This window comes from Photinus pyralis, unplaced genomic scaffold (assembly GCF_008802855.1).
Source record: "Photinus pyralis isolate 1611_PpyrPB1 unplaced genomic scaffold, Ppyr1.3 Ppyr1.4_LG2, whole genome shotgun sequence".
Lineage (NCBI taxonomy): Eukaryota > Metazoa > Arthropoda > Insecta > Coleoptera > Lampyridae > Photinus > Photinus pyralis.
In genome coordinates, this window is record NW_022170403.1 from 18,620,555 (window position 1) to 18,764,733 (window position 144,179).

General features: G+C 35.2%; 2 protein-coding genes across 2 annotated transcripts; one reads left to right on the top strand and one right to left on the bottom strand.

Annotated features, from left to right (window-relative positions):
• Window positions 1-34,859: 34,859 nt before the first annotated feature.
• Window positions 34,860-112,218, bottom strand: LOC116163859 (ecdysone-induced protein 74EF-like). The gene is made up of 5 exons (XM_031477990.1): window positions 111,879-112,218; window positions 44,580-44,641; window positions 35,480-35,712; window positions 35,222-35,434; window positions 34,860-35,135 (listed from the first exon to the last, which is right to left on the bottom strand). Exons 3-5 carry the CDS (start codon window positions 35,567-35,569, stop codon window positions 34,860-34,862), a joined length of 579 nt encoding a protein of 192 aa, XP_031333850.1. The 5' UTR covers window positions 35,570-35,712; window positions 44,580-44,641; window positions 111,879-112,218.
• Window positions 36,288-97,341, top strand: LOC116163860 (U7 snRNA-associated Sm-like protein LSm11). Its single transcript, XM_031477991.1, has 5 exons — window positions 36,288-36,315; window positions 44,806-45,096; window positions 85,984-86,102; window positions 96,960-97,101; window positions 97,157-97,341. Exons 1-5 carry the CDS (start codon window positions 36,288-36,290, stop codon window positions 97,318-97,320), a joined length of 744 nt encoding a protein of 247 aa, XP_031333851.1. The 3' UTR covers window positions 97,321-97,341.
• Window positions 112,219-144,179: the final 31,961 nt, after the last annotated feature.

A 144,179-nucleotide genomic window follows, 5' to 3' on the forward strand; every position in this document is an offset into this window, starting at 1 on the left:
CATAGACTAGGTAACGGAGTATACAGGTTAACTTTTGATAATTGATAAATTTGTTTAAAATCCTTGTTATTTTCTGTAAATGTGGGACAAATTGATTTTGTAGTAAGGTACTGTAGGTAGAGTAAATGGAGAAACTATTTTTGATGCTACGATAATCCCTGTATATGAATCTTCCCATAACAACTTAACATGGGCGTAATAATTGTCGTAAGGTAGCGATCGAAAAATGGTTTAAAATATACAAGACATATCGAATGTTAAGGTACACTCTGGTTTTGTCAGGAAAATATTTTTGAGCACAAAAGCGCCTCCTACTTTATGTGTTGTACTATAGAATTGCATGTTAACTCCCAAAGCTATCAGGGATTTATTTCCCTAAGTAGCTGGGCTAGGAGGAACTTTTTAAACTTGTAACTAATAAAGGCAAGTTTAGCCGGAAAGGCCGTTACCTAAAGTATTCAGGTTCACATTTACAATTTAAATCTGAAACGTAGGATACCAACATAGCTTTTCATGATGTATCGCAAGAAAATATTATCATCACTATCTTATTTTAAATAGAACACCTTGTAATTGCACGTTCAAACTCTACATGAAAATCGACGTCGTTTGATATCACATTTCCCTATACCCAGCATCAAAGGTGTTGAAGTTATTCAAGATTTTCGAAAATTTTTGACGATTGACTACTTTTCTTTTTAGCCCTGTATCTATGACTCCGTTGACTTGAATTTCACAAAGTCTTCCAAAATCAACAATACTGACTTGATGATACATGAGAATTTTTTTCAATATTCGAAATGCAAAAAATAAAGCCGTCGCAGAACGTTTCAAACTTTATTTTTTATTTGCCACAGACCGCTGTCAAGTAGTAGATATACGGTACAAATTAGAAAAACAAGTTGTAAATGAGCATTTTTGATATTACAGGTCAGTATTTTATTAGCGAAGTTTAAAATTATCGATCTCACGGACTCACGAGTAATTTTGGCTGCGTTAAATAATTAATTTTATTTAATTTCAATTGAGGGCACGTCTTTATTTTGTAAAACAAATTACAAAGTAAAGAATTAAGTTTTTATGCTGGTAGTGCTATCTAACGGTAAAATTATAGAACCTCCGAAAACCATATCGAAATTATTTTCTTAAATTATCGATCTCACAAGTAATCTAACTCAAAATAGAGTAGAGCCTACACATCTACACTATATCAGAAAGCTTTTAGTGAAAATTTGAAGTCTCTAGCTATTGTAGTTGCTGAGATCTCACCCGGACAGCCGGTCAGCCAGCCATAACGAATATAATAGCGTATTTTTTCCAAAAATGCGCTAAAAATTTAAAAAATGTATGAAATATTTTTGGTTGCAGTGTGCCACGATTGGGATGAACACCAACCGCATATTTTGAATACCAAGTAATGGAATTTTTGGTATAGCGCATCTATAATGTATATACGCTTATTGATATTAAGTTAGGTATGGTTCATCTCATAAAAGTGCGAATATCTTGGTTACGTGATATTTAGATTCGAATTTTTTGATTATACTAGTCAAAAATGTTCATAGAAGACCATTTAACATGGTCGATTGGTTACACACAGAACTACTGTAGAGAGTATTCCAGAAATCCCGATAGACATCGAGGTACCATGAAGGATTGGTCAACGGCGATAATGAACGAAGGCGGATGTGACTCAACCCTTCCGGAAAAAATGAGGTGTAGAACATTCGGAAACGTTCTAAGAACATTCTAGAACAATTACCGTCTGCTATATAAGCAAATCGAATTGCGTTTCAGTTCAGTTTCAATTTCAATGCCGAAGTAATAAATTCGTAAATTGTGTATAGTGAGCGATAAACAACATTTTAACTGATTTAAATCAATTCATTTCAAGACTGAGATACATTTATTGTTAATTAATTGTAAATAAATAAAGCACGTAAAATTAAATTTACGTTACACTACTTCGAATTAAACTATACTCACAGCGTCTAGTGTTCGCTCCTGACTGTTTGTCCTAACTAAATTATGGAGAAGTTGGTAAATTTAAATCCGAATCTGAAAATCGAGCCACCTTAGGGATAACTCTTTTAATTTGCATAATAATTAAATGAAACTCAATTGAGCTAATAGTACTAAAAAAAGGCAGATTATTAAAGCAGTTAAAAGACGAATTTGAATATGTTTAACGTAAATTTCAATTTGACAGCAAAAGGGAGTGAATTTACACTTCGGGAATTTTTTCCTGTTTAGAATGATGTACTACACTCTGATTTTTTACGTTTCGTCTAAAATTCCTAAATGTTAAACTTTTAACATAGTTTCTTGGGAACCAAATACAATAAACTTGAAACAAATATAGCAAGCGAGCTTCTGGGTCACTAAAAATTTAATCAGTTCTTCTTTGGTTGATGATAAACATAATACTGAAAACAGAATTGGAACATTTTAAACCGTTCGCGAGTTATCATATACACAGACGAAGAGCAAGCTTAGGTGCTCGTTGATAATTGTTGTCAAACGTTAATTGTTTTAATAAACAATATATGATATAAAATAATTACAAAAATGCCTACTTCGAATTCCGTAAAACGTAATACGTTCTAATTAACTAATTATTAGAGAGGCCCATTTTGCTTCTTTTTTGTGTTTCGGTATTAATAATTATTCCATGTCAGTTTTGCAAATTCGTTCTTGAAAATTGAGTACAAAACGTAACAGAAAACCATAGAGTTTGGTACATCATTTTACTCACAAGAAAATTCTCTAATAAAAAATCTGCAAATTAATCGTAATAAGGAAAATATAATGTGTAGGTATGTCATTCTGCGTTGCGTAATGTAATAGGCAGAAGTAATGAGGTAAATCCTGCAGCATAAGCAACTAACATTTGAATATATTGTGCAACTTGGAACTGCGAACCAACAAATTAAGGTATCTCCTCCTTGACGAAACCGATGGAGCCCGATGTGATAGGCATGTTGGTTGCTTATGCTGCAGTTTCTCTATTAGGCGATCATTACTTTTGTCAATGACTGTAATATTTAACATTCTATGTCATAATGATAATGCTCTATAATTCTCTCTAAAACCCTAATATTAAAATCACCTGGGAAATGGTTCTCGCATATGCTTTATAGTGAATTTCTTGTGGAAAATACTTCAAATCCGTCCGTTGGTGTACGGGACAAGATTTCAGCACTGGAAAGTCGTACAAAATTCGTGGATAGATGAAGGCAGCAAGAAATGTTTTTTTTCTAAATCACTTCGAGATGGTGCCCAAATTTGTGCAAAATTTTCAATTATCACCAACTTCGTTCAGTAAACGGCAAAACAATTGACTTGATGCTCAGGAACTATATTTTATGCTTTTTCTGTCATACTCTAATCTTAGTTAAAAGTCGAGTAAAATCTTCACTTATTCATCAATGATTTCGTCGCGGAAACTGCAAAATGCATTGCTTTGATGCGCAATAACTAACTTACTCGTATGTACCTACTGTTTCTGTCTTGGTGAATTTTTATGTGCGTAGACTTGTTTTCAATATCGGCATCACAGAATATGCGATATTTTTCGATACTTCATTACATAGACAGTGTTTGGGTACGTTCGGATGAAAAAGTTAGGATAACACATTATCCGCGAGGACGTTATTTACTTCCTCGCGTTTTGTCTAAAGAAGAGCAATAGTAAAGGCGCTCGAAGCACGATTTGACGTTTCGTTATTTATTTAAGCAGCAAATGATATGTGTCAATATCAATTCTACCAAAAATTAAAGCTATGAAATCGCGTTGAATGGGACGAAGTTACACGATTCCCCGAAAAATCTGACTCAGAAAGGCATTTAAGTATTTAGCTGAAATTCTTCGAAAACAATAATCCTACGTAATGCTCTTGGACATTTTGTTGTTTGACTCACACAAAAAATACTGAATAGGTAGTGCATAAGCATTAGTCATTGGTATTCTCTTAAGAAAATAAGGATTAATGCCTTATGATTTTTATAAATGTGAACCAAAAATAAGTAATTCAGAGTAAAACGAATATTATTTTTTGTATAATTTACTGTGTGAGGGACTACTGAATTTTTGACACTAACAAATAAGGGTATTTAGTATTTTACTCTTCAAAATTCATACTATTTGACGTATCTCGTATACGACTGAGAAAAACGGTCTCTTGTAGAGTGTTCAAATAACATAAGAAAACAAATAAAAAGAAAATCGGCAAATTTCATCATGTTCCGAGGATCGCTCCCGCTGAGTCTCAAACTCAGATTTTTAAAAAATGAGCCAAATTAATTAATATACAAAAGTTTTTTTTGCTGAAGTCAAAAGTAAACTGTCTTTATTTTAGCGTACAAAAACGTATTTAAAAAAGTTGTTTAGAATTAAAAGTTATGGAAGACTTTTTTCATCAACATCAACTTTTTGTTAACATTTGAAAACCAGTAAATGGTGTAAAATAGCAATCACGTCTTAGACATATTATTATCAGCTTGACATATATGGTAATTTTCATGCAAATCAGCCTGCTTTGATTTCTGTTACAAACATGAGCAAAAATATTAGATGCTGATGAAAAAATCAAAGACTGATTAAACTTTTAATAGTACACAACTTTTTTAATACATTTGTGTTATATCTGATAAAATAAAGATAGTTTATTCCTGACTAATTTCTAGAATTCTGCAAAAAACACCCTGTATATTAATTGTTTGACTCATTCTTTCAATATCTAGTTTGAGATTAAGTAACCCAGCCGGAGTGATCCTCAGAACATGAAGATCCGACTCATATACACCTTATATGCACTCAATCCGTGGACACACTATACCGGGTGGTGACTTGAACAACGCACCATAGGAATTTCAATATTTTTTCATTTCTGAGTAGTGGCTTCCCTAATTATTTTAGAGATAAAGTCTTTGAAACCAAGAAATTGGATAACTAAAAACTGGCGCTTTTCAGAAAATCAGGGATGCCACGGCAGTTTGAGATCAAACAAAGCAAATGCAGGTGCTTTTGTTGCGCATGCCCTTTTGTGGGCCCAAAACAAGAGAGGGATAATAAATAAATAAATAAATAAAAACACAAAATTTATCCTCCTTTCCACAGTCAACCTCCCCCTCAGTTCGCCCAGAGGCACCAGAACCCATTAACTGTTACCAAACAAATTTCCCTCCAACTTCATCAACGTCCCCAAAACGACCTCGTACGTGTGTTTGGGACTGAACTTCTCCTAACGGTAGAACGGATTTTGATGACATTTTTGATGTGGCTCTCTATTCTATTCTATTACCCGGATTCACAATTGGGCCAGATTAATTGGAAATTTATACAAAAAATCATAAATAGTAAAATCTGTAAAGTGATATGTTTCACTATTTGATTTTTTCGTGAATAGATCCGAAACTTTGCTTGATTTTGCGAGCAAGAAAATCAGTAAATCAAGTCAATTTTCAGGAAATTAGAAATGGAAAATCATCAGTAAATATATCATAGTAAAATTTGTGTTATGAGGTAGCCGTTTGTCAATTAATTATTTTGATCATGAATTTTAAAGGTTCAAGCTCCTTAAATGAAAAAAAGTCTGATGCAAGGTACGCCGAGAACGCGCATAGAAGATAGGAAATACTCTTGCAACATTTTTCATATCTGGGTATGCTTCCGCAGAAGGATTATATTAAATAAATTCTGACATTAATTGCTCTGCATTTCTAGCGCAACCCACGAAGTGGTAACACTTATATGCCCGCTGCGCGTCCGGCGATCCACGCTATAGCTCACCTTCTAGATCCTCTATCGACTATAGACTGTTGGCATATGAAAGCTTATGCATTCTAGAGTGTAACTATGAAAAAAGAATAGGTCACGTCGATACCTATCATTTTCCCTTTTAAGTACCTTCTTACCTTCTGGGTGGGTGGTTTCTTCTAACACACTGCAGTCACGGCTTGGTAACTCTGATATTCAATTTTTGCTGGGCATCTACTTTTTGAAAGAATGACGGGTAAACGAATCATTTTAGATATCATGTATAATACCTAAATTCACACTAAAATTGATCAATGAATCGAAATATGCAATAATATACAGATTCTATTTAAAAAATCCAACTTTAATATAAATCACCCTGTACAACATTAGCAATTACGTTGAAAATATTTTTAGGTTTTAGCCTTTAGAGCCCTTCAACATGCCCCGACAATGCATTTCACATGTGCCTTAACAAACCCACAATCTTCCACCCACGCACTAATGGCACCACGGTGAGTGCAAAGACAATGCATACTTGGATCTCATCTTCACTTTATCCCGGTGGTGCATGTATTTCTAAGTACAATTAAGAGTAAAATACTACCAAATAGTTAAAAAAAATATGTGTACAGTATAAAATTAAATTTCATGTACAGTACCAGTGCATATGAGCTGCAAAGCAATTGGGACGCCGAGATTGTTTTCTATCAAGATAGGCAGAAATACGTTGGGAGTAATGGGGCAATGCACTTGAGACGCCGATATATGCCCCATTACTCCCAACGTATTGACTATCCCGATAGAAAACAATCTCGGGGTCCTGAGAGGGCCTTAATCTGGCAAAAACCTACTCCTACACATATTCTGTAATTCTGAAGCAATTGTAGTAAAAAAGTGTTTGAGATAAAACCTATAATCAATATGAACAAAAAAAAATAAACTTTTACCTTCATCTATAATCTATACCACGTTCATATTTTTCTTGTCTGCAGCTATTAATTCCTATAACGAACACGGAATGATTTCTCTGGCGTCATGGTACACTTACGACAAGTATTACCTCAATCATTCCTAAGGATCTCCAACAGGAAACACTTATATTATTAATTGCCATACATTGTCACAGACACGTGATAGACTTGCTGAATCTCATTAAGACGAAGGTTAGGACCCTTTAACCCTTTTTAGTTTAATGAGCTACCCATCCTTCAATCGCCGACTAAAATGTTTCCCGTACCTAATTACATATAGAAACCGTCTTTGATTTTTTGCTAATTAAAATTATAGTTGTTTTGGTCACATAACAGCACATGAAAATTTTGTTTACATTTCTAGCAGCGATTGTGCGTTTTATATAATACCTAATTGTGGTACTGGCAGATGGTCATTAGTCTAACAAGTTCGAAAAGGTGGTTCGACGTATTTTTTTACAAATAACAGGAAGTCGCATTGATATGTCTAGTCCAGTCCAGTTTATTAACATTTTTATGATAGATGACTTGTATGCAGGATACAATCTTGCCAAGACATTCATTAGATTCTTGAACGATTTTGCTAGATGCACAAGACTGTTTAATATTACCCCATGCATTATTGTACAATACCATACCGTATAAATGCGATCAGTATGGTCAAATTCATCATTTAAATCAATCGAACCATCTTATATGTTTCATAACTTTTACAAGAATGAGAAAATGGCAATACACGGGGTATGTTATTGTACCCCTTCAAAAGCAAAAATTCCTAGAAAATCAAATTATAAGTTTGGTCTGGCCACGAAATTATTTTAAAAACCATGATGAATATGTTCCGAGTTTGTATCGTTTACAAATTTATTCCACAGTTTCGGAACCGTTATGGTTTAGCTTTAGATGATCTTCGAAGGCGTCTTTTAGAATCTTAGGACAGTATATCACAGCCTAGCATCGATTCGCGATATTCAAGTGTGCCCAAGCGAGTAGCTGAATGCGAAGAAATAGTGGATGATCTACACACATTATGAGTGTTGTTTGAATTTGTTGTAATTGTATCACGTTGAAATTTGTATCGTTTCTTATTTCTGAATGAATACAATTGTCCTGAAAATTTCATCAAAATTGATCAAAGTACACTGGATGTTCAGATACTTGGCGGGCAGTATAGTACAGGGTTATCAATCATAAAATAAGGGATATACTTTAAATTATTATAACTTTTTAACAAATTAAGTTAATAACAAAAAATAAATGAAATCTAATTGCTTAAGAAATGGGATTTAGTATGCCCAAAACCAGTTACGGCAATTGCTCAATATGACCTCCATTTTGCTGTTGTAAGATTATCAACCTTTCCTCCAAATTGTACACAGCATTCCGTAACATTTTCATGAAGAACCTCTGCAACTTGGAAATCACTAATTCTTGGTCTTCCTGATCTTGGTAGGTCAATTACAGACCCTGTTCTTTCAAATTTTTGTATCAAATTGCGGTACGCTTTCATTTGAACTCTACATTTACTTGAGTTTTAATTTCAAACTAAAACTCCAAATTCAGTGATTTCGTTTTGACACTCGTGTCAACAATTAAAATAACAACGATTTTGTTTCCTATAGATGCAATAAAATCCCATTCCTTAAGCAACTAAATTTCGTTTATTTTTTGTTATTAACTTAGTTTGTTAAAAAGTTATAAAAATTTAAAATATCCCTTATTTTGTGACATCCCTGTATTTTAGGAGACAAGTGTATAATCAAGTCTTTAAAGCACGCACAAGGAGTTTAATTGTACAACGCGTAGCGGAGTGCTTTAAAGACCAATTATACGCCTGGTTCTTATAATATTTTTTATTATAACTGCAATATAATTTAAAAATAAGGGAAATAAAATAAAATCATATTGATGTTATTTGATGTTATACTCGAATCCATGTCTAATTAACCGGACTGTTTATTCGTAATTCCATAATTGCCATGGAAACACTTGACGTTTGCTTAATCGCAGTCTTTGTAAATAAAATGACTTCGGTTGAAGAAGACAATACACCGTCTATTCAATGGCTTGTTGCTGGCATATATGAAGGAAATATCAAAGGTATTTAAATCTTTTCTCCTTTGGTGTATTCATTCAAAACTTCAAACAATACTGCGATTAAGAAATGGAACAAATTTGGAAACATCTTTTGCATTTACAAAAAGTGACCTAAGAAGATTTTTTATTTCAGCCCAAGATGACAGTTTCGTAAGTCATATCTGAAGTAACATTACTTAGCAACTTTTAAAGCACTTGTGTTTTAGGGGCTCGATTTTGCACGCATTTGAGTGCTCATTTAACTGTTTTTATTTATTACTAACAAACCCGGCGAAGTGCGTACTGCCTGCTCCCAGAGAGTACCTACATACGCTCGGTAGTCGTCACACTTCGCGCCATTTTGCTAAATCAAAAACCTTCGCGGACATACGCCTAATCGTTCCCCAAAGCTTCATCGCAATCGGATGAACGGTTTAGGCAGGCATAACCGCATAGGAGACATATAAACAGGCAAACTTTCAATTTTATTTATACAGAGTGACCATATTATGCGTGGAATATAGTATATATCTCGGTAAATAACGACAGTATAGAAAATGTTTCAATATAAAAGTTGTTTCACATTTTATTTCCCACAATAAGGCAGCATTCAGTTGTTTTTGTCAGAAAACAAATGAGTAACAAAAAACAATTTTTTAAAGTAGCAATGCACCCTTCATTGGGCTCATTTGATAAGAGTTTTTTTTCTCTTTTCGAAGACATAGCATGTTAGTACCCTAATAGAAAAAAAAATTTAAAAATAATTTAAAAATCCGAAAAAAATGGTATCCAATTCTGATGCAATAGTAAGAAAATGGTCATTTCATTAACTAAGTTTTTTCTTAAATCTCCAAAGGTGCGGCCGTACCTCGAGTCGTACGCAATTTTTTTAAGCACACTAAAAAACCCTATTCCTTCTTTATAACACAATGGGTTGCCATATAACTACAACCGTTTTCAGGTAATCAATTTTAAAAGTACCGGCTGAATCCGCCATTTTTTCATGTCAACACAACTTAAAAACCCTCAATTGTAGATATCAATATGTGGGTATCAAGAGAACTTCAGAGAGGATTTTACGTAGCGTCCAAAAATGCAGTAAAAAAATAGGGGTTGCCATTTAAAATAAAGGAGTTACTAAAATCTGTCGGCATTTCCGGAAGTGCCACCATTTTAAAAATATTTTACATCGATTCGGCCTTCAGAGAAGCTCCTAAGTAAAAATGTTCGAAAACCTACCTATTCCACTTTCCCAGTAACGTTTAACTAAAGCCCCAAAAACAACACCCTGTAATCTGTATCGCTTGGAACATGGGATACCTTGCGTATTTGTTTAAGAAGAATTAAGAATATTCTAGACATCCTGTATCTTGATGATATTTCCTGTTTTAATTGTATTAAATTAAAACCTAAAACAGTTGGTCACAAATCGGAAGCCATAACACTTCTCATATGGGCAGGGTGTTCATCCTATTTGGGTTCTCATATCGAAGCAGTAGCGGCACAATCGTCAAAGTGTAACTAACAAGCACTAATAAACATTGCAAGAGAAAAAATTTCAGCCATCCAAAATATCGAGTATTTACAAGTGTAACTGTGCGAAAGGTAATTTTCGTTTCGAAAAAATATTTGTTAATAAGAAAATGCATTTCCTCATTAATTATAATTGCGGATGTAGAAATTATTGCATCTCACGAATGATCATTTGTAGGAAAGAAGCATAAGAACTTTTTTGTTTAAGTACCTAACTATTGTCAAGCTACAACATTTTTATTTTTATTTCTGAAATTTGTTTACAAGCTTTCTTGTCTTATTTGTAACCTTGAAATAACACAACATAACGTCGTAACGATAAGTTACGAGTTACCATTTGAGAGGAAAAAATACAATGATATGTATTTATAAACAAATATAGGATGATTTATATGTATACCATACTATCACTGTTTATTTCGTATTCGTAACAACTGCATGTTATTATTGTCAAAATTATGATAAAAAGATATTACAGCACAGTACAGTACAAGTACTTTTTTATACATAGGTACACGTAAAGAAAAACAGGGCCAAAATTTAAAAAGAACAGCAGAATATCCTAATAGTAACCTTTTGTAAGAGTGTATCGCTCAATTTAGATGATTTTATTGGCATTTTCCTACTTTGTTTACCATTTTACCTTAAGAGATTATTATTACCTACCTCCAAAGGTTATGAATAACAAATTAAAATATAAAAATACTTAGAAGGATAAGAACGTGTCACGTGTGTACACTCCCCCACGTACGTTCTGAATAGCATCTTTGCGTGTGGTTGAAAATAAAGTACTAATCTTACACTTCCTGAAAAGCAATAAAATGAAACTGCTACAAATAGCGACGCATAATAAAGAGAACGGCTTTACATGTGCCTTTCATGATACTAAACCGTAAGCCACCGTAGAGGTTTTGAGGCACTTTCCAAATACATCCCATAAAAATTTTAAAGATGATGCAGGACATCAGCAGTAGCAGAACCCTAAATTCGATATTTGACGGCTTTATGTGTCCCTAACTATGAAATATAGCTTTTTTATGTAATTTGCCATAAAAGTGAGCGTGATGTGTGTTGAACATGTGATTTTTACCCTTAACTAAATGAAGGGCATAATGGATGGCATTATGAACTTCTAACTAAAAACACATGTCGGGAAGTTTCCTTCTTGCTCGCCATAAACATCCCCTGCACTTGTACGCCACCAAGGGTGGATTAGGTCACACGCTTATTTTACGGTGTTTAGTTACAGAAATTCCGTTAATATGCCGTCACACCTTTTCATTTTTATAGACGTTTCACATCTCGTTAAGGCAGGTATTTATCGTTTGCTTTTCCTGTATACGAGACGCATTTATTTGATACACAATCCTTTACTGTCACGTTAACGAAGTTAGGAGAATGGAAGAGTTACACAAAATGGGGGTCCTTAATTTGTTATTGTTCTTTCTAAAATGATAATTTTATTTGTAATCAAAACTCAAAATAGAGTAAAGCCTGCACATCTACACTATAGCAGAAAACCATAAGGAATAGGGTTTTTTTTCAAAAATGCACTAAAAACTTTATCTGAGGATTTCCATTAATTTTGAACTGTGAAAAGTTTAAATTAAAAAAAATTTCCTGTGTATCGTACACTACATACAGTGTGTCCAAGATAAGAATGAACGGCATGTGGAAATCGGAAACCATAAGAGATGCACAGTCGGTTAAATTAGAAAAAAAGATGCGTATTTTAGGGCTTAGTAAAATTATTTAAAAATTCGGAAATTTCGGTCAGTTCCGAAGATATTCGAAACCATATTCGTTTTTATTTTTTTCTGCCACTCATGGGCAATATTTAAACTCTACAAGTTGGTGTCCACAGATTTTCATTGTGACGTTTCGTCCTTAAGAAACAGTCATTAACTCCATATTTGTATATGATACGCATGTCATTTAAACTATTTAAAGGAACCATCAATAAATAATTTTGAGATTTTGTCAACACCTACTACACCAAAATGTTAAAAAATTATTCATTATTTAAGTCAGAAATTTTTAACATATTGGTGTAGTATAGTAGTTCTTTTGTCAGTCATTTTGGAACGGGAATCATTCGGTCAAGAACTGCTGTCACTTCTGCCAACATAACTCAACAGCCCCGCTGCCCCAGCTACTGCCATGAAATTGATAGAAATGACCCCATGGGAACTTAATTAAGCGTGTTCAACAAAAAAAATTGCAGGAGAAGCCCTAAATTTTCCACAATCTTAATACAAAGTCCATTTCGTCCATTTATTCCAACTTAAATTTCTTAAGAGGTTTTGATATTTTTCCACAATTTCATTAACGTTAAAAAACTATGTATAACTATAAATGTGTTTCTAATTACATCATAATAGTGGGTAAGTGTGAGTTCTCTACATGTTTTACATAATTCATGGTTACATTATTTATAGATGAGCAGGAATTTTCGAGCTTTCGTGCAAATCGTATGAAAAGTCTATTGTGCCCATAAAAAGTGTACATACGTCTGAAGATTTTCTACTACAATTTGATTGCACGTTTAATTCTGTAAAGAGCCCCATATACGGTACGATTGATCTGTCGAATCGTTGTTTCAGACCGATCGAAACGACGAATCGATAGTGTATTTCAAGATCGTTAATCGTTAATCGGCGGTCGCTAACAAATAGGCGGCTTATGGATGATGCGAAAAATGTCCCTTTCCCCTTTTCGGTGATAAGGCGATCGACGCTAATCACCGGCTGATACGAAAAAAGCCTTCGAAGTTAATCGGCGATCGCTAACAAAGAGGTGGTCTATGGAAGATGCGAAAGATGTCATTTCCCCTTTCGAGTTATAAGGCGGTCGATATGAAAGAATCAATGGATTACCTATGGAAGATGTGGGAGGGGCCCCGGGTTTCCCCTCTCAGTGGTCCATACGGAAAAAGCGGATCCTTGCCAAATCCAGAATGTAAACCTCTCTAGGGCATTCTTCTTTCTCAAGGCATTCATGTTTAATCTGTATGCGCTTCCAAAAGTGGTTTTATTAACATGTGACGTTAAAGTGTCGCTTATTTAGTGTATAAGTCGAACTAACCTGAAATTGTATTGTTTATTATATCTATTACACTACTTTTATTCCATTAATTGCTAATATACATATTAAACGCAGTATATTTCAATTTAGTAGAGGAAGAAGTTAACATAACCTTTTGCAGTTGTCACTTCTGAAGCGATCCTATTTTTCAGTTGCACCAACTTAAGAACGACGAGATATAAGTAACATAACCTCAGATTTTGCCGAAATGAAGTGAACTTTTAGTTAAGATTGTGCAACCTTTCGGGGTTCTCCCGTAAATTTTTTGTTGAAACGCTGCGATCGTATCTGGGGGGCTTAATAACGTCACGTACCCTCAACAGCAAGTATTAACTTAAAAAATTGATGCCAAAAGAAATGTCTAGCAGTTTTGTCGATTATTGAAATAAACGCAGTCTAGATTATCACCAATACGGAAAAAAAATGCCCAATGGCAAGCTTGTAAATATTTTCCAGTTCAATCGCCACATATTATCCACGCCCACAAATTAGCCACGCTAATTTTAATTGTCATTAATTCCAGATTGAACGCATTTCAACTCAATTTTGTGAGAAGATACAAGATAATTCGAAATGGAACTTGAGAGGAACCTGAAAAAAATGAGAGCACCCTATGAGGAAGGCAAGTTTAAAGACAACATTGGAGAAGAACGTAAGAAGGATTCGATACGAACTTGGTAGGAACTTAATGGCATGTTGAAGGGAAGGGATATCCAAAAATTTGAGTGGTGCAATGGATTAATAAGAAACATGATGGGAAGGCATTGGGAGAAAATTGAGGACCCAAAAGCAATTTGCTAAAAGAACTTTAGAGATGAATATGTTAGGAATTTGAGAGCTTGAGGGAAAACTAAAGCTACGGTTTCTTAGAATGCACGGCTAAATCTAGATACCTCGTGGAATTGCATGGGTAATGTTGTTATTATTTATTGAATGAAGAACCTCTTTGAGATTTGGACAACAAATGAAAAACTGTTGATTTCCAAAAATTCTATTTTCTCAATTACAGGAGTTACAACAAAAACCACAGGAAAACTTATCATTTCGATGGATCAAACTAAAAAATAAGGTCAAAATGAAAGTTAAGATGGTGGTTACTGGTATATGAATATTAACCTTTTTTTTATAACATGAGCGGCATATTGGATTGGATTATTTTATTACCTTTTATAATATTGAATTTCTTTGTATTTTTGTCCATTTGTCGGTTCGTTCGTCCAATCCATGTCATAACTATTGCGCAGCTCATAATAAACGCTCGGTATATAGGATCTTATTGGTCCAAGGAAGAACCCTATCGATTAGTCACCAAACTTCAATAATTTGTTGGACCTTCGACGATTGTCCGTTAATCCGTTTATTTATTTCATAAAATAAAGGACTATAAAAGTATTATATCGTTTAAATGTAGAGAAATACCATCATATAGTTAACTATTTACTTTTACAAAAAAACAGTTTGTCACTTTAACTTACATTATTATTATATTTGACATGAAAAATTCGGTTGCCTTGCATTATTAAGCACATAATTTTGAATTTATACAGAAAAACAGAAAAGTTACTTTTGTGCCATATTTAGTTAGTCCCAAAACAAGTTAAAAAGTCATTATGCAAACATAAATGACGAGAGCGTATTTTCCTCCCAATACTACTAATGCTATAGGGTCGGAAAAAAATATCGGTAGGGACGAGATCCTTACCACGTTCTCATTTCCTTCTATTTCAAGTGCCTATGTCTCAAATTTCATATAAATACTTTCGGAAATAAGAAAGTTGGTGTTGCGAATGCGCAAAACAATATTTAGAAGACGTCGTTAGTTTTACGGATATTCGTAGCGTTTACATATAAAGTTTCCTTTTACCCATAAACATTGTCATAAATAAAAAAAAGTTTGCATGCGCACAATCAAAAATATCGGTACGTACGGGATCCTTGCACCAATCCCTTTCAAATAAGGCACATATCATCTAAATCGGTTCAGTCGTGTAGAAGTAGTATACGTGCGACGAACGGATGGACGGACGACAAAGTGCAACCAATAGCGATTTTGAAGAAAAAGAAAGCTCGTAAAGTGCAAATTTTTTCTTCATTTAATAATATATCTACTTCTACTACATCGCCATACATAACAACCCAAAAAAAACTCACCGCACTAAAAATTTATCTCTAAATGAATATGTCGCAACAAAAATTTATGTCGTGCTTGACTTAGAGACTAATACTACCTTGTCCTAAATCACGATACAGTTTTTGTTGCTGATTGCAGAGTATAGAACGTATTAGAAAAATCAAATGAGCCATCTGCTTACTTCGAATTTAACTCGGAACGATGAACAATTACGCAGCGCGAGTCCACCAGCATTATTAATAATTGTTACGTAGATATAATACTGTAGCGAATATTCAAGAAATCCGATGGACATCGAGGCGGATGTGACGCAATCTTTCAGGGAAATGTGACGTGTTTGTTCGAAAACATTTCTAGCATACTCGGGAGCGTTTGAAAGCGTTCGAGAACTTTCGAGAAAAAGAGACGTTTACTATGTAAGCAAGTCGAATTGCGTTTCAGTTTGTTCCAATTTCAACGCCGAAGTAATAAATAGTTGGCGCTGTTATGAATTGTGTATATGTGAATGATACATAATACTTTAGCTGTAAATAAATTCATTCCATTTCAAGATTGTTATAAATTTATTGTTAAATAATTGTAAATAAATAACACGTAATTAAATTTACGATTGTAAACATAGTAGTTAATTTTTAAATTGCCGCTTCTTGTGGCACATATGGTGTTAGTATCATCACTTTATTCACTGAACTTGCAAAAAAAATGTTTCATTGTTTTCGTATGGCCCATACAAAATATGTCAATTTACTTACAATTTTGAAAAGTGAAATCAATAAATACAATAGAACTACCGCATGGGATGACACGGAGTCAAGACTACTTCGCTGGTCTACGAAAACCAATAGAAATACAGAATGTAACAATTAAGTACACCAAAGAAAATTAAATGGTGGAGGGGTCCAAAACAGGAATTTTTGTTGCTTTTCTCCTGCAATTTATTTGCTCAGCTTCCGTAACATATAGGAGGTTAAAATTAACGATTTTATCGAAGTGTTTTGATATGCTTTTTCTAATTTTGTTAACAAAATTTAGTATTTATAGTTATTTACATAAAAGTAAAAAAAATGACTCATTACTGACGAGGAAGTACAAGGCCCCGTTGGCGCCGAGTATATCCGAGTCAAGTAATGTAATTTTACTGACGAGTTTTGAATTAAATTTTACCCGAAATCGTATTTTAATATAAAATTTCAATTTTCATATAGAACTTTTGATTAATGCCAATCTGTCAATGATGACAAGAGTCATTATAGACATTTAGCAATGTGACAGGTCCGGCAGGAAAAGTGATAAGTGCGGCCGGTAAAGTGACAGGCGGCAGGAAAAGTAGACTAGGCAGCCTCCGCCATGCAAACTAACACTTTCCTCACATAAAGTAGGCATAAAAATGAAGGTTTCATGACGATTTTGGATAAATATTATAGTTGTTTGCAAAATACTACAAGTGGATGAAAACAATATTGAGTAAGATTCTTAGAGAAGTAAAATAATTTATTCAATTACTAATTTACTTACAACGAAAACATGCTGGTCGCTAAAAGTAGGCGATACAATCTCAACAGAAATCAATTTGCGCTATGAAAAACCCTGCTGAAAAAACGCAGATGAAAAACTGACCCTGTCCCCTCTGACCTGCATCATTAGTTCCTTCCCTTATAATCTCAACGTAGGTACTATGGCAATTATTCCACTTCAATGGTAGTTCAAAGCACGATGTTTATTTTGATTTATTTTAGCCCTTGTAATTTCCATCACTTTTCCTTTGAGGATGCTCATTTAATATTCTGATCCAATAGATAGACACGTCTCGTGAGTTTTCCTTTCTCCATTTTTGGTACATTTGTATTTTTAATATAAAAAGAACATTAGAATCACTGTTGTTGAAACATGGTCCCTATTCTAATTAAATTGTAACCCAAATAATAATGTGGAACAAAAAATGAAGGGGTAGGGAAAAATACAAACATCCACAAATTTTGGATTAACGCGTTCGTTGTGGTAATTAAATACGCGCGATCATAGCGTAAGGTTTATTTTAATTAATTGAGTGTTACATTACACGGATAACCTTTCGATTATAATTAATTTATAATAATTATCTTATGTGTTAATATCACGCTTACACTAGAAAAATAAAGTGGTTTCGGCTTTATTTGTTAAAAACTTCTGTTTTTATTCTCCTTTAATACGTACAGAAGATTATTAGCACTATTTTTGTATTTTCACATAATTTATAAAGTTGGTCGATGATGCCGAGTTCGTTTAAAGTTTAATATTAAGTTCGTCCAATAAACGATTTTACACACAGGCGGTTATGCGAACGGAAGAAAATACGTAATCATAACAATATCGAAAACGCGTTAAAGTTTTTCCTAGGCTATTAGGTATATACCGAGAAATCGGAAACCACATAAGAGATACATAGTAAACGACTGTGTGTCTCTAATTAGAAAAAAAATGCATATTTTAGCGCTTAGTAAAATGTTGCTTTAAAAATTCAGAAATTCCGATCAGTTCCGAAAATTAACCATATTCGTGTTTTTTTTTTCTGGCCCTCTTTGAAAAGATATCAAAAAACAAAGAACACTTCTTCAATGGCACTTTTTAAGCTCTACAAGATGGTGCCCACAGATTTTCAATGCGACGTTTTGTCTTTGAGAAACCATCATCAACTTCAAATTTTTATATGTATATGAACTGAAACCTACATACTATATTGAGTAGAATTTTTATTACGAATGCAACGATGTATGGCACAATATCGGAAGATCAAAACATTTCTAACGCATAAACATGGGGTTATTCAACAAAATAATAAAAAAATTACAATTCATGACCTAACACAAATGGTACACTATAATATCCACCTGTATACCAATAAAATTATCCATTACTTTTTCCAATATCAGGGGGTAAGTATCATGAACCTCGAGACAATTTACCCAATGCATGTCGTGTGAGTCAAACGACATGTTTAGTTTACCCGTGGCACATAGTATAGCATATTCTTTTTATTTTATTTATGGTACTAGTAGCTTAACTTACCCTATAATTACGGATGAAGTATTGCTAGACTAAAGTCTAGACGTCTTTTTCGGATTTGTTCGAATTGCACATAATGAACAAAAATACACGTAACTAAATAAGCGCATCAGAATTATTGATTATAGCTAAATTCTCTTACAGATTAGCGTTGCCATTTCAGTTGTTTTACCAAAGTTCTTTGTGTTTGTGCCCCCAACAATCGATTGAAATGAAAGGTTTTACGAAAAATTCGATGTGTGCTTTTAAGTAATAGAAACACGGAATCGAATTACTTAGATAAGTACAGGGTATTCCTGATTGCTTGTTTTTGATGTTTTTCGGGGATATTTTGAGAACTAAAATAGATAGAGTGATGCGGTTTGCACTTCTAGGAATTACTTTTCAAAGCTGCCTAGATATCGATATCGATTTTGACCAGGATTTTGACGTATGACTTGCGCGAACCTGGCAACAAGTCCAAAAATAAAATAAAAAGTGTTTCCTTTATAACTTAGTTAAGTTTGTTTTTTCAAATGGAATGTATTATATTTTTTACACTAATAAATTCCTTATTTCTTTCTAATTAGAATAAGGCATAGTTCTCAGCATGTTTGATTAAAAGAAAATTGAAATAAATAGGGAAAACCGTTATTCAGTCTTGAAATTGTGGATTAAATACAAGTAGGCCGTGGAACATATGGTTCATAGTTCAGGAAATGCTCAAAATAACAGTATTTTCAAGCAAAAGATCAGTTTAACGCTAGATATATTGACTTAGAGGACATTCACGAGAAATGCTGGATATTATAATAAGGCCATTAGGGAGTTGCCCGATGAGAGATTGTTTATTCAATACCCAGCGACAATTCTGGGTCACCAGTGGTGTTCGGTCTGGTCGCGAGGCAGAGACACCGCACACCGGCCGGACACGCAACCGGTGTCCCTAGTGTAATAGGCTCCGTCATTGAATTTATAACTTATAAATTCAATGGGCTCCGTAAGAACAAATGCCCGGTAACTAGTCAGGCCACCAGTAGTGCAACCGGTGGTGTCGCCAGGTGTCTCGTCTACTAAGGCACTAGGGGTAACAAAAAATTGTGGGCAAACAATGCGCTAGGCACGATAATGAAAGTTAACTTAAACATTGATTCAGCTAAAGAAATACATAATTTAATCGACACCTTCCCAGAATCCTTACAGGTTCTAAAGGCTCTTTCATTTAATTTCAAAAGTTGGGAGCAAAACCCATGTCAAGTTGGTCCCGCCCTCATGAAATAATTTGTCAGTTAGTGCTCTTTAGTGCTCAAAGCTGATCATTAGTGCTGCTACAGAACATGAGAAAAATAAAAAAACCGGGGCGGAGCCAACTTCACACTCAAATTTTACTTATCAAAATAATGAACACATACGGTGTTAGTGTTGTTAAATGCCAGAAAAGCAGGATATCAAATTCTTTCGCTGTTCCTAAAAAAATCAAGTGTGAAAGATGGGCCCGCCCATACATTTTTAATTAGATGAGACCACATGTGATAATTAGTGCTACATTAGTGCTGTTTTCTGCTCGAAAATTGCGATTCCAGCATTTCATCTTTCCAAGAAACACGAAAAAACCTAAAATATTGTGTGAAGTTGGGTGTGGAAAATGCAGTCTGCATATTGAACCAATAGCTAATTTCAATTGCCAAACGAACAAAACGAAGATATCTAATAATGATAACGAAATACAAGCATTAAGCGTAAATATAAGAAATAAAAAGCAAATGAAAACGCGAAACAACAAACAAAAAATTCGCTATTATTTTTTAATTAATTTTAATGTCAATTATTTGGCAAAAAGAAAGAGGGTGTTTCCAATCTACAAAATCAGGTTTGGTGTTTTCAAAACTGGGAAACATGAAATGAATGCCTAATTACTTTGCATACATTTTTCAACAGTCTTACGGCTAACGGCATATTCATTGATGATACACATAAAAATAATATACCTACTATAGCAAATTTCCTAGAACGATATCAAGGCGCCATTATGTCAATGCAGGATTATTCACGGGCGATAAGGAATCAAAGCGGATGCGACGCACTCTGCTGATACGAGACTTCTTTAGAAGCTTTTTGTTTGCTACACAGGCAAGTTAAATTATTGTGTTTAATTTTGGCCTTAAGATCGATGCCGAAGTGATAAATACTGAAATTCGTCCTCGTGTAATAAATTAAATGTTATAAGTTTGAGTAGAAGTGATAAATAATACATTGTTAAAAATCAATCTATTTAACTACTGTTGTAAATTTATCAATAATTAATGGTAGAAAAATAAAACACGTGATTAACTTAATTTTTCACACCAGAGCAAATTTCACTATTTATCACTTCGGAATCGATGTTGAGACTAAAATTAAAGACAATTAAATTGACTTATATAGCACACAAAAATCATCTAGAGGAGTCGCGAATCATCACAACCACATTCATTCCTTAGCGACGGTGACTTCCCCTTAATTGACTTGGTGGCGCCTTAACACCGCTACAATACTCATAAAATAACTCAAACGACAACTTTCCAAAAACTTATTCACATTATACGAGGGAGAGTTAAAAGTTATATCGGCACTTTTTAAATTTTATTTACACCAAATAGGTACATCACTTTTCTACATAGTCCCCTCCCTTTCTTTTCAATGCATTTTGTCCAGTGGTCCACAAGCTTGCGTAAAAAATGTTTGTGATTGGTCGCTCAACCATTGATGCGCCATTAGCCCATTGCCTGTACTTCATTGTCGGTAGTAACTCGACGACCTCGTAAAGATGAGTAGCTCAAAGAGATCAAATTCTGATGGGTCCGGATTAGTGAGGTCCTACGTAATTGAATGGTGGCATCTGGTGCCTTGTTTCACCTTTCACACATTGACATTTACAATTTTTTGATAAATTTACAATTGCAGTAAGCCACCCTTTGTATCCAGACCTGATTTGCATTTACCTACAAGACAATTTGAATGTTGTCAATTCCTAGACAAAAATGCTCAATTTTATGTACAACAATTATGCGTATTTCATTAATAAAACATTTGTTTTGGTGTCAGAATCCAGCATGATGTGAAAGATGGAAAGTTGTAGAAGTAGAGTATAATGAAAGCGTTTGAATGAATTAATTGTACAATCGCACCTGTTAAAAACATAATTCAGTCAAGTTCCTCGTTTCGTTTTCACTTTGCACGATCGGAAACCGTTTACCAACTATGTTTTTATTTTACGTAAGTATGTATGACAAAAGGTTTCGTTTTTGGAGCTAACAATGGCGCATACCCTCCAACTTGTAGCTCTCGAGCACACGTACTTTATTGTGCTCATCACAAAAGGACTCCTCTCTTCTTATTGATCCCTTATTAATTCCTTTGTTGAACGACAGATAACAATTCAACACTAGAGAGTGAGTGCGGAAAAGGTTGGACGTCATTCGGTCAACAAGGCCCAAACGTCATCTAACTTTTAAGAGATCGTCCGAAAGTTATCGATACCAGTAGAAAATGGTTCAACCGAATTCGAGACCCAGTAAAAAAATGAATGAATGAATGAAGAGGCGAGGCACGCGCACCAGAAAGGGATTTACACATCGAATTAACAATTACAAGAATACAGGTTAATAATGATTGCAAATTCCACGAACTTGTCGATGCACCTTTGGATCACGACAAGATTAAATTCTGCACTCGTTGTCCTTCAGTATAATTGCAAAGTTCGATGGCCAAGCCTCGACGAAAAAATAAGAAAAAATGTATACACAGACTTGTCCCAAAAACCCTCTTTTTAATTAGGAATGAGTGCGAGCACCTGTGCCTTTAAACGATTTCGTGACGGCCCCCTGTACTACCACTATTTTACATCGGCCGTAATAGCTTATTAATTAAAAAAAAGAAATTAGCAAAACGTAGTAGGTATGTAGGACAATTCACGACTAATTTTTAGATGTGTCGTCAGAAAAAGCTAAGAAATCTATACCACACCTTCGCACAAATTCGTATAAGAAAGTGCAATAGTTTGATGATTGATTAACAACATCCACATGTTAACCAGCAGTTTATACTAATAAATCAATGGCTTATGAAACAACGGTATAATGACAATCGAGATGCGCAAAATACAGGTTGACGACGATAGTTAAATATACACTAGTGTTTTGGAAGTGGAAAGGAAACAGGTCGATCTTTTATTTTACTGAGCTAATTTCCATGGAAACAAGTGTATTCACATCGAAGGTCCATTTATTAAACAAATTTAACTGATACATGAAAGACCGACCCAATGTTAAGTCCTCAGTTCCCAAATTTTTCTAAATACCTTTAGAGGTAACTCAAACACCAAAAACCTTTTAGATGTTTATCTGATAAATTATTATTTTATTTAAATATAGTGAATTTTAATACCGGCCGGGGCGGACGGAAATGTGTTTCGGTGCAATCTTCATCAGGTCTATAAAATATTAAGATTTAAAGATGACAGTAGATGAACGCAAGAGTGCAAAGCTGATTTTTGGTATGGAAATGGGCCGATGTTCATTGCCCTCAAGTATTCTACCCTACAATATTTTAATGACATGAGCATTGAATAGTGTTTCAGGGAAGTTTAGGAAAAAACTGTTTTATCCAAAACAAAATTGCTCCTTTCCTTCCTCTTCAAATGTATAGGGTGTCTCATTTTCAACACCTTTATAGATTTCCGTAATTGTTAGTGCTTTCAAAAAAGTAATATATGAGTCATGTGCTCTTTTTAGGTCGAACTTACTTAAAGGAGATACAACAGTCTCTTCATATTATGATTGCTGCCTGATCTTCGGTTTTCAAAATCAAAAGAAAGACCTTCTCTACCTTTTCAACAAGATTTATCAAACTGGTATATACCCTCCACAGTGGAGAAGATCAGTAGTAATTCCCATACCTAAACCTGGTAAAGACATATCTGATCCTAAAAACTATAGGCCAATATCTTTAACGAGTAACATGAGCAAGATACTAGAAGGAATGGTGAATGAAAGATTAATGTGGTTTTTAGAAGATAATAGATTGATATCAAAGTTCCAAACAGGTTTCCGGAGGTTTCACTCTACAATCGACCAGTTAGTAAACCTACAACACGAAGTCTTTAAAGGCTTTGCTAAGAGACAACATACGGTTGCAGTGTCCTTTGATATTTCTAAGGCATATGACACCATGTGCCGCCACAGTATAATCGAAAAGTTGCGTCAATGGAAGTGTGGAGGCAACCTGGCAAACTTTGTTCTATCTTTTTTGGAAGAGAGATATATTACAGTTAGGCTAAATCAGGTAGAATCTACATTATGTAAATTGGAGAATGGTATAACCCCAGGGGTCTGTCCTAAGTGTAACGCTTTTTCTCATTGGAATTAACGACATAATTAACTCCATTCCAGATACTGTACATAAGGTACTCTACGTAGATGATTTAGTGAAGAAACTTTAATGGAATATTTACAAATATCGGGGCTATTAAAAAGAATCTAAAGGCAAATAGTTACAGTGATTAGTTTACAAATAAAGGCAAATGACCATAGCAGTCGAGCCTTAAAAAAAAAAAAAGAATACGAGGTCATGTAAAAAAAGTTGTCGGACCTAATTTCATTTCTTTAAATGGAACGTCCTGTATGTTTTAACCTAAAAAGATAACATATTAAATCATCTTCATCACTTTAATTTTGACTCGAAAGGATTCAAAAGATATTTTACACCTTTTTTGAAACATTTAAACTTTTTTTTAATTTGTTTGAATTCTTTTTTAATCTTTTTTAATTTTTTAAATTATTATTATTCACTTGAATCTTGTGAATATCATCCCTTTGAAAAAAGAATGTCATATGCTAGATTTTGATTAAATATACCCCTAACTTTTTTACTTGAGGCCTTACTATTTTGAAAATGACAGATTATTCTACAAACATTTTAAAGAAACGTTGGTATGAAACATTTTTCTATATTTTTTAACGGAGAAAATATGTATGTTTAGGGTTATTTTGACATTGGTAATTTTTTGATTTGGCAATGTATCTAATATAATTCTTTTTCTGCCAGGTGCTATTCGCCAATAATGATACAATACGTTACAGTTTTATTACATTCAACATTTTTCGTGAGTACAATTTGAAGATTTCTGTAATAGTCCGGGCTAAATACTTAGCTCTAAAATAATTTATTTTCAAAAAAAATTAGTTACCAGGCGAAACCGGGTTTTTCAGGCAGGTGAAATGATTAGAAATTGGGAAAAAATAATTAAAAGCTGAATTTTTCAGCGAGTGAAATTACGGGGGTTGAAAGGGGTAGAAAGTGGTGTCTTGCAAATTGTGGCAAAACTATTAATTTTAGACGAAAATGTTCAATGCAAAAGATAGAGATAGAGATAGAGATTAAAAAATAAGCAACTTTTGTACCTGCACTATTTTCACATATTTTCCTAGAAAAACTGGAAAAACTGTTTTTTTTCGTTTTTTATTCTTATTTTTGCGAAAAAAACCGTGGGCGCGCCAATAAAAAGTTTTTGAAATCTGCCTTCTCTCTCCTCTTTAATGTTGGTAAAATTGCTTTACGTTATATATACCTTTAATTTAAAATCTTCTCTAAAATTTTGTAAATATCATTTATATGCTGATGACACTCAGTTGCATTACAGTTTCAAGCCTATAGATTTGCCTGTTGCCTTGGTTCATATTAACACTGATCTTAACAGTCTAGTCGATTACTCAGAGGCTCATGGGTTACAAATTAACATATCTAAATGCTACCTTTTGCTATTAGGCAAACGGAAGACAAGAGAAAAGTATATATCTCAAATAAATATTATGATAAGGGATACTCCATTGGGTGTTAAGAGCAGTGTTAAGAACCTAGGGCTTATTATAGATGATGAACTTAGGTTTCGACAGCATATATCTAAAATGTGCAAAAGGCATTTATTAATCTAAAACAAATTTATCAAAATTGGTCTTGCTTAACTAAAAAAGTAAAAATAATACTCTGCGAGTCGCTTGTCCTATCTCATTTTAATTATTGTGATTGTGTGTACGGTCCTTGTTTAACTTCCGTCGACTGCAGACGAATACAACGCATCCAAAACTCGTGTCTAAGGTTAATATTTGGTATTCGAAAATTTAATTCTATTGGTGGCAAACTGAATAAAATAGGATGGCTGAATATGACAAATAGAAGAATGCTGTATTCGGCTTGCTTATATCATAAAGTCATTACTCGCCAAACACCACAGTATCTTTTCAATAAGCTTCGATTTCGGCATAACATACGTGATTTTTTCTAGAGACATAAAAATTTAGTTATAACACCGCTTCATAAAACCTCCTTGTATGAAAGATCATTTAGTTATAACGCGTCTAAAGTTTATAATTCAATACCTCCTGAAATTAAAGAACTTCCTATACAACATTTCAAAATTCAACTACATGAACTATATCTACTTAATCAATACACCTCTTAAATAAAAATTAATCTTGATAAGCTTCTGTTTTTATTATAATTTATTTGTCCCGTTAAAAATATTATTTTTCACTCGTAATGCCATAATTAATGTTATTTAGTAATCAAACTGGGTTGAGTGGAAGACCAAGCTGCTACTTAGTAGTTGCTTGAACTCACTCCATTTGGGAACAACAAGTGAGGCAGTTCTTAAGTACTCTGTTCTCTTCGAACATCATGTATGATTTTATTTTTCTTTATTTTTATCTTGAACATTGAACATTATATTAAGTTGTTTTCAATAAATGCATTATTATTATTATTATTATTATTATTATTATTATTTTCTTTTGTTTCCTAGTGCCCAGCTGCCTTAATTAAAACATCTTTATTATTTCTTTTTCCTGCATTTTTACCGCAATAAAAGCAATTTGATGTAAAATCGAATTATTTTGCTTCCTAAACAATTTGTTTTTGTTCACTAACTCTTCTTTCTACTAGTTTTACAGCTGATGGGATTAAGCTGGGCCTGTTGATCGTTAATTTACAGGAATTATGAATAAAATCCTCATAAAGTTTATTCCAGGTTTTAAATCTCAAATCATTTGCTTTGGCCGATAAAACTAACGTTCTTATTGCAGATTTTGCAAGTCTATCAACAGGTCCAACGCAATTGCATCAGCTGAACAAAAAGAAATTGTTCAGGAATCAGGAAGCAAGATAATCCGATTTTATTTCGAATTGCCTTTATTGATGTAAAAATGCAGAAAAAAGAAATAATAAAGATGTTTTAACTAAAACAGTTGAGCATAAGATAACAAAAGAGAATATTTAAACAAACATTAAAGAGAAGCAAGAAGACAGATTTCGAAAAAATCTTTATTAACATCCAACATGTTGATTTATCATGTCATAAACCGTGTAGGTATATCTTAAAACTGTTTTTCCAGTTTTTGGCGATTTTCTCGAATTTTTGCTATAGGAATAATATTTTTTATTTGTGTTTATTAAAATTTAATATAAAGTCTTCCCGAAAAGTTTGCTATCCCGTGCACCTTTGTACGATGAAAAAATAGATTTTTCATCTTGAAAAAGAGGTGTTTTTTTCAGAAGTCGTGAGATCTCGGAAACGGTTCAACTTTTCGGGCCCAAAAAATTGGCTCATTTTTTATCGTAAAACAAGCCATCTTTTCTCCAAATTTCAAACCCCTACGACTTTTTTTTCGCAAAAATAAGAATAAAAATCGAAAAAAAAAGGTTATTCCGGTTTTCCGGAAACTTGGAGGTTATGTGTAAATAGTGCAGATACAAAAGTTAATTTTTGTATTCTCTATATATTTATATTGATTATTTCCTTCGTCTATTAAATGTCAATTATCAACCAATCACACTTTTGATTCCTGTTTGACGAAACCAATCAACACCCTCCATTAGCGACTATTTTGCATGGTGCACGATAGCCGACTATCAGCATGACTTATCAGCTTGTGCATCTGACAGCACTTAACTTAAACGTCAAAATCGTGTTTTTGAAGTTTTTGAAATGAATCGTTTTGGCAAAACCACAAGCGAAGAAATGATGGTGGTGTGGTCCAGTCTACAATCCCGCATAATATACAGTGAGGAGTAAAAATAGCGTATGGAGGCAGTTCACCAAATTTTGCGAGCATCGTCAATGTAAACTAAATGAATCAACACCATTCACAAAACTGAATGATATTTTGACCTGGAACATGAAAAAAGAAGATGGGGAATAAGGTTATAAAGAATATAGTGTAAAGTGTATGTGGAATTCAATTCAGTCAATTGATACGTATGTTTGTATTTTGTAGATTGTTGTTGATATTTTGCATAAATGATATCAAACTGTTTCATTTTGTGAATATGCCTCCCTGGTATAAATAATTGGATTCAAGAAATAATCTTCATAAATATAACACGACCTTGATTAATAAGCGACTATTTTGATTGCTGCTAAATTTCTCTTGTATTTATTAATTTGACTCGACATAATTTTGGCGTTAATAATCTGATGAAAGCCCGAGATCGTTAAATTATTATAAAATACAATCGAAATTTAGATGCAATCAAAATAGTCGACTATTTATCAAGGTCTTGTTATATTACCCTTGAATATTTTCGCCTAAAATTAATAGTTTTGCCACAAATCGCAAAATACCAGTTTCCACCCCTCTCAACCCTCGTGATTTCACACGCGGAAAAATTCAGCTGTTTTAATTATTTTTCCCTAATTTCTAATTATTTAACCAGCATGAAAAACCCGGTTTGAACCGGTAACTAATTTTTTTTGTAAAAAAATATTATATAGCCTGGACTAATAATGAAGATGAAGGTTGTGAGTGCCGAATAAAGCGTATTTTAACAAACTTTAGCATTGCAGTAAAGTTAAACACCCTTTTACCTTGATAAGAAAAGATCAGTCATATTTTTTATTTTATCCTAAATTGTTACAACGGATTGTATTTATTTAAATATTTATATATTCAACGGAAAACCATTAATTAATTTTAACGACCCTTAAATTAACACCTACGCCAAATTCTTGACAGAACAGCATCCTAGATCAAACCACATATTTAAAAAAAAGGTTTTTGACAGTTTTACATCCGCTATGCCTAACGCACACTGCCTTTACAAAATCATAATAACCGTTAATATATTAATAAGATTAAATTAAATTAATATTATATTATAATATTATGATAAATTATGAGATAATGTAAAATTTTACTATTAAATTAGCTTAATAAATATAAATAAAAGATTAAAAATCGTGTAGGACGTAAAGTAAAAAAGTTATTGAGGGAAAACCGGCGGAATGTAATAAATATTTTTTGTTTCACAGGATGTTCCAATTTCCTGTACTCTTGAAAAATGTAATATTTTTAACGGAATGCTATACTTTTTGTAGTATCATTAAATAGTAATTCAAAAAATAAGTAAACCTTGTAGGCATAACGTGAGGTTAGTCGTGCAAGGCTACGGCGATAATAATAAAAATGTCTGAAATCTTATATTTTCATTGGGTCACTAAAACGATTGCAAAAACTATTTATCTAGTAAGTCACTACTTTTTTTACGGTTTTTACGTTGACGTAGCTTTCATATGAGGTTGTAACGCGAACCCGTTAACGCATTTTCTTTAATTGGATTTTCTAATTTTTTTAAGATTTTAAATATTAGTATTTCGTTGTGTGTTTTTCTGCGTGTGCGTTACGGGAGCGAGTGGTCCCGTAAACGCGTTTATAAACTGAAGGCACCGGTGAATCGTGAGATACAGCGTGACTGTCTTAGCTGTGACATGTGAGATTTCCGGAGTAAACGGGAAATTACTTCATGTTGAGTTGATTTATAACCGTCAATGAATCTGATGAAATCAAGTTAGTTGGATAATGGAAAAGATTTGAGTCAAGGGATACGGGTCAATCTAAAAAAGTAAAGTAATGTGAAATTGGTTGTTCTGAGGTACAAAGCAGAGCATTCGAGTTGAGCCGTAGGTGAAGTTAAGTAAAACACCTGTAAATTACCGTGGGTTGTGTTTTATTTGTGAAAGGGGAATTCGCGCTTAGAAGTGAGACAAGGTTAAGTTAACTACCTGTAAACGAGTGCAGGGTGGTTTTATACATTGAAGTGACACCCTAATAATCGAGACCGGAGAAATTTTGTGATAATAATGTACTGAAGTAAGTACGTCTAAAACTAATGCGAAAAATTTAAACGCTCGAATTAAAGTTTTGCTCGCCCTCATTTACACGGGATAATTTACGGCCGGCTCGTCTTATTTTAAGTGAACGTAACTTGAACTACAAATCACAGGTGTCATCCATTATACGAGACCTGGAAATTTTCACGCGATGGATCAATTATTTGGATCAATCAGTACTTCGATATTGAACGCGCAAGGGATATCGCAATTAGTATTCGTGTATAATAATACAGTGTGTCCCAAATCGCGTGGGATTGCATGGGTAACTTTCTTATTATTAAAGATAGAGAATTGGTTAAATGGACAAACTTTTGCAGTTTTAGATGCTTATTTAAAATTTGCTTGTGGAAGTTCAAAATGTCGAATAGGTTCGACGCAAATTCAAAAAAACTACAATTGATCATTTCCTTGAATGTCTTATATCATCGAAAGTATAAGAGATTATAAAAAAAGTTGTAGGTATATAAAAGTTATGAAGTTACCTACTGTTTGATTGTAACAGGCTATTTTTGCATTACGCTGTATACAGGGTGACAATTTGAAAACTTACCACCCCCCATATCTTAGTAAATAAACGAGATATTTAAAAAAATCAAAATCCGTTTCGGTATTTTTTGATTTGTACGATAATTACTAACCTAAATGTAATGCTATTTGGTATGGTTGGAAAGCATTTTTTCACTTACTTATCACAAGGGAGGGGGGTCACTATTTAAGATTTAAACGTTGGAGTAGCTGGGGCGCAGGGGGTTGGAAGGGGTGCGTCGCCAACTATGTCATTGTGATTCCCCCTCCGAATTACCGAAACGGATTTTGATTTTTTTAAATATCTCGTTTATTTACTAAGACATGGGGGGTGGTAAGTTTTCAAATTGTCACCCCGTATGTGGGAAGGTGTAGGAATTCTGGTTCATAGCATCAATTTTGGTCGGGTTATTTAGTTCCGAGAGGCGGAGTTTTTCCGAACCGGAAGGGAAGCTGGGAAAGGGCGAAATTAATTAAGTTTCGTTAAGGACTAGGTTCAGGTCGTTCCGAAGAAGGTTGGAAAAGATTTGTGTGACACTGTAATTTTGAGGCGTTTCGAGTTGGATTTGGAATAATTAGGGATAAGTCCCATTACCACATGGCGGGATCGATCGGTTCACACAGTAGTTAGTGCAATTTGAGGCACAATGCGGAAGAATAGCGAATTTAATTTTAGTCATCCGCTTCTTTTGGAAGGTAAGGATTATTCCTTCGTTCTCTGTGGGTATTCTGTGATTACATAGGTCCTGATAGATTCTCATGCATAATTGGTTGTCTCGAGACTGTAATTATCTGTGATTATTAATAAAAGGCAAGTTATCTGTGTTGTATTTCTCGACTGTTAGAGTGTGTGGTCTCACTGGATATACGAGCTTTCGCCTGAACCCAATCCAACATTTACGGTCCGGCTCCCGGTTCAGGGTGCGTTGTTTGAGACTTAGTTGCAGGTAAGGCGGCAGAGGTGCATATCGGATTGACTGAATGGTAGCGCCAGTTGGAATTGTATCTAATTTTGGCGTTGCATGAGTAAAAAAATTCAAGATAGTTACTTTTGAGGAACATTTACCACTTCCAAAAGTTAAATAGGCGCCATATTGGATTTTTAGATTAATTAATAGATTTTTAGCGTATTTTTTTCGCCATTATATTCGTTATGGCTGGCTGGCCGGCTGTCCGGGTGAAATCTCAGCAACTACAATAGCTAGAGACTTCAAATTTTCACTAAAAGCTTCTGCTATAGTGTAGATGTGCAGGCTCTAGTCTATTTTGAGTTAAATTACTTGTAAAATTTCGATATGGTTTTTAAAATTAATTATTTAACGCAGCCAAAATTACTCGTAAGATCGATAATTTTAAACTTCGCTAATAAAATGCTGACCTGTATTACTAAAAATGCGCTTTAATCATGCATATGCTAATTTATAACTTGTTTAATTCTCTTTTCAACGAGCTATCCGAGGAGCTATCATAGTAAGATACCAGTCGGTTTTTATATTTTAATCAAGTAGTCTGTGATGAATAAAAAAAATAATAAATAAAAAATATTGTTGATCGGTCGACGAAAAATTGTGTAATTGCGTGATACGCACCATATACCCTCGTATAAATAAATTATTTGCTCACTGATTATATTTTTACGGATCTGTTATTAAAAAGATGGATCTTTCGGAAATTAAATCACATTACCTCGCAAATTATTTAAGCTTACCTTTACAATCACATTTGAAAGACCAGTAGCCGAAGAAAGTTTTCTAAATGAGAATCCTTGTAACACAACACAACAGACCGATACACTGATAACCACTAAACTGCCGAAAACCAGCAGAATTCAAAAATTACGCACACAAACTTGTTAGAAAGCGATATCTTATCTTATTCGTCATACCTAACATCCAAAATAACCTGTAGGCGTACAATAGTGAAGAATTATGGTTGGTTTTTCATTATTTACGTCACCTATCAATTTATTAGGCACATATTGCAAATGCAATTTTTCTATTACATGCGAAACAGTGGAACAAGCGGCAGATTTTACATGTTCGTGCATCATTTTAACTGTACAAATTTGTTCAAATGTTCCCAACACGGACGTTCTTAATCGCATGATCAATGGATTACAACTCCATTTTTAAATGGAATATTCTTTTCAAAAAATGCGCTATTGTGACCACTTTGTCCGTCCGCATGCAATTCAATATGGGCATAGCTTTAGCCATATAATACGTAATGCCAAAAGTTGAGTCGAATCGATTCAAAATTCATAGCGCCCTTTTCGCATCTCGACCATTTATAAACCGAATTGCAAACTTTTTTATTTATAAAAGTATTTAAATGAAATTTTATACATAGGCACTTGGAATAAATGAAAATCTAACGCCAGTTTCAAAATTTGGTTTTGCGCATGCGCAGTGCCAACTTTTTTATTTATGGAAGAATTTAAACGAAATTTAATACATAGGCACTTGCAATAAAGGAAAATCAAACGCCGCTTGCAAAATTTGGTTTTGCGCATGCGCAGTGGCAACTTTCTTATTTTGAAAGCATTGAAATGAAATTCTTCTTATAAACTGAAATTGAAGTTGCACGTCAAAATTTGATTGCACATGTGCAACGCTATCTTTCATGTTTGTGGCCGGATTTTTACGATTTGAACAGAAGTTGCATCTTACAAATGGGAAATGAATGCAAGTGGAAATGCGCTTTTTCTAAATCGTTTACGATTACTTTTTAACTTGTTTCTTATTTTGACGAGTGCTGCCACCCCCTGCCTGTCTGCATGACATTAACTGACAACCTGTAATTTTAGCACATTTTCTAACTCATGTTGGAAGGCGCTATTATGGCCACTTTCTTCGTCCGTCTGTTCCTCAGAGGCTTTAACTACTTTTATAATTTTCAAGATATGTCTAGTTCATTCTTTTGGCATTCGGTAGCTAATAGCTCTGGCACCTCAACCAAGAAAAATCTTGAGGATTAATGTGCGCTTGCGCAAACTACGCAATGTCAACTTTCTTATTTATAGAGATTTTTTTAAATTTTAACCCATGATTCGTCTAGTAAAGACAATCATATCGCATACTTTAAAGTTAAACATCAGGTGTGTGCATGCGCAGACTACGCAATCTTAAGTTTCTTATTTATAAGTATGAATATTTATGCCATAACTTATTTTCCTTTGTACACACAAATAGTCCGTCAAAATTCCCATTATTCAGGCTTTAGCGAGGCGGGCACGTAACTTTTGCCTTGAGCCGGCCCTGGAAACAACTGGTGGAAACTGACGTTTGCCTTTACTAGAAGCATCTGTGGTTAAAATTTCAAAAAAGTATCTCAATAAATAAGAAAGTTGGGCACATTAACCCTCTTGGCTCAGGTGCCAGAGCTAAAAGCTAACGAATTAAATATAGTTATATTAAAAACTTTAGGAGCATCGGACGGACCGACGGACAGAGAAAGTGGCTGCAATAAAAAGAAACCACAATTTGTATACCTACTACTGAAAAAATAAACCTAGGTATATTGTATATTGTTATATTCGTTGAAAAATGTTCCTACGATAGCAAACAAAACCTTTCAATTAAAAAAAATCTAGTTCATTCGACCAAGAAATTAAGGACATCTTAGATACAGCTCGCATCGCTACAATAGGTAGGTACTTACTAATGTCGCTATCTCCCAACTAAAAACTATGCAGCTCAGTTCCCAGAAAATTACAAAAAAATGTTTGCACACTAAAATTTTTATGGAAGGAGGGTAATATTCGATTCCTGCATAATACAAAACAAATAAAAATATACCTTAATCAGAAACATAGATGTATCTCTAATTTTACTTGACCCACCTTATTCATTCAATAATATTAAAAGACAATTGCACACCACAGACGCACATTTTTTAAATTTCATCCAAAATATTTTGACAAAAATAATTTTTTTGTATACAGGGTCGAGAGATAGGTAATTTCTTTATATTGAAATATTTTCTCCCCTAATTGTTTTACAACAAAAGTTGTAAATAAATTGTAGATCATAAAAATGTGCCCATTTGTAATTTTTTGTTGTGGGAAATCGGAGAAATTAAGGGAATTATAAATTAGCATTTTAGTAAAAATAACTTGTGCCTTGAAATGTAAAAATGTTTTAATTTTAACTAACATAACAATAAAACTTAAATCAAACAATAATAAATTTATACAAGGTAAAACATTTCCTCCATGGGCACCGAAGGAGGTAAAGTGCCCATAATGTAGGCGGCGTTCCCCGCTGAAATTATTGAAACAAAAATTCGTCCTTACTATATAAAATTACATAAATGAGGACAGGAGCAGACGCATAATTTTTCAAGATACAAGAAAACTATTTACAACTTTGCGCTAAATCAATTAGGGGAAAAAATATTTCGATATAAATAATTGAAATATGTAAACCGTTTCTACACCCTGTAGGAAAAACAACGGAACAAGGAACAGCAAAAAATTATTCAAGACCAGAAGTTGTACTACCTACTAAATAATAAATATGCGCGTAAAACTTTCCGTCTTTGTAATTGTAATCATCACAATAGGCATTGTTCTCTTAAAAATGGTACAATCTTTAATATCGTGAGAAAATTTGCACATTTCCTACCTTTTTCGACTTTCGGTGTTAGTGGCGCCACCTCATGTCTGCCATCGTAAGTATTAAGTTGTAACGTTTGCCCGCTAGGTGTAGCTAATTTCTCGGCCAGGAGTGGATTCGCTGCTGCGATAGTAAACTTTATTGTCGATCGACGATCTACTGGCGCGCTCTTGTGCTCAGTGTTGGAATTTGGTACGTTATTATTTTCTTCTTGCTGTAAATGAAAGTGCTGTCATCTACCGGCGAATAGCTCGAATTGATTTTGTTACAGTACTACGTTATAATTTACAGATAACTTACTTTAATATCACCAGGGTTGAATTCAGTAAATAAATGGTCTAATTCGAAATTTGTATCTCCTAATTGTTTAAAAATATCTTCGGTATCAGGAATATGCTCCTGTTCGTCTGACAATCCTGGAACTAACGAAGTGAGATCTGATTGCGATAATTCTCCCAAACCACCAGCCGCAGTCGCCCCGTTCTGTTGACCGATAGCGACAGATGCAGCGTCCTTAAAAAACAATATTAGGCATGAAATCTAACAGAAATTACTTACTTGTAAGCATGACGATAGGTCTACCATTTTACCATCGTTATCAGGACACCATAAGAGATCGTTGTCAATAAAGGGCATCGCCAGCGACATCGGCGATGGGGCCCGTAGGACCTGTGTCCCCGCCACCGTGTGGCCGCGGGATTCCGCTTCGTGATGCAATCTTAACTCAACCACTGCGCCGATATGTTATATACTACTATCTAATTCTCTTTTTTCTTGTCTTCAGTAATAATCTGAAATCAAAAAGTATGTTTAGAATATGAGGGTGTCAGACGCTGGGTACTATAATTAATCCCCCCTGCTCTTTGTACGTTAATTGTTGTCATCAAAATAATACCAAAAAGCATTTGAATTCATAGGTAGTTCAAAATGGGTATACTTTCAATAAATAGCCCTTTAGCACACATTCCACGCAATTTGCCTGTCCGTCTGTTTTCTGGATCATTTTCTAGAGCGTAATAAGGGTTGTAATTTTTGCCTTTGGCAGGAGGCGCTAGCGCCCTTCCATCACCTCGCCCATCGTTTGAACACAACGGTTTTGGTTTTCTGGTTTTAATTACTTGAAACCAATACTCGCTTTATGGCGAATTTCTTCTAAGTAAATGAATTAAATGCTATGTTTTTACCACCCTCACATTAGTAAGGGAGGTATTGCATTGGAAGGACTCCGAATCAAACAAAATCTCCACGTTGTCGGGCTGTACTCTAATTTTCGGCTAAACAGCTGAACCGATTGGAACAAAATTTGGTAGGTACTCAAAACTAAAATGTCTTCATGCCTGAGCGTATTTATTTGTCTAGGTACTAAATGGCGGACAGTAGTATTTCCGAATGTGGTAGGTAGAAGAAATGAATGAACGCTTGTTTGCGATTATCTATATCGCATTCCATTATCAACAAAATATCTCTGTTCTTATACTTTATTATACTTTTGTATTGTGGTCTGTCCGTCCGTCCGTATGCGCTATAACTCTTTTTAAACGGTCGTGTTGAAATTTGGCGTACGGGTACTTTGGTAGGACGCTATTGATTATTGATTAAGTTATAGGACTTCGAGTGAATCGGGAACAGGAAAAATTGTTAATAGAAATCAATATATTTCATTCCCTCTGTCATGTATCGAGTTGGGAGTTTTGCCTGATTATCCCTGTGACTCAGATGTCAATATAACTCTTCTCTGTGGTCAAGATCAAAGTTTTATAGCAAAATGTACCCAAAATTATTCTTTACACATGAATTTGTAGTTGTAAACGCTTTCAAACGGATTATCTCTTGATGCAGAAAGAGTACATCACATGCATATTTGATAACCGCGTTATGTTTGATTCAAAGATGTTAAATTCTTTTTCTGAGCCCACATACTAAAATCGTTATTCGTGCATTAACATACATAGTTGGGAAAGACGCATTATCTCAATGGCCAACACATGAACTTAATGCCTGTTTGTTGACTAAAAAGTGATGGTAATACTGAGGATCCTTCGGTAAGCCGTTGTATCGGTTTATTGATCTTTAAATACAAATTTAAGAAATTTTGTTACACCACATTTTCTAATTTCATACACAAATTCCATGATGGAAAATGAAAATCTTTAGAAGGAACCCCTAAACAAATGGTGAAACGATAATGGAACATTAATTGAGCTTCCGTCACCAATCCTTTTCATGAAATGTATCGAAAATCGTCGCACCCGTGTCAAAAAGAGAAACCACATGGTGTAACAATAAAGTATGCAAAAAATGTTGGCGTTAAGGAGATTTAAACAAACATTTTTTTCTAAATATGTAAGTCCCAAAATTTGCATTTCTTCTTTAATTGTTTTCTGATCCATTTTAACAAACAGAAAATTGGAACGAATGGCTTTCCTAGGTTTTTTGCTATCCTCTTTCCGATTATGTAAACATTTTTCAAACATTACCAGCCAAAATGGCGCGTTATACTCAAACATGTACCTGTATAACAAGCGAACGTGAATGTCTTACTTTTTATCAGTTCGGCATCGATGTTGGAACTTAAAATTAAACACGATTCTATTTGTTTATGTAGTCAACAAAAACTTCTAGAACATTTTCGAAAACACATCATATTTGCAGGAAAGAATGCGTCACATCCGTCTTCATTTCATATTTCTGATCTTTTTCCACAATCCTAAGATTGGTGGGACTTTCCTATCCTGCGGTAATATTTCCATTTCTACATAACCACTCTTGCTTACGTTCCTACGTATTTGGTCTATGTACCTAAGCTAAGCGTCCTACACCTCTCTTGCCCTCTGACCTACCTTCTATAGCTAGCTGTACTAATCCTCCGTGTCTGAGCACGTGCCCTATCATTCTATCTCGTCTTCTCTGTACGGTTTTCCACGTTTCTCTATTTTCCGGTACTAGCTCTCGAGTCCTTCGTTTGTTACCCTATCCTTCCAGCTAATCCTCATTGGTCATTGTCCTTCTATAGCACCACATTTTGAATGCTTGTGTCTTTTGTCTGCCCTGACTACCGTCCCGGTTTCGCATCCTAATTCCTATATTTATCCCGGATCTTAGCAAGTCCCGCTTTTGCTCAAATGATTTTTTTACCCTGCACTTTATATCTTCCTTACGAAGATTAACTTGTGTAACGTGTAACCTTACTACCTAAATATAATAAAACTCCTTTAGTGTTGTTCCCTATCTGCTATCCGAATCGTTATCTGTTTCCTATCCTCTCTCTTCGCGAATTTCATTACTTTTGTTTTTGGCGCATTTTTGCAAATTTATTTGTAAAAAGTAACTTTTAATCTCACTTTTGCTGGCTGGCTGGCTGGCTGGCAGCAAATGTAGGCGCGTAGAAGAACTCTTGTGGAAAGGCAACGGGTGTACGTGTATCTACAAGGCCGTGCAATTTGTCAACCTTAGGGACAGGGCTACATGAGGTGGGGTTGGCGACATCTGGGCGTCATCCTCGAGCCTAGTTTACTAACGTGAAGGTTTTTCAGTGTTTTCCTATCTTCTACTATTATGTTGCTTTTTGTCCTAGGGGCGAAATTAACGACCTTTTGCAAGGCGCGCGGGCGTCTTCGAGAGGTAGTCAACTTCGAGCGCCTTTTACCTTCCGTCACGCGGTTTAACGTTTCGTAAATCTCGAATCGCTGTCTCTCTTTCTTGTGTCGCCAATAGAAGCTTGAGCAATGATAAGTGGCCCACAAATTAAGTACTATCTTGTGGAAGGTTTTTAGCGAAATCCACCAAAATGTGGGTGTAATGTAAGTATGCACCGAAAAAGGAAACGTGGTAGCCTCCGACAAGATCTAACTGATGGTGGAGTGAAAACTTCAAACGCGAATTTGAGGTGAACGGGGCGTCGGAAGTGGGTACCAACAAAGGGAATGTGGTAGCCTTCGACAAGATCTTTTATTGATGGTGGAGTCAACACTGGCTATTTTAACACTGATCTGCCACACAAAAACGCGCTAAGTCCCTTCGATCTCACACGAGGAATTTTTTCATTTAGTTCAGCGAACAATGTCATCAAAATCACAAAACATTCAAGAAAGTCTAAGAAAAGGAAAGTGCTTTTATGGCAAGAAGCTCACAAAACCTTGTTGTTGCTAAGGAACTCGACATACACCCAGTGCATCTACTAATTTTTTTTTCTATTTCGGTGTTACAATGAGAATTTTGTGCAACTGTTTTCGGCAAAAACAGTGTTTTAATGAGTTCCATTCTTAGACCATATAGTACATGGACTGCTAATTGTAACTAAAATATGGTCAAGGACATCGCCTGGGTATGTGAGTTTCAGGGTAAACGAGCCTGTCCGAAGTTGTCCGATGAGACACGATTTGAGATTGTCAACCTATAAATTAACAAACGTCAATTAATTAATCGCCTAGATATCCCAAAAAAAGCAAACTTATTCTTATTTGTGGACGTATAGCAAATAATGAAGAGCATTTAAAGCTTCCCGTACTACGCGGGTACTATAAAGCTGCTCTTTAAGCGATCCTAGTGGTGTTTACACGACTTTAGTTTACCCTGAGATTCACATCCCCACGACTACAGTGCCCTCTATCCGTGACCATCCATTTTGTATTGAAAGCATAGGGCGAATAGCAGTCCATGTACTATATGGTCTAAGGTTCCATTGTAACATTGTTTTTGGTAACTTTTCATCTCTAAGTTGGCAGTTCGCCAAGACGTCAACGTCAAATCATCAGATGTGAAATCAAATTACGTACGTAAAATTTATGTGTTTTCCTTGATTTTTGGTACACCAAGAACTTAATACATTCCAAATCAGCAGTTTACACATCCACCATAATAAATTTATCGACGAGTAAAAAATTACACATTCACGGAATTTAAAGTTTCAAAATGTCAGTGCTGTGTTTATCTACGCTGCCAACTTAAAATTTGTCAACGTAAATGGTGTTGCCAACTTAAGACAAATTAATTTTAAAGTTACCTGTAGTTTTTGATAATTACTTTTTAATTAAATTAAAGCCCCGAAATAGAAAAAATAGTATGAAAAACACGTGTTACAATGCTTTATTGTAATACTCCTATCTTGTGGACACTCGTGGCTCCGCTTCGCTACGCCACTCGTGCCACAAGATAGTCGTATTACACTAGGTCACATTGTAACACTTGTCTTCCAATATACTATTGGCGAAAAATCGTATGGAAAGTGGTACTTTTTTTAACGATTTTTACTGTGCGTTTCCAAGGCGTTTCGTCCTGTCTATGACCAATAGCTCAATTGTTGAGTGACAAAAAATGGCGAATGTCAATGATATTATGCACTTATGGGTATTAAGGATCACTATGCAAAAAAAATTCGTGTACAACACGTGTTGAACGTGTCTTTTTTTCATGAATTTGCTTGGTTAACTCGGGCTTTCGGCCTCATTAATCAAACTGCAAATTCATGAAAAAAAGTACTTTCAAAATTAGTTGTACCAATAACTATATAAGCCATAGGTTAATTACAGTGTTTCTGAGACTTTTTTGTTTGGTGGCACACTAAAATTATTATACAAAATTCGCGGCACACGTAGTATTATTATTTTTTTTACTTTTTTTACAGTTAGTAAAGATATGAAGGATGAGAAGTCTTTAAAAAAATAATTTTTGTAAGTAAGTTTATTTCTCAACTCAAAGATATTTATAACAAACGTTAGTATTTCAAATGTGAAGGCGATAAAATGTGAACTTATGCTCCTTATAGGGTTTGCATTTTTATCCTTGATTATTATGTTGTGTTTTTGAAAGACGTATACCCTCATCTCATTCTCAAGAACCTTTAATATTTCTCAAAGTTGTTTTGAACGGGAGTAACATCATCTCATGCGTAAAACTCGGCAGCCGAAGGCGAGCTCAACTCGCTCGCCTGCCTCACAATTGTTTAAGGCGTATTTGTTCATTTAAAAAGAAGTATGGCATTAAGATCATTAATGTGTCTTTTTAAATTGACTAATATGGGGATTTTATTTATTAAGGATCCTCAGATCCTTTATAGTTTTGTATTGTCGTCCGTCCGTCCGTGTGCGCTCTAACTCTTTTTAAAAGTGGCCGATTGTGTCGAAATTTGGTGTACGGGTAGTCGGGTACTTTGGACATTAAGGGCGGACGCTATTGATTTTCAGGAAGCTGATTCAACAGGAACAAAAGTGATAGGACTTCGAGAGAATCGGGAACATTTGGGAAAAACTGCGGGCTCAATATAATAGAAATCAACACATTTCCTTCCCTAGGTCATGTATCGAGTTCGGACTTTCGCTAGACTCTTAGATGTGTAACAATTCAACATAACTTTTCTGGTATAGATCAAAATTTTTAGAGCAAAATGTACCCAAAATTATTTTTTACACAAAATTTGGAGTTGTAAAAGCTTTCAAACCGAGTTTCAAACGCATTATCTTGATGCTGAAAGAGTACATCACGTGCACATTTGATAACCGCATGTGTGTGATTCAAAGATGTTAAATTATTTTTCTGAGGTCACATGGATTTTGATCAAAACATGTCAAAATCGTTACTTATGCACAAAGATCGTTGGGAAAAAAACTAGGGGCATTATTATCTCAATGCCCCAAATATGAATTTGATGCATTTTTGGCGACCACATGGATCTTGATCAAAACATGTCAAAATCGTTATTTATGCACCAAGATCGTTAGGAAAAAGACTAGGAGCATTATCTCAATGCTCAAGACAGGGAATTGATGCATTTTTGGCGACCACGTGGATTTTGATCAAACATATCAAAATCGATATTTATGCACCAAGATCGTTGGGAAAAAGACCAAGAGCATTATCTCAATGACCAAAACATGAATTTGATATATTTTTGGCGACCACATGGATTTTGATCAAAACATGTCAAAATCGTTACTGATGCACCAAGATCGTTGGGAAAAAGACCAAGAGCATTATGTCAATGACCAAAATATGAGTTTGATCTATTTTTGGCGACCACGTGGATTTTGATCAAAACATGTCAAAATCGATATTCTTGCACTCAGATCGTTTCCTTTCCCTTTAAGCAAACCCCTTTCTCTAATGCTGAAATGTTAGGATTACATATACTTTCAAAATCTTGCTAGGACTCGTAAGGAACGTCAAAGAAATCTTAAATATGTTCTTGTTAGAAATGTTCTTTGAATCTGAGAAATCCTGAAACCTTTTTAGAAATATACATCACACACCATACACCATGTACCTATAGTTCAGCAGATGGACCATCTTAGTAAAAATCGATTGCACATAGAAAATCCAATTTTTATAGTTAAGTCATTGACATTTCAATAACCCAATAAATAGAAATGCGTTTATATCTAGTTTTATTACCCACTAATTTCAGTACTCAGTAACTTTAATGGATTTAGCTAAATTTCTTGTTCTCTCTTTGGTTCCTATTAATACCTACTCGTGGCCAAAAACCGAAAAAAAAACAGAAAAAAGCCAGGAAGATTTCTAATTTTATTTATTTTTTATCTTTATCACATCTTCAGTCCAATTATCTTAACCCCGTATCATTTTTGAAATAGTTCTATAGTATATTGAAAGACAAGTGTTACAATGCGACCTATTGTAATACGACTATCTTGTGGCACGAGTGGCGTAGCGAAGCGGAGCCACGAGTGTCCACAAGATAGGAGTATTACAATAAAGCATTGTAACACGTGTTTTTCATACTATTTTTTCTATTTCGGGGCTTTAATTTAATTAAAAAGTAATTATGAAAAACTACAGGAAACTTTAGAATTAATATGTCTTAAGTTGGCAACACCATTTTCGTTGACAAATTTTAAGTTGGCAGCGAGATAAACACAACACTGACATGTGGAAACTTTAAATTACCTGAATGATGTGTAATTTTTTATTCGTAGATAAATTTATTTATGGTGGATGTGTAAACTGCTGATTTGGAATGTATTAACTTCTTCGTGTACCAAAAATCAAGGAAAACACATAAATTTTACGTAATTTGATTTCACATCTGATGATTTGACGTTGACGTCTTGGGGAACTGCCAACTTAGAGATGAAAAGTTACCAAAAACAATGTTACAATGGAACTCATTGAAACACTGTTTTTGCCGAAAACAGTTGCAGAAAATTCTCATTGTAACACCGAAATAGAAAATAGTATATTGAAAGACAAGTGTTACAATGCGACCTATTGTAATACGACTATCTTGTGGCACGAGTGGCGACGCGAAGCGTAGCCACGAGTGTCCGCAAGATAGGAGTATTACAATAAAGCATTGTAACACGCGTTTTTCATACTATTTTTTCTATTTCGGTGCTTTAATTTAATTAAAAAAATCATTATCAGAAACTATAGGGAACATTAGAACTAACATGTTTTATGTTGGGAACACTTTTTATGCCGTTAAGTTTTAGGTTGGCAGCGTAGTAAGACTGACATTTTGAAGTTCAAACATGGAAGTACCCAACGAAGTACCTACTTGTACTAACTAGTAACTGCCAACTTAAGAGATGAGTTACCAAAAAAAACGACTATAATCACTGTCTTTGTACAACTGTTTTCGGCCGAAAACAGTTGTACAAAATCATCATTGTGACACCGAAATAGAAAATAGTATATTGAAAGACAAGTGTTACAATGCGACCTATTGTAATACGACTATCTTGTGGCACGAGTGGCGACGCGAAGCGTAGCCACGAGTGTCCGCAAGATAGGAGTATTACAATAAAGCATTGTAACACGCGTTTTTCATACTATTTTTTCTATTTCGGTGCTTTAATTTAATTAAAAAAATCATTATCAGAAACTATAGGGAACATTAGAACTAACATGTTTTATGTTGGGAACACTTTTTATGCCGTTAAGTTTTAGGTTGGCAGCGTAGTAAGACTGACATTTTGAAGTTCAAACATGGAAGTACCCAACGAAGTACCTACTTGTACTAACTAGTAACTGCCAACTTAAGAGATGAGTTACCAAAAAAAACGACTATAATCACTGTCTTTGTACAACTGTTTTCGGCCGAAAACAGTTGTACAAAATCATCATTGTGACACCGAAATAGAAAAACTTTATTTCTTTATCGCATCATCAATTAAACATTTTCAATCCCCACTAATTTTTGAAGTAAATTAAATGATGTCTTTAAAACCCCAAACTTACTATCACACGTGCGGCAACCACTTTAGTACAAAGCTAATAAGGTAGTAAGTATGACAAATTCCAGAGCATTGTATAAGTACTTTTCAAATAATTTTTTAAACGTTAACATTGAAGAATGATTCAATAATGAATAATCAGTATCATGTAGAAGCAATGGAATGGAAATGGAAAGGAATAAAAATGCATTGAATAACCCTACAATAAATAATAGAATTTCAACAATTTAATTAAAAAGGTGCTTAATGAGATTAAAGTTTAATCTCATAATTTATGACTACTTAATTATTCTATTTGGTAAAGTTTACTTTCACAAATTACCTATTAAAAAATATGTAAACAAGTAGTGAAAGTAGATTATTATCATGTAAATTGTTAGAAATTCCGTAATTAATTATTAAATGAAACATTGTGCAATAATCACTTTTTTAATGGAGACGAGGAGAGGCGCGTGTAAACCAAATCTTACCTAGAAATATCACGGTGTATATCAAATCTTCTCCAACACATGAAAGCAGCTTTTTATTGCACCTGCAAGAAAAAGAAAATTACGATAAGATTGACGCTCTCGTAGGTTGTTTGAATATACTTTGAAAAGGGAAAGTGTCGCCCTCTTAGTGTCAATGACTAACATTACGGAGCAGATTACTTTTAGCATAGTTTCCCACCTAGTCTATATTGTCACGTGTAACCAGTCTCTTCCCAATTGACGCGTGCAGTAAACAATATGGCGGAAAATGAAAAAGCGCAACAATCACGGAAAGATTACGATCCTTCTTTGGATTTTTTTAGTGAAAAATTCGATCCCTTAAAAGCAATTTTAACGCCCGGAGTTTCACCACCAATCGTCGATGCGAAAGTATACGACAATACTTCGCAATTTTATCAATTTTATTTAAACCCAAATAAGCAAATCGTTAAGGCGGGAAGTTCTAAATCTCAAGAAAGACACACCGAACCTGAACGAAAGTGGTTACCACATCAACGTGAGTATTGTACAAAGAAATTATTTAACAATTTTAATTGTGAACCAAAGAGCTATAAATTTCTAGTAAAAGTGAGGTTAATGTCCGTTTCAGGGCGCCACCATCAAGTCTGTTGATATTCAAATCCGCGAATTGTAATCTATAAATAATTCTATCGGAATTTTGCGGTTGATACAGTATCTACTAATTATATTTGAAGTGTTTTGTACATTGAATTAATAGATGAAGATTCGGTCACTATCAGTTGCATTATTTTACAGTCAATGAACTTTCGTGTAAAACTGTAACAAACCCAAAAAACAATTCGAATACCTCTCATTGGTGGGAATTTGAAAAAAGGACACGCCTCTGACGTAGTGCGTAAAAATTTAGGGCCATCAATCGGTTAAAAGAGCTCACGACTATAACGGAACTGACATTGACAAACTTTATTTTCAATGTTAAATCTCGGCGTTTTTTCGCGCTATACGATCATTAGATATTGTAAGGATAATTAGGCTACTTTGTGACAATAGTACAATTATAGAATTGTGCGCTTTAATCGCGAGGGTGTAATTTTTGCCCCAACACGAAGTTAATGGCAGCACTCACCGAGAAAGTAGCAGACACCATAGTCCTGTATATTTGTACTTCGATGATTAACGAAAATTTGAAAAAAAAATTTTATGATTGTTACGATGGAATAATAAATGGACGATTGTGTAGAAATGATTATTAAAAAATCGCTGAAGAAGCTAATGCTAATGTGTATAGTAGGTATAATGACCGCATAAGATATGATTCATTCAAGGAACATTTGAATATAATCATTAATTTGACATTCAATTGTTTACTGTCACCTCGACTCTTGAGTCTTTAGACCATGAGTCGCAATGGAAATGAAAGTGACTATATATTTCCACACGTTGCTTTAGTGCACGGAGTAAAAACTCAAATTACGTGTAGAAATAAGATCAGAATCGAAGAAAGCGTGTTATTCTTACCTATCGAAAGTACCGCCGCAGAAACAACTGCATTGTACAAGCAATCAATTGCCTTTTTATATGGCCTATAGAAATTCTGAGCCAGGGCCCAGGACCCAAGACCCAAAAAACAAATGAGTAATTACAGACGCTCTCCGTTATTCTTCGAAGAATTCCGCACCATTAGTTTTGATTACATCTGAATAACGTGTGCATTGTTAATGATTTTTGATCGAGTCGCATCGACGGACTATTACGTCCACACCTTACCGCGTATCTTTCAAGTTGTTTTGAAAAATGCGCTATGATTATGCGCATAAATGTGACAGAACCTCTATGAGGAACCTTACCTCATAACGAACAGAAATGAATGACTGAAGCGACTATTTTCTGTAACCTCATGCATCGATTTGGACGAAAAATGGCTGAATAGATGAAAACATGGACATAGTTTTAATAGTTTGCGAATCGATCCACTATGTAGGTACCTATGTATGTCTTCAAAACTCATCCCTAAGATACACATTTCCGAAAGTGAAATTTAGCGTAATCAGCCGATCCAAACCGCCCATGGAAGGTCGAATTTTGTCACCGGAAGACCCCTCTGAAACCTGTGCAGTTATTTGTGCGAAAACGGTCAAGAAAATCGCAAAGTTACCTACACGTTTTTTGCGACTAATTTTTGAACAGAACATTCATCTTCGAATATGTGTTTTGAGGATGTCTGTACCCATGATAAAAACTAGCCAACTCGATAAGGTCTATCGACTGCATCTGGAGTGATTTAAATAAATGAACCTACGTTTAGTCTTGGCTATTTATACACTCCTCAGGGTGCGCTGTTCGAATTGCGTCTTAGTTCATCACCATCAAGCAATGAATTGAAACGGGGAGAACTGACCACCCAGGCTCATTGGATCTTAGTATGTATAAAAATAATAAGAGATGTATGAATTCCTGATCTTTATTATAAGTACGAAGTGAACCCAATTTATGGCCAATGTAATGTAAGAGAAAAGGAAAATATAGACTCAGTCTATTACACTTCCACTTTTAATCCATTCATACGTTGCGCTGTAAAAATGATATTAAAAAAACGCACATGTAATTTTGCACAGAAAACCTTGCGACTGACGGCACGTGTGAACCTTAATCCGTGTATGTATTATAAGCATTAAAAGGTATTGCAGATGTCGACAAGGAAAGAAGATTTTAATGAAATAAATGCACGCAAACACGATTCTTGTAAGAAAACTGCAGCAGCGGAAGTGAGACTGAACCTAAGTTTGTCGTCTCTTTCTTACGTTGTTCCGACCACGACACTGCTCCAAAACCGAAGGAGCAGTTCATACACCTCTATTTATTTTACACCGTGCCTGGACCCAATTTTTGACCGGAACGATTCTCAAGACATCAGAATTATGCCCATTATTTCTTATTTTTTTCTATATTGCCAAACTGTATTTTACTTGACGAGCCATATTACCGCGAAGAGCTTATCGCTTGACACCTCAGCAACGGAATATCGTAGAACTTTATGGCTCAGTGGTAGAGCATTGGGTTATAAATCCGGAGGTCGGGTGTTCGAACCTGGGTTGAGGTGAATTTTTCATCTGTGGCGGAGATGGAAATTACCTTAGACCAGTTCCGAGCAGTCTACCGGCTACTCCGAATTAGGTTTTCCTGCAGTTTTCCTAATTCGTAAGGTAAATACTGGAGTAGTATAGACCAACATAAGACCTTCTGCAGAGGCACCTCTAAATAGCAATATGCGGGTCACTCTGTAATTGGGCGCATGCCTGTTGTGGGCCCAAGAACAAGAGAGGGATAATAAATAAAAAAATATAAAAAAAAACTTTCGGATTTTCGGCATTATTGAGTTACTCTCAGCATTGCTTAGTCAGGAAGGTATCGACAACGTGTGTTGTGGCCAACTAATGTCAAAATCCGATATTTACGCATCAATACCGTTGGGAAAATGTTTCAAACGTATTATCTGAATGCCCCAGAAGCTAAATTCGTGCAATATCTATTTCGAAGGCTTACTGATCTACCATACAAAAAGTACGGTTAAGTCTAGCATCACAGACTTGCAACGTATTTTTGTACTCGAATCACTTTCTTCTCTAGTTTTTTGAGGGATCTCTAGGAGAGGAGCTGGAGCTCTAGCAACATTTGTCTAGGGGAGCATAGTGGGGATTTCACTTATCAGGAGATTCTGACGAATAAGACCATATAGTGCAATAAAATGCGAATAAAGGGTACTAACAATTAATTTGCAAAATATACAGGGTGGAAGTTTTGTCTGGAACTTCAAAACTACAATTTTTACAATTACAAAAAGTTTGCTACCAATCGACGTACCTGTGTACTTTGAATTTGTGGTCAGTGGCGTACTTCTGCATGACCAATGAGGGCAACTACTACTAGTGTTCATTACATATTATTGAACAGTACACTTTTTTGGATATAGTGGCATAAAAAATCAAGGAAAATAGTTGTGTTCATTAATTTAATTAATTTTACTGGTTTGCGTCGAAAAAAATAATTTATTGTATAAAAATTATTAATAAATCAACAAACATAAAAACTACGAACAGTGGTGTGCGTTGTCAACGCAAACTAGTGAAATTATAAAACAAATATTTTCCTTAGGCTGGGTTTTTCTATTAAATTTTGTTGTCATTTAACGTTTCTATATCTAAACAGGTCCAAAAAGAATATGTAATAAAAAATAGTGGATGCTATTAAAAAATATATATGCCCCCCCCCTTGACTTTGCAGATGTACGCCACTGGCCACAATTTGAAAAATGTACATTGGTAGCAAAATGTGTATAATTTTGGACATCATAAAAAGCTTCTTTAACAAATGTTGTTTTGAAGATATATTCAGTGTTCGAGACAACATTTCTACTCTGTATATCTACATACTGATGTGATAGTACTTACACTAATTTAATTATTGGATCTAGGCTAAGAGCATATGCCGGGTGGTTGAGTCTGTCCGTACATCCGTTTTATAACCGAGGGCCCTAAAAATGTATATCAAATAGCTCAGGAATCTTACTAACATTTTTGTTCTCTATCGCATGATCCAGATCCAGATTGAGCCACATTTTTTATTCCATATTTCGATTCTACCTACAAAGTATGAAGAATTTATTCGAAACATTTTTTTTGTCCTGGTAACATGTGGTGCTGTAATCACATAAACTAATTGCAGTACATTTGTATCTTGGTCAATTAAATGTTTACGATTACAGTTTTTTAAATTTCAATATCATTTATGGCCATTAACTGAATAGATTTTTTTCTATGATATTTTTATAAATATAAATAAACATAAGCAAATTAAAATTAGTTTCTGCGATTACAGCGCCACCTGTTCACACCACAAAAATAATAAATTCTTCATACTCATTTGAGTAGAATCGAGATAAGAAAATGGGGGGATCTAATTTTCAAGTCATTCGATAGAAAACAACACTGTTAATAAGATCCCTGGGGTATTTCTTAACATTTTTTAAATCCCTGAGTTATAATACTGGTGGTGTGAACCGCCCTGTGTATGGCAAGTATTTTAAGTTAAATGAATTGTAAAGTGGTAACGATCACTTTCAATTGAGGTGGTAATTAGTAACAATATTCGCCATAACATGCTTAAGTATAGATGTTAGGGACTTTTTATAAAAACAAAAAATAAAGGTTTTTTGAACTTTCAAAAAGATTCTATAAGTTTTCCTCAAAAATGGGTTATTCACGCCGACGTTTGACAAATAAGAACCAGCCAGAATTAGTCAATCTATCATGAAACATTTTGCATCCCTGATAATGGCGGCATTCACCCGCAGAGTAAAAGAAATCCCCGGTACATGAAAATGTGCTGTTATTTACAGCTTTTCTGTCGGTGGGCATGCACTTTTGCGGTTCGACCTCTCAGAGAGATGAGATTTTATGCATTGTATCACTTATACCTTGATTATATGGCAAGAGAGCCATTTTTCTTAGCGTGTCTGTCTATCTATCTGCGTTACAATATAAGACGACATGAAGTTGTGTCAAACAAGAATTATTTTAAGTTAGAATTCCGTAAAAATCCAATATAGCGCCTATAAGACATATGAAAGTAGTACCTGTAGCCTGTAGCTTCTATACCTAGCGTGTTATGGAAATTTTGGTAACAGATTCAGATTCTTCGAAAAAAGTGCCCATATAAGGTGCTAACGGGAACCGTCCATTTCCGAACGTTTAAGCCATGGGAAAATGAAAACGAAATTTGACGTTTTCCGTTTTTCTGTGATATCTCAATTATTATTTCAAAGATTTTTCAAAAACGTTAAATGCATTTTTTTGTCACACAAAAGCACACTTTGCCACTGTTTAAAACACACTGTATCTCTCAACGTTACGGAGATCCCAACGGTGAGCCAAGAATTTGAACCACTCTGTACAATTAATATTTCTACCATTAGTCATTTTGTGAAGGCGATAAACACTAAAGAAGAAAAGAGAGTGTCAATTTTTCTTAGTGACCATAGTAGGAGTTTCACACTTTTATTGTACAAATTCAGATCTCTCTGGTGTCAAAACATTACGTAATAGATAAATAAATGTTATTAGATTGTGCATTCTTTAGTTTATATTATTCATCCGCGCTATTAAAGGAGTACTTTATCTTACTTGTAAAATAAAACTTGGCCTACTTATTTAAGGCCGCGAAATGCCAATTTAATGCATGCTATAAGATCCTTAAGGTTTCATATTGTATACTGACAAAAATGTAATTTTATTATAAATCTGGGAATCTTCAAAAAGTCCGTGTTCTCGAGAAGATATTCTTGAATATATTTAAGAATTTCCGGAGAATCTCTGGAAACTTTCGGAAAGTCCTAAAAAATCCTGAGCAATATATTCCTAGGGAAGGTTGAGGAATTTTTCACAATGTTACCACTAGCGAATCTCGGCCATCTATTGGGGTTGTTCGGAAAGTCATTTCGTTTTGTGTGGTGAAAATGAAAGACGAATTTTTTAAAGTGTATAAACATTTTATTAAATTATATATTCTCCATTTTGGTCCAATACCTTTTGCCATCTTTCGGGCAGGAGATTGATTCCACGCTCAGAAAACTTCTGGTCTTTGCTGGCAAAATACTGGTTCAAGTGAAATTTGACGTCTTGATTTGAGGTGAAGGTCTTCCCGTCCAAAAATTTTGCAGAGACCGGAACAAGTAATAGTCTGAAGGTGCCAAATCTGGAGAATATGGTGGATGTGGTAGTACATCCCATTCAAGCTGTAAAAGCTTTTGGCGGGTTACCAAACTTGTGTGTACACGTTTTCTATTGACCAATTCTGGCCTTTTCTGTTTAAGTGAATCGTTCAATGACCACAATACACTTCAGAATTATTCGTGGTATTGTCCGGTAGAAGCTCAAAAAAAAACTATCCCTTTGAAATCCCACCAAACAGATAGCATAACCTTTTTTTGGGGAATATCGGCCTTCGCAGTGGTTTGAGCTGGTTCACCTTTTTTACTCCATGATCTCTTCCGCTTAACATTTTTGTAAACAACCCATTTCTCGTCGCCAGTAATGATACGCTTCAAAAATGGATCATTTTCTTGACGTTTGAGAAGCAAATCACAGTCGTTCGCTCTGTAAGAACATGTGGAACCCATATATTAAGTTTTGAAATAAAACCAAGACGTTTCACGTGATGATGAACGGTCGAATTCGATAAATGTATCCTCTCAGCAATCTCACGAGTTGTTATTTGACTGTTTGCATCTACCAATGCCTTTATTTCGTCTCCATCGGCTTCAACGGGTCTTCCAGAACGTGGTGCATCTTTAAGATCGAAATTGCCGGAACGAAATTTTGCAAACCAATTTTGGCATTGCCGTTCGGTCAGTACATCTTCTCCATACACATCGCATAATTTCCGCCTTGCCTGAACTGCATTTTTACCTTTTCGATAGTAAAAAAGTAAAATATGCCGAAAATGCTGATTTCGATTTTCCATCTTTGATAGGGCACCAAACAAAAACTATGGCAAAGAATCAAACAAAACTTTTACCATACAAGCATTACTATGTCAGCTGTCAAAATATTTAATGTTTATGCGGCTTAAGTGTAAAATTGGCTGTGAAACAATACAATTAGGTTCTCTGTTGAAGAAAAACGAAATTACTTTCCGAACAACCCGATATATCTCGAAAAGGACACTTCGGAAATAATTTGAAAATTGACAATATATTATAATGTCGATAAGAAGAATTAATATAAAATACCTGTTACACCAATGTCAACTTGCTTATTTTACTTTCGTAATTGTCGAGTTAGTAAGACAGTTAAATTAAGATTGTGTATTTTTGTGTACTGAATCCAAATCTGTAATTTAAAAAAACAAAACAACATCGCATTTTTCAGATAATAAAAATAATTTTTATATGGAACACCTCATATATTATTACATCATATGACAGCTTATTAGATTCTCTGCAAAAGTTCTTGATGCACCACAGTCAAATTGTTTATTATTTGCGTCAGAAAAAAAGCTTGTTATTAAATTTTTAAAATTTTGGTGCAGTAGGCACTGTCAACATAATTTATTAATGGTTTCTTTAAATGGCATACCTAATAAGTATCATATTGTGGCATACATCGTTGTTCGTAATAAAAAAAAAACTACTCAATACAGTAGGTACTTTTTCCCCGGTCCATATAAAAATATGAAATTGATGACGGTTTCTCAAAGACGAAACGCAACAGTGAAAATCTGTGGGAATCATCTTGTAGAGCTTAAAAGTGCCTAAAAGGAAGTGGTATTTGTTTTTTGATACCTTTTCAAACAGGGCTAGAAAAAAATAAAAACGAATTTGGTTAGTTTCGTTTTTATTTCGAATATCTTCGGAACTGATCCTAATTTTTTTACTAAGCCCTAAAGTGCGATTTTTTTTCAATTTAACCGATTGTGTATCTCTTATGGTTTCCGATTTCCCCATGCTCTGCATTCTTATCTTAGACACAGTGTATTTCAGACGAACTCCTCTTACCGGCATTACTATATTGTCAAATTTTCAAAATATATTCGGAGGTCTCTTTTAGAGATATAGAGATAGCCGGCATTCGTCGCGAGACAATCGATCTTTAACCAAACGCACTGGATTATATCGAAAATTAATCTGGAAAATTGCTACCAAAAAATACAATATAATACTCGTACTCGTGAATCATCAGTGAAATATTTATTTAGAGCCATGATTTTACTATAAAAATATCATGCACCAGATCTTTGGACGCTAGGCAGAATAATTTGGTATGGAGGCTCTTCTAGGCATTGATTCATTTTTACATATTTTGTAATGTAGGTACTATTTAATTTACGTTCCATAAATTAAATACATATTTTCCCACGTGTTCCCAAATTTCAGTAAGCAATTCCACGTCTTGGTCGTTTAAAAGTTAAATATACATTCATCAAATTCTTGCGTGTGACCGCATTAAATACGTCATTAACGTAAAAGGTGAAAGCTAGACATTCGCGCAATGCGAAATGCGAGGGCCGATTTTCATTCTGGCACGAGCGACGAAAAATGGCAAGTTTTTACTTTTGTACACCAAATTTGCATATTTAAATCAGTTTAGCATTTTTGTCTTATAAATAGTAAGTCGTTGAAGGTTGCTGACCCATTGTGAATTTATTTTTAGCAACTTTCTGCTTTTTCCAGTTACGCGTTGTAACGTTGCTTTTCGGCCTTTTTATTCTTAACTCTGTTAAAATAGCATCAATTGCGTAACGCGTTTATGTCAAACACTAGTAAATTGCGTGACAGTGCCAAGTCTGTCATGGAGGGCATTGCTCCCAAATTCAAGCGAGAGCACTGGAACAAATGTCTATATTTAAATTAACTGCCAATGACTTCATAATATCATAGTTCACCAAACATTGTTTATAAACAGTATAAATGTTACTTGCCGTTTTTTTACAGTTAGCGCGTGGCGTCTTACTTTGACTTTTTATAATTGTTAATGTAATTTTTTTCACGTATCCGTAAATAGAGATTATTTTTAGATAAATACCTAATCCCTAGATAATCCCTCCCAGGATCAACGGGCAAGACCACTATTATGTCGGAGCAGTAATTCCCCTATTATGAATAACTTAAAAAATTAATTTCATTATGGCGCCACATATAAATTTATTGCATTAGCATAAAAAATTATAACATCTAAAGCCAGCTGTTTCGAGTAAATAAAGGTCGAGAGGTTTTTGCTATATCTTTGTATTGGCCGCTTGGCTACCAAACCGTGTACCGGTTATGGAGGAATTTATGACATTGTAAAATCCGCAATTTACTAATCGCCCCAGGCTTTAAAAAAAGTTGTTAATCGCCATCTGATAAAAGTAGGTGCGAACATTAAACATTAATTTGGCAATTATATTCAAATCAAGAATAATGGAGCAGATTTTTACAGAAAAAAGTTACATAAAAAACATATTTCTTCTGATCCCAGCTGTCTCGAGCTCGACTCAAAACCAACACTTTTTTTGGGGATCGATCAAAGTGAGAGAAAATCTGGAAGCAGTCAACTCAACCTCAATGATCACTGACAATTTAGCTTTGTTTCGTATGCGAAAAGCAATACAGATTGTGAAATTTAAAATTTAATTTTCCCTTATCAACTTTGCCGACTTTTGCACCAATTTGTTAATGGTTAATGTCTCTGTTACACCTGGAACTGATTTTATCCTTCATGGTACTCTAATGAAAGGTCTCAACGAAAGGAATTAGTTTCTACCAACCACAATCCTCCACTTCGATCTCTTATCGCGTTCGGTTATAATTCCTCATATCTCAAGATCGGAGTGCCGGATACTCACAAAGGGCGATTGGGACGTTTGAAAGATCTTATTCATTGGTGAGGGCAAGATTTTAAGAGCGAATATCTCGAAATCGGCGTGTCAGACTCACGCAAAATGAATCATTTGAACAGACATAGTGTGTGAAGAGGGTACTCATCATGGGTAGGTGGAAGGTCAAGACGAGACATATCTACAATGTGAGCTAGAATATCTTGACGGTCTAAGTCTAAGGACTTGAGTTCGACTTTACCTACAACAAAAATGAAGTGAAATTTCGTTAGCGAAGATAATGTCCAATTCAGATGGACGTACAATTCCTCTCCATGAGGACCGTCTACGTCCTCTTCATCTTCTTCCAGGATTGGTGGAGAGTTAAAACAGTCACCTTGGCAGTTGGCACAGAAAATGGTACAAAATATGCCAGCCTTCTTGCACCCACACCTAGCCCCGCAGTTGGGGTTGTAAAAAACTTGAGCGATTAAACTGATTTTCTTTGCGTTCTTCTCAAACAATTGGAGGATTGTTGTCTTGCTACGGTTGTAAATGGTAGAAGTAGTGTCACAACCCTGGTCACAACCCGTGAACCCGCGTAAGAAGAGAATATCCCCATTAAATGGAAGTTGTTGGAGTTACTGGCTTGAAAATACTTTGGTCTCCGTTTTCCCCCTCCCAGGTTTGAGGAAGAAAATGTTTTTGTCAGAGTGTGTCAGTGCGATGAGTATCACGACATCCCCTCCAACAACTAGCACTGTGGGATGGGTAGCACACTTATCCACTCCACACCGGACGATGCTGACATCTGCGCGTCGCCTGGAGCAACGCTTACCTTTATCCCACTTTCCACAAAACTGTCAACTAGCAACTGAATTAGCTTGGTCTTTGAAGTTTTTGGATATTAAAAAGAACCACGACTGTGTTTTTTATTATTTTTTCTAAAAAGCGATCGATTTCGGGTTATGAGTACCCATCATCAGGCTATGCTAAAATTGGGTACTCATAACCCGAAATCGATCGCTTTTTAGAAAAAATAATAAAAAACACAGTCGTGGTTCTTTTTATTATATAAAAACTTCAAATATCAGCGGAACCAGAAATGTAGAACTTCATCACATATTGCTTGGTCTTGTTTTTTGTATGCTCCTGCGTTTCTGCTCTGCGCATTTGGTGGAGTTTAGGTCTTTATACCCATCAAAGACAACGTGGCAGTCACCATAATACTTTTAGAGGTAGGCCACATACTGGTCTCGGCGATTGAAGAGAACGCTAGGATTCCACTTCACTCGGTGTAGGAGGACAGTGAAACACGTTTTTGGGTCCAAACTGCCGCTCGTACTCGCGGGAAAAGCATTGTACAAGGTGGATTTCTGGGTTTTTCTCATTCATTCCTCATCAAAAAGTGACATGGGGAATGGCGACAGCTCGTATTTCCGGAGATCACTACTTTATTTCAAGGCATAATCTGATTCAGCACATCGTCAAACCAAATCTTCCCTCTCTTCCTCCAACGAAAACTTCAGCATGGCAACACTCTCTCAGAGTGTTTCTCCAATTTCAGCAGTGACTGGAGAAATTACTCCCTCCCGAACAATAGGGTTGGAAAAGAGGAAATTTTACAAGCCATTTTTTGCCCTTGCTCTACTACGAACTGCAGGGCTAGCTGTAGGGTGCAAGAAGGTTGGCATATTTTGTACCATTGTATGTGCCAACTGCCAAGGGGGCTCCGCCAATCTTGGAAGAAGATGAAGAGGACGTAGACGATCCTCATGGACGTTAAAAGTGAACAGGTAATGAGCTTCTTCTTATCTTCGTTCTAAAGTTCCTAAGATTAATGGTCGTAAAGCTTCTTCTTAAAATTAATAACGTTCCTAGGCTCTCTCAGATCGATAAAATTCTATTGGTGCTAAGATTACTAATAGTCCAAAAAGTTCAAACCATTCCCAACCTGGAATTCTCACAATTTTTGGAAAATCGATCATCCCCACGAATCCCAGTTTTTTGAGCCGATTCTTAAACAGCGTTTATAAACTGTCACGAAAGTTACAATTCTTGTTGTCGAGGTCCCCAAGATTATTAAGATTCTTAGGACCTATGATTGCAGAGGTGCTGAAGTTTAATAACATTAACAAAAGTTACAATATACAAGGTGAGTCAACCTTCTGTCGGTGTCCAATAGTGCCCACACGGTTGAAATTTGGAGAAAAATGTAGTAAATAAAAGTTTTGTTGTATAGAAAGTCTTACAACCTCAAAATATTTTTAAGCATACAGGGGGTTGAATAAAAGTAGTGTGAATGTTGGTATGGTTTTTTTAAAATGAAAAACCCGGGGGAACACCTTCTAATATGATTATTTTTCATTATTAAAGAACGGCTAAGTATAATCGTGAATCATAGTCGGTGGTTTATTATACAGAGTGAGTTGAGTTAACCTTCTGTAGGCGGCCATAGCGCCCAAATGATTGACACCAAAGAAAAACGTATTGAGCAACGATTTTGTGGAACGAGAAGCCTTATAATTGAAAAATATTTTACGCATACAGGGTATTCCATAAAAGTGGTGCATGTCGAGATGTTTTTTAAATGGAACACCCACAATATCATTTTCTTTTATATGTCTTCATCAATTATCATAAATGATACCACTGTTTTCCGGATATTAGGTAATTAACTGTATTCAGTGATTTCGTCACTATACAGGATGTAGCATTTTAGACCCCCCCCCCCCCCAAATGGTGGAGAAAAATTGCGCACGATAATTTTTCAAAATAGTTCTAATCACCAGTACTGTATTGCAGTGGCGTATCAAACTCTTTGTAATGGACTACCCCATAGTTTTGTAAAGAGAGAATCCAATACCTTGGAAAGGACAACTTCAATACATGAAGGCTGCAAAGTCAGACTATCCTTACCAAGGCGAACTTGTGGGAATATGTCAGGGGAGCTATGGTAAACCCAGAGCCGGCCGCGGAAAAGTGGATACGTTTGGTATCAGTCAAAAGGTCCTGCGGGAAAGGCTACCTTATTGAAAAAGCTGACATTACTCAAAGTGTCAGCTCAAGATGACGTGCGTACACGTCTCAATAATATCTTCGGTTCCGTAGATAATCTAAGAGATATGAACGTTGAAATTAATCCATTACTTTGCTGTAGATACAAAGCGTTACGTTGAGATCGTCGAAGAAAGCGACCTCATAAAAGTCACGAACGGTGAAAGGTTTAGTCGGGTGCTATGTTTTGAAAAAGGACAATGTTATAAACATAAGGAAATTAAGTCTGTTCCGACAAACGCAATAATAAAAATACTGGCAAATCCGATTAATCAATTCGTTGTTTTAAATGTAACAAATTTGGTCATCGGGTAAGAAACTGTCAGAATTTAAGTCAAGGAAAATGCAGGGTACACGAACGATTTCGACGAGTTATTTGCACAAGAGATGGAGTTTAAAATGGGGTCTCGACAGTTCTCTGACAGAACGTGGGTTTGGATAATGCGTTACTAGTTCCCCGTTTAAGAACGAATCTATTATCGGTCGGTAAAATCGCGAATCTCGATTTTGAAATCGTATTTCGCGAAAAAGAAGCTTCGCAGGGGAAACGTGGTATTGGACGCTAATGGCCTATACTATGTACGTGAATTTGAACAGGAAGAACGAAAAGAACTTGTGAGAATGACGCGGACTCCTTTCCCCAGGAAGTCGCACCGCGAAATCGAATCTCGGATGTGGTGCGTGCTGACGTATGTAAGCCCATGCGGGAGACAAGTATTTTGACGACTGTTCCGGATGGTGTGAAATCCGATTTTTGAAGACGATGCCCGAAGAGGTCATTTTTCTTTGCAATGCGGACGAATCGAAAGCATGAGAAATATGGTCGAAGGCGAAACGACAACTGTTGATCACCCGTGACGTAAAATTTGTCAAATCCTTACCACCGCAACCAATTGCTTGCGATGGAGATGACTTGATGGAGAATAAAAATATGAATGAAGCACCACCTAGTGTGGTAGGTAATCAAGTTTCTACCAACACGGAGCGAGGAGGAAGTTATTGAGAACGTCAGAGACGAAGAGAAAAACCTACCTTGGAACAACGATGAGCAAGTGCCACGGTCGGAGCTTTCCGATATACACATTCACAGTGATGAGGTCCTGTTAAACCTAAGATCATCTGGTGTAAGGAGAAGACCGAAAAAGCAACATGCTACAAAGAACTGTGCTACGAACGTCCAGGGAATGCATTAATCGTTATTATCTGGGGTTCCTATGAATAGTAAAGATGGCGTAGAGCGATGGCACCCGAGATTAAGAACATCTTAATATGCGATACAACTTACTGGAAGCCGAATGGTGCTTGAGGAACCAGTTTAGACCGGAGGGTACGCTTGAAAAACGCAAACCGCGTCTAGTTGCTCTCGACTTGGGATTAACTTCGCGGAGACATTCGCACTAGTAGCTCGAATAAGGAGTATTCGCCTCATGGGATGGCGATAGAACAGTTCGATCTTGAGATCATCTATGCAGAAAGGAAAAGTGAAGTTGGAACCAAAAGGACAAGTATGGTTGGGGATCTGCGGAAAGGGAAGACAATATGTTTGTTAAAAAATCCCTGTACGGTCTTCCTCGGGTCGGAAGGGACTGGTACGATGAATTGAAACGTAGCTTGTTGAAATTGAACGCTATAGGTACCATCGAAAGCCGATCCTTGCCTATTTTATATTGGTTCAGGGGAAGACGTCACCCTTATAGCTACATACGTCGGTGGCATTTTGGTCTTCTCGGAACCGTGAGAAACTAGCAGAGCGTAAACTTAGATTGAGGGAACACTTCAAGAATAAGGATCCGGGTACCCTGAAGAATTGTCTTGGTATACATTTGAGGGATGTCATTCTGGATATATCAAACCTTACTGGAACGATTCAGGATGACGAAATGTAATGCAGTAGCACCTCCAGTGAATCTTGGATTAAAGTTAAATGAATTTCAATCTTATGAAGCCCTAAAGTTTCCGTATCGTGAGTAAGTTGGAGCTCTTACCTACTTGGATTCTATTACTCGACCTGATAACTCGTTAGCGGTGAGCTACTTAAGACAGTTTAACAACTGTTATGGCATCGATCACTGGAAAGTAGCGAAGCGAGTGTTACGGTATGCTTTGTCGGAGAGTGTTGAGGAGATGATCTTCTGGCTACCTTTTCTAAGACGAACTTGGCTTCAGTGTTTTTAACAGCATCTACTGTGATAAAGTTCTCTAAAAATGGCTGAAAATCCTGTACCTAGGTATATCATGCACGAAGTAAACACATTCATAGACGCACTTCATTCGACAAGCTGTCGGACGAAAGGAGTTTTGTCTAGGATGTGATCTTACTGAAGATCAAGTAGCTGACTTTTTTTCTAAAGGACTATGCTGGACTGAGTTATTTAACGTGAAGGTGCAAATCGAGCATACATTTAAGTGTTGTATTTAGTTGTAACAATCGACTCAAGAGGAAGTGCAACACCCTCATAAACAAATTATAATAGCTCTGCATATCCGAAATTATAAAATTTTGATTTTCATGAAATGTGACGTATATCTACGTTTAATGGATTTCAAAAAAATAGTGAATGATGAATTCGACCATATTGGTTCTTAAATGTGTATGGGATGGAACGAGGGGTGGAATTCTTGGAAATTATGTTACTACAAACAGAGCTGCCACAACGTTTCGATCACCTTTCATGCGAAATAGGATGTGGTTTCAACAAGATGAGGTCTCCCCACATCATTGCAGAATAGTCAGGAATTGGATGGCCAGTTTTCAAATGTTGAATTGATTGAGGAGGCCTTCTTCATTGCTCCGCTAGAACCCACGGCTTAAAAATTTTATTTTATGGGGTTTTGTAAAGGACGTGGTGTATACCTACATCAGACTCATGTAATTTACGACCTTGGTTACGACCATGGAGAAATATGAAACATTATACGTGAAGCATTCCATAAGATATCTCCACAGATGTTAAACAATGTAAGAGAGCATTTCTGAATTGAAGTTTACCTGAATCAATCTGGAGGTCACATTGAACATCTAATCTCATTTGTTTGTATGTTATGGTAATACATCTTTTTTGCTTAATCACCCTGTATTAATCATCCATTATCATGCTTATTCGTTATTTACCAATCAAAGACAATCCATTAACGAATACAATCAATTATTTTTGGCAATTGTTTACAGATTTTCTTTTTGGTTTGCCCATGTAGGTCGATCTTTGTACCACATCCTTTTTCATTTCGTTTCAAAACCTAAAGTGTGTCACGTTAAGCACTTTTAGATTTTGAGTTACGGGAAAATCTAAATAGAAAATAATTTGTAGTGAGTAAGAGGGTTAAATTAGGATTATTCCAGAAACATGAAATTTTGGTTAAAGAACACGAGAACAACTAAGCGATTTTTTTAATCGACTTAATCACAACTTTAAACTTGAAGGAAACAAGAATAAACGATTAAAGGCGGACTCAACTAAATATGAAAATGAATTTCCGGCTCATTCTGTGACCTTGAAATATAGGTCAAACGAATTAGCTTACTTAGTCAGTGCGAACAATGACATCATATGCCATTATCTTCAACTTAACATATTTCTTGATGGGAGATGACCTCCCATTATGCAGCATCTTACAAAACTATTTTTATCCCAAATAAATTTGGTTAAAAATTCACTGCACACGACCATTTGGAATTTCAAGATGTTGCTGGTCGAGTGCTTTTATCAGTCGTTTTGCAGATCAATAACTTGTTAATAACGGCATGTATGCACTAATTACGTAATTGAGCAAATGACATATTTACACTTAAAATAAGTAGCCAATGTGTTTTCTTTCCATATGTGCATTTATTCGATACAGTTACTATGTGATGTCAACCATTTGTTTATTTAACAAACACAATTTTTTTACAGATAAATAACAAAAGGTAATGAATCAAGTTGGTGCACAAGTAATCTCGAATCCGGAAAATGCGGAAAAAAGTAGTCAAAACAGAAACAGCACGTATACATTTATTCCATTAAGCCTCCAGTTATAAATGAAACTCGAAATGTATGCAGAATTAAAACACGTGGAATATGACATTTTCGGATCTGTATAAGAAAAAATTAGCGGTATAAAAATGGCTTCCCTTTCGCTGTTTATCACATCAGTAAGATACTATCACAAAAATTTAATTATTTTTCAGAAACTGTGCCTTTTCTAAAAATGATCGTGTAAAATCGTGTTTCATAACTCCATTTTTCTGGATTATAAACTACCGTACCGTACGGAACCTTTATCGATAATCTCATAGTTTATTTATTTTTATTTTATTGCCTGGGTAAGTTGGCGGGATTTCAACCGAAAGTAAAAAGTCAACCCCCTTTGGCTGTAGAAGAACATTGCTTGACTAAGGTAGGCTGGCAACAACAGTCTTCAATAAACGCAATTTTGGGATCTGCCGAGTTTCAACAATAGAAAAAAATGTTTCGAGACGTTGCGAAACAAAATGTGGCGTCCGGTGCGTTTCCAGCTTTAACGTTTACAGCAAAATGAGGCGGGGCACCATCGTGTTGAAACGTTGAACCTCATTTTGTTCTAGGATGGGCACGGGAAGTTGAGTACTTAAAAATGCACAGTTTCAATTATTTTTTTCATATTCTATTATTAACAATCTTAACTTATTAACAATCCACAACCGAATTGTATGCCAGTAAATCAAACTGACAGATGTATAATTTCATTTTGTTTTGTTTTAATATTTTGCCAATATTGTTTGTCATGACTTACTAGTAGATGGATTTAAATGCAAAATTCATTACATATCGTTTAAAGTGAGCTATGAAAAACTATCGGCCCTATGCTGTATCACTATCGTTAAGAATAACGATATCGTTATGCGGCGTTACCATAATTTTTTAAAAATCGGTATGCTGTATCACTCATAAAAAGAGTGGGATAACGACTATCGTAATTCTCTATCGTTATTTTGCAAACATAAGCAGAGAAACTTAACGGCAGGGTGCATGCTATCCGTTTGGCGCGTAACGGTCCTGTCATCGATTCGTTCGGAGTTTAAGGGGATGTTAAAGAGAAAGAAAATGAATAATTGCAAGGATTTTTGCAAGTAGCTTTGTTCGGGCAATTGGAAAATGTAATAGGGAGGTAAGTTCTGTGCCTTTTAATACTCGTAGATTATGTTTTTATTGAGACATGAGGAAAACATCCAACGAAGAATTTTACGAGACAACAGTGATCAGTTTCAGCTGGGTGAAATTGATTTTCAAAAAGATTTTCGTTTATCAAGAAAATCTGTTTGAATGTGCAAATGGTAAGGACTAACAGCAGCATGTTTCAATGAAAATTTGTTTAACATGCAGATTTGTGATGCGAACATAAAAATCCTGAATTGTAATGCACGGTTTCCAGGATCTACTCACGACTCTGCAATATGGGATATGAGTGCGGTGAAAAGGCACCTGGAAGAAAAGTATTTAACCAATGAGTTACATTCATCTTGGTTAATTGGTGAGTGTGGCTGTTGTGACCTAACAATTTTGCCCTTTTACAAACTTGTATAGGTGATTCAGGATATGCACTGCAGCCATGGTTGTTAACGCCAATAGAAAATGCAGAGGCAGACCCACTTTCACCACAGGGAAGATACACTACACAACACATTTTAGCCAAGAATGTAATAGAACGCTGTTTTGGAGTGTTGAAGCAAAGGTTTAGATGCCTCTTGAAGTACAGAGTTCTTCATTACTCCCCTGACAGATTTGCGAAAATTGTGTTGTGCTGTGCATTGTGCAATACTCCATAATATTGCGATACAGGAGAACTTACCACCACTCGAGGATAATGAAGGTGATGTAGATATACCTCCACAGAATATGAGAGAAAATGAAGGTATTTGTACCTAATCATCTAAAAAAAACAAACTGTTGTATGGCCTCTTATTATTCTCTTCGACATTCGCCATGTCGTGATAAACCAACTAGGTAGGTACATGTACAATTAATAATAATAATTTTAAAGAAACGTCTGCATTTCCAAATCTGGCGGGTATTTGTTTTAAGATTAAGCGCCCTCTTATATTTGATCGCTGTGGTATTTCACTCTTACACGCACTGCCGTTGCGCAGCGTTCCTTGTTTTTTAGATTGCGACACTTTTTTCCGAAATAGCCACTGCGAGATACCGGACAACGTAACGATACCGTTAAAATATTGATACAGCATATCGCGTTTATCGATAGTCGTTGTGGTCATCATAACCTTTGATCGTTAAACTGCGATAACGATTGATCGTATAGAATAACGAGAGTGATACAGCATAGGGTTGTATGACTACGTGCGTTAAACAGATTATCATATTCTCACGCCCTAAATTGTTTTCTAGATCATACATTCCACATTTTCCCATTGCTGGGAATTGTAGCTAAAATATTTTTTGAGACTCATCCAGTAGCGTTATAAATGCAAACAGTGAAAAAATTCGAAGGTTTCCGTTTGTCATAAGTTTCTCCCAGGCAATACTTTAACCCATACTTACGAAATCTAAGTACTTAGCAAGATATTATGTTTCCTATTAGATAATTTACACATTGTAGTAAACCAAAAAAATCCAGTCAAAATAAATAACATTTGTATCACTTCGCATGAATCCTCGTCCACTTAAAAATAAAGGTAATAAAAAGTGAAATAAATAATATGTAAACAACGTCTTGTAGACGTTATTTCGGTTTAAACACCGAAAATAATGCCGGGACATCCTGTTTATGAGACGTTTTTCAATTTATCAACAGTAAATCTGGAGTAGGGGGTATTTACGAAAATGCACAGAATTGGTTTATTTCATTTGAGTTTCTATGTCTGAATGTTAGTTTTCCTTTTAGAATTGTTTATATTATTTATTTAGATCTGTTTATTTAATTGTAAAACGTGAAATTGCATGTTTAAATGCGCCTTGTTTATATCGCAAACTGTTGAAGGACTAGATTATTAGGATTATTAAAAGAGAAAAAAAACTTAAGTAATTTTAAGATTTTCTTATTTCATTTGTCGAATGCTGGGTAATTTTTCCAAGCAAGCGCTGCAAGTTTCTCTTTCTTTCATGAATTTTAATTTTCTTTTCATGTGTTTCAGAATAAAATCATTGTCAATCAATTAATTGTGTGGTTATTCGAACCCACTAGTCGACCCGGATAGTTTTCAAATCAGATCAAAAATGTATAATAGCATAATGTGCGACCAGTTTTGCAGTAGGCGGCTACCTGCGATGATTGACGTGACTGTTTTTATACTAGAAGAACAATAGTATTTGTTCGGACGCTTCGATCACCGTCGGGCGTTACTATGAGCGTGAGCCGATCGATTACGATTCTAAATCAGTGTAGTGTGTGTACTGTAGTCGTTTGTAAGGATAACGTGTGTGAAAAATGGACGGCGATAGTGGTGAACCCATTGCTGGGTCTGATCTCTGCCTTAATTATGAGAAGCGAGTAGCGGGAAGTCAACACGGGAAACCTCCATTTACGGTAGCGCATTACCCCTGCTAGGATCGCTAAATTTTGCTAGAACTCGGCAGATCCTAATTTCTAGTGTCAAGATAAAGTTATAAACAAAGTTTCATTGACGTAAATATTTTGCCTCCAAAATATGCTATTTTTGCTATAGTACTGGCAAGTATCCGGATCCGGATACGTTAATATGCAGGTAGAGCTCGACGATTAAACCGCTGACTGTAATCCTTCAGTACAGCATCTCCAACGGCGCCTTGTAGCCCATTGTCCGGAGATCAAAAAGAGTTCAGTGAGTTACATAATTAAATGGCGATGCTCGCGGATAAGCAGTTAGGATTTGTTTACATTTACATGACTCTCGAGATTATTAGTAAGGCTGAATGCTGCCATGCCACCCCTAATGATCGTACACGTCGATTGCAGAGGGACGTTTATAGGCATGTAGGTCAAGGTCGGGGTTTTAGCGGGGCGATGCCGATTTTAATTTGAATTTCCAACGTGAAATGTCATTTAAATGCGTCTGCCCATCAATAATTAACAATTTAGTTTAAACTCTTGTTTGATGAGATGGGTCGAAAGAGTAAGAGCGAAGTATGCGAGTCCTTGTACGGCAACGCACCGCCACGACAATCCAATGTAAAGATTACGGAGGATGAGGCTGTAAAGGCCAACAGATACATCAGGACGAGATTACCACCTTGAGTAATATGTCGTCGTGCGAATTCCACGTTCTTGGAATTTGGACTCGTGAAGAAGCACTTGAAAGGTCGCCGGTTTATGTCGGGCGCAGAGGTGCAGGACGAGGTCTGTGATTGGATCGCCTCACGCCCGAGGGGATTCTGCGAGGCAATGGAATTCAGTCACATTTAAATCAAACTATTGTTATTTAATACTATTTTTTATAGTCGATCCCGGAGATTTCGTAGCGCCTATTAGTCAATGTAGTGTTTTTTCCGTTCCCGTGGTAATTTCGAGAAGTGTTTTGGGACTACACGTTTTTGCCTTCAAAGAAACCCACGTTCTTAAATATCAAGTTTCTATCTGCTGCAGTTGCGACTATAAATCGTAAAATTCTGTTCCCGTTTCCGTGGGAATTTAGGGAAGTATTTTATTAGATCAGAAACCTTCGCGGGCGTGCGTCCAACCATAAGAAATAGACAGATAGACAGACAAACATTCATTTTTATTTATATAGAGTATAGACTACTAATTATATAGAAATATCAGGTCCTGCGGGTCTGTGTGACATCCTACTTCAACGGTCATCGTTAGCAATTTTATTTTACAGATTTAGCATGACCAATTGTATGTCATTACGGCTTTCATAAAAGCACTATAAAAGCACGCAAATGATAATTACTACTATTTTCTATAGCAAACGTCAAAATTGACATCCACTAGTATGGGCACCTGATAATTTTACATCATAATTTATGAAAACGTTTAGTTAGTTTATCTTAAAAATCTGATTAAAATCTATTTGGACCGTTGTAGATTAAATTTTGAATGATACACGTTCTATATGAACGTTATTAATGAAACTGGTGTAACTAAAATCACTCGGCTACGCCTCGTGAATTTAACGTTACACTCGTTTCATTATGACGTTCATAAACGAACTTGTTTCATTAATAACTACTATAGCATATGTTAAATTGACATTTTGAGAGGTTTGAATGAGTAGGCTAAAGTCGTTCTTTAACCGTAAGGGTAGATAAAGTGAAACAAATGATTTCAAATGCATGATATAATATGACGTTCAAAACATAAAACAATTTTGATTCCATGGAAACGATCGCGACCGCAGAACCTAAGCTTGCTGTTTTTGAAGTCTAAATTAAATTCAGAATTGTCAGAAGCTTTACAATGATTTATATGGCTTCTGCTATAAAATAAAGTTGTGTATTATACACGACGATAAAGGGAAACTAACCATCTCGTGAAAGTTATTTAACATCTTTCACTAAATGGTTAAAATATCCCTTTATCGTCTTGTATAATAAATAACTATTAATTCATAAGTTACCACAATTCTGTGGTTACCTTAACTGCAAAATGAGGCTTGTGTATGGCGGTTCTAGTGGAACTCTCCTTTTTGAAAATCAAAAATGTGCTAAAAATCTAACTGCATACGGGTATTGATGTGTCGGTTAAACTTAACTGATTGTAAGATTTTATGGTGGAAGCACGCCATTGCAGGCCCTATTTGATAAATGCGGCAATTCGAAATAGCTGCTGACTAGTCAAGGATGTGCGATTCTGCATAGATGGCACTTATCTATTCCTTTAAATGGGTCATGGTGTCGACCCAATAGGGGATGAACCAAGGTAGCATGTGTATTCTAAATAATATCTATAGGTACCTATATAGAGGGAGGTTTTTTTTGCGAAAGTTAGATTTGTCGCATCGTAATAATTGTACGAAAGCGTGTAGGGGCCATGAAGGAAATTTATTTTACTTTTCCTGCGATTGTTAGTTTTTTCTAGATATTGCTAGTTTTTTCTAGCAATTGCTAGTTTTTCTTTGCAATGAAAAACTAACAATTGCAAGAAAAAAGTAGCAATATCTGGAAAAAACTAGCAATTGCAAAGAAAAACTAGCAATTGCAAGAAAACTAAATATTGCAAGAAAAAACTCACAATTGCAAAGAAAAATTAGCAATATCTAGAAAAAACTAGCAATCCCAGGAGAAGTAAAATAAATTTTTCTGCAACTACTTTAGAAACGACTACTTTCGTCTCTAAAAAGGGCGAAGAAAATGTGATTTTCCTTTCTTGTGAAGAAAGTAAAAAACATCTTAATAATGACATTTCTAAGTGAAACGTACCTACCCGTATCTAGATTGCTATGTTGTCAATTTCATTAGGCATTGCATAAGACAATTTTTAAATTTTTTTATTGTAGTTTCAGAAAAAAATATGTGTAAAACTTGAGAAGAAAGTGGTTTTCAACTCTCGTTCAAATGATACATGAGCGTAGCTCCGGGTCCGTTCACTTAGCCCCCCATTAGACCAAAAATGAACCAATTTTTTTATGTATTATGCCTTAATAGTGTATTTATGCTCACCGTTTGTGCCTTTTTGGTTTTGAAGATAATAGGAAAAATCAAATGGGGGCTCGCAGCCTCCCCAAAAATTAAACTTTTTTATAGTTCAACGACGGTATTGCGTAGTACTTCGATTGTGCTCCAGTTTAACTCTTTCCACCCCCAACTGAAATGAGTGGTTTTAATCCTCGGTTGTTGATTGCTCGATCACACTTAGATAATGACATTTTCGAATACACATTGCAAACAAACAATGTTTACTATTCATGTTCATATAAAATAATGATTTGTAAATTGTGTTCGAAGGCGATATAATCTTAGATAGTTGAACAATCACTACTATAGGGGATTGAGGTAATCATCCCTTTTTGTAAGAGATGGAAGGGGTTAAAATGAAGTTAGACTACTTTTCTTATTTGATAATTGCGAGGATAATTGTATTCGAAAGCGTCATGGTCACACAGTGATTCAAATACCTATTACGACCAAGGGGTTGAAGCGCTATCATCCCTTTTGACAGGGGTGCAGGGTACGGAAATTAATAGCACCATAGCTTCATAATCGAGGTATTTTCTCATACAAACTTATGATTATAAAGATTACATACAATTTCGTTAAAATGTGTACATACATAGAAATTTCGGAATCTTCAAAATAAAGATAACTTTGAAGCTCTGTATCTTTTGAATTAAAAAATTTACGAATAAGAAATATATGACAAATGTGTGTAAAATTTGATGGTCTACATATTGTAATAGCAATATTTTTTTGTAAAGTGAAACTATAAGAAGATATGTTTGAAAAACTAAAAAACCAGCCAAATTTCTTTGGTTTTAGGGGTGTTACGGGAGAATGACTTGGGGTGGGAGGTCGAAAACTTGGATTCTTAACCAACAGATATTCCTCCATGACATGCAAAATAAAATCAGAACTACTTCTCGTTTTGCAGGAAATGGTTCATTATCAGTCTCTATTTCCATTTTCCCGGACTATAAAGTTTAATTTCTGGGGGGGCCACCACCTTTCCAATAACGAAAGAGAAATTTTTTAAAATGATAACAGCTCGATTTCCCACTTTATTGATTTACTGTGCTACATATGCCAAATAAATTATGTTGTGGGGTAGTTACAAAGAAGTTTTCCCTGATAACTAATTGCTCTCAAAACAACGGCACGACGTAAACAATCAATAGCGACCCCAGATGGTTAATCGCTCCCAGACCACCTTAAATTTGCCATTATGCCATTGCGTACGTAATATCCATTAAATAGAAACTTATCAAACGGAGAGGAAGTCAAATACATACATCGTAAATAATACGTATACGCACAAGAAAATCTAAGGTTAACGAACCTGAGCGTATAGAAAATGAAAAGTGAAATTTTTACGCACCGTTATAAACATAATGAAGATGACGTATAAAAATTAGCTTGAATTTCTCCAATAATTTTATAAGCGATCTGTTCGGCGTGAAAGGATTACGGTATTTTCTGAATCGGTCAAACGGTGCTAAAAATAAAAACCGGTAGGTGGAAATTTCGTAATACATAATTTATTAATAGATAACGAAAACAATGATCTAGTAAAGAAATGTGTGTATATATAAAAAGGTATCGCTACAATTTCTGTTTTTAAAAGATATTGTTTGTCGTGAGGTGAACGAACGTAAAGTTCACTTACTTTGGTGCGAAGCTCACACGCAGCTTTGGGGTTCATGTCCGACGCAATTCGATGAAGCCATCAACTCAGATAGAATGTGATTGATTTAAAAGATGCACAATTTATTTATACTTTCGCACAGCGGAACGCACAAAATTTGCGCTGACCAAATTATGCTGTACGACTCCGGTACGCCTCATACAGATTTAATAGACCGTAGACCTTTGCCAACAGGTTGGCTCATTACGAAGTTCAAAGACCGACCTAGAAGTTATTCCAATAATTGAATTTATCGGCATTCTCATTCGCGGACAAAATTTATTTTTACAACACGATGAAGAACAGCTAAAATTACTCATTTATTTTTTTCGTTTCTACCCTTTGCCTTTAGGGTATTTTGCAACTTCCTTATACAGTTCGTTCTATTCTAACGTACCGGATTAATTTCAGAGCTACCCCAACTCCCTTAAAGAATCATCCAATTATCCGTGTCTCACGGATCCTCCGTACTCATTGCCAAATTGTTTAATTCATTTAACTGAAATTTAACTGAAACGTTTACGCAAGTATTTTAAATGTTCAATGAACTTTTCTAAAGGAACGCCAATCGTGTTTGAAGAGAAAAGCGTCCATCAGATTTTAGTACTTTGCTTCTTTATATTTTTGCCAAACTAAACAGTACAGAGGAAACATTGCAATGCAAGTGAACATTTTACTCTCTAACTTTCTCATTAACATAAGAATAAGGGTCTCGTATTTCTATTTTATTTGGTCTAGTGAAGGTAGTAAAATTCGGTGAGCTAAAAAATGTTATCTGATGTTTATTTCCATTCAACAAAATCAACATTTTGAAGGCAACATTTCGTGGAAATTGTATATGTACCTTTTAAAACAAAACATCTATCTACGTATACCAAAACAGTAATCTTTTTTCGGTAGTTTTTTTCCCCTTCCTTCAGAGAAAAAAATTATTCCATCGTGAGAAGACACCTTAATGCTATGGCAATGATGTTGATCTTATTTGGATTGAGATGCATAGGAAATCATCACAAATACTTTATTAATAAGCGTGATTATGTGTGTGGTATGTGTTGATAGTTACAAATTTTCACAAGATGCAGAACCGAAAGCAAAAAATCGCATCTCGCTACCAAAATTGAAGGAGTAAGTAGTTTGAATAACAAAAAAAATGCCTTTAGGTTTAACGTTAATAAGTTAAATAGGACCTATTAATCACTTAGTTGAGAACAATGTTACATAACAACTTCTCTGCTACGTCGCAAAATCCAACATTTCCAGATATTTGCAGCCCTTAGAATGGTAGGAGATGCATTATTCGGAGTCTTTGTAAAATACAATGTATTGTTAATTTTGATGTACCAATGTTTTGTTCAATCCGTTGGGATTCTCAGTGACGACCAGCAAACCATTTTGTACCGTTTCTTCATTGCTGGTCTTGCATCGAGAAACTCAGGCTATACTGGAGAGGAAGAGTCTCCCCCTCATCTTATGCGGGAGTTGGCATTTTTTCCTTATGTGGTCTCTAGTTGAATTTTAGAGACTAAATAGTCATTATAGTAACGCAATCATCATTCCGAGGAAATTTATTCAACTGAATTATATTTCAGTGTCGCCAAAGAAAGCTCTTTGGTAACTTATGGTTATTATTCTTTCTTTCCTTTCCTGTTTTTGTTATTCTACAACATGAGCCGATAGCGATTTGGCACTTACATCCCAGATACCACTTACGTACTTACCCAGCGCATTTTTGAGTTGTACGGGGAAAGTACGGCATCTCAATAGTGACTCTGAAGAAGTCTCACTAAATGTCTGAATACCGTGGAGTTCAAATTCGTGGCTCACCATTGGGATCCCCGTAATGGTCAGAGATACAGTGTGAGTTATAAAAGGAGAAAAATTGTCCCTTTTTGTTACTAAAGAAGAAGAAATTCATTTAAGTATTTACCCGTGGATGTTTTGTTGAGAAATGAATATAAAACATTTGATTTTTTTTGTAAATTTATGTAAAAGTACAGAATGTGACACGTCATTATTTTTTTTGTTCTCTATCAATATGGCGCCCATAAGATATAAGAAAGTAGTACGCTCCATTCAGATTCAGATTCTGCCAAAAAAAGTGCTCATAGAAGGTGGCAACGGGTACCGTCCATTTCCGACAGTTTAAGCTAGGGAAAATCAGAACAAAATTTGACATTTTTGGTTTTTCGGTGATATCTTAGTTCTTTTCAAAGATTTTTCGAAATTTTCAAAAGCGTTTTTTTAGTAACGAAAAGGGGCAATTACTCCTACACTGTAGGTCCCGCCGCTACGGAGGTCCCAGTGGCGAGCCACGAATTTGAACCACTCTGTTTGCCCGCTCTTGAAAATTTCTTAGTATGACACCAATATAGCATGCTGATAAATGATCAAATATTTTCTAAAAAATTTCACAAAAGAAGAGATAGAAATCTTCAACAGTTTTATGTGGCGATCCGCCATATTAATTAAGATTAAGATAATTAAGAAAGTGTTTCAGGTTGAAAGAGGGATTTAATAGTGGATTTTCTATCATTAAATGAGTTAGGTTTATTGTGCGTTTCCGTGGTTGCATTTCCCAGGTTGTGGGTGCATAAATAATATACTTACACAATATATTATTATCATTTTACTTATCTTTTTGAAATATCGGGGGTTGAAAGGGGTGGAAAGTGCAAATTGTGGCAAAACTATTGATTTTAGACGAAAATGTTAAATGTAAAAGTTATAGAGATTAAAAAAATGAGCAACTGTTGTATCTGTACTATTTTCACATAACCTCCAATTTTCCTAGAAAAACCGGAAAAGCTGTTTTTTTCGTTTTTTATTCTTATTTTTGCGAAAAAATGTCGTAGGGGTTTGAAATTTGGAGGTAACATAGCCTGTTTTATGATAAAACAGAAGATAATTGTTTGGACCCATAAAGTTGCACCGTTTCCAAGATCTCACGATGTCTGAAAAAAACCACCTCTTTTTCAAGGGGATGAAAAATCTATTTTTTTCATCGTACAGAGGTGCAGAGGGTAGCAAAATTTTCGGAAAGACTTATATTTTAATAAACAAAAATAAAAAATATTATTCCTATAGCAAAAATTCGAGAAAATCGCCAAAAACCGGAAAACAGTTTTAAGATATACACGGTTTTTGACATAATAAATCAACATGTTGGATGTTAATAAAAAATTTTTCGAAATCTGTCTTCTTCCTTCTCTTTAATGTTTGCCTAAATATTCTCTTTTGTTATCTTATGCTCAACTGTTTTAGTTAAAACATCTTTATTATTTCTTTTTTTCTGCATTTTTACCGCAATAAAAGCAATTCGAAATAAAATCGAATTATGTATCTTGCTTCCTGATTCACAAACAAAACAAAAGAAAATATTTTAGCAACATTAAAGAGGAGAGAGAAGACACATTCTCCAAAACTTTTTATTAGCGCGGATCCAACATGTTAATTTATTTGGAAAAAAGCCTATTTACCTACTGTCAAAAACGGTGTATCTTAAAACTGTTCCCCCCCGTTTTTGCCGCTTTTCTTGAAATTTTTCTATTGGAATATTTTTTATTTTTGATTATTAAAATGTAAGTCGTTACGAAAATTTTGCTACCCCGCGCACCTCTGTACGATGAAAAAAAATAGACTTTTAATACCCTTGAAAAGAGGTGATTTTTTTACAGAAATCGTGAGATCTTGGAAACGGTTCAACTTTATCAATTATTTAACAATTATCTTTTATCATAAAACAAGCTATGTTACCTCCAAATTTCAAACCCCTACGACATTTTTTCGCAAAAATAAGAATAAAAAACGAAAAAAACAGTTTTTCCGGTTTTTCATTTTTTTAATCTCTATAACTTTTGCATTTAACATTTTCGTCTAAAATCAATAGTTTTGCCACAATTTGCAAAATACCACTTTCCACTCCTTTCAACCCCCGTGATTTCACCCGCGGAAAAATTCAGCTGTTTTAATTATTTTTCCCAATTTCTATTCATCTCACCTGCCTGAAAAACCCGGTTTCGCCCGGTAACTAATTTTTTTTGAAAATAAATCATTTTAGAGTTATTTAGCCTGGACTATATGTAGTATGTACATGTATAAGAGAGGTCTACAAATGACTTGGGCATCGAACAATCGCGTTTGGTTTTTTTCCTAAGAAAATTGAGCATAAATAAGGATTTAGAATAATATATCGCTTTTAGGCCATAATATGATAGATATCTTAATTAATTTTTGATAGTATACACATATGGAACGTTCATACAGCGAAAATCTAAAGCCGATACGAAGTCTTCTTCCCAAGAAAATCCGTACATAAATAACAATTTTGATATCTTTTGCCCAAAAATTTGTTGGACACCAAATATATATCTGCACTACTTCATGGGCATTAAGCAATCGAGTTTTGAGTCGTTATAAGATGGATAGCTACCAATTTTTTTCAAAGAAAATTGATGCCTAAATATCGATTTTGACATCCTTTGAGTAAAAATATTTAGGTCACCAAAAAAATCATCGAGCAGTCGAGTTTGATCTTCTTCCCAACAAAATTGGGAGGCATAAATAACGATTTTAACCGCAAGAAAGTCATGAAGGCCAAAGTTAATTTTTAATAGTTGTGCACCTGGAACTCGTAAGCTTTCATATAGCGAAAACCCGAAGTCGTTACGACGTCTAGGAACTGAGCTATAATAGCAAGGAACGACAGACATAAGCGCCCACTTTCGTGGGTTGCGCTAAAAACGAATTTATTAGCGAATGGTATCTGCGCAGGAATTATTAATATATCGCCCGCCTGCCACCATGTCAAACTTTTCTTCGTTACAAAACACAATTAATAGAAAAAAAATCAAACATCAACCTAAAGATCAGTACCCACTGATCTGTAGGTGATTGTAGTGATTGTCGGACAATTCGCTCCCGGACAATTCGCTTCTGGACAATTTGCGCTCGGATAATTTGCTCCCCGACAATTCGCACCCGGGCAATTCGCTCCCAGATAAATGCGCTCTCGGAAAATTCTCTCCCGGAAAAAATGCATGTTGAAATCAAATGGTTTATGAAATATTCATGAATTTTTTCAAAAACAGTTAGCTTCAGTTTAAGTAACTGATTGTCCAGGATTAACTTCGAAGAAGAGCCACCAACTCCTATTTTGTTTGAGAGCATTCCGTATTGAGGCTGATAGGTCACCATGATCTTTGGGAAGTAAAGTGTAATGATTGTACTTCAAAACAACGTATAAGATGTCATCTCCCTAACTTGTGATAGTGATGGTGTCTCGATTGTACCGATATTATAGTACACACACAGAAAGGAGGTCGTCTGTTTGCTGGTTTTCGACACCGACCATCAGCACTTGTAACTGGCAATACGTGTACCTACAGAAGATTCTCGTCAGACAGACGCCTATGGTTTAATTTTCAAATTTGAGCCAGTCCTTTGAAGGAAATAAGGTGTCAAATGACAAACACACAAAACAATCCTGGAGAACATCAGCCATGAGAAATAAAAATAATAAAACTTCTAATAACCCTCAAAAATTTAGACTCATAACACCGGCTAAAGCTATCCCTATTGAGTAACTGATGAATTATCTGATATGTCAGATGCCAATGTTTAGTCCTGGTTTTTAGCTCGGTTTTTAGGGACATAATGATACGATTTTATATCAGTGAACTAGACGTACTTATGTTACATAGTTCTTGTTGAAAAACCCTTTTTATTTACCTGAGCCCTACAGTTAGGTGTATATCCCAGAGACTTGAATTTGAAAAGTAAACCATAGTGGTGTAGGGAATTAAGAGCCCACTGATGTGTCACTTTAACCAAATTAAAATTATTGAATTATATATAAATTTCCAACCCAAATCAATTTGTTTTTGCATTTTTTTCAAAAACTGTTTCCTTACGAGTTATTCAGTTGTGCCACCCTGTATACTCATCGTTATTTTTATGTTAAAAGATTATGACATACCAACATCTCTTCGGTGCGCCATCTTAAATCTTAAAAATTGGATAAGGCATATCTAAAAACTTAAGCTTCCCGTCGCTCTAGTTGTTAAATTAAACTATACAGGCTGATTTAAATTCGAGAGCCACCATGGAGAACTGTAATCGATAGGTAGGCTTTTTAAATTGGCCAAAATTGCTTATTTGGTGCTTAACAAAGTGCAATTTGGAGACTGAAAAAATTCCGACTCCTTTCGGAGATATCCGGAAAAAACGAAATTTTGCAAAATAGTTTTAATTTTTTACTGAAGTTATTTAAAAAATGTGGTCATAATAAGCCTGTATTCCTGTATATGACTCGATGGCGATTGGATGAAATAATACCTTTTACTAGGAATAAAAGTTTTGTGACTCATTCGTCCATCGAATTTCTTCACAAAAAAGTGTTACCTACTTTAAAAACCGCAAAAAACAAAACGTAACAATTTTCCGCAATTTTCATAGTTGACCATTGTAGTTTTTTTTAAAATTCGCGTTTAGTAGGTATACTTACATCGGTTTTTGTGTAACCAACGCCCAGACTATGAATGTTTCTCTCTAATGAAATGTCATTGATTTTTTCCGTGGAGGTCGCCACAAGAAATACCAATTACACGTGCTATATTTCTGAACAGTTACTAAACGTCGAATAATTATCCATCTAACCACTAACATAACTCGCCTTCAAACTCCTTTTGCTTCCTACAGCAGGTGCTGAATGTGAACGAGTACCTTAGGTTCATTTGTCACATTTTAATTAGTTAAAGTAACGGCACATTCTTGCTGAAAATGAAATTTGTACGTCCTATTAATTAAAGTAATTAAGTTAGAAAACGAAATTTTCATAAATATTTCATTTAATAAATTTACATTTTTAAATATTTACTACATACTTATAAGCACTTCAAATATTATTATGCAAAAAAGTATCTTGTTTTTTTCCGTAATCTATAAGTTGAAAGGTCTACAAATGCATAATCTTTCTACCGTCTTAAAATATTTTGTTAATCGCATACTCGTTAGCATATTGGCTTCTGACAGCGTATCACGATCTCTATCCTTTAGAAAATATTAATTGAAATTTTTATACTTTTCACAACAAAAAGACATAAGGCACCGAAAGTGAGACTCGTAGACATACAGACAGACAAACTCACATCCCAGGAAGGAAGAGCGAGTTAAGAATCCTACTTCTATATCATTTGCTTCATTTGCTGTTTGCCTTCATTTTCAGAAAGTGGTGGAGGTGGTGGTTACCTTTAGAATGTCTTCCCTTCGGCAATACCTATACAAATACTGGCAACACTAAAAGGTCTTGGATAATAAAGTTAAATATGAGAAAATATTAAAAACTTCATCCATAGAGCAATATTTTGCAAAATGGAAAAGGTGATTCCCAACAAATTGTTATCAATAGAAACAATGACTGATAGGTGTTTGTCCAAAGATCACTTCTAAGTACCTTTTATCGCCCGTACTTATCAATGATCGAACACTTGCGATTACACAATGACAAAGCTCCAAGGCAAAAAAAAATTTCAACTATTTTCAACTCCGTTCCTAGATTTATCAACTTTTTTTTATTGTGATACATTTATTACGTACAGGGAGTTACCAAAAATTTTTTTAAATAAACTGAGAATAGCAAATGCTTTAAAAGGTCCGATGGAAATTCTTGACCGAACAATGAAAGTGATAAGGATTTCATTGGGATTTTCCCGATATTTCTTTAGGTATTTAAGAACAAAATTGTGGAACAGCTTTTCAATACGCCCTTTGAAATTAATTTTTGCAGTGTTTTTAGCACTCGATTTTGTTGGCATAATTCACCCTGTATACTATATCTCTTAATATGTCTTAACTTGTTTATCATCAAGGCATAAGCATCGTCAAAAGAAGCAAAAAAGCGTTCTACATTCTGTGATGTAAAATGCGTGCAATTGCGCAATTGGCAATAATACTTTCTCCCATGTTTTATAAGCATTTCATAGAGCAAAATAAAATAATAAACGCAGCAGGCCAATCTAAAATATTTCGATTACATCTCCCGAATGTTACGGAAGTTCAAGTAATTATACGTAACAAAACAAAGAAAATGTGCGAAATATAAAGCATAGTTAACTGTAAATAAATATTCAACATATTACGCATGAGGAATCCAATCAATTATTAATATACAATTAACGTCAATAACAAAAGTTGAAAGAATTTGTTAAGGCATCTGCCCTACGTTTTCATGCATCAAACTTATGTTGCTTTGATTGGCATCTTTTGTGATTTTGTAAATTCCGTTTGTCCGTCCGCCCGAGGGTTGAGACCTCCAACCTTCAGAAAGCATGCTTAAAAAATTAATTTGGGCACGTTTACAATTGTTTTTAAATACCTAAGTATGCTGCAGATACTCTGTGAAAAATAAATTTAATAATACATATTAACATTTTTATACCAGTACGCAAAATATATGTTAATCATATTTTAATATAAATTATATTTAATAGGGCGAAATGTGAAGGTAGTGCTGAATACTTAATTTGAGTGAGAATTTGCATAAACGGAAAAGCATGCTCTCAACCAGTCCAAACAAAAGAAAGCTGGTTACTGAATGTCTCTGTTAAAATCGTAATTCATGCTTCACGAAAAATGAACATAATTTGCTAATGAAATTGACAGATATTGAACAAGTGAACAAACACTATGTATACAATGAAATAAATAAATTTGACAATATGTCAAATGAGATAAGAGTAAAAAGGACGAAACTTCGATACTCTTCAAATGCACGATGGTCGTACCCTTTCATACTATAGGTATACTTGCATCCACTATAAACAACGCATCATTTGTTAAATACATACATATGTCACGTGAATTTACTTTTTCTTTATAAAATGCCGTTTGGATATTTGTCACCAGAAATGAAAAAATTAGTAGAATATATAAATTGTACGCAGATTATTAACATTAGTCTTTAATTAAAATTTGAAACTGAAAACTGACTAAAAAGTTAACATGCCACCTGTCAATTACCTATAAGGTATGAAAACAAGTTTTTAGCTTTTGATAATGTGCACTTTCACTGTAAAGATCGGAGATGACTTCAACCCTAAAACAGCTAGGTACCTATACGGATTTTTAGTGATTGCATCAGTACACTTTTTGAAAGCAATAACAAACAAATTCATGATAAAATGGTGGAGCCTAATGCAACGTAAAGCTCTCCATATAACATTAAGATGAAGTAAGTATCTATTTAAATTATTTTTTTCTCTTTGACACTGTCTCTAGTATCCCTCTTTACAAAAAAATGCACGTAATCTTCATTTGAGTGTTTTATAGGTCAATAAAATTACCACAATGGGAGATCTTTTGTATGGGAATCAGGAATTCCGAGGTATTCATTGGGTATTCAGAGGAATTCATTGGGTATTCCCAGGAATTCTTTGGAAATTCTTGAGTAGTCTCAAGGAATCCTTACGTAGTCTCCAGGAAGTCTTGAGTATTCGCTTGGAATTCTTGACTACTATATAGGAATCCTCAAAGAAGTCTCATTAACGAGGGGGAAACCACTCTTTCAATTTGGTGTACATGAATTTTTCATTCCAGTTTCATTCCATTTTCAATCTTTCAATATTATCATTATCAGTTTCATTACTTTCAATCTGTTCATTCTCTTTTCATTCTATTAATTCTAAGATTAATTCTTTTTCATTCTATTAATTCTCTTCATTTATTTTTCATTTCCTCATTTTTTCTTATTACGGTTATAAATATTTTTCATTAACGGTTTCATTATTTACAAAAACGAATAGTTCATATTCAATTCTTACGATTTCATTCTTTCATTATTATTTCAATCTTTCATTACACACTTCAATCCTCTCATTATTTCCATTTTCAATCTGGTGTACAAATTTTAAGGAAGTGGTTTCCCCCGAGGGGGAAACCACTCTTTCAATTTGGTGTACATGAATTTTTCATTCCAGTTTCATTCCATTTTCAATCTTTCAATATTATCATTATCAGTTTCATTACTTTCAATCTGTTCATTCTCTTTTCATTCTATTAATTCTAAGATTAATTCTTTTTCATTCTATTAATTCTCTTCATTTATTTTTCATTTCCTCATTTTTCTTATTACGGTTATAAATATTTTTCATTAACGGTTTCATTATTTACAAAAACGAATAGTTCATTTTCAATTCTTACGATTTCATTCTTTCATTATTATTTCAATCTTTCATTACACACTTCAATCCTCTCATTATTTCCATTTTCAATCTGGTGTACAAATTTTAAGGAAGTGGTTTCCCCCTCGCTCATTAACTACAATGGCTTTATACTAACAGCGTGGTGGTCAAGTTTTTTCTAATGGCTGCGCCATGTTTCCTCCAGATTTGAATATAACCAATGGGAGTTCAGTCTGTAGATCTAGAGTTTGCTATGGTTACTCTCCATAGTTCAGCAATAATTTGCAAACTGATGTACCGTGGTTAAAAAGCGTCAAAATATTATCGCTTCCGATGTTACTTCAGAAAATAATCACGCTCCTTAATATTATACTTTACTAAAAATTGTGGGGTAAGTAAGTATCCTGGAAGAATGCAAAGCTTTATTTATTTTGTAATGATAAAATTGCCATACTGATATTTGTAATAGCATTTGCATGTCTAGAAACCTGATACATACACACAAGAAACAATTTGATGCAATGGTGGGCTTTTCAGCATATGGATGCACATATTGGAAAACACAGTAGGAGAGTTGAAGAGTTTATTTATGTTGGAACCCTTAAAAACCGAAAAAAAATGGAACTGAAACCGAAAATTACTGAAGCCACAGGACCGAAACCGATACCGGAACCCTTAAAAAATAATTCTACCTAAATAGTGTGGAACCGGAATCTATATTTCATATGGGTTTCAAGCCCTACTTAGTACACATTTTTAGAAAGGTAGAAATTGAGGAATGTAATGGAAACAATGTAAATAAAGTATAATAAAAGGGCAAGCTTTTGTGGACTTGTCGTAGGGGGCAATTGTCCCCTGCTGTACCCGCCATTGATTACGTTCAACTCTGGGGGAACATGGCAACCGTTGCGCTCATGGTCACACTGTCAGTATAAAGTCACAGTATCATTAACTTCAATGACTCTATAGAGACAGTGTGGTCTTACGTGAGTGTTATTTTCTGTTGGTAGTGGGGAGATTCGCCATGTTTTGGCTAAATACACCGGATTGCTGGAAATGAACCTGGAAACCAAGGTAAGATAACTTGCTGGACACAATTGTGGCAGCATTATTGTAACCACAAAAAAATCTACTAATTCGGTTAAACCGATCAGTTCAATGATAAATTGGTAAAATAAACCTGGCCGACATGGACGGACGGACTAACGGAGAAAATGTCCAAAATCATGAACTCGCTTAGGAGCTCGGTAATAAACAGAGAAGTAAACTATGGCAATGTCATAACTGAACTCGAGAAATATTACCTTGTCTACTATGATTAGTTGGTATATTGGCAAAATTAAAAATAAACGAAATAATGCATATGAGGTAATATTTTGAATGGAAGTTTTGAATATTTTTGGCCAAAAAAGGAAGATCGTCTCTATCTCTAGCAATTCTTGGGAAATCTGGTGGGAAGTCTGTGGGTATTCTCGGGTAGTCTTTAGGAAATCTCATTACATTTTACAGTCACCGACGACAAGGAATGAAGGCGGATGTGACGCTTTCTTGATGGGAATTCTAGAGAATCCGTTGTGATTTTTATTTCCTATTTGCTATTTAAGCAAATTGTCGCGTGTTTATTAGGAGTTCCAACATCAATGCCAAAGTGATTATTAATGAAGTGCGCGCCCGTATGTGTTAAATTTGTATACAAGGCTCATACATTCATTAATAATTAATTGTAAATAAATAAATCACGTAATTAAATTTACGTTACCATACCCTAGATGTGGTTTCGAAGACCCGTTATTTATTTAATTCGGCATTAACGGCCCCTGAATTTTCATAAAAATTGCGTAAATTCATATCATTGAGACCAATTTTTTACTCGCATGAAGTTAGACAACGAATTCCAGCAATGGGTTCACTAAATTCAAAGTTAGACAGACACAAGATTTAGATAAAATGAAATTAATATTCTTAACTTATCTTCCCTTACTGACTGATGACTGGCGATTATAAAGTACGTTGTAACTTTTTTTTAAATTCAGCTTCAAATTTAAATCCATTTAGTAACCTTCTGTGCATTTCTCGTGCAAGTTCTCGTTGTAGTAAGTTTTGTTGGTTGAGTTTTTATTTCATAGTTTCTTATTTTTCCGCTAGAGGGCATGAAGATGTTTTAAAGTTGTTCCCTACTCTTCTTAATGCTTGCGTGCGCACTCCCTATGCGGGATGCGATATCGTTCCTCGTGTTCAAATCTCCTATCAATATCTCGTGAACAATCCTTTGAGGCAAATTGAGTCAGTGTTTAAAAGATCACGTATTTTTACCAGATTTTCGGCAGATCGGTTTGTTGAGGGTCTTCCAGCATCGGTCATCTTCAACCTCTGCTCTTCACGAATCATAGCAAAAGTTTCCGTAGCAGTTTTGTTAAGTTTGACACAGAACTTGATCGCTGCTCAATAAGTCGCTACATTTTCACTTTCCAACGTTTTCCACGATTCGCTAAAATCTTGATTTGCCCACTCCATCGTTTCGGAGCGAACTGCCCTCACTTCAGTAACACTCCCAAATACTCTCCCCTGGTAAACTATAGTGAACTGCGCGCCATCTTCTAGCCAGGGAAAAATCAGTCCCAATTCTTTCTGGACACACCTCGTATGGGGCGCTATTATTACCCTTTTCTTGTTTTGTTTTGATGTGTTTATCTACTATTGGCAAAGAGCACCCTTCTGAGCTCGTAATATTTAATATTTTAATTTCGTTGTTACTCTGTGAGATTAACGTTTGTGCATAAGGCTTTCGATACAGCCGAATTGTAATTAATATATTTTTTCTGATAGTCCGTTATTCCTGCGGGAGTGTATCTCACTATGGTGATGATCTGAGTCGATTATTATGAAAACATATTTTTAAGAATTTGTACAGCGTGAGTCAACGATTGCGCGGAGTAACAATGCCTTGGTGATAAGATTTTTCGATAGAGTGCTTTCATATTATGATATGGTTGAATAATCTCCACATTTTAAAAATATTTTGAATTGTACAGGGTCCGTTCACAACGTAGAGCGCCAACAAGGTACATTTTTAAATGGAACCGTCTGATTTGAATGCATTTTTTTATTGAATATAAAAGCAAGGAAAACCAAGATATTTCGAAAACTATCACAGATTTTAGAAGAGCTAAAGAAGATAGAAATATATGCATGGCGTTCCATTTAAAAAAGTGGAATTTTTAATATAAAGTTTTGTAACTTTGGATTTACAAAGAAGACACCCTGTAAACTTATTTTTAATTGTTTTATAGTAGACTAGTAATTTTGACAATAAACTGACGCTTGCAAATGTCAAATGTTTCTTATTAATCGAATTATCTTTAAAATTACAAGTTCTTCGTATATTAACGATATAATAAAAAAAGTCGTGCAATTACACGTATAATTATTAAAAAATGCATTCCAATACAGAGGGGCCCATTTAAAAAAATGTACCGTTTTATCGCCCTGCCTTGTGAACGCACCCTGTATAATTCAAAATATTTTTAAAATGTGGAGAACCTTATCGTAATACAGAAGCACTCTAAGGCATTGTTACCCTGCGCAATCGTTGACTCACTCTTTACATAAGTGTTTTTCTATGAGCTCGTTTCAGATAAAAGATTTTCAGTTTTATATGACGTCGACACTAATTTGAAAATATGAAAAGCTATTTATTTTCTCTTCAACCGTGGGTCGGCACTAAAAATTAGGGTATTTTATATGTTTCTTAGTGGTTCGAAAAAAAATTGTTCGTATTAGCCGTTTTACAATAAAGCACGTATTGATAGATGGTCTGTAAATATATCGCAATTGATTCAAGTTAATCAATGGTTAGGCTAAAAACTATTAAACCACCCCAATTTTCTTTCAAGTTGTAAGGGTTCTTCGATAGGCACGCGGGTAGCTGTCGTTGTGACTCCAATAAAACACACCACTTTTTATGGTAGGTCTGGAAATCAGGTGCTCAGGTCAACAAGTAACAGGAAGAAGTGTCCTGTGAAGCAGAGGAATCTTCCTTTTATACACAAAAATGATTAGTGATAAAAACACGAAGTGGAAATGTTATTGCGCGCAATGCTTTGTCATTGTCAGATAGTGATATCTAGCGACCGCAAACATAGTTAATTTTAAGGGAGCGTTCACATTCTTACTTTACAAGTTTCGTGTTTATCATCATCATCATTACTTAGATCATTAGAAATAGCGAATAGAATCAAAGGTTTCTTGTGCATCGCTAACCAACGTAACCATTTGTTTCTATTGGCTATTTCTTAATGATAGTGAACCAATGGTAATGATTGTATAAACCAACCAATACTCGTATCTACATACCTAAATAAAAATGAATGTTTGTATGTAGGTATGTCTCCTATACCTGCCTAAACCGTTTATCTAGTTTATCCGATTGCGATGAAAATTTGGGAAAATGTTGGACGTATGCCCGCGAAGGTTTCTATATACATAAACCGGTATGGAGTTACGCGGGCGTGAGAGGTGATGCCGGAACCGAGCGTATGTCCCATCTAAGAAAACGAGATTTCCCAATATTTTGAGCAATATGATTGGATGGTTCAAAATATCTTCTGTTACTTGTTAAAAAGAACACAAGTTTTGTTGGATGTTTACTTTATTAATGAGACCATTACAATTTCATTAAATTTGGGTACACTGTCGATGCTACGGCTTAGACGAACTGTACTTTCTCCAGGTTTTTAAGCACAAAATCACGTTCATTTGAATCAACGAATGTTGCCCTCTCAGAATCAGTTATTTAGCAATCTCAGGAAAAGAAAGCAAATTCCTGGCTCCTCTACAATACTCGAATTGTTTGCAATCGACCGGTTCATTTGCACAATGCAATGGAGTAAGTAAACTGATCTTGAACCCAACTAACTACCATTGAACTTGCAAAGGTGGTTTATAACACTTTTAATGCAAATAATCTGTTCAAACGGAAAAAAAAATGTCTTGCATCACTCTACAAGATGAAAAAAACAAGGTCAAGTACAGCAGCATGCGAGAACGAAATTGCTACTTGACAGTTGATGGGTTGTAGGTGTATAAATTAGGTTACACCTTAAACGGAAGTATGGATTGGGAGAAAGTTATTAAATGATCACGATCAAGGATTGAATTCCATAATTAAAATTTCATTTGCATACTGGCAACTTCGGTTGTTTATATTAATTGACAATTATGTTAATTATTAACCTGTCCCTTTTGCTATTAGTTATACAACTTATTAATTAAACAAATATTTCTCGTTAAATTTTCCAACGGGAAGTTACAATATTATTTTTATAATCTCTTCTACACTTCTTTATGATGACTTTTGCTGTCATACGTCGTGTTGACAGTTACTAACGCTAATGCATGTGGCTTTTTTACTTAGAATTTAGGCTAAACACTTTTGTACTTTTTTTTATAGTGTAATTGAATATTTATTAAAATAGTGTACTTATGTGTGCGTATGGAAAAACCATGTAAAAGTAAAGTGTATTACAAAGAGCTGTGATAATTTTGAATCTTTCTTTTTTTATTTTTTACCTACCCCGTGTACAAAAAATGATGGATATTATCTTTTTCAGTGCCAATACCTTCCAAACGGAAGACCAGAATCGAAAAAAATGTGTTAACAAACATGGAAACAATCAAGGGACCCATAAAGCTATTAACAAAATGCAAGGACGAACGTATACAAATCAAGGTAAAATTTCATTCCCACATACAAATTTGGTTTTGTAACTTCTATGATAATGTTCGAAATAGTGAAACAGTCCGGTCGGCGGTCGTGAATAAATTTGCAAAACAACATCAATATGCACGCATACAATCTTGTTCAATGGCAACGACTTCTCAATAAAAATGATAGTTGGCCTTAAGTATATCAATGCTAATGATTGCACAACAAGGAAACTATGGCAGAAGGTTAGTAGTTAACTCACCACAACAGTTACTCAAATCAAGAAACATTATCCTTCTATTATACTGGACACGTTTAGTAACCAACAGGTCCATTGATCTTCATGGTCAACGCCATGGTCGAATTAATCTAAGCAATCGGTCTTCGCTTTCTTACCTGTCAATAAATAATTTAGGCAGAAACTAACCTTTCCGAATGCTATTATGTAAATTACACTTACGCTCAAGTACGTTTAACGGAATATAGAAAGCGTCATTTTAATATCAATTTTTTTCTTAAATTGGCCAATTTTTAACTGGGTGTGATGCAATCATCACCCAGTATTTATAACCACTGATTCATGGCAAAAAAGATTTAATTTACGGACTGTATACAAAGATTGTTCAAAAATTAATCAAATGATTTGCGCATAGAACAAAATAATTACGTGGGAATAACGTTTTTGCCATGAAAGCAGATGCTGTAAGGCTAAACTTTGTACATTGACACAAAAGAAAATTGTTACTTGAAGCTACTTTCTCCTATAAGAAAGTGAATGTCGATTCACTTTTTAAAGTGTATTTTTTGCAGATGTTACTTGCATTATGTTAAATTATTTTCGCTGCAGCCAAAAGTAGCCAAAATATTTAAACAACAATTTAAAAAGCGTTATCACATTAATTAACGATGATAATTTACTTTTCTTTGTATAAAAAGTGAACGACCCACGGTCTTAGTAGCAAAGATTAGACGGTGAAAGGTGAAAGAACGTATTATATTGCAATTAGAATTTGTTTACTTTTATTACTGGTAGGTACGTTGGTGTAATTAAACCATTTATGATTAATTGTCCGTAACGGAAAATGCGTACACTTTCATTATAAAGCATTATTATTTATAACGATTTTATTACGATTACTTATTACAGGAAAGAGTATTATACAAAAAGGTACACTGTTTTGCAATAGCACAACACACAATCAATTATTGTCAGGTCAAAATATATGACTTTTCATTTTTTCCGATGCGGTTTACAACTCAAAATTTCTTCAATTTTTTAAAACATTCAAAACAAGGGAATCCGAAACATGAAAAAAAGCAATATCCGACCATATTCGGTTGTTTCTAAATATGCGCCGGTCCTTCCTCTAAGGAGAGCTTTCACAATTTGCATAATTAAAGACACTTTTGCTAGTGATTGCCATTGAAACAAGAAATGAAAGGAAGGCTACTATCTTTGCATTTCTCTAGTACTATTGTACATTGCAAAGGAGTAATGCACATATTTCGTACATACTTTTTTGAATTCCCTTGGCACGGTATTCTCATATATAATACCATAAGTAGTCGAAGTATTGTCGAATATTTTTGAGGTGCTGTCACGAATGCTAGTTACGCTGATTAATACCACGAGCGCTTGCGCGAGTGGTATTAAAAAGCGTAACTAGCATGAGTGGAACAGCAGCTCAAAAATAATCTACAAATACTTCGACTACGAATGGTATTCGGAGGACTATTCAATGAATCAAAAGAAAAATTAAGCATAATTACCCACGCGAATGTATTTCCATGACAACAATAAACGTCAAAATAAATTACGGAAGTTGCTTTTCATTTTGCTATCGATTCTATTCGAACTTTTGTGCTCCAAGCTAATTCGTTATGAGTGATTAAATTAAAAGATGTGGTGATAAGTGGGTTGTCGAAATTGATTAACAAACTAAGAAGAATGTTCCGGTTAATACGACAAAATTTCGCGACATTTCACTGGTGGAAGTTTGACAAATGTCATTGAATAATCGCATTGAATTGTCGCTGAAATACCACACGTGAAATTATCTGTATTATTCAATGGTATTCGGAACATTTTCCCTCGCATTTTCCACAGTAGTCTTTTGGTATCACCCAATCTTTTTTTCTAATTTTAACCCTACACGACATATCGACAATATTAAAGGAATGAAGACATAGCAAACACCTAACGGTTTTCAAAGAATTCTGAAAAATTACCGTGGGTTATCACGGAACATAAGTGATTGGTTTAAGTCTGATTTTATCATACATATATCAATAGATACCCTTTTAAGGAAAATAAGGCGGGATGCAAGTAATAAGTAGTCGTTTTTTATTTCACATATACTCGTAATATCACGATTATATTGGATTTAAAAACATAAATAAATTAATTCATAACGCAAGCATGTACATACTGGCGAACCAAATATTGGCTATGAAGGTATGGAAAAAGTCCAGCCGATTTTGATTCACGTAGTTTCTTCAATGTACTCAACAAATAAAAGATTCTCTAGTACTGTGTGGCACTGGCATGGGTATTTTTTAGAATGATATTCTAGATTGGTGAAAAAACAATCAACATTTTGAGGTTTTTAATATTGGGCCACCCTGTATGTGGAATACCAATTTTTTTACATAAATTTGGTTACTGGTTTTGAATTAAACACGCAGTTTGTTCTTTTTATTTAACTTTGATGTTCAACGTTGTTTTTTTGTTAAATGTTTAAGTTTTGTGTAAATTGAACGCGTTGTATTTGTTTATTTTTTTTTGATAGTGAAGTTTGTTTATTGAAGAAAGTTGGTTGATTTAATGTACGACGTCAAGTGAATTAATCGAGTTCGTGAGGAGTTTTAAGAGGTTTATCCGCATCCGGGAAAATAATAGTTTGAGTATGTGTCAATCAAGTCATTCAGTGCACGGTGAGACCTTTCTTCGAGGTTCTCCAAGTATTCGCTAAAGCAAGATTTTTCTTTCCTCCATTCAGGAAACCACAAATTTAATCATCAATTCAACAAAACCTGTTGTGTGATCACGATTAAATGAAATAGAAAAGAAGTGAAGCTTTCAGCCAGTCAGCGAGTGTTTAGTTATGCGCCAGAAAATTGCCGTTGATGGCCAGATTATTGTATTATTAAAAACTATCAGTAATTAAGTAATCGTCTATCGATCGCTTACATGCGTGCAAACAGACCTCTCTTTCTCTCCGCTTTGTCATGTTGTGTGTAGCCCGAATACATGTTATTCTGTGTTTAATCGAGCCCTAAATTTGATAAAGTTAATAAAATGAATCGAGATTTTTTCATTGTAGCGGAAGCCGGATGTGTCTTGGAAAATGTATAATCGCGTTTATTTAATTGAGCTAGCTGGACAGGTGTTTTGGGTGGCTTACGGACCTTTGCCATTGCACACAGCAATATTCCAGTTATTATCCAAGGTGCCTATCTCTATTATGAGAATATTTCAATTTAGTAAGTGTAAATCTGGGGGATTATTTACGAATAAGCACAAAGTCGGTTGATTGTATTTGAATTTGTCACTTCAGTGCCTATTTTTACTTTTAGATTTGTTTGTAATTGCCTATTATTTTCTTGTTTATATTTGATCGCTTTTGTCACGTTTGCGCACTTGCATCTGGTCGTTTGCGTTTTTTTATCACTGTGAAGAGATAAGGTGTTTTACGTTGTATACGTTATTTTCAGCATAAGTGGAGACGCGGGACGCTTTCTTTCGAAGCCGGCGTTATCAAGTCCAATTGTGGTGCTCTCTTAAATAGTGGAGTCAACGTAAAAACAATGCTGCTGCAGTTCCGCGAGGTTAGCAATCTTACTGAAAGATTTAAGTTATCGTCAAGTGAAGTACGTAGTAAAGGTTTGACGAAAGTTTTTAAAATGGTTTGTCCGTATTCAGAAAAAGTTAGTGAGTAAAGAAAATTAAAAGTTTCTACCGTCCGAGCAGTCACCGAAAATGGTTGCATCTTATTTCGAGTAATGGAATTCAGTTTAATAAAGAAAAAGTTAAGCTTCCAGAAGCTGTCGGCGTTTTTGGGTCTTTGATAAGTGCACCGGAATATCACAAGCCTTTTATGACCAGATTATTAGAGAGCAAAGCTGTAACCTAAAATTTTTTAAAATTATCGACCGACTGAGTGCGGGGTATTATGTTTAACTAAGCTTTATAACCTTCATGTGAGATTTTTCCATTCGTGTCCAAGAAGTATTTCATGTGTTCAAAAGTTGTGTAATAAATTCGAGGTCACCGAATCTCTCAAATTGAAAAGTCAATATTTGGATTCTTCTTATAGCGTTATAGCAGATGCCGGATGTGTACTAGGAGAGATTATGAAATTGTAAGTTACAATTTTGATTTGTTTTGATCTAGCTGGACAGGTGTTTTGTGGGTGGCGTAGTGACCATTACACACAAAATTTTTAAGGCTACTTACAAGAAAAGTTAAAATATAGTCTCATAGAAAAATATTTTTTTATTATAGCAATTTTTATACCTAAATTAGGAAAATTACGAAACCCTTGTATTCGTCCAAAATTTAGCCCGAAAAAAACGACTGATAAACTAAACACACAAAGACATAGCAGAAATTATAATAAAAAAATGAAACCATTCCATGTGCAAGAAAGCAAACTGAAATGTGACTCGTTACAAAAATAGTTTCTGAAAGTATTTCTGTACAAGACGTGGTGAGTGTTCGAGATGCCTCTACCAAATTTCCAGTTTTTGCTTTCATTTGTTATAAAATGTGCCCTGATTTGCAAAAAAAATTATCTGTAAACCCATTAAATCAAAACCTCTCGCCAGGAAAGATTACCGGTCACAGAACACTTGATCCCGGTCTACAATCTATGTTTTTCTAAAGATGTGAGCGACTTCCGGGATAGTATCGTGTCAAAAAGACTTTTCGTTCAACATTGGCACGATCCTATTCCGGAAGTCGCTCACATCTTTAGAAAAACATAGATTGTAATCGACATAAGGTGCCCTGTGACCGCCAATCTTTCCTGGCGAGAGTTTTTTTTATACGTAATTTATTTTTTTCTATGACTGCTATACAAATCCACAGACAGCTCATGGAATTAGGAAAATTGAATCTTATGGTATCCTAATCCTTCTAATTTGGATTTTAAAAAGCACGAATGTGGTACCTAAAGGAAAAGTTGATGGATATTGTAAACCTTTACAAGTGGGAAGTATTTGAAACACTACAAAGAACAGCGTGGAAGTTGTATACTTAAAGAGTGGCGTTTTACAGTACCTGAGAAATCATGCTCTATAAAAGAGTTCGATGAGTCAAGACAGGAAACAATGGTTGACAGATGAGCGTTCAATGATTGGGGTTGTGAATTTTTGTACTCAGGCTCAACCTGATAAAATCATTATCAGTCACAGAAAGTATACAGTATACAAAAAACAAGTCATTGACTTTGAGGAACGCACTTGAAAAATTCCAATTAAAAGTGAACATCCTGTAATCGGTTTGTTCTTACACCTTTCAAGTGCATATCCATTTTTAATTCACAAGTGCCTCGGTCAATTGGCCAACTGACGCTTATCTAATACATTCATTGGGATGCATCGACAATAAAATCTGGTGAAAGTGTAAAGGTGCAATAAAAAAAGGCGAAAGCGTTTGAGGTAACGGGTCAAAGAGGGCCAAATGTTCGTCGCGGCGAATTTCGCATTTACGGAATTATAAGCGGCCTACTAAATATTTACATGGTCGTTTTTACATTATGAAAAATGACTGCGAGAAAACTTTCGCTTTCTGGGAAACTTTCTCTTCTAAACGATTATTAGTTTATCTATTTTAGTTAAAATGATTGCGCCATTATTTGTCTCGACGATAAGTAGACACTGAAGGAACTTCTAACGTCCAACACTAACAATACTTTCGCGAACCTTGATTCAAGAAGGTCCTGAACGAGGCCGTCGCGCAAGGTTGATTACCATTCCTATCTCAATATTGTAACCATCAGATTTGCTACAAGGATAATAAATGACTTCAGTCGTTTTTTTAGACATCTACCGTTTACTTTTATTATTCTAACGTTTACCTTGTTTCAGGTGTACAATTTATAATCGTGTTTTTTTTGTTTTGCTACACAATTATAGTGATTTTCCACTTCTAGTGCCTTTACTATAATAGCATAATCACACGAAAATAATGTAATTAAAAAGAGTCATTGCCAAATATCGATTGCTACATTCCTTTTAATCCTTTCACAATTTTGTAAATGCCATTGTCAGGCTGTTATAAAAATGTATGTAATTTAAACTTTTAAGTTTTCTGTAGCGGTTTCGTGCACCAATCATATTCCGCCTAAAAACGTAAGGTAATGATGGAAATGCGAAACGCACGTAGTGGAGTATTAGCAAAAAACATAGTGACGAATTTAACCGAAGTGATATTTCATTTTCTGTTCAATTATCTTTTTACTGTGGATGTTTTTTTGACAATGAACTATCCTCGGAACTATCAGTTAAATTTAACTGAAAGCACAGGCCCTTTTGCTAAATTGAAGTGGCAAATAAGTTCAATTTTTCACAGTATAACCTCAGGATAATGGCTAATTCTTTTACATATATATAATGTCAAAAAGATCTTCACGCATCCATCATTTTTACAACTACGTTGCTGAAAAACAATAGCCACCATTTTCAAAGCCATCCGACGTTTTTTCTAAAAAAAGTTTTCGTGAACACGGGCAGGCAGACAGAAATACAAAATTATAAACGATCTCGAAGATCGTTAAAAAACGCTTAAGTAACCGAGCTGGACAAATCTGGAAATGTTGCATTTGGACAAAGGTATAGCTATGGGCAACCTAGATCAATTAAATATATATACAGGGTAAACATTTTTGTCTGGAACAATGGAATACAAGATTTTTTTAAAAGAAAACATTTTATGGTAATCAAAATTATAAAAAGATTTCTACCAATTTGCGTACTTTAAATTTGTGATTAGTGGCGTACTTCTGCGTGTGGTGAAGGAGGGGCTTTCGTTACATATTCTTAAAGAGCACACTTTTTTGCGTATAGCAACATAAAAAATATTAGGTATATTACATAGGTAAACAAATTTAAAAGAAAAACTCAAATTAAGAAAAATAGTTATTAATTTTATATTTCTCTTGTGTGAGAAAAAGTAGGTATTATTCTTTTGTTAGTTATTTCAAAGCAATTTATTACATTAACAATTATTAAAAATGTATAAGGAACTCTGGAGGGAAATCTATATGCATAAAAATTATTTACAGTTGCGAGCGTCTAGAGAATTAAGAGTGTCACTTTTTTAATGGAAAGCACTATTTCGTGACGTACTATGAAAGAATGGACCTTTTTTTAAATATGACAACATAAAATGACCAAACTGGTAAAATTATACAATTAATTATTTTCCTTAATTTGAAATTTGAATTTTTCTCTTAAATTTACTAAGTTTTTTATGCTGCTATTTCCAAAAAACTGTACTCTTTAATAATATGTAATGAAAACTAGTAGTTTCCATTAGAAAAATATGCCCCCCTTGACCATGCAGAAGTACACCACTGATCACACATTTAAAGTACCTCCGTAGGTTAGTAGTAAACTTTTTATAATTTTGGATACCATAAAAAACTTCTTTTCAAAAATGTTGTGTTGAAAATATATCCACTACTCCAGACAAAATATTTACCCTGTATAGTTTGTCTAAATTTTAATTGTCAATTTTTAAGCTACCACAGTGTAGTCACTTTTTTTCAAATATTGAAATAATGTAAATAAACAAAAGCTTTGGTGATCTTGATGCTAGCGAAGGGATTATTACTTGCTTTTACTGATACGTATTCATATATCAAGACCCATCTCCAATAAGTTTTTCCCCTTTGCATTTGTTTTTAGTCAACGATTGTTAAACGGATTAGACCTCATATACAGGGTGTTTCGACATTCGCGCACACGGACCATGGGACGGTGTTATACGACAAAAACTGAACAAAAAGTTCCTCTACCAGTTCTCCATCAGACCGCTATTTTTCGAGCTACCGCGGTTTTAAAAATCTCCGCCCCCCCCCTGCGCTGCGCCACTGGTTAAACTTAATAATAACACATTTTTAAAAACAAAAGAAGGTTCAAAATAAACTATAATTATGACGAGTCGAAAAAAAAGTGCCGGTCTGATCAAAAGCTGGTAGAGGAACTTTTTATTCAGTTTTCGTTGTATAACACTATCCCACAGTCCGTGTGCGCGAATTTCGAAACACCCTGTATACATTAATTATGTTATCCTTTCGCATAGTTTTCAAATACGCAGCGAATCAAGAATTTCGCTATAGGTATCGTATGCGCGGGGACACCCTGTTTATAGGAAGTTTTTTAATTTATCAAGAGTAAATTTGACGAATTTTTTTGTGTCTCTGTGTGTCCTCGGATAGTCTAGATTAACAATTGGGTCCGATCAGGTTATAAGATCGTTGCTCTTCGGGTTTCGGCTACTTGCGTGCTTTAATGTGGCACATCTGGTCAGTTTGCAATAAGAGATTTTGTTATCGGACGAGATTAAATTAACACGCGTGTTTTTATCGCTGTTAGAAAAGAGTTATGCAGATTTTCAACGATGGGCGCATTAGATTGGCGTAAGCGGCGATGCATTCTGTCGAAGATAGCGTTATCAAGGCTAATTATTATGATTGGCGCTTCATTTGTAAAAACTGGAAGAAGGAGAATTATGTTATTATAGAAGCGGTGTTTCGTTAAATACTGCAAGCAGGAGGCTGGAAGGTAGCTGGTTCGCGACGATTGGAAAAGAGTGCACGTCCCTTTACCCTGTTTTTATTCGGGCAGTTCACCCTATTTGATTAATTGAAGACGTAGTTTGTTTATATAATTCTGCCCAGAAGAAAGGTCATTGAAGTTCTAAGCGTTTGTGTATTGATTTAAGCGCGCACACCGTTAACCGACTAGATGATTATATTAGGATTATTAAGAAAAAAAAAACTGTAAGTAATTTTAAGATTTTCTTATTTCTTTTTTCGAACGCCTGCCGCGAGGTAATGTATCCAAACAAGCTGTGCAAGCTTCCCTTTCTTTCAGGAATTTTCTTTAATGTTCTATTCATGTGTTTCGGAATAATATAATTTTGTTATTGTCAATCAATTAATTGTGTTTATTCTGACTCATTGTGCGACTCGAATAGAGTTTTTATATCAGATTTTTCAACTGGCGTCTAAAATTTGTGTTGTGTTGACCGAATGCCATTGCACACAGCGTTATTTATTTGGCGCCCAACGTGGGGTCACAGCAATATAGTATAATTCAGCCTGTTGAGGGCCCAGAATAAGAGAGGGACAATAAATAAATAAACCACAGCGACGATGTAAAAAGTGAGGCTAGTGGTTCAATTCTTTTATTATAAATAGTAAATACATGGCGAAACTTGTGTGCATAGCATACATAAAACATACCAACGAATACAAAAAAATATTATTTCAAATGACTAAAAAAAACCCTATCCTATACCTATCATACAATGATCTTGATACTCGTCTTGATAGTAAGTGCATCAGGTACCAAAAAAAATTACAATTTTAACTGATATCCATTAATGATAACCTCGATGGTAACCTGTAGATTTGCTACAAGATCATATCGTAAGTATTCGGTCATGATAATGCGCTGAGGTGAAAAATTAATGATGTTTGCTAATTGTTTTTGCTCTTAGTTACCCATTACTCGTTACACATTTAAGGGTAGTTAAATATGACAGTGATATCATATCATGACGAAAGAAACATAAATGAATACCAATTAAAAACGCATCACCATCAGACTTTTAAATCATTTACGAAACGGTGTGTACGCAAATGGTACTATACTAACAATATTGTTTTGCAATCAACCCGTGTACTACTGCCACCGTACATTTTGCCTACCGATGTTTGAGCTGTTTTTTTTATTTGATCACTTATGGCATTGAGTAAAGCCCTTATATTAATCCATTAGTGGCTTAAATTTTGGATGTATAATATGTATCAAAATCAAACTACCATTCACTGCCGTATCTTTTAGACGAATTAAACCGTTCCATCGAAGCAGTGGTTCCCAACTTGTGGTCCGTCGACCAGACGTGGCCACTGGGGAGCCTTGGGGAGTGGCATGTTTAATTTACAATTCTAAGGGCTCTAACTATTTACTATTTCCCGAGGTATTTCCATAAATTTTTCCGACGCCCTCTCCTTTTTATTGCTAATTTGGACGCTGCTAGCCTTAGGGACGCTCTTAAGTGATTTTGGATTGGGAACCACTACACTTGAGGATAAAGTAAGGCTTAAAATAAATTAGAATAATAATACACTCACTTTTAACCCACAAGTGAGCTTAAGAAATCTACAATGTAGTCGAAATGCTCCTAAACGATCCATTAAAACATAAAATTTCATTAATGAAACGTTACGTCTAAATTGGCGGCACGAATTAGCGGAGCTGTAAATAGAAGAAAAATGAGCGAGTTCAGTGATGTTTCTAAAAATACATAGTTAACGAAAGTACGAAACTTAACAGACAATATACGAGACGTGTCTAAATTGAAATATATATTTCTAACAGTAAATGTGTGACCCTAGTATATCAAGTACAGTTAATCTTGGCGCAGTCTTCTACAACTAAAAAGCGTATATTATATTTGACCTCGTTATGATGCACTGCAGGCACTCGTAATTTAGACGACCCTGGTCAAACAGTTATAATTTCAGTCTAATATTATATTAACAAACAGTTTAATGGTTTTGCAAATCACGCCAATTCATTTTTATTGTTGCCATGTTGTCATCTAATTTGGAGCGGCTTGCATTTATTCTAATCGTGTATTTTTAGGTCTGGACGAGGCACAGCCACGGAATTCGAGGTTATTGCATCGGTTACGTCACAATTTTTGATAAACATTGGAATCTTGGTTTGGAAGAGGTGACTGAAACTTGGACCAGACCGAAACGCAGAAAAATTCCAGCGGGAATGGGTGAGATATTTTCATACGCATCTATTTCAAATTATGGGTGATCATATATTTTCAGAAATGCAAGAGTGCGAAATTTCGAAAGGCCGTTTAGTTCCTCCACCTATTAAAGTGATCAAAAGCGATGAAAAGTTTGAAACGTGTGAGAGACATATTGACCAACTTGTTATTAGAGGTGAACAAATTGTAATGATTGCCTTACTGTGTACGGGTGCTAAATAAATATTTTTGTACATTTTGAAATCAATCTTTCGTGAAAATATAAAGTAGTATAAAGGATCAGACGTGACAACCAGATTAAGAGCATAGTGAAGATTTATGAAAATCCTGTAATATATTAGCGTTAACGACCAACAAAGAAAATTGTTAATCCACCTTAATTAATTACAACTTTGAATTCATCTCCTTGGGAGTTCGTCATTACTATATATTAAACATAATTATCTTAAATAAGGATCAAGCAAAATGAAATTTATGTTCAAGCTTCACCTTCATTAAACTCAAAACTTTACAAAACTTGCACGATTTACTCGGATAAGCATTTCAATTCTAATAAACTTCCTGCAATATAAATCTTGTAGGTGAGAAGCTTTTTTAATAGGTACCAATTTTTTACTCCTGTCGGCAGTTAATAAAAAAAAGGTCAAAGGATTTCACACCTTCGCTTGTAATGTAATTTTCTAGACAGAATTTTACAGCATTAATACTCCATGGGAATGAATATACCAAGAAAAACTAGATGAAAATAAGAGGTTACACAAAGTTATTATAGATTCCGTATATTGCGTTTGCTTTCACTAGTTTTTTATTGCATAATTATTATACTGAAATTTCTCTTCCATAATTGTAGTGTTATCGTTGCAATTAATGGACTTCTTTTAGATGAACAAATTATAGCCCTAGGAACAGCACAGGTAACCAAGCTGTGAACTGTGAATAGGTGATTTAGGGCTTTTTACATAGGTCCGATCGACAACCACACGAGGGGTTGTTTAAAAATGAATTACAGGCATACGCTTGTACCTATCACACCTTACACCATTTTTTCAGAAAGGAGAAGTGGTCTGGTTTACTGCAGCGTTGGGTGTTGATCAACAAGGTAAGTTTAAACCCTCACACACCCACGGTACTGTATATAAGGTGAGTAAAAAGTCTCGGAACAGTCGATTATCTGGACGTATCTTTTTCTTAATTCCTAGCTTGCGCCCAGGTAGCTACTGCGATCACTGTTTTTTGGACATGCAAAAATTTCATCAAATGCCGACGTTTTAGAATGTTTAGATCATTTCAAGCAATTTTGCGAGATAACGGCTCGGCCGATTTTGTTAGAATTTTGGATATGTACCTATATTAGGCATACGAAAACGAAAAATAATCGACAGGCGGGAAAAATTTCATCGTAATCGGTTCATTAGTTTTCGAGGTATCGTGCTAACGGACAGATGGACAGACAAAATTTAAAATGAAGAACCTCCAAAGCGAATCTATCTGTGCGCGGCATTTTAGAACGCGTAACGTTTTCAACTAAAAGTTTGAAGATGAATTCGTATCATCGACGTATACGGAATAACAGCTGCGTAATTGTACATAGGTACGTGATAATTTTATCGCGAAAGTTGAAGTTAATTGTCGCATTACAAAAGAAAACTGTGTCGTCACTTCGACGAAATTATTGCCGTGTGTGCATTTCAATTTAATGCGAGCTACCATTACCAATAAAACTAATATAAAGTGGCGAAACTATACAAAGGAAACTTCGTTGTACAGAGGAATCGACAAGTTGGCTGAATATGTTACGAACGGGTTGTATTGTTAATACGTGAGCGAACACTTTCGTGTTATCGCGCATGAAGAAAGCTGTTACCACGTTGTGGTCCAGGATGCGAAATGTTTACTACTAAATTTCGACAAACCAGAAGCCTAGTTTGCTCCTCATTTGAGTCGTCAACCGTCTTTCAAAATTCAGTTTCAACGAGCAGTCAAAATTTATGAGGCGATACCAATGGTTCCATATGGTATTACACAAGGCGTTCCGCCGTTCAATTTTCCGAATTGGTTCTACCTTTCAAAAGGAGATTTTGTATAAAAAAATTCGAAATCAATTTAACATTCTTGAAGAGGTCGACCCACAGAGGTTTATTCCAGATTTGTATATTTTTGCAATTAATTGTTACAGTAAAATTTTTACCAGTGTCGTAGGGAATAAAATTTATTTTATGCAAGTGAAACTTTCAACCCCTGTAGTAAAAACTAAACCGTTACATTTTGACGTATATGTTGTCAATTTGCTGCTCACTTCAGGAATCTACACTGGTTGTTTTTATTTTACAATTTTTTTGGTATAACTTGTTAATAATTACAAAAAAAAGAATTTCAATTTGCTGCTACGCATTAAATCACAAAATAAGAAAATTCAGTTCATCTGTTTGAAATTTTTTTGTTTTATTTGAATCATGTGAACCATTTTTTCAATTTATTTCTTTTTTTAATTTTTTTAATTAAGGAATTTTTCAGAATTACTTAAATTTTTTTTTAAATCATCACTCGTTATATTTCTGAAAAAATTATTTAATATACTATCTTTTTAAATTAAAATATACTACGTGTGTCATTTAATGACCTAGCTAAATGTAGAAATGCTAAGTCACAAAAATTTAAAAAAATTCTGAATCGGCCCGCGGTGCAGCTGACGACGTTTAGACTATCGACATTACTAGAAATACCAACCCCTATGAAAGTAATTAGGATTGTCAGGCGAAATGTTGCCAAATAATATATCAAATTTAAAAAAATCTGCATGGACCTGCAACCGAACTCGGGCCGCTCGCGCGGTGGCCGCTGTAACCTTTTTACGTGTCGGTTCCAGTACAAAGGAAGATTAAGTGTACTTAAGTTAACTCACAATACTTTCAAATATTTAAAATGTGCACAGTGTGATTTTGGAATACATCATCACCATATCCCAAAACGGCATTTCTTAACTCTCAAAACCACGAAAGATTTAAAATGTGGACACTGCAATAGCATTATATGGAAATGTTAGGCAATGTCAATGTCAATAGATTAAAAAGGTAACGAGATTCTTCGGAATAGGCGATAAAACGTTCAGGTCTGCTATGATGTAAAATAAAAATGAATGTTTGTCTATCTGTCTGTCTCTTATGCGTGTGTAAACCGTTCATACGATTGCGATGAAACTTTGGGGAATAGGTGTCGACTATGTATTTGAGAAAAACACTATCCTAAATTCCCACGCAAACGGGAACAGAAAAAAACAAGATTTAATGTTTTACAGTAGGAAAAAGACTTGACATTTAGAATGTAGGTTTCTTCGGCGGCGTAAAGATGTAGGTAGGTACTCCGCAAGAACTTCCCACGGGAACGGGAAAAAACGGGATTTCCCAAAGGCCGTATGACTACTAGCAATAAACAAATGTAGTGTTTCACGTGTTACCTAATGCAGTTAAAAGTCCATACCGAGGAGTATTTCACTGCTGGTAGTACGTGTAGTAGTACGTGTACAAATTGTAGGCAGTGCATACGAGGACCAGTAGTACACTGGCAGGATCGGGCAGGACCAGGCAGTATCAGGTAGCACATAATATACAGGACCTGGTAGTACACTGGCAGGACCGGGCAGTACCATACATCACATTGGCAGCACCTTAGTACACTTCTAGGACCAGGTTGTATTTTGTGGGAATGCCAACATTATAAAATAGAAAACGCGTATCTCGTCATACGTGTTTTAATTGTTCAGATTCTGTCTTAGTTTGTGTGGTGATTGTGTTTGGTGTTACATGAAAAATTGAAGAACGAATTTGAAACAAAATTTTGATTTTACTATACGAAATTGGTCAAAATCACAATACAAACAGTGAAATGAAACGTGGATGTGAATGAAATCCGTGATTTTTTCTTTTTCTTTCCCCTAAAGTCGTGTAAGCTTAGATACGTATTGATAATGGGGTTCTGTCACTTTCCATTTGCATTCTAGAATAACGTATTTTTAACTTGTGTCAGCGATTCTATTATTATTTTGGTAAGCAAGAGTTCCAGTAGATTCCCTAGAGCACCGCAATTATTTCGTTTGGCTGACGCTGACGCGTCCTATTTTGATCCTTTTTTTTAAATAAAGAGGCGAGTAGAGTAGAGTTTATTATAATGTCCCCCAAAATACAAGGCAATTATATGTTCCTTTAATTAAGCAGTCTTAGCTTTTAGCGTTGTAAAGTTGTAAATAAAGTACCTACTGATAATTGCAAAATTTTTTATGGCATTAATTTAAAACAATGTCGATAAGATTGTCCCAAGGATTGTCCTACGTTTCGCGGGTCACGGCAGTATGCAAACAGGACCTGGTAGTACCTGGAAGTATACGTGCAGGACCTGGTAGTACATCGGAAGGAATTAGCAGTACTTGGCAGTACCCGGCAGCAAGCAGAATTACTGGCAGGAGAGGGGGAGTACTGCCAATTTCGGCAGTACGTGTACAAAAATTTGCTCAGTGAAAGACCTCTCGGTCCATACCAATTTTTAAGCGTTATCGAGTACATGTATGCACTTACTGAAGTAAGTACTTACATTGCACACACCCTCGGCTATTATTGCACAAAAAATGCACAGATTGCACAGAAATTTCACGCATTGCACAAACATAGCAATATCCCCCCCTGGAGACAACTATCTGGAACCGGGGAGGGTGAAGTAACTTAGGCTAAATTTTATTATTTATTGAGAGGAACGGGCTCTGGATCCAGTTGCGAAAGAAAGGGGGTAGGCACTATGGGCCTAAGTGCTGTCTAGTCGGGCTCCCCTGTGCATAGATAAATAGATGGAGTCTCGGATAGAGTCTAACCACTTGATTGAGAATTGCAATATTTATTAAATTAGCACACAGAAAGGCGTTTTGTAACTATTTTTCTCAATAATTTTGTGTTCAATAAACCGCAAATTTATTATTCATACCTAAATGGTTAATTATAATTCGAGTTATAATTGTTAATAATATCCGATACGCTTTATTAATTATCCCAACAAAACGAATTAATTCACGTCAATTTTGCAATTAAATGAATTCGTTTGACAAATTACCCGTGATCAGTTCTAAAGCATTAGTGCTGCTCGTAAAAAAAGTTTTTGGAGTCGCTAGTAGGATGCAAGTTTTGAAAGTAGGATACTAAAAGAAATAGTGCAACAACTTTTTGCATACACTGTGGAAAGAAGTCGGCGGCAGTTCAAGTATAGTACTTACAATAAAATAAGTTGAAGTGTGGGCTTTTCACGTAAACCACCACCCACCATGATTTATTCTAGACGTAGGTACTTGCATATTGCAAGTCGAAGTCTGAGAACCTGTTGGATATTTTTCAGTCTGACATTCAAAGATTCAATTGGGTAACGTATAGACCTTATCAAGTCTGAATATCCGTAAGTAGGTTACTAGTTCAATGTCGCCATTGTATAATTTTTGATCCAAACGTAATCGCTGTTTGTGCATGAATTTGGCCTATAAAAAGTAAGTTTGCCAAAACCTACTTGGAATATTGCACAACGTCGTTCGCAGAGATTAATCTTTTGGTCTTAAGAAAGTTATCATACTTGATGAAAAAGGGGAAAAAACTGACGTAGCCGCGCAACATTGACACATTTTTTCCCTTACTTACGATACTAAGTATTTTTCAAGTTCATTTATTTTAGAAACAGTGTTTAATCAATGACCTTCCCTTTTTGAATTTATTAAATACAGTATGATGGCCACTTCATACGTATACTTGACTTTTAACAAAGATCCTGAAAAGATTCAAGGCAAGATTACACAAATTAATTGAAATAAACACTTTTGCGTGTTTTGCACATTAATTTATGTAAACGATCATCTGCCAAATTGATTCGTGTAATGCGTGCGTGATTAAGCGAATGCACCAAAATTGCTCCGGAAAAAAGGGAAAGCGAACTTTGTACAGCAAAAAATTGTAAGAGTCACTCCGCGATAAAATCGTTATTAATTTTAGACCTATTTCGAATAGCTTTAAATGAACCTTCAGCGTTCCATAAAGCGTGCATCATCTGTTTACGAGATTGTTTGTCAAAAGCCTTGGACCAATGTGCGATATTTCAAAGCGTCAAGGCAAAAACCAGAACAGTTTGTTAACGCGTGATAAAGTCTTAAACTGTCGAATTTCGTTCGAGTTCTGACTACCTGCGTTGCTATCAAAGTCCCAGCTGCCCAATTTTGCTAACCATGGCGATAATTGCGTCATTCATGCAGCTGTTAAACTGATAACGGTAATCGTCCCTGCTTTGATTAACCATGTATCACACAATTGGCGTTGTAACAAAGAAGTTGATAATTCACTTGTCCATTCCTCAGTAATTTGAAGAATTCTTACAGTTGCTCTGTAATTCTTTATCCTAACATGCGTTCACTTTTTACGTGGCCTCCAAAGACACAAAAAATATTTATTTGTCTGAAAAGTTTCCACGAAAGTACTTCCGTGATTAGCTATCTTGGTTCGTTTATTAATTAATTGTAAAAGATATATTTAATCTTTGATTAAAAATGTAAATAGATACCTACTAATACTTTCGTAAAATCCGATAAAAATGCAAGTAATGATGAAGTGAATTTTTTTTATTTTTAGTTAAGCGTATAACATGACGAGTTTGACGTGATAGTGTTCAAAATTTCAATTGCGGATATCTCGAATCTCTGGATTATTGTTGAAAACTTCAAATCAGAATATCTCGAGAGCGGAGTGTATTCACAAGGAGAAAATGATAGCTCTAGACGAAACGTATGTGGAAGTAAGGATTTTTTTCACTACTACCGTCTGATGACATGATTATTAACCTTTTTTCCACTTGTAGAGTAGGCTTTCTCGGCAGTTGTTCATTTGTTCAAAGTGGTTAGTAATGTGGGCATATTAACTAGTAGTCAATAATGAGAACTGTCACGCTGTCACTTTTAGAAAACACAACCCGAAATTTCGCTCAATAAACGTTTAGACATGTTCTCCAAAATGAATAATTGCCACCATCCACCATTTCCAGAGTAATTACATACCTAAAATTATCACATTTTGAAAAAATTCGAACGAAATTACTCTTTGCAAATATCTCAATGACAGAACAAAATGCGGCCTGTTTATATACATACGTTTGGTATCCAGTTTTTGGCCCAATAATCATCCAAAAGCTGTAGGTAGTACTATGATGTTGGTTATGATTCTAAGTATATGAGTAACTACATAAAAATCCTATTTTTCGATCAATTTTGGTAATTTTCTTTTGGATAAAGGATATGCTAATATGAAAATATGCTTGTTTGTTTGTAAATGGTTACCTACCTTTCATTTTATTGATGGGGATAAGTATTAAAATGATGTATAATGTCGGTAAAAAGATATGGTTCTTAGTACTCTTTGAAAACCGTGAGGTAAAAAAATCATAAATGAAGCTAGTAATGAAAAAGAATTACGTACAGTCTCTTTCAAACGAAATGCCATGTGACCATCCTCTCTTGATTTTTTGCGTTTTGTCCGCCCGTCTGTCCATCCGTCCAGACCCGCTTCTGCTCTTTTGAACTACTTGATGAGAGAATTTTTTGCAATAGGTAGCCTATACCTTGAAGGTGCGCCAGACGGCCTACAAATTTTGTTGTCTTAAGGGGGGCCACTCCCATTAATTATTTCCTGAGATGCTGTTTCGGAAAGTAAAACGTGCATAACTTTTACAGGGGCCATCCACTACTGGCAGTTGGTGTACATTTTTTTAGCATTACAAGCATTAAATCTGGAATTAGGCCTAGTAACAGAATTAATAAGCATTAACTGAGCATTGATAAGCAGTAACTGACATTATTTAGGCAGTAACAAAGAAATAGGCAATATATTCCTGATTACTGAACGTGCCCAATCTAGTCGAACGAACGAAAAGAACTCTTTTCTACCAACTACCGTCCTTTTTTCTGACTGGGACTCGGAGAGGGGGAGATTGGTTCATGATACTATATGATTGGGACGCTTGGAAGAAATATATCAATTGGTGACATCAATAAATGAATTTGTCGGAGGAGAATGCTCACTTAGCAAAACGAATCGTCTGGACAGGACATATCTGTTGGTGAACTGGAAACCTTGGAAACGCAGTGTCGGAAGAGGGTACTCATAAAGGCCAAGTGGAACGTCTATACGAGACACATCTACTGGTGATGTGAAAACTTCATTATGAGACAGGAAAGTACCTACAAAGGAAAAAACCGAGGAAAAAACAATATTTCGGAGGATTTCTCTAAGGGCTTGATTCTTCTTGCACTATATAGTGTAGATTTGGATGTATGTATTCAAGGGGGGGGGGGGTAACTTTTTATAATTATGGATACCATAAAAAACTAAAAAAAATATATTTTGGAGATGCGTTCACTATTTTTTTATCTACATTCTGCGCATCACCTATTTACCTACATGGAGTTTTACATTTTAACTTCATATTCATTTGCAACCTCGTTTGTAATCAAAAAAAGCAATGAGCAAATTGCGGAAATAATTCGCTGGTTCAAAACGTGTACACCATTAATCGTAACCCGTATTAGCCCACTATTACTCAATGTTACTCACGTAATAGCAACTATGACTGATGAGAATATAGTATTTTTCAGTATTGCTAGTGCATTGCACACAATTTTTCACTTACTTGAGGAATATTCACCACTATTCGGTATTACATAAGCAAGACTTTGTTAGTAATACGCTCTGGAAAAATTCTCGGACACGTCAATTCGTATTTTTTTAAAATTAATCACCCTGTATATTGCAACAATTTATAATTTTACGGAACATGTATTCTGAATACTTTTCGTATTAACATATCATACTCCTAAAGTGGACTATATTTTTTTAAACATTCGTCCTCTACAGTCTACAATGTACTATAAATGTCGGTTTGCCCTGCACTTTAAAGTAGGGGTGGTTATTCCAAACCCCGCGGTTCTTCTATATTCGCTGCGGTACGCAGAAGAGGATCCCATAATCCTTCTCCAACAACTGTCATGATATCTAAAGCCTTTTCTAGTTTGGGGGGGGGGGGGGATTCCTCGAGGACAGGACTCACCGAGAGACTCACTATATATTCGGCTATTTAGACAATAGAGCGAGGTTAGGGTATAAATCGTCATCTTCAAAATAATTTCCTCATTTTTAGTAAGGGACTACGGCCTCGAAAACTGCCCCCTTTAAGTAGGGGTAATTCATCCTTAAGAGAAAATTAAGTAAGGGGTGGGTTACATTATTTTCAACCCTTCGTTTGTGGATTCCATTGTTTGGACAAACGATCGTGGTCTCGATCGTGGTTAGGGCATAAATCGGCATTTTCAAAATATTTTCCCAATTTTTAGTAAGGAACCCCTATAAGTAGGAAAAATTCATCATCAAGAGAAAAATAATTGAAGAGTCGAACTTACTATACTTTTACCCAAAATCGTCCTGAAACCTTCATTTTCAAGCCTACTTTCTGTCAGGAAATTTTAGTCTCCATGAGGCAGAGCAGACTACGTTTCCTGCCGCTAGTCACTTTACTGGCCCCATCTGTAACTTCACCGGCCGTACCCTCGGCCGTACCGTCACTTTACCGGCCGCATTTTTGACATTTCCAAATGTCTATAATGACTCCTGTCACTGTCATCACTGACAGATTGACATTAATCAAAAGTTATATATAAAAATTGAAATTTTATATTAAAAGACGATTTCGGGTAAAATTTAATGCAAAACTGGTCAGTAAAATGTCATTACCTGACTCGGAAATTAAAGTACTCGGCCCCGAAGGGGTTTCGCACTTCAATATTTTCTCGCCAGTGATGTATCATTTTCCTAACTTTAATGTAAATAACTATTACTCTCCCCCGTTTTCTGGAAATTTTACCATGATTAGGTACATTAGTCTCTGCTTACAATGTTTGTCCTTAATCAAAAGGTAAACAATATTTGCAGTACCTTTTTCTTCTGTACTGCTGCATCAGTATCAAATATTTTTAGCTATGGAGAACTTAGTAACAAACGAGGTAACAATGTCAATTAGTATTTCTGCAAGAGTCGTATCGTATGTCTTATCATCGCTATAGAAGACTAGAAAAATTAACAGGAAACGACAAGGAATCTTTCCGGAGAAAGCGATAATCGGAGATTGTTTATCGTACAGGACCACTAATGAAACCGCGCAAGCATAAAATGAACATTGATCATGGTGAAATGTGCAAAATAAAAATCCCAGAATGCAGAAGAAGTGAAATTGGCAATGTAAGAAAAGGGATACGTATTACATTTACTTTTTAAGACCTTTTAATATAATTACAATAATTAAAATTCATTACTCGCGTTTACTTTTTTTATGACTTTTTTAATTTAATCCATTACCATAACAGAAATGGAATCTCCCTCAATACATTCATTCATAAATTATGCTGAAAAATATAATGTTCATATCTCGGTTCATACTCGTATATACCTAATTCCCGAGCTAATTCCTGTTTTTGTACCACGCAAATACTCTTTTGGAAACAAGACATACCTAAGTGGTCACCGAAATTGCATGACATCGATCTATTAGGCATCGATGTAATTCGTTCAGGCGTTCTCCTGTAGAAATTTGTGCATGAATAACGGTTTTAAGACCAATTGCTATATGAACATTTGTGACCTGAATTACAGATGCATAAATACAGACCCCTAATTCCTTTACCGAAAAAAATATAGGAGTAAAATTGTGTACAATTACCGTCGGCATGTTTTTAAAATATTTCTGGTCACCAGTGGCGTACTGTACTGAAGTGGCGTATCTAACACGTTATTTTCAAATGGAATACCCGAGGGAACACCGCATATTTTATTGAGGGATTGGAAAGTAATTGAAGAGTCCTTGAGAAGAGCGGAATTGCTCTTGCTTTGAATTTTTCCTGGTTTTAATTTCTTCTGTCATTGGTGAACTTCTAAAATTTCTCACTTTCTGTCCAGATTTCAGGGATGAACCGCAACATAATAAAATTGCTATATTTTTTGTTACTAGGCATTGCAATTGTTCCTAGCCGAGTTTCTTTAAATTCGTTTGTGCCCCCTCAGCGTCAACTACAAATGCAAAATGCACTTTCATGGAAATAACGTGATGATGATGCTTCTATGGTCAAACTCGAAATTCATTTCCTAATACCATTTGTAGTACTCAATAATCGAGGTAATAATTCACCTCCGTAAAATTAAAACAAAGTATTGTCACTAGCAATTTTTATACAAATATGTTCGTATAGTGGCCCTCACTTATGAAAAAATGACTTCTAATATTAATGCTTCTTGTATTAGGAGAGTAGCAATTTATCTAATCTGATACTTTCCTAATGCCAAGTAATGTTATCCAAACCTGCTTTTAATAATTAGGAGTACACTGCTAACGCTTGATGCTTTTTTTGTATTAGGAGAGTACCAATTGATCTTCAAGCAATTTATCTTATCTCATACTCTCCCTCGTACTCGTCTAATACCAAGCCATTTTATCGAGACTTTCTTTTAAAAATAAGGAGTACACTCCTAATCGGACTCCTAATGCTTAATTCTCCTTGTATTGGGAGAGTAGCAATTGATTTACAAGCACTTTATCAAACCTCATAGTCGCCTAATACTTAACCATTTTTTTAAATTAGGAGTTTACTCTTAATACTTAATGCTTCTAGTATTAGGAGAGTACCAATTGATCTACAAGCACTTTACTAACCTCCGAGGGGGAAACCACTTCCTTAAAATTTGTACACCAGATTGAAAATGGAAATAATGAGAGGATTGAAGTGTGTAATGAAAGATTGAAATAATAATGAAAGAATGAAATCGTAAGAATTGAAAATGAACTATTCGTTTTTGTAAATAATGAAACCGTTAATGAAAAATATTTATAACCGTAATAAGAAAAAATGAGGAAATGAAAAATAAATGAAGAGAATTAATAGAATGAAAAAGAATTAATCTTAGAATTAATAGAATGAAAAGAGAATGAACAGATTGAAAGTAATGAAACTGATAATGATAATATTGAAAGATTGAAAATGGAATGAAACTGGAATGAAAAATTCATGTACACCAAATTGAAAGAGTGGTTTCCCCCTCGCTAACCTCATACCTCGCCTCATACTCTCCTAATACCAAGTCATTTTATCGAGATCTTTTAACAATTACGAGTAAACTCCGAATACTTAATGCTTCTTGTATTAGGACATTAGCAATTGATCTACAAGCACTTTATCCGCGACTTGATCTAACCTCATACTCTCCTAATACCAACAACAAGTTTCTTGTAATAATTACGAAGATACTCCTAACACTTGATGCTTTTTTGTATTAGGAGAATACTAATTGATCTACAAGCACTTTACTAACCTCATACCTCGCCTCATACTCTCCTAATACCAAGTCGTTTTATCGAGATCTTCTTTTAACAATTACGAGTACACTCCTAATACTTAATGCTTCTTGTATTAGGAGAGTAGGAATAATTGCCCTACAAGCACTTTATCTAACCTGTTACTCTCCGAATACCAAGAAGTTGTATCGATAGTTTCATTTAATAATTACGGGTACACTCCTAATATTTAAAGCTCTTGTATTAGGAAACCAGCAATAAATTGATCTACAAGCAATTTATTTAATCTCATACTATCCTAATACCAAGGCTATTATTTTATCTATCTTTTGCATTGGATGCTAACGGGGTACAAACGAATGTGAAGGTGCCATAAGTTAGCGTTTTTAAATCAAATAAATTAACTTATCGCGTGATTTCGACATGTGAGCAACTGAATTCCCATTGGTTTAAATAGTAACCAATAAAATCCATCTTTAAATTTATGGGACCAAAGCAAAGAAACGACCTCGGTGCCATTTGTTTAGGAATGCTAGTTTTAGGCTCGGTTTTAGGTGACACCCTCTAATAATATAATCTTGTAATTATAATAGCGAGTCAGTAAAAAAGAGCCTGGTTCGACATGGGCCACTGAATATAATTTGGTAATGTACCCACTGTGTTTTAACATATAACTATTATTAAAACTTAAAACAAGGTTAAATTCGATTCGAATACGACATGGGTGATTCAACTACGCATAAATATATGAAATTCCCTCCCTTATTAGAAGTCATGGTAATGCATTGTGTCGGGCGTTTTTACAAAGAAATAAATTCTTTGGTACATCGAGATAATGCAGCATCATATGATCGATCGATTCAATTTTTCACCGATCAGTAGTATTTTGCGAATCATTCACAAAAATTGAATTTTGGGGAGACTCAAGAGAAAGTGGCATATTTTAACCGTTTTTTTGCAAAGCTTGTTAAAAAGGAAACAAAAAACATACACCTGAAAAGAAGTATGTTTGAAAACGCAGTGACTAGTTTCAGTCATATTTACTTTTCCCTCGGTCGTAACTAAAAATCCCGTGTTACAAACTTGTAAACCATTAACAAAAAGGAGAAATTTTCACGCACAGATTAATTAACAGAAAGTAAAGTTTGCGAAAACAAAATTGACTAATTAAAATACAAATAATATGCAAATGTTTGCATGACTAACGATAATCTTGCGATTTCAAAATCGTATTGTTAAAAAATGAGCACAAAACGGTCGGCATAAATTTAACTCTAATTTATTTGTAATTAATACATAAGTTCCTTCCCAGAGTAATTTTAAGGAAACCCTTTCAATGGGGTTCACATTATTGTTAAAATTTGTAAAAATCATTTTCGAATAATTGCAAGGGTTTGAGAAACCGCTCCAAATTTTGGGATCAATTCGTAATCTATGCTTCGTACGTAGAAATGGATCTAATAGTCTATCGTTCAGTGATGTACATTATACGGTTATAAAAATGATAACACTCAATCACTACCAACCTTGAACCTTTTTACATTTTCATTGAAAACTTATTTTTTTCAAAATTCGAAACGGTTCCTGAGATAGTCGAAAACTGCCCACGATTTAAATGAAGATAAAATTATCCTCGAAATTATCGTTTTAAATAAAAACAATAACGAGCCGAAAAACTGATGTTAACGAACTCCTTCCTACATTTAAATATATATTGTTATTTGTTTGGAACTACTCCAAGATTTATTTTCAAGTTTTCACAGTTTTTTTCGTTCCTCGATTACATTATTTCATTTGAATAAATATAAATTTTTAATGTAAACTGGAATCTAACGCTTCGCGAAAATAATGGGTGAAAGTGTCTTTACGTATACGACACGGTCAGTTACCCATGCAGACTGTTGAATAAATGTTTTACTTTCGCACTTGCCTGTCTTATCTGATAATAGTTTTCTCTAATTTTTTAATGGAGTTGATCACATTTTCGAAAATTGAACTTTATTAGCAATTTTCTATGGCCCCACGTTTGTATGCAAAAAAAGGGTAGGGTGTCGATTTGTAATTATTGAATCTAAAGCCTCGCCTAAAGCTATTTAACACGCGTATTGAATTTTCAAAATTTTTTTGAGCATTTTTACTTTTAGCAGTGTTATAAAAATATGTCGTTAAAAAACCAGTCGGCGAGAAATTTCGGCGAATTTTCACAACTTTCGCTTGTCAGACGTGGAGAAAGCGTTTTATAAAATTATTTACTAATAAAGGTTGATATACCGTTAGCGAAGTAAACGCGCTCTATCTAAACGTGCGAAGTTCAATTCGAAATATTTTTCGCGCGTTTTCTTCACCTGTACAAGTACACAATAAAAAACTGAAAATTTTACCTTAAATGCATTATCCAAATGAAAGTAATCCAAAAAAATCGTACACACAACAATCACAACACTCACTGTTAATAATTTTTCAAAAAAAAATCCGTCACTTAACTGAGTACACTTAAAATAGAAAATCACTGAATTCTTTACACGATAATGTCACACAAACTGATTGAATAAAAATTGCCGAACAATTAGACGTGCATCTCAGTGATGCAATTAAGTAGTTCTTAATTATGTTCAACAATCGCCAAGATAACGGGATTCTGCGTTCGTATATCGCGCTAGCGGGCGTGCGCAATTCTACTTGATCGTGAACTAAAAGCTGCGAATGAAAAGTACGCTATCAAAGTAAGCTTAGCTAAAACCGCATTTTCTAAGCACACTGCGATTGCGAGCGAATGTACACGACTACAAGGCTGAATACTAGCAAAACTTCTTTGTTTAGATGATTATCGTAGCGTACATTTATAAACATTTTTTTTGTTGCCACTTTAATGCGACCTGACCTTTCGCCGATTGCGCACCGCGCTCGTTTCGGACTTCTCAAATAGGCCCAAAAATCGCTCGAATAATCTGCAAGGTGATTTTTTACAAACATTAATAAAGAAATAATCTTATTTAATCTTTCTTTCTCAAGGTGCGATTAAAGGTCGCCGCATTTACCGTTATATTTTTATTGTAACCAATTCAGAAAATACTCGACTACTTCTTTTATTCAATGAAAAATTGTTGTCAACTTGCCATTTTTTAGAAACTTGTTTCCTACTGTCAATAGTGTCAATACTTTTTTGAATGATCACGAAATGGGCTATCAAGTAGGTCGATGGGGCGACGCCCGAAGAATCTGTTTAATCATGGATCAAAGGACCGCTAAGTTTGTGTCAATATTTAAACAATGCATAAACATTTTAAAACGGAGATATTTTAATCTATCATCTAGATTTAAGATAGCGATATAATAAATATTGTAGGTATCCTACACCTCATGACTCATATACATAGGCGAAACTGACGATGTAACTGTGCAAATACAAAATGGCCCATTGACTTGGAAGCTAACCATTACACTGGGTATCGATAAACAGCATATTATTACACAACAGTACTATTTTGCCTTGTACTGGCTACTACTGTCCAAATGCCGCTATAGCCAGTACACGAAAAATTGATAACCATGATATAAACAAACGACAGTGCCATTTAGTACTGCTTAAGGACAGGCGAGGGAAGTTGGCAACACTTTGGAAGCAGGATCACTCAAACATCATTCTACTAGTGCTGCGCAGTGCTCGCATCCTGCTCCAAACTTCAGATCAGCAGCACCATCCGTTCAAGAGATACGAATTTTTGAAATTTTGTTGCTAACTTCCCTCTCACCAACACTTTGGAAGCAAGATCCGCCAAACAATATCCTTCTATCTCTCCCTGTTTTGGAAATTCACCGAAAAATGCTTGATTTTACAGATAAGGAAGGTCGAATTATTCGTTGGGACACGTTGTATGCGTCTTCAACTCGGATTTTTGTTGACACCAGCACTCATGCTTCTTGTTAAAATATTATCTACTTAGCAACGTGTTTTTCCGATTTTTTTCGGAAACATTAGATGCACATATGATAATATTGCATGCGAAAATGACCCAAGGCGGGTCCGGCATCATGATATATTACGAAAAATCTCGATAAGAGTTTAATTTGATCAATTTGAGAAACTTAGCAGCCTTGACCACTTCCACAATTGCAAAGGATTATTTAACAAATTTTGAATTAACTCCTGGACACGAATAGAAAATTTGACATGAGATCTCTTATCTAGGTCGTCATTTAGGCTCGATTAAATACAAATCTAACCATTTACAAATAAAACAAATTTATACGACATAAATCAATCAATAAAGCTGAAAGAAAAATAGGCGCTCAGGGTTAACGATCAAATACCACGCACAAGCGATCGATAGAAACAAGTTGAATTTAAACGAAAATTCTAATTACCTTAAAGTTAATCATCCTTAACATCCGGTCAAGTGCGATTCATCTTAAATGGAACACAAGGAACACAAACACCAAGCTGATGATGCTTCTATAACTTCAGTTCTTTACTTTCGCCTTAATCTTGATTGAAATACCACTAGCTTAGACGTAATTGTGGTTATTTTTGGTTTTTAACAAGCACTTATAGAAATGCTCTCACATGCGATTACTGCAAGAACGACACTCAAAATTGCTTCAACAGCAACTTCATTATCACAGAGACTGACTGTCTTTCCAAAACAAACGGCTGACTGCCATACACTAAAAATGACCACTAAAAAGCAACGTGTGTCTGCTTCGTCCTTTTTCCATTCTCTCACTTCCGCTCCTCCTTCCTTAACAAATTACTGCTTACTAGGAAGTACAAAATCGTACTGTTACTTATTTATGTACCGTAAATCAATATCCCCAGTACTGGCTGGCGATATTTACAAGGTAAATAGTCCCGAAGGTATCAGAAAACTGAACACACATTTAATCAGTCCTTAAGCACTACTAAATGGTACTGCTGTTTGTTTATAACCTGGTTATCAATTTCTCTTGTACTGGTTAGCGGCATTTAAACCGTAGCCAGTGCAAGACATCCTCGTAGTTAACAAAAAGCTGATTGTGTATATGATTCAGTACTAAATAGTGCTGTTGCAACAGTACTGCATGTACATATATAAACGTGCTGGTTATCAATACCCAGTGTACTGGATAGCTTCCAAATACCGCCAGCCAGTACATCAAATACCGGCGTTTTTAATAGGTACTTAGCAAACATATTCGGCAAGTCCAAAATGGTAACATGTAGGAGGGGAAACATTGAATCGCTGATTGACCACATAACAAGGACGAAATCAAAGGAAATAAGCGTCACGAACACAGCAGACATATGGGCAAAAACAGTAGGATCGTACCACAAAATGGTAAAGGGGAAAGTAAAGAGGGGGGGAGGGGAAGAAAAGAACAGGTAGGAAAGGACAAGGAGCACAGCGGGGAAACCGAAGGGTGGGATGTGAAACTTCTGTCAGGGGAGAAGAAAAGAAAGGAGTACCGAAAGGAGTGGTAAAAGATTAGAAGCAAAAAGGGGAAGGGATACCATATTGGAAATGATCGGCGAAACGATCAAAGAAGCAACAAGGAAAACACTAGGGAAACAGAAACCGCCCATGTGAGCGAACAGTGACGGGCCAAAACCCACACTAACCTGAAACAAAGAAGGAGCTAAGGGAAGCCAAGGAAGAAGAAAACAGAGCCTATGAGCAACGCGAAATCAAGGAATTCGCCGAGTTCGCGGAGAACATCGCCAAACTCAGACGAATGGAGAGGAATACGCAAATGAAATGATATAGGCACATCAGAAAATATAAAAGGAGGAAACAAGGGGGAAACAGAAAATATATACCAATGACATCGTGGGCGATGCTGGGACTACCCAAATTCCTAATCAACAGAACCATACACGCGTGGCAAAGGGAGTATACTAGTATACAATGGTTTTGGAAGAAAACCGAACACCAAAAGAAAACCAGGGGGATCAAACAAGGATGTCCGTTTCTCCAAGGCTATTCGCGATAGCACTTGACCACGCTATAGAACAAACAAGGATGGTGGTGAGGAACCTTAGCACAGGCGGCCAATTACAACTATCGACATTACTGGCGTACGCGGACGATCTACTCGTAATCGCGGATAATTTATAAGACACTAAGGACTTCGTCCAGGCCAACGGGGTACCAGGTACACCCGGAAATGGTGGACCTACAAATATACAACGAAAAGAGCTACATGATGAGAAGAGTGCCAGGAAACAACACCCCTAGTACAAAGAAGGAGAGAAGACCATAGCCGGGAAGGAGATAACCATGAAGCACAAGATCAAAGATATGGGAACGTATGTACATAAGCAGCACCCTCAGCAGGCACAACGCAGTGAAAGACAGAATAACCAACGCATTCAGAATCACACACGGAATCTGGAACTTCTTACGAGAAAAGAAAATACCGGACAGCTTGAAAATGATTTACAACACGATCATAGCACCAACAATCTTATACGCAATTAACACTTCAGCGCCAACAAGGAGCAACAGACGAACATTGAGGAGGGCGGAGTGGAAGGCACTCAGGATACTGAAGAAAACAGCAACCTCACAAGAAAGCAGAGAAGAGAACTATTAGAGGGAAAGCCGATTGCCAGGAGACTGAAGATGAGGCAGATGAGACGCTGGGGACATACCAACAGGAGGAATAAAGACCATATCATCCGGGCTACCAAGATTCTATGTGCCTCGGAATGGAAGGTAGGCCGGCCCTGCCAAACATGGAACACCACCATAAACCAAACGGTAGATGTCTCGGGGATTACCATGGGAAGATAAGAGCAGAGACAAACATCAAAGGAAGAAAGAAAGCAGAAGAATACTGGAGGTGGAGGAAGAATCAGCCACAAGGACAAGTAGCCAAGGGGAGGAGGAAAAGGGGGCAGAAAGTAACGCAGGGAGAGGACAACAATAAAAAGGGCCTAACACGAGGGAAAACTTGGAAGGGAATGAGACCAAAGGATAGGAACATCGGAAGCCAATGAACGCCCGGAGAAGAAGCTATCACTAGAAAGCAGAGTTCCCTCTAAGGCAGAATACCAGTGGCGAAGCTGTGGCCGTACCCGTTCGGGTCGGATAACACCCAGTTAGCCACCCCTTCACAACCCCCCCAATCCACAAAATCCACCACATTGTTTGGCATATGTCGCGGCCCAGCGCGATGGCAACAAAGTAGTGGAGAAACGTCCCTGATAGTGTCTACCAGGGACGCATCCTCACGACAGTTGACTAAATCCTGGGAGAGGCGGCGACGCCAGGCATATATCAAAGTTTCAAGTTTCAATTACACATTGACATAAATAGGGAAGTCAATCCGGGGACACACTGTATAAATAAGGAATAATTGGCCACCATTCCGAAGATATTTGTAAAAAATCCTTTCTGCATTAATTGGGAATCTATATCTATCAAAGCAGATATTAACTCACTTACATTTTTGAAATAGGTGGTGGTAGTAACTGAAGGGTATGATTAACATGGGAAGCTGAATTAGTATAAACATTTTATACCAAGATACGATAGAGAAGTCAAAGTGTTTATCAGCAAAAATCGCAGTGTGTTTTTAAAATGCCCTACTTATGTCGATAGTTGATTTTGTAAATAAACACGATTATTATAAAAGACATAAATGACAAACTACCTACTACTTTAATCGAACGTAGACATCAGTTATACGTACAATTCTGAAAAATGCATTATTAATTGATTGATTGACAATTTGTACTCAAAACATAGCGTAGATGTTTTTATTAGACGTGCATCAAAAACCTTCGCAATTCCAAGATTTTAACAATTTCTTTTTAATCAAACAAAAAACTGAGTTATACCTGCGTTTATTTTGCTAATGTATGCATTTTAAAAAATTACAGTACCTATACTAACCAAAACTTATTTTACAAGAGTTGTTTAGATTTACTAAATAGTAAACAGCACAATATTAATTGGCACAATCGTTACATTTATAGGTCAAGTAATAAGTATTACACTACTTGGTGCAAGAGATTATTCATTTGGTGTTGGGAAATTGTGTTAATTGCACTGCTATAAGCATTTAAAAATTGAAGATTATAGTATTATTGCAATTTTTTTTTAATATCACTACTTTCAAAAACTTATAACACTTCTATCACATTTACTCTCATTGTAATTGCCTCGGTAATTGCAAAGGTTTTGCATGATGAGTTTTTTTTTCATTTCCACTATAGGGATTTCGTAAACCGTAAGAGTGACAAAGTCGGTTAATGTGAAAAGTTATTCATAATTTTATGCTGATTAATTATCCTGTTTCATAACTTTTTGTACTTCTACAAAAAGCAAAGTTATGGCCAAAAAAACGGAAAAATGTCATACACAGATTTTTTAGAGAATAGCATGATCTACGCAGTCAAATTCTTTCCTTAGGTTACTTTGTTGCAATTATCTAGTTCATTGTACAAAGTGTTTAAAATTTTACAAAGAGCGCGGGCGGTAGATTTTGTTCTTTTGAAGAAAATTAACTATCAGAGAAGCCAATACTTTTTCAAAAATCTTTCCGAACGTTGACAGAAGAGCGATGGGTCGATAGTTTTTTACGAGCTTCTGGTCGCCCTTTTTTTGAAGGCAAATCACCTTATGGCTATGTGCCTACCTACTTATGAACATTACATTACACACATCAAACCTTTAAAATCCCCCCTCCCCACTAATTTTTGAACCACTTAGTATATCGCAACGAAAATTCCGCGGCTTATGTAGGAGATGAAAAGTTGTATCACGGAGAAGTGGCCGACAGCGAATTACGAGTTTTGTATTAAATTTTACCCGAAATCGTATTTTAATATGAAATTACAATTTTCATGTAGAACTTTTGATTAATGCCTTTCTGTCAATGATGAGAGGACTCAAGAGTAATCTAGAATCTAGACATTTAGCAATGTGACAGGTGCGGCAGGAAAAGTGACAGGTGCGGCCGGTAAAGTGACAGGCGGCAGGAAAAGTAGACTGGTCTGCCTCCGTCATGCAAACTAACATTTTCCTGACATAAAATAGGCAAGAAAATGAAGGTTTCGTGACGATTTTGGTATATGTTCAGATCAATTCGTGACGTACAGGTCATTTTAGCAACACACCCAGAACCTACAGACCTTGTTCTGAGCTTAAATTGCAACTAACTAAATTTACTATAACCTCATTCCCCATGACTTTCCTTGTAGGATCCTTGCTTCGGTCGATAACAAAAGTCGGCCAAAACTTAAAGTTTGCACTTTTTGGAAAAAATGACCTAACTCGGAATCTATCCGACCTACACAGCTTCGTTTAGGCCCAAATTGTAGAAAATTTAAACTATTTTAAAAATGATTACAGTAGGTTTTTACCAAAAATTCTCCATTTAGGAGATAAAGGCCAAAAACTGAAACAACTCCGAAAATTCAGCGGTTTTTCGGTCAGCAAACCTTTGCCTTGGTTTTTTCACTTGCAAACTTGGATTTCCACTACTTAGACATTCCCTAACAACATACCAAAAATGCAATTCTTTGCACTTTTTTGCGACCTAATAGTTATTTGTATACCAGGGCTGCGAAATTATTGTTTGGTGTACCGAGAAAATAAGGTATGGCCGAGGCGTAGACCGAGGGAAAATACTTTTTTTTCAAATAAAAATTGTCCTTCAGAAATTTATAGTAGGGAGTTCTATTTGGTTTAATTTTCTTGAATTTTATCTATACTTTTTCATGAAATTAAAAAAATTATAGTTCCTATTGAAGAAGAAGCTCAAAAAGCGAATTAACTCCGAAAACGACTTCAGTAACATTGAATTTTGTAGTAAACGTTGATAATTTGTTTAAATTTTGGAAAGTCGGCTACTAGTCCAGGGTAAATAGCTCTAAAATAATTTATTTAAAAAAAAAATGAGTTACAGGGCGAAACCGGGTTTTTCAGGCAGGTTAAATGAATATAAATTGGGGAAAAATAATTAAAACAGCTAAATTTTTCCGCGGATGAAATCCCGGAGGTTGAAAGGGATGGAAAGTGGTGTTTTGCAAATTGTGGCAAAACTATTAATTTTAGACGAAAATGGCCCATAAAGTTGAACCGTTTCCAAGATCTCACGATTGCTGAAAAAAACCACCTCTTTTTCAAGGGGATGAAAAATCTATTTTTTTTCATCGTACAGAGGTGTGAGCGGTAGCAAAATTTTCGTAACGACTTACATTTTAATAATCAAAAATAAAAAATATTATTCCAATAGACAAATTTTAAGAAAAGCGGCAAAAACGGAGGGAACAGTTTTAAGATATGTATAGCGTTTTTGATAGTAGGTAAAGAGCTTTTTTTGCAAATAAATTGACGTATTGGATCCGCGCTAAAGTTTTTGAAATCTGTCTTCTCTCTCCTCTTTAATGTTGTTAAAATATTTTCTTTTGTTTCCTAGTGCTCAACTGCCTTAATTAAACATCTTTATTATTTCTTTTTTCTGCATTTTTACCGCAATAAAAGCAATTCGAAGTAAAATCGAATTCTTTTGCTTCCTGAACAATTTGTTTTTGTTCACTAACTCTTCTTCCTGCCTGTTTTACAGCTGATGGGATTAAGCTGGGCCTGTTGATCGTTAATTTACAGGAATTATGAATAAAATCCTCATAAAGTTTATTCCAGGTTTTACATCTCAAATCATTTGCTTTAGCCGGTAAAACTAACGTTCTTATTGCAGATTTTGCAAGTTTATCAATTGGCCCAACGCAATTGCATCAGCTATAAAACAGGCAGGTTCTTCACTGAACAAAAACAAATTGTTCAGGAATCAGGAAGCAAGATAATCCGATTTTATTTCGAATTGCTTTTATTGCGGTAAAAATGCAGAAAAAAGAAATAATAAAGATGTTTCAACTAAAACAGTTGAACATAAGATAACAAAAGAGAATATTTAAGCAAACATTAAAGGGAAGCAAGAAGACAGATTTCGAAAAAAACTGTTTTTCCAGTTTTTGGCGATTTTCTCGAATTTTTGGTATAGGAATAATATTTATTTATTTTTGTTTATTAAAATATAAGCCTTCCCGAAAATTTTGCTACTCCGCGTAACTCTGTACAATGAAAAAAATAGATTTTTCATCCCCTTGAAAAAGAGGTGGTTTTTTTCAGAAATCGTGAGATCTTGGAAATGGTTCAACTTTATGGGCCCAAAAATGATCTTCTTTTTTATCATAAAACAAGCTGTTTCCTCCAAATTGCAAACCCCTACGACATTTTTTCGCAAAAATAGGAATAAAAACGAAAAAAACAGTTTTTCCGATTTTTCTAGGAAAATTGGAGGTTATGTGAAAATAGTGCAGATACAAAAGTTGCTCATCTTTTTAATCTCTATAACTTTTCTATTTAACATTTTCGTCTAAAATTATTCCACCCCTTTCAACCCCAGGGATTTCACCCGCGGAAAAATTCAGCTGTTTTAATAATTTTTTCCCAATTTCTATTCATTTCACCTGCCTGAAAAACCCGGTTTCGCCCGGTAACTAATTTTTTTTATAAAAAAAATATTATACAGCCTGGACTATACTAAACTAGCCAGGTCCTCAACTTCACTTGCCGCTTGCGGGCAAGTAGCAAGCACAGGGCAAGTGCACTTTCCGCTCATTTACAGTTGGCAAGTTTACTGGGCTATCCGCCAGTAGGGCACATCACAAGATTCACTGATAAAATCATGACATTATTGGTATGATTCTGTATTTATGTCCTCACTGGTCACCGATGATCTAGGAACAGGCACTTGGAAATTAAAGTACTCGACCCCGAAGGGGCCTCGTACTTCTGTAATTCCTCGCCAGTAATGTGTTATTTTCCTTTTTATTATTTTATCGTCGCCAAATGTGTAAATTGGTACCTACTCAATAAAATATGTATACCTACCTACCTCGTAAAACCCTTCTAGACAAACGCATCTGTTTCCATGAAAATTAACTGACCGATAAATTTAACGGTAACATAAAAGACCGTCTTATGTCTATTTAAAATAGAAAAGGCTTCTATTTCGTTCGGAATGCTGAACAAGTTATGAATAGCATATACCCACTTATGATTTCTTCAGAGAAACATTTTGATGGGAGACGTTTTTCGTAAAAAATATCCCCGCCACCCACAGCTGAACGTTAATATTTTTTCTCGTAATCTGTGGTATAAAAATAACAACCACGAAAATGAACAGCAATAACCTTTCAAAATTTAAAAATGTAACAAAAGTTACACCTGTAAAGCCCACCTGAAAATGATTTATTTACGAACTAACAGGAGACAGGATAGTGAACCCTCGCTTAGTCAAGCGCAAATTATAGCGATCGGAGATATTTCTCCGATATAGGTGCCTATAATTATTAATAAAGGAAATCCACAATTCAAGAGCTTCATATCACAAATGTTTACGGAAATTACAATTAGACATAATTGCAAGTTACTAATTGCCAGCATATATTAAAATTAGCTGAATCATAAATTTAAAATGGTAATTGAATCGTGAAATTGTAACTTTTTTACGACAACCTGCGCAATACCAAATTATCTGAGTTTAGGAATCATATCGGCGAGATAATTTGTTGTTTATTGTTGTTACAGTTCAATTGATTGAAAGAAGAAAGTTTTTAATAGGACCAGAACGTTTAAAGGAATTAGGACTTATTTAAAATCCATCAATTACGGTGGGTATGATGCCAATTTTCTACAAGTGACACTTTAATAGTGAAAGTAAAAGAATTGCACTCGAAGAACTAAGGATGTTATATAGTTTTGCATTATTTTATTTGATTTCAGTTTTGACGATGTAAATTATCCACTTTCTTCTGTAAATAGCAGCGTTCTTTCATTAATGCGTTGCATTTGATAACTTTTCGGATTCAGTAGCATGCAAACAGAGTCGGATTCGGGCTTGGGCTCTTTCTTTCATAATTTCCTGCATCGAAACATGGAAGCCATAATGACGATCCTGGCGAAGTTCCAAGCTTTACTTTTTTCGGTTGGATTTAACCCTTTCTGTGAGTTAAATACGTTCACCCCCCTATTTTTAAACTGCACGAAGAAAGTAGAATCGAATTTAGTTACATAATAATAAGGGAAATTAATGCTTTTTTTGTCATTAGTCCTTGTAGTCTGTATTTTTTTTTTTTAATTTTAATTGCAAATTTACAATCTACTCAAATAAACTACAGAGTAATAAGTAAAGAGGATGATATTTTTGCAGGTGGCTTGAGTTGGGCACCATCCATTGATGGGTCACCATGATTATTCAGTCAGATCTTCGGGCCATTGTCTTTTTAATCTTCTGTTCACTAGCTGATGGTGATAGAGGTTAGCTATTAATCGATTGTTATGGTGTAAGGTGCGGTCACGACTATTTCTGGCTGTGGATCTGATTACTTCGTTGACATATGGGATTCCAAAGTCATTGTGCAGGGTCTGGTTGCTGACGAACCATTCGGCATTAGCTATTGATCGCAGAATCTTGGATTGAAATGCCTGAAGGATTTTGGTATTTGAGGGTTTGCTGCAACCCCATAGCTCAATTCCGTATGTCCATATGGGTTTTAGGATGACTTTATACAGTAATAGTTTGTTATTCAAGGTCAGTTGCGATTTTCTCCCAATTAGCCAAGACATCTTTATTGCTTTTAGATTGAGTTGTTGGCGTTTTGCTTTTATGTGAGCTTTCCAGGTCAGCTTTTGGTCTAAGTGAAGTCCGAGATATTTCACTTCAGTTTTAATTGGTATGGGCATATTGTTAATGGTAACTTGGGGACAGGCACTTCGTCTAGTTGTAAATGTTATTTGTGTAGATTTGTCACCATTCACTTTTATTCTCCACCGGTTTAGCCAAGTTTGTAATAAGTTTAGATGTACTTGTAGTTTCTGCGATGCTGTGATAGGATTTGGGTCTGAAGACAGTATAGCTGTGTCATCAGCGAAGGTCGCAATTAATGTGTCGTTTGTGGTTGGGACATCTGATGTGTATAGGAGATAGAGGAAGGGTCCAAGGAGACTGCCCTGTGGAACTCCGGAGTTAATAGGGTGGTAGTTGGATAGAGAGTCTTCAAGTTTAATTTGGAAGTGTCTTTCATTTAGGTATGATTTTAGTATCAAGTAGATTTGATGAGGTAGTGTCTTTTTTATTTTATAGAGTAGTCCATAGTGCCACACTTTGTCAAAGGCTTGTTGGATGTCTAAAAACGCGGCAGCACACATTTGCTTTTCCTCAAGGCTATTTCGAATGAAGTTTACAATCCTGTGACATTGCTAGGTGGTAGTGTGACTTGATCGAAAACCAAACTGATGTAGTGGGATTATTTCATCGATTGATACTGTTTCTTCAATTCTGTGTAGCAGGAGCCGCTCAAATATTTTGGATAGTAATGGTAAAAGGCTGATTGGCCTGTATGAATTTGTCTCTTGCGAAGGCTTTCCAGGTTTGGCTATCATAATGATTTGTGCGTGTTTCCACTGCACGGGGAAGTGGGACATGATGAGCATGCGATTGAATATTGTGGTGATGAGAACTATCGCTTTTCTCGGAAGGTGTTTAAGTACTTTACCAACTATGAGATCGTACCCTGGTGCTTTATATGAGTTTGTTAACTTTATTTCTCTATAGACCTCAGCTGGAGAGAACGATCTTAGGGGAAGGGACAGTTGACCAGGAGAGTTGAGGAATTCTTCTACTTCCACGTCAGTATTTACGTTATTTGCTGGATTTGGTGTGAAGACTTGGACAAGGTGTTCTCCAAATGTATTTGTTTTTTCGACGTTAGAGCGGGCCCAACTTCTATCCGGTTTTCTTAATGGCGGTATTGGTAATGTTGGTCGTTTAAATTTCTTAGTTGCCTTCCAAATAGTACGGTCTTCTGGTGATAGGCTAGTGATGTAATGATTAAATGTTTCATTCCGGTTTTGTTTTATGGCATTATGGAGTCTGTGTGTTAGTCTGTTTAGGGCGGTCTTATCTAGTGGGTTTCTCGACCTTTGCCAGTTACCCCGTGCTCTGCGTTTCTCTGCGGCCAACTTCCTTATGTGCAACGGTACATTAAGGTTTTCTGGAGTGGAATTTTGTTTCGTTGGAGTGGCCTGCCATGTTGATTCTTGGATTAGTTTGGTGATATATTCAACCGTTTCATCTATTTCATCAGGATTATTTATTCTGTGGTTCAGTTTGATGTTACTGTTAATGTTTTGTTGGAACTGTTCCCAGTTAGTTTCTCTATTACATAATCTTGATGGGGGATTTTTTGTTATTACCCTAGTACTCAGGGTGATTATTATTGGGCTATGGTCTGAGTTTAGATCATGATTACTTTCTATTTTACTATATATATCAGATATGCCTTTGGTGACTGCGAAGTCTAGTAGATCTGGTAGCTTATTTAAATCAGTTGGCCAGTATGTTGGCTCACCAGTAGACAAATGCTGTAAATCGTTCTGTTGAATAGTTTGTAACAGGTTGCGTCCTTTAGTTGTAATAAGCCTCGAGCCCCAGACAGTATGTTTGGCATTCCAGTCTCCTGCTACGAGAAAATGTGAACCTAGTGGAAGTAAAAATTCCTGATATTCGGCAGGTGATATGCTATGTCTTGGCGGACTATACACAGCTCCGATGGTTAATGACCAAGGATGTAGTTTTATTACTATTAGGGCACTTTGAATTTTATTGGTTACGTACGGTGGCAGCACATAATGATTTATTGCTGATCTGACTAGGACTGCTGATCCAGCGTGAGCAGTTCCGTCGGGATGGTGAGCGTAGTATATGCTGTAGTATGGGATTTTGATCACAGTGTAATTAGTGGAATAGCTTTCAGAAATTAGTAGGATATCGATTTTGTTTATATTTAAGAAAAGAATAATTTCGTGGATATGGTTTCTTATACCATTTGAGTTCCAGGCTGCAATTCTGATTGAGTTAGCCATTATTGAGTTATCTTATTGATGACTGTTGTAAGCATGGAGAGGATCATGCTGTTCTGCTTAAGGAGCTGAGAAAACATATTTTTAAATTCATTGAGGAAGGTGGTAAGTTTATCTGCTACATCGTTATTGTTGGTGCTATTGATTGTGGCTGATGCATAGGTATTAGAATTTTGAGGAAGTGCGTATGGAGGTTGTTGGTTTGCTGATATATTTGGAACGCTATTTGTTATTTGATTTGTTTTGATCGGAATTCTTTGAGATTGCTGTTTAGGCATGCTTCTAGCTTTTAGATCCCTGTATACAGTACATCCCTTATAATTGGCTGGATGGCTACCGTCGCAAAGAGCGCATTTAGCTGGAGTGTCCCTTGTTGTTGTACAGGATTTGCTATCATGTGGTCCTCCACATTTTACACAATTAAACGGTTTTCTGCAGTAGGACTTGGAGTGACCGTAGTGTTGGCAGCGTGTACACTGTATTATATTATTTTTGATTCGTGGTGCTTCGATTCTTATTTTGGTTCTTTGCAAAAATTCGACAGCGAAAATTTCTTTGTTATTTAGTTTGGGCTCAAGGTCAACGAAGAACATAGGTAAGAGGTCCTTACTTACTCTGTGTTTTATGTTAATTATATTTCTTACTGAGTGTCCTAGTTCTCTTAATTCATCCTTGATATCTTGAGTAGAAATTGAATGGTGTAGGTCTCTAATTACAACCCTGTACGCTCTTTCTTGTTTAATTTGATATGTGTGGTGGATTATATCTTCTTCGCACAAATGCTTGATCAGTTTCCTGTAGGAATCAATAGAAAGTGTATTTATCTTGACTGTGCCATTTGTTAGCGTTTTAGAGTAGTATTTTTCGTCTTCGATGGCTTTGGAAAGATTATCTCTCATAGCTTGAAAGTCATTAACTCCATAAATGTAAACAGGTGGGGGTTTAATTTCTTTAGGTTGGGTTTCGTTGATGGTTTGGTTTTCGGTTGAATCGTTGCTGGGTTCTATGCCAGAGAGCGTTAGGAATCTGTTAGATGTACTAATTACTGGTGGGATTTCCACCGTCGATTTAGGTGATCGTTTCCTTTTTTGGCAATGGTTTGCCAGGGGTGTTTGTTTACGTTTTCATCATGATCTGCAGTCGACATTTCGTCGTCGGACCAGTCATCATCAGAGTAATTTATATTTTGCTCACCATTGCTGTTCGGGTTCGTTGGCGTTGACTGCTGTTGTGCTGGGTGGTAGTTATTGATGTTTGACACGATTGGAGTTTGGGAAGGTTGTTGTTGGTACGTTGGGAGTATAGGAATTTGATTTTGGTACATTTGCTGAAAATTTTGTGAATTTTGTGGCATTTGACTTATCTGATTTATGTAGATTGGCTGCGATTGTAGGTGATTTTGCATCGTGAATGATGGCTGCTGATTAATGTGATTGTTTGAAAAATTGTTGAGTGACCTGGGTAACATCCCGGCTGAATTCATTGTACTGCATCAATAAATAAAGTTACTTATGTAGTATTCACTATGTTGTTTATTCCAAGTTTATTGACAGGTTATCACTCGCGCTTATCGCGCACACTACGCGCTTATCGCGCACACTACGCGCTTTGTAATCTCTAGGTAAATGCGAACGTTTTTGCTCCCGTGCACGCAAATAAATAAATCTACGTACGTACTTCACTGCGGTTACGAGTAAACTGTATCCTATGTGAGGTGCAATTTTATTTTTCATGTATTTAAAATCAGAGGTTTTGAATCTTTAAGGAAGAAATTATCGTAATTATAACTTGAATGAGGTTTTGCTTGAGAAATAGGAGCTCAAAAAATGGAAACTGTACTGGTGAATATTATGAGCGTTTTTTGAGCTTTTGAACTCAAATAGTTAGTAAATTTAAAAAGGATATATTGGTAACTGCTGCTAAGTGCGCGTTCGAGAATTGGAACTACGTCGATATTAGTTTTTTTTAACCGAATAACAAGTTGATTGGGAATTAGTACGTTCAAAAGCTCAAAAAAGCTTATATCGCTCTATTTCCGATTAATAAACGCTTACTTGTAACATTAACATGAAGTTAACAATGCTAATCGATTCGTGCACTACACATTCGAGCTCAGAAAATGGGAAGGCTACCTACCGCTTGTCAGTAAACATGTTAACGTGAAGTTAGCTAGGCATCTTTAAATGCAGTTTGTAATAAAAATCATAGGAGCCCATTAGACGGTAATGAGTATGTTGAAAAACTCAAAAAACGCTCATGAATATAGATCGAAGTCGTCGTGAAGTTAGCAGTAGATTTCTCCAGCGCGTCAAAAAGAAGAACCAAGAGCCGTAATTTTACCACCATTAATGACACTTCAAATAAATTAATTACATAATTAGAATTAGATTTGTATTGAAAACCAGTATGTAATCAAGCGTTATATCAAGGAGTCATCGAAAATAAACATATTATCATTGCACTCTGGGGGTCAATTTTTGAGATGCGATCGTTTTTTTGCGAATACGCCAAGTTACGTGTACGTAGTTACGAATGTCAAGAAAACAATCAATTTTTGAGTGACAGTTTCTATTATTCGCAACTTTACTTACGATCATCGTAAAGATGCGATTGATAGATTTGACAACACCTGAATTAAAAACGAAATTGCTTCTTTAACAAACCATTACATCTCTATTGTTGCCTTTGTTGTTTTGTGGAGATTATTGTAACGGCTTTCTGGAGTGTTTGGTTCCACATTATTAAAATGTGTTAACAACCAAGAGCGAAGGGGATATCCCGAATCTCCTGTAAAGAATAAGTATTAGTGTAAGGAACTACATTTATTAATAAATGTGTCACACACCCAATACTAATCGATGTAATTGCTGCATAAGACCATGGACACTTGATTGATTCCATAAATAGGAAAACTCAATTCCTCAAAACCTTCCCCTTTGAGGAATTGAGTCGTCTATTTCCTATATGGTTCATCACCCCATTTAGAGAATGGATCAACAACGAGTTTTTTCTGATATAGGTATATCTATATGCATCGTTAGTACCTACTTCCCGGATACCTTGCTTTCACATTTAGAATGTTGAGGCTGCTGTCACATATCTAACAACATTTTTGTAACGTTATCCACTCATCTTCCATTCTTTAAACTTACCGACTGCACATTAATAGAGTGGTAACCATTTCGGTTTATATATAAATATTCAGGATACTCCGGATCCTCAATTTTCGGAGGAAAAATGGGCACATGCGTGCAGTCTATGCACCCTATAGTTCCCGGAAAACCAAATTACGTAAAAAATCTAAAATCTTGAATGGCCAAAATGTTTATCAATTCTTCTATTTTCGATAAAATTTTTAAAATTGACGATCAACTGGTCACTATACTTTATATTCAAAGCAAAACGCATTCGAATATCAAATTACGCCAGCTATCTACCGCTCGCAAAAAAGCGAAGGATATTTTAAAAGCGCGCAAAGAAACGTGCTGTCAAAATTTGAAACAAACTACTATTCGTATTGTTCCGTATACGTTTCCCATTTGCGAGCGCTCAAAAATTGACCCCCAGGATCGTAACGGCCGCGGCCGCCTGAATTCAAAAGCACAAACAAACAAGATGGATAGTGTACGCATGTAAATATTGCTATAGCAATGGCTAACGTTTGACACTCGAATACTAAAACCGTAATTAACACTCAATAAAAACCAAATAATTCAATTGGCGTTAACTAAACAAAAGCAAAATTGTGATCAACAACGGATCGTCCGTATAAATCGGCGATGATAAAATAATCGTAATAACTCAATTTACAATTCAAAATCAATTCATTAAATATCGGTAAATAGACTAATATAAAGCATATGAAACGTGGTTAAGCTAGTACAAATGAATCTTCGGAAGAAAAGTAAAACAGACAAAAGTGAAGTGTCGGAAGGTGTTCTTCGGAACAACAAAAGTAATGTACGTAGAATCAGAAATATCGAAACAAAGAGCAATAATCTCCAAAAGGTTTCGTAATACTTGCAGTTAAACAAACTTGGATGTAAGTAGGTCACCAGGTAATGTAATTTCTATGTAGATCAGGAGTACTGTGTCACGGGAGGTCTCCAATGTTAATCTAACTAAGATGGCGGGTCCATGTAAAAATGCGGGGTTGATATAGATATAATGATGACAAGAATAAGACATTGTTCGTACAAACCTTAGAACTCGTACGTGTATTCGCAAAAGCGTTTCGATGAAGCATAGAAAACAAATCACAAGTGAAAAACCATAAAAATATCACACAGCAATTAAAGAAAAAGTATGTCTCTTTACAAGTAATGTCGAATTTGATTTTTTACAGCGAATAGTTGGAGTAGTGCATACGCAGAACCACGGAAACAACTGAACGATCTCTAGCGGGAAAATAAAGAACTATTGTAAATGAATGAAACTACATCGAAACTAAACGGATTTACAAAGAAAATACGTAGATGGCGTAGGACTGTCTCTATGACGAAATTTTAAATTGTTAAGAAAAGAATATTCTCGGGGCAATTCTTCAAAGGGCGTACATTCCGGTTCGGATTAAAATTTTTCGTTTGTTTTTCTAGTATCTTAAATCAATAATTTCCAAATGAATTAAGCGCTTGTTATTTCTGTAAGTTGAAAGCTACAAAATGCATCATGGGATTTTTTTAATTGCTTTATCAGCTCCAAATTTGCCTTGCTATAAGTAGTTCTTGATAAACAAGATGCAGTTCGAAGAGAGCAGACAATTTTAATTTGTTTAGAGCCGTCGTAGAGCTCAGTGCAAGTAGTCAAGGGAGCGAAAATTTAAATTCGTTTTGAGCCATCGAAGAGAGCAGGTAACAAATAAGTAATATAGCTCGGACCGCCAGAGGAAAAGGCGATAAGGGGCCGAAAAGACACAAAGATTCTTTCAGATTTCGATGAATTCTTCCATTTCTTCAAATTCTGTCGAATCTTCAGAGATTGCAAATTAATTGGAATTTTTTATAACCTCCTGGCAAAACTGTAGTTTAATAACAATTGTGAATTGACTTTATTTATATTTGAATTTTACAAATTATTAGTACGCCACTAGTTGGAACGCTAGATCAAATACGAGAAGAAAATAAGAGCAGTACGTTATTGTGAACCATGATACCAACTCTTATCCAATAAAGTGTCGCTTAAACAAATCATTAGTTTAATCAATTGTGTTTAATGGTTGATATTTTATCCTTCCGCTTAGGGATATCTTAGTCCTACGTTGCTCCCTTTTATATAAAGGTGCGTTAATTCTTATCCCGAAAAGCAAGCAAATAAATCGAAAGAAGGGCTTTTCGCAGTAAATATGTCGAGGACATTTTCGTTTGTTAGACAGATTGGTCTTGTAAGAGTTTTACGTAAAAATCCATAGAGATTTACAGCTTCTTATTTTTATCTCTCGACGTCTAGACTTTTTACCCTTACGGTATACGGAAGGTATACACAACTCGATGATTTCCTAAGATCAAAGAACAAAAGTATCCTTCTTTTACTTGTCGTCCTTTGTGATACACTTATTTTGATGGTTACGTTAACTGAACTGAATGGGATTGAAGTATCCCTATTTGTATGGCTATTTGTTATAAGTACAAATGGAGAGTTTGAAATCTCTCGAATAAAGTAAAAGAAGTCATATTTCGAGTCGAGGGGGGAAGACTCGTTTTTGAGATGCGATACGAAAGTGGAAGGAATAAATTAGTGCCCTTCCTCTTCCGCCATTAGCGTTTTTTGCGTGTGTATGGATTATTCGTGGCTGCAGACGTCGAGACTAATTACCATTCAAATGCTGTTGGCACCATTAGGCATGAAAGTAACAATGGAAGTAGACATTTTAAAATGCCGTTGTGATAATATCTCCCTTCTTGGGAGGATGTCAATTCTGTTAAAATTAATTATCTCGGAGAAGTTTAATTAATTTTTAATCGCGTCACATTATTCGTGTTTTTAAAGCTTCGGCAATGCAAAAATATGAACTTTAGGCTACTTGAGTGAGAGTACCACGTGTTCTTTACTGCGCAATGTTAATTATTTTAGGCGATTAAAAAACTAATAATAATATCGTAACATAAAGGCGCCATTGCGGCGCAGTATACCAGCGGAAAAATTCTCCATATGGTTCAGGTCACGACTTTATTAGATTCTCGTGGAATATTCGACAAGCCATTCGGATTGTTTAAATAAATTCAAACAACCAACGCCTAAGTAGCGTTTATATTCCTTTTTTCCAGCTAAAAGTCTCAAAGAATAAAGAATACGTAAATGTTTTTCCACAAGCACTCGCAAAACCTCCCCTGTACAAACACATAGACGCAGTTTAATTTCACGCTTAATCAGCTTCATTTGCAGTTAACAAATAACGGGAAATTAAAAAAATTTAATTACCTGCAGTGAATAATAAAAGTGTACGCGTAAATAACGGGAAATGAGAAATATTGCCTAATTTGAATTTCGTATTAACCGTATCTTCTCGTGTAAGTTAAAACAAGGTTTTTATTGGGGGAAAAAAGGTAAAAAATTAAATTATTCATTCGAACCGTTTATCAACAGAAATAGCATTTCGGTATTTGCATATCGCCTGTCGAACCCTTCTCGCATTTTCGCCCGGAACCGCAAATATCTCCGCAATATAATAATGGAAGTATGTTCAGATAACATCGAAACAATTAGAGCGTAAACTAAATATGCTTTTTGCTGGACGAATGCTCCATTAAATCTGTAAGGGGTTGTAAAACAAAATTTTGCCTTTAAGGGCTAATTTTTCAAATGCGGTATTCGTAGTGGGAATTTTGAAAGGAGTAGAAAAGTAACCGAAATCGAGTTCATACTTGAACCGGAATTTCCTGTTTAAGCTGACAAAGTTACAACTTATACCGTTATAAACTCGGAAATTTCGACCGCAACTCAAAAGTTCCGACGTTATCTGGGGAGCTATAGTTTTAGCATACAGCGAAATGTTCAAGATAATTAGAATATTTAGCAAGAAAGTCGAAATTTCCTAGATAACTCGAAATATCGAGTATCCTAGACATCGGAGCGCCAGCAGCCGCCACCGCGGCGCCATAACGTCGATAAAAGTTACCGGCGATAAGAAAGGAAAGCGGATGTAACGTGTTCTTTCCGGGAAATGCGATAGGCCAACTTCGCAGGTATTCGGGAATTGTTCACGAGAACGTGATCTTTAGTTTGATACAATAACAAATTAAATCGTGTTTCAGAAAAGTTCCAATATCAATGCTGAAGTGATTATTAGTGAAATTTGCGCTCATATGAGATAAATTTACATGTTACAAATATAAAATTTTTATAAATTCATTAATAATTAATAGTAAATAAATGAATCATGTAATTAAATTTACGATGCATTTTAATCTAAATATAAATATAGTCTAAATATACAAAAAATGACGAAACATCCTATATATCAAAATATTTCAATTTATTAAGTGCAAATCTGAGGGATGATTTACGAATAACCACAAAGTTTGTTTATTTTACTTGAAGTTGTGCCTCAGTATTTTTTTTCCTTTTAGAATTGTTTGTTATTCGTATTATTTTCTTGTTTGAATTTTATCGCTATTATAATTCATACAATTTAGGTAAGATGCTTTTATGTACTCACATCTGGTCGTTTGCGATATGAAGTTTTGTTCGGGCGAAATTTAATTAACGCACGTGTTCTTATCGGTGTTAGAAGAGATAGACGCGTCGAAGAATATCAAGTCTAATTATGATTGTCGGTGTTTTTGAAAGTTCTGGAAAAGGAAATTATTTTATTGTGGAAGTGGTGTTTCGTCCAATACAGGAATCAACGTAAAAACGAGGCTGGCTGTTTCGCCACGGTTGGAAAGCGTGTACGTTTCTTTACGTTCAGTTCACAAGCTGTCAGCGTTTATGTGTAAAGTTAGTGCGCCTTTTTGCTGCAAAACTTTATACGACCAGATTATTAGGGTCATTAAAAGCGAAAAATTTTTCTGATTTTATTTGTCGAACGTCTGTGTGCGGGGTAATTTTGTCCAAACAGCTTTGTAACCTTCCCTTTTTTCATGAATTTTGTTTTAACTTTTCATTTCATGTGTTTCCGTATAAATTTTTGTCATTGCCGATCAATTAATTGTGTGTTAATTCGAAATCTTTGTGCTACCCGGATACAGTTCTCATGTCAGACTTTTCTTTTTATGTCCAAAAATTGTCAGATGAGAAAGAACATTTGTGTAATGAATCCTTTGGAATATTCGGAAGTCGGCCAAGGCTACTGAGACTCCCAAATTGTTAATTTAGGACAATATTGGGATTTTTCTTTGTAGCAGATGCCGGAAGTGTACGAGGAGAGATTATAAAAGTTTCAATTTTCTATTGTTCTGAGCTAGTTGGACAAGTGTTTTGTGGCTGGTATATAATGTAATGTAATAAGTATACGTGGTCAGGTAAAAAAGTTATCAGACCTAACCTTACTTTTTTTAATGGAACACTTTCTACCTTCTAAAAAGAGAACATATTAAATTTTCTTTTAAAAAAATTCAATCGATCTAGGTTCGAAACAATTCAGTTTTTGAAACAATTTCAAAATTCAAAAATCTTTAAAATTTGTTTTTTTAACCATCTGAGCCTTTTTAAAAATTTTTGAATTCGTTTTTGTTTTTTTTTAAATTTTTTTGAATCCTGAATCTTTTTGGAACAGTAGCCCTAGGATGTCATACTTTTAAAAAGAGAAATTAAAATGTTATCTTTTTGGATTAAAATATATAGGTTGCTCTATTTAAGGAAATGAGGTTAAGTCCTATAAATTTCTTAGCTGACCTCGTATATTGCTGTGTGCAATGGCAAACGGTCACTAAGCCGCCCATAAAACACCTGTCCAGCTAGCTCAATTGAATAAACTTGATTATACATTTCTCGACTTAATTTTAATAATTTGGGAATCTCAGCAGCCTTGATCACTTTCAGCAACTCGCAGGAATTATTTTAAAAATTTTTGAATAAATCTAGACCTGTTACGAAATTTAAAATGAAAACTAATCCTGGGCTGTACAATTTTGAGTTCGATTATAATACACAAAATTGTTAATTGACAAATAAACCAACTTATAGCCTGAATAGCAGACGTGTATCAGAAAAAAGTTCCCCATTATCAATTATTCGACATAATAAACTTATATCCCGGAAATTACCTGTCAATGAGAGAAAACATGAGTTCGCATAGGAGTTTATCTATCAGATAAACTTAACTGACTGACTGACTGAAGCATGAAGGATTGTAGAAGCCCCTCATTATATTGGAAAACCATTAGAAGATTACATAAAAATCTACAGTGGAATTAAGTTCATTACAGAAAATGAAAGCGGGTGACCGATGACGCAATCCTTTTTATAAGGATCATATTACTTGTACACTGCGACGTAATAAATCTGTATGGCCCGCCTTTGTAGGTATCTACTTCCAGATATCAGTTTCCCTGTTTTCTGGTTTTTAAATAAAATGGAAGAGCGCATCTTCAGACCCTTGCTTAAATTAACACTTACGACAATAAGGGCGTGAAAAGCGAAAGATAGAGAAAATTGCATTCCAAACCAATTTCTTAACGGAAGACGTATGGATAAGTAAAGTTTTAAAATAAACTCAACTAGTTTGTATAACAATCTGGTTAGAGGAGCTGAGTGGCGGTGGCGGCGGCGGCGGATTGTAAATCTGTGCAATCCGCAGGTGGGTAATGGGAACAACTCCGGCCACCGTAAGATTACATGTCTACTTGGATGGTGATATAATGGGGAAATAATCGAGTCACGCGTACGACTCGACCGACTTACCCCCGATTAAACGTTCCCCTTCTTATCACATCTTTTTCAACTCGAAAAAATCCTATTTAATATAGGAATAAAAAAGCTCGACGAAGGGGCAATAAAAACGAAAACGTGCATTAAGAATCGCGTACCTACAAAAATATGCCTTTTTTGCCCAGATTACGTTTATATAAATGTTTCTTTCTTTAAGTAAAATCCCGATAAAAAAATAGAGCAGAAATTACAGCCACCTAATTCCGTAGCATGCATGTAGATTCAAAAGTTTTCCCACGAGATCCTCCACAATTTTCCCTCATAATATAAATGCTTTAAAGTCATCCCCGCTTTTGTCTAAAATTTACAGCTACGCCCGAAAAAAAGAGTCACTCCACAATACGAAGATTGTCTCTTCATCTGGCTTAACGTCTGTTTTTTATATCGAGCCATTTTAATAAATTTAAATAATTGCCTTATAATTCCGAAACGTGGTGTTGAGAAATCGATGAGGTAACTCGTTCTCGAGGCGAACTATTAATAAAAGTAAGGTTAAAGTATGAAGACATTTATCATCGCGCATAAAAGTTTCGATTTGCATAATGGGCACACATCCGAAAATGTTTATTTATTTGCGACTTTTTTCCTGTTGAATTATTAAAACGTAAATTTTCCTCGAAAACACTTTCAGTTACTTTAATGCGCATTTGCGAGAATAAAAAGCTCCGCCGAGCTTTTAATTAATTGAAAGAAGTGCGGTTTTGGGGTTTTCCTTCAACGTCGAGATTTGTTACCGATTAAAATTACAAGAAAGTTGCCTATGCACGTGTGGTTGGATTACAAAATCATTCTCACTTGCCGAATTGAATTAGACAAGCAATACGAGGGCAACCACAAACCGGCTGCTATCAATTTGACGCGTTTCGACAAGAAATGTAACTTGTCATCATCAGTCTCTCTAATTTGTGGTTACCAATGATTAAGATGAGTTAATTAATGCGGTATCTTTATTTATTTATATACAGTTGAAACTTAAAGCATGAAGAAATTCTGGAAACTTAAACACTCAAACAAATATTTCTTAAAAAGGAAACAAGACAGTGAAATCTTACCTATAGCCAGAAATATGGAACTTGGACCGCAATGTAGTTTGAGTTTGAGAGCAAGAGCAAGAGAATAAGTAGAAAAGCCTAAGGGCAGAAGAAGACTCAAGAGCTCAGAATTGGCCCAGAAGAAGGAATGTAACATTTTGATTTTCTCAATTATAGTTCTTTTGAAGATTACAGTATTTTTTAATTGTATTTGGTTTTGCGATACTAATGTTTTGTTAATGCATTTTTAATACGGGATGTTAAATGCCCATGTTAGGTTTCCTGTGTTTCCTTCCTTGCTTGTACTTTATAATTGATCTCGTTCAAGTGATTGTATTCAATTTCGGTCAATTTGCAAAATGTTATTTTAATATAGCGAGTAATCGGATGGTGTGTGAGTTCTCGAATTACTTGTATCCAGTCTGCCCACGAAAGTGGAAACTGCCTAAAAAATGATTATACCACAATTCCACACGATTATAAAATTACATTGTCAATTTTGTATAAATTTCAAATCCATGTCCGATAAAGTACCTACCAACATCAATTTTTTATTTTCACGTAGGACTGGGTGAAACAACAATGCGGTAGTGGTATTTTATATTTAATAAATCCATTAGTGATTTCAAGATTTAATTTATTACATCCTTCTCCGATATAAACTGTCGTAGGATGGCCTATGGGGTATTTTCCATATTTGTTGACATATTTGTAATTTGTTCGTCTTAATGCGGGATGCAAAAACATCTTACGTTTCTTGATTAAATGAATATTCCATTATAGGGTGTGTTTACGAAAATGTTTTATTCCCTACCCTACCCTACCGAGAAAATAGAAGAAAGGCGGAAGCAGCAAAAAGCAAAAATGGTAGGAGTTAACAAAATATGGCAGGAGAGCAACATTAAGCAACGGAAAGAGCGGAAAACATGACAGGGAAGAAGAGAGTGAGTAGAATGCAGCAGCTAAAAATTAATTATGAGAAACCTTCCCTACCGTTTCATAAGCTTCTGGTGCAAAATTGGATAATGTTAAACTACAAAATTTGTCAATTTTTGAATTTTTGTCCTGCATCCTTATGTTATCTTCTACTCACTCTCTCTCTGTCCTATCCGTTCTGATCCCTCCTGCCCCCTCCTTTTCGTCTCTTAGCCTCTTCTATAACCTTCCCCTCTCATCAGGTATCTAGCTTTTTTGCTGCTGTTTTTTGTGTTTCCCTCTGAGCTCATCCGCTCACTCCCGCCATCTTCTCCTTTCACTTACCCTGTGCTTTATGTTCCTTCCCACGACTACTTTCGTCTGCTCACTCCTGGCAACTTGTGCATCTGTTTTCCTGCCTACTGCTTCGCTACTTTTTTTCACTCTCCATTTGGCATCATCGAAACCTTGTAGGGTATCTCATCTTTGGTTTTTACGTGTCCCGGTGCTCGTTTAGTTGTTATTCCGTTTTCCTTATTACCATAAGAGGTTTTTTCTAGGCGTACCATATTGTAGCTCTTAGGGCCATCGTATTCTACTAAAGGTATCGCAGCCTTTTACTCAGCACCATCCGTTAACGTTCTACTTTCATCATGAGATTATGTTAGGTCAAAGGACAGTACGGAAAAATGTAACTTCGGTCGGTGCGAGGAAAGTAGAAGAGTGTCAGCGCTGGTGGCTTAACATCCCGCGTTTATTTTAGCGGTGTAAATCATTTAGAAAGCGGTCCATTTGTAGAGGGTGGAGTTAAAAATTGGGAATTATTAGATCTGCGATACTCAAGCGCGAAATTATATCGTTATTATTTCCGTTTTATGCGAATTATCAGTGAAAGAAATTAAGTTACGTATATTTTCGCGTGTCTTAATGAACACTAATTTCTTTGATAATTTAGATTTTACTTGTTTAACAATATTAGTGCCTTTGTTTACTAAAATTAATTAATAATCTGGCGAGTAAGAATATTTTTTGTTTAGTTAAGAATTACGCTGTGGTACTTTTGGAGCGATTTGACTCCAATGTGTAATCTTCACTTTTGAAATAATTTCTTGGAATTTATCACGTTAACTCTTATCTGAAGGGAGTAAACAACATTTTACTTCAGAATCTCTCTAGATGTTCCCGAGTATTCAAATTTTTGAATATTTCACAAATAAACTTGCGTTAAGAGCTTTCCGGCAGAGCAAAGCGGTGAAAGCTTTATAGAGGAGTCAATGGTATCCGTCTGTCTGTCGGTCCGTCTGTAAACACGATAGATGTTATACGCTTGGTCCGATTTGGTTCAAAGTTTGTACACACATGTAACAAGTCTACTGCAAATGGGTCAAATCCAATGATCCCGTAGGTCAGGCCGCTCTGCTCCTTTTCTAGATCCGTTTTACACACTGTTTATTGGCTCGGATTAATTTTTAATAATTATGTATCAGTGAAGGAAAAATTAATTGAATTCTGTCCTATTCTTAACCCTTTTTATCTAAGCTAGCCTTGAAAGTAAGTACGAAAAGTAGGTCCCAAAGTACTAACCACGAAAGAGGAAGAAGAATTTAGTAAATAGAACCATGAACTTTATCTTATCTAGTCTAGTGTCTTCTAGGATTCGTTAGATCACGTATTTTCTGCAGTGGTCTACGGCGATTCCAGAACTTTCCAGTGCCATTCTAGCACGATTTGTTCCAGATCGTTGCTGAGTTTCTCCAGAATAGTGCAGGCCCTTATCCGAGCTTTATGGATCGTCTCCAATGGTGGTTAAGCGTAGAAAGGTCTGGAACAGCCCTGAACACTTTGGAGGGGAGGTCATGGAATGCCTTGGAAAGCTTTCCAGTGAATTCCTCGTCAGTTTCCTGTGCTTTACACAGCATTATCCTCTTTTTAGAGAGACCGAAAAGCTCTGAAAGAGGCCTAAGCCGATCAAAACAGACGCTCAAAAGATCTGAAAAAGCTTTGACTGGTCAAAAAGGGCCCAAGTAGACTTTGTAAATTAATTCAAGGGACTCTACAAGCCGCCAGATTGCTCTGAGGAATCTCGTTGCGGGGTTCTTTCGAGAGCTTTTAAGCGAAATCCTTACAGAATACCCGTTACATACGAAAAAAATTCCCCCTCCACCCACGCCCACCCCCACTGAACTCTTTGAGACTGAGCGTTTATCGAGCCATTTCTCATCATAATTTCTCGGTAAACATGTTAATTTTCCAGAGGGCACTTTTCGACTCTTCTATTAGAGTTGAAATTTCAACTTCAGAGCGGCAATTCGTTACTTCAAATCGCTTAAATCTTATCCGAGCAGTAAGTTTATAAAAATTTCAATTGGTATGTGAAATAGCGACAGTAGGTAATAAAATACACGCGATTGCAATAATAGAGAAGCTAATGTTCCTCGTGAATTGAATAGATAGATTATGCAGTAAATGGATACTTTCGAAAGTACATTGCCTTGTCAGGCTCCCAATTGAAGCCGAACGCTGATCATACCGAAATCGCTGCCATTGCCATACCATTCGAGGAGGAATACTTTTTATTTGCGTTCACGTCATAAGCTTATAACTGCAATAAGTGTAAGGGCGGCAATAAGATTTGAATATTGGCAAAATCGGAAACGGGATGGATGCATTTATGTGCAAGTAGACACCTACCTCACTCGGGCTAAATCCTCTCTTATGGGAAGAACTGATCGATGTTGGGATTTAGCATAAAAAAAGTCGGATTTAACAAAGGTACCGTGCCGGGGGTTATTTAAAGCGTCTGCCAAAGAGAGTAGCCATTTTCATAAATCGAAATGTTTCCATAACATTAAGGAAGACGTTTTAATATTCTTTATTACAATTTGCCATGAAAAATTTTCAATTAAAAACACGCTTTGATGTCACTCGCGTGTACATTTTAATAATGCGCATTTTCTTTTTAACAAAAAAAAAAGTGGGGGAGAGAGACAATAAAAGTCCACGATTTGTAATTAGTTAATTTGAGATGAAAGCGCTGTTACTAGTTTAATTTAGACTGAAGTGGGATAGATATCTAAATGTAGTGGATGTGTTCATTTCGTGCTATTTGCTAGATAATGGTTTGCCTTAAATATACGACTATTTGTCTAGTAGAGCAGTTTGGAAACTTTTTTTATGGCCGCGTTGCCAACTTGAGATTTATCTATTTTCATTTCGAAGCTGAACAGTTTTCTTCTGTATATTATATTTTTGGAGGTCTCCCTATTATTTGGTAATTTATTTACGGACCGCTTATTCTTTTTCATATTAGCAATATTGCACACATACCCTTTCGTTAGAAGGGCATTAGCTATGAATTCGAGAATAGTTACCATACTAGGATCGGTGTTGTGCTCAAATACAGCATGCAACTGTACCTCTAAATTTGAATTTTCGAAACTTCGTTGTGAAGTTGAAGATTTTGAGATTTTTAACGGTACAAATTCTATTGGGTGTTAAAATTTACAAGGCCGATTTCACAGTGACTTATTTGGTGGTGGAATTGCATAAATAAAGCGAGAATTCGGTGGAAGATACGTTGTTTACTTCTGTAGAGCATTGTTTTAGCAATGGAACGGGGCGGTAGTTAATTGAGAGGGAGTTAATTCTGGAGACAGACGCTTCAGAACCACGTACGTAATCTGGGAAAAGATCCAAAAAAGTGTTCGATTGGGAAATACCACGTAGTATGGTCGATAAATAAAATCTTTCGGAGCTTGTCAAGGAGGACTGTTTTTCGGGCATAAAAAATAGCCCAAAGATGGTTACGAGTATTTTGCTTAAATTGGCACGTAAAATTTAACAACGCGAGTTCCGGTAGTTACAGTAAAAAGAAAAACAACTTAGAAATGAAGTAATTCTAACGTGCTAGTTTCTACGCAGAAAAATACGGATTATTGCGAATTTAAGAGGAAGTAATGAACGGTCGAATAAAACGCTTTCCTTAGAGAGATTAAAACATCCGTCATGGACAAACTAATTAAGCGCGCCAGTATATTTTAGTTACGCTAAAAAGAGTTACTGTCAAGTCCCGGTGTTGATTTACGTATTCACTGCAAATGTGAATTAAACTATAATCGCGTCTACAATATTTCGTGCGTATGCAAGGAACTCTAAATTACCAATTTGAAATTATTAGTTATACGGTTTATTCGAATAGGCCTTAGTATTTTCTTTCGGTTAGGAGTCGGTTTTATGTTCTTTTTAGAAGGGTTGTAAGGATTTGTTTTATTTGTGTTTCATTTGTTTAATTTTCCAAGGCCTACGTAAAAGTGTAGGGCGCTTTTCTTTCGCGCCATCGACAAATACCGGAAATACGTCAAAAGTAAATTTAAGATGCAATTTAAGCATTTTTATTATAATTAATCTCATTTTCCCAATATTTGAGGTTAGGAAAGAGATTTTGAAAAACGGTTTTCACTGACCTCTTTGGGTGTTATTTGGCTACCTCTTCATAAAGAAAAAGTCATATCATTCCATTTGATTTTTTTAGGATTTTGGATCATAGTGTCAAAACTAGGCCCCTGGTGGAGAAGGATTTAACTAACTTCAACTAAATTTGTTAAAATCTGTCAAACGGTTAAGAAGTTAAAGCAGATTATTGCAAAAACAATTGAACGCTTCACACAATCTTTGTTTTTGAAATAACTGAGTTTTTGTTTTTACGAAAATGATAGATAAACTAGTTCTCTTCGAAAATGTGAAAAAATTTTTTAAAGTTTATTATGTGAAATTTAAAGAAAATGCAATTTTAAAATTTAAGATGGTAGTTACATCCACTGGTGGTCATTTTTTGAACCTGAAAATATTTTCCAGCAATTCTTCATAACCAATTTACCCAATAATTTTTTTACCCCTAAGTCATACGACGAACGGTTCCCGAGATATGGCAGAGGAACATTCTTATTGGGTCATCCGGTACTTTGTGTTTGTTTTAATCACGTTTTTACTTTGTCATTTATCTGTACATTGTTTGCATCGCTAAATAAAATCAAAAAACAAAATGTACCCCCTCTCTAAAGATTCTGGTATATGGCTTTAAGATCGTTATTTGGGGAGGTATTTAAAAATAAAAAAAAACTTTCTTTGGGAATTTTTTTTGATCATTTAGATGATCGAAATGAGTTGTCGTTATCACTAATTATTGGTTAAAAAAAAGGTTCTTATCGAGATGTGTATGGTGTTTCAGACCCAAAATTGTTACGTGAATATCTAGAAACACCTTCAGTTTTTGAGAAACGTTTATAAAAAGGATTATAATTAGAATTTTAAAAACATTCCCTTAGAGGTTTGTAGAGATGTTTCTAGCGAGGTAACTAACTTTTTAAGTTGGTTTCTAAGGACCCTGGATAGACAATAAACTAAATGAAGGCCTATTTCTAAAAATATTTCCATAAACTAAAAAATGCTTCACACACTTTTCTAGGATGATTTTTAAAATTATTTTGAAGAAAATAATTTTTCATATAGGTACCTATTCTGTTTATTTACAAAAGATTCCTGAAAATACAAGCTTGTGATATCCTAGGATGATTTCTAAGAAGGTTTCCAAGAAGGTTTGTCAATACTTATATAAAGATATTGTAAAAATCTTTAAAAAGGTTCTAAAACGGTTTCGTAGGTTTCCAAGGAGGTTCTTTAGAATGAAGAAGATTTCAGTTTCGATAATTTGGTACGGGGAATATTCTTAAGATGCCTAAATAGATTTCTAATACCGAGAGGATTTTGAAAGATAGGAATTTTCAAAAATTTTTCATAAATAACCTTAAAAATGTTTCTAAGAAATTCCTAAAGTTTTCATAAAGGTTTCAAGTAATAATCCTAGATAGTTTTCGAAGTTGGTTTCTACAAATCCTAATCGGCTTTAACATTCCCAATAAAGTTCTAGAAATGCTTTGAAGGACAGGTCTACGTGAAGTCGAATTTTCGAAAACAAAGAAAAAGGCGAAATGAAATTTCCACAAAAGTGAAAATTATGTCAAATATTTGAAAAACCTGAGGTAATTTTTAAGATGTCAAATGAAGCGCGCTTGCACTTTGGAAAACTTTGGATGCATACTTAGTATAGGTTTGTCCTCTTACTTCTTTTACCTATATTATTAAATTTGACATAAAAATAAATTCAAAAAACATTATCTAATTTTTTGGAAGTTTATGTCCAAATAATAATAATAATAATAAAGTGGTGGAACATTGCCACATTTAATTTATTTGGAAAAATATTTTCGTTTTTTAATAATGCTACTACTATAATTATTACGAGTATTACTTTGATGAAATGCTATTAAATGGAATCCAATAAACAATAGCACGTAATAATTCTGTCATACTGCTGCCGTAACCGGTCAAGAGCACACATTTTTATCGAACCATGTTGAGGGGACGCCAGCCCCCTCAACATTACGGCTGGAGGTGCTCGATCGCGCCCCCAAGCCCCATTAGTTACGCGCCCCTGTGAAGCTTTACTTTCTCTTTTTACCATTTGCGGGAGCAATTCGAAGCAATCGCTGCGTAAAAGATGGAGAAAGGAAACGCACACGCCACACAATGAAAATAGTTCAATGCTATCCTTTAACAACAAACGCGCCCGCTAAACAAACGGTTTTAGCTAAAAGCGTGCAACAACAGCACGGCGTGTTTGTGAAGTGTAATTATATTAAATTAAAGGGAGACATTAGCGCCTTCCTTGATCGCGCGTATGTTTACAAATTTCAATTAAAGAAAAAAGTGTACGTGCGCCAATTAAAGAAAATTAGTTGGTCTCTTTACATAATTAAGCCTACGCTTACTTACTTATATAAATAACGTTCATTATTACGGCGAGCCATGAATAACTAATTTTATTTGGGAATTATTCATTTTAAGTGTAATGACTAACAGAGGTTATTTGTTATATAAGTTGCGCCCATAAAAGTAACTA

What these genes read in the sequence shown, in the direction of transcription:
- LOC116163859 (XM_031477990.1), bottom strand. Translation starts at nt 35,569, where the DNA reads ATGTCGCTGGCGATGCCCTTTATTGACAACGATCTCTTATGGTGTCCT. An exon ending in ACCTATCGTCATGCTTACAA is followed by an intron (nt 35,435 to 35,479) that starts GTAAGTAATTTC and finishes TTGTTTTTTAAG; the next exon opens with GACGCTGCATCTGTCGCTAT. An exon ending in TCAACCCTGGTGATATTAAA is followed by an intron (nt 35,136 to 35,221) that starts GTAAGTTATCTG and finishes TTTCATTTACAG; the next exon opens with CAAGAAGAAAATAATAACGT.
- LOC116163860 (XM_031477991.1), top strand. Translation starts at nt 36,288, where the DNA reads ATGGCGGACAGTAGTATTTCCGAATGTG. An exon ending in CAGTAGTATTTCCGAATGTG is followed by an intron (nt 36,316 to 44,805) that starts GTAGGTAGAAGA and finishes ACGTGTAACCAG; the next exon opens with TCTCTTCCCAATTGACGCGT. An exon ending in AAAAATTCCAGCGGGAATGG is followed by an intron (nt 97,102 to 97,156) that starts GTGAGATATTTT and finishes ATATATTTTCAG; the next exon opens with AAATGCAAGAGTGCGAAATT.